Genomic DNA, 106,855 nt, shown 5'->3' with positions numbered 1-106,855 from the left:
CAAGAGAAAGATACTTTCTCGACAAAAAAAGAAACTCTAAAAATAACAGATTATTTTTTTTTAAACCTCTCTTTTATGTTAATAGCATATTGTCAATTGTAGAAATTCTCATTTGTTGTATATAGTGGGAGTGATTCTAATAGTTATGTTTTAAAATATAAAAGAGTTTGTCAACTAATTAAAAACCTAATAAAAATAATACTTGTTAAGAATAGTTTTGAACACTATTTAATGAAACTTATACAATTAGTTAAGAACCAAACATAGATTGCATTAGAGACAAATGTTATATTTGTTGTTATGTTTATTTAATGTTGATAAACAATTATTGTTATCTTTGTTTAATTTTCACAACTAATCTTGAGTTGTCTTTAAATGTCTGTGAAATTTGATTATCTTTTATTTTCTTCACATGTTTAACTATTTAAAAAATACTAAATACTAAATTATTTGTTCACGTATTTGTAAAAAAAAATTAAAATGTCTTCTAAAACAGAATTCAACTATTTTTAATTAAACTATTTTTTCTTGTATACTTCTTTTTATTTTATAATTTTGGAACAACCCGTACAAGATTTATGATTAATTACATGATAACATTTCCGAAACAATTTAAAATACATAGTGAAATCTTCATTCAGAAAACACAAAATTAAAAACCTTTTAGATTTTTTGTTTCATAAAACGTTGTTTTGTAAATTGACATCACTAAAACCCAAAGATGAGACAAAAATGACCAAACTCCTTAGTATTGAACTAACAAAGTATTATCTTTAAGATACAACTTTCTATAATAAGTAAATTTGAAAATATAGGTAATTTTTTTTAATCAAAACTAGCTTCACAAAATGTTTCTCATCAAAATCAGCTTCACGAAAATTGGTTAATTGCTGAACAAGTTAAATGTTGACCTTAAAACAAAATAACGATTTTTTAATTACTATAAAAAATTAAATATAAAATAAATTTTAATAATAAAAATAATTAATTATTATATTGATTAAATTAGATAAAAATATTGATATTTAAAAAATTTCTATTATCAATAAAAAATTATAAATTAATATCTGATTAACAACTATAAATTAATATATGATTAACAACTAAATTTTTAATTATTAACTATTTTAGATCCTAAGAAGTTAAAATCTTCATAACCAATTTATAAATTAGTTTATAATTTTTATTAATAATAAAAATTATTTTAAATACTAATAATTTTCTAGTTTATAAAATAATATTTAATCTAATCAATATAATAATTAATTATTTTTCATAAAATTAATTTTTATTTAATAATTTTCTAGTAATAAAAAAAATATTATAACTTTCATGATAAAATATTTTGGAAGGTTTTAATTTTATGTTTATGGAACAAACATTATAGGATGTATTCTTAACTATTATAGAGATGTTATTATGTAATAATAAATCTTTTTAGAACGAGTAATTTAAAATAATTAAAAATTCAATTCTGAATTATAATTTTTGAAATATATCTTTTATAATATTTCTAAAGCATGCAATTTAAAAGTCTTTAATACTTTCTTAAGGGTGTTGTAAAAAAAGATTTTTTTTATTATTCTATTATAGTGAGATGCATGAAAAGAAATTATGAAAATAAAATACAGAAATAGAGAAAGCAAAATTGCCTTTCTTGACCCAATGGTATTTGTGTTAAAGACATTGGTTCCTTACCTAAAAACTTTTGTTTTTTCTTTCAAAATTTAATGACACAATTATACAATAACAAATTTTTGTTTGGTCCACCAATTACACATATAATGTTATGTTGGTTGCTTCTTTGGACCATCTTTGTGTTAAAGGCATGTGATCAATTCAAACATACCTTTCTTACCTAAAATATTATCTTCTTTTTCAATTTTTTTATGGCACAATGGTACATATATAATTATTGTGATTTGGTCCATCAATTGTACATAAAATTTAAATTTTAGAAAATTTTCTTGAATAATGTAACTAAGATTATTTTCTTTTAAGAAATTATCCAACTTAAAACTAACCAATTAGCTAAACCCTAAGTATTTACATTATACAATAAGAACATGATTCATGTTACTTGAATATGCACTTATTTTGACAAAACAAAAATTCAAAAACAACACAAAAATCTTTTTGTGGGAAATTAAAAGAATCATGATAGATTAAAATTCACTTTTTTTTTACACACACCATACAATTCATAATATTATTATTTTAATAATATTTTACATTATTTAATTACAAAAAATTATTTTTTATTATATTTTTTTAAAACTATCACATTAGAGATGGTATATAACTCTATGAGTTTTCAAAGTATAATTTTTTTAATTAAAATTCATGTAAACAACTTGCAATTTAGATATCAAAAGATTTTTTCAATGGCCATTAATAGAAGTCAAAACCAAACTCTCTCTAATTCAAGTTTATACCTACCAAAACCATATTTTATTGGTAGTCAAATTGCACACAAATTTTCAAAGAGTGAAGAACAAGAAGAAACTACTTGAAGATTTTGATTAATTAACTATTAAACATGGAAAATTAACTTTGTTTACACAAGTTATTTTCAGAAATTACTTTATGTGTTTATCTTAATATTGTTTATTTATGGCAGAAATAAAATCGTGCAGGAAAAATAATTGGGTTGCTTTGAAAAATGGCAAAGGATATTATTGTGCTACAAATCAAAGCCATTGTTGTTGCAGTGAATCATCTTCTCATGCAACATTAATAGTAAACAATTTCAAAAGTATTTCTCAAAAATTTGCATGAGTTTTATTTTTATTTTTTTGGAAATACAGGAGTAGACTGTTAATTTTATTGAAAATTTTACTTTTTTAATCAGATTAAACACTTTAGTAAAAGTGATACTACTCTTTTTGGTAAAAAAAAACATTTTAATTTAGAAAATTAGATTTTCACCTTTTTTTCTATAAAGACTTTGTGAGATACTTAATTCAAAAAAAGAGTTATTTTATGATAGTGTTATATTTTAAAAATTAAACTAAAATCAGAAACAATATAACTCCAATCAATTGTTTATTGTTAGTTTTAACATATTTGAAGGAACTCATTAATCATAGTTTTAACATATATCATTAGAAGAATCATTCCATAAAAATATTTTTTAGAAATAAAAAATAATTATTTATTATATATATTATTTTAAAAATTAAAAAATTATTAGTATCTAAATTATTCTATATTCTTAATAAATATTTTTTAAATTAATATCTAATTATCTTTCAATTTTAAAATTTAAATAATTGATATTTAATCTAACAATTAATTATTTTATCTTAAAATTTATTTTTATTTAATAATGAAATTAATTTAGAAAAAAGTATGATTATTACTAAAAAAATCATTAAATAAAATTAGTTTATAAAATGTTTTCTAATTTAGATAATATAGTAATTAATTATTTAAAAAAAAATTAATTTCTATCTAATAATTTTTTAGTATATATTTATTAATTTTTAAAATTATTTTTTAATCAAATTTTAAAACGTATTCCTTTTCTATTTATTCTGTTTCAAAATATGCTTTCTAGTGAATTCCTTGCATATCATGGGGTTTTTATTGAGTCATATTTTGTATTAAAGTTTAGTTTTAATTTTTTTTTTCATTCCTTTAATTTTTTTAATGTATATTTTTGACAAAAGAAGTAGTTTAAATAACATTTTTAAAAACTAAAATCGAGTATTTGATAATTTTAGAAGAATAAAAAGTTATTTTATCCCAAAAAGATAAATTTATTAAAACTAGCCATCATTTCAGTGCAAGCAAAGTCAAACGAGACGTTACATTTGAATTTTAAAAGTTTAATTTCATCATTTTAAAATCTCCAAAATACTAAAAACAATATATATTTTTTATATTAATTTCATACAAACCACAAATATTAATCTAAAACAATTCCAATATGTATTAAAAAAATGACATTATTAGCTGTGATAAATAAAATAAAATAAAATAAAATAATTGGTAGAGATAATTAAAATAAAGATAAAGAAAAAGATGATTATAGAGATGAAGTAAGGCACATGCATCTGATAGCGATTCCTAACTTCATTTCTTACACTCTCTCTTCATTACAGCTGTATTCACGATTACTTTATATTATTTTTTTATAAACTATAAAATAAAATAAAAAATTCAAATTAATTTATGAGAAATTCTCATAAGAAAATAAAAAAATTAAAGGACATCAGATAAAAAAATATTATTTTTTAAAATTAGATGTGAATATATACAAACAATATACTAATTTTAGATCTAATTGAAAAAATATAAAATATAAAATAAATAAAAACTGAATACCTATACAACTAAAAAAAAAAAATACAAAAAAAACAACTAAAAATCAAAAAACATATACAAACTAATAAAATACTAAATTTCTTCTCCTCATTATATCCATATTATTTAATAAACTCTTAATTTCATTAACTTATGAATAAGTTAGCTTTTATATTTTTTTTTCAATTTTTTTGTTTATACAAATAAATTTGTTGAAAGATGTTTTAGTATAGTAGGAACAAGTTGTTGTATAGAGTTATATAAGATAATGTTTTATATTTATTATTTATGACTCAATCTTCCAACTATAGTGTCAGACACTTTCACAAAATCCAAGTTCCCAGTTATTCCTGTTCATACTTCGTATACAAGCTTCTGGTTGTTGAACATTTTTAATATATTCAAAGTTTTTTTTTTCTTATTCCAAATACAGTTGTTATGTTTATAATTTTTAAATCTAAAATACTATAATATTGGTTTGGCAAGAAAAATTTCTTAAATTAATTAATTAATTAATGAAGACAGGCTATGATTCAAGAAGCATTGAATAACTGATGAAAGTTTTAGGTATAAGATGTGTTTTTGTTTTTTTGGGAAGCTATTTATTATCTTTTGTAGAGTAGAAGAAAAAAAATAAGGAGTTGAGAAATTGTGAGAAAGTGTTTATAATTCATAAATAAAGCTTTTAATTAAAAAAAAAGTGTTTGCAAATATCATGTGTGATTAATTCTACACTTCATTCTTTTTATAAAATTCATTCTTTTTATAAAAGTTTTTATGATATCTCTGACACCTCAAACAATGTCTCTCATCATATGAAAAAAAATAAAAATAAAGAAAATACAAAAAATATGAAAAGATTATATCAAAACTCATGTTAACAAAAACGATAGATTAACATACTATACCTACTCATAAAGAATTATAAGAACAAACTAGATGAAAGCCTCCTATTATATCAATGAAATGGTTCTTTATGAATAAATTTTAAATTAGCCAACTTATCCGCACATGCATTTCCTTAATGACAAATAATATGAGTAACCCTAAACCTTATTTTCTCACTGTAATTAAGACAAATATTCCATCAACATCCACAAAATATTAGTCCCGGTAGTAAACACGATACAAACAAAAACAGAATCAGAGTCAAGTCAGACATTAATAAATTCCATATTTTGCGCTTCCTCCGGATATTATGTGTGATTAATTCTACACCATATTCTTATTTTAAGTAATCATGTTTTCATCCTACTTTTATTAAAAATATGTATAAAATTTAAAAATAAAAAAGCATCTAATTTATGACTTTATTGTATTTTTTTGAGTTGTCTAATAATTGGCTTACTTGGATTTAATTTATTTGTAATCATTATAATGAAATTATTCTATCAATTTTTCTTTGTATAAAATCTTTAAATTCTTGAGAGTTTATGACACACATAAAATAAGAAATGATTTTAGAAGAAAATAAATTTAAATAAAAATTATATTAAGACTAAAATTAGACTCATTGGAGTGTTTTTAAAAAATAGAAGTAAACCTTAAATTCTTTTGTGAAAATTCCTTAATGATGTACATTGGAATGTCACAAAAAGAAAGAAAAAACAAATGTGATCCCTTTACTTTCTCCGTCTGTTCCGTGAGAAATGGTGTAGAGATCATAATTTATGAATTATTAAACTAATAATTATATTATTATAATCAATCTTTCTCTTCTTTTTCTCCACTTTCTCTCTCTCTACCAAAAACACAAAAGCATGCCACAGAAAATGGAGAGATTGTGCAAACATTTCATTGATTTTTGGGAGATTACCCTCGTGATCTGTGCACAATTATCTTCTGCTTCATAATTTATGCCTTCCTCCCCTTTTTCTTTTCTTCATTTCTTTGTCCAACACCCTTCTCTTAGGAACCACCCTTTTCAAGTTTTGGGATTTGGAGGGTGCAAAAGGTGAGATTTTTCAGCTGGGTTTTCTGTGTGTCATGTTAAAAAACCTTTCTTTCTTTCTGGTTTGTTTTATTTTATTTTACTTTACTTTTTTTGCTTTCTGGGATTTCTTGTTATGCATGTAAAGCTGAGCCAGTGTGTTTTTTAAGGTTCAGTCCTTTGTGTGAAAGGTTGAGGGAGTTTGGTGCATTATGTGTGAACTAGGTGAGCTCAAGTTGGTTTTTTATCTGTGTAACGACTTTGACTTTTTGTTCTGTTTCTTGTTCTTGAGCTCCACCAGTTGCTTTTGTGTGTTGCAAATTTGGACTTGGATGACGGTGTTGTTGAGAGGTTTTCACATCATCAAAAGTGACTGCTTCTGTAACAGTTTTAAGTTCATTGCAAAAATTTCTCATGTGCTTGAGTTTGTGGTGATTGGTTTATTCAGTTCTGTCAGCTCAATTCCTTGATCTATGGGGTGCTTGAGTTTGTCGAGGTTGGTTACATACTTATACTGCTAACTTCTGACTCCACTGTAAGTAAACGTGTCAGAAGTCTCTTAATTGGAAAGTGCTTTTGGTTCCTGGAAATGCAAGCTATCCTAGGTTGAAGAGAGGGATTACTCATAATAGATAGAAGGACTTGGTAGGTCAAATTGACTTTTGTGATTTTGTTCTGCTACTAAAAAAGATTGTCATATTAACATGTGATCGGGACTTTGGTCAAAGATGAGGGTTGGCTCTTAACTTCCAAATGAGTTTGAGCTAACCTGATCAGTTACTTGATTCTGTTAATTTCTTTCTTCTACCTAATTTGTCTTACTCATAATTTGGTTTGATCTATATCTTTGCTTGGTGACCTAAAGAGATTGCTTGGTGTATGATCAGAATTTAGCCCCCTTGAAAAGCCAACTTATATTCCATCTTCTTTTGCTAAGAAATGAACCTTCACTTGTCAGAGAATGGTATACTTGGTACAGTAATTTTATGCTGTTTTAAGAATCGAAATGCAAAGTAATGAATACCACTTTTGTTGCTTTCATAGCAATCACTTTAACTGTCTTTTGAGTAAATGTTTTGAAATATATCATTTTCCATGGCACTTTTGGCACGAAACTAAAATATCTTCTTTGAAAACTTTGGATTTGTTTCCCCTTCTGAAGACTCTAATGTAATGAGCTATGTATTGAAGAGCACACTGAAATTTTTCTGCCATTCGATGCCTTTAGTCCTTGATGGCGTTTGGATCTTCTCTTTTGTGCTGCTGACCTCTCTTATCTTTTCCTTTTCTACACTATTAAGTTCTTGCACTTCAATTTTTTGTGTATGGTATACAGCCTCCTGCCTTATTCACCTATGCAAGTTAAGAATTTCAACCTTGTCACCATTGTTTTCTGTAATTAAATTAAATTTCAAAGCAGACAGTGAATGCTTTTAACAGAGTTTGTTTTAGTGTCTTGACTAAAAAAAAAATTGTATTCTTCAGGTTTGTATATTTCTAAGGCAATGAAACTCTTAAATGTATTATTTTAAGAAAAAGATGGCCTCCTTCTTTTGTAGGAAAATAATGATAAAGTGAATAACCAGAAAAGTAAACATGGACACCTTCATAACCAGTAGAAAATTTCAAATCAAGCAATGCTAATACAAGTCAGGGTTGTACTTAAACATAAAAAGGTTAAGTTGGAGTACAGTTTCTGAAAGGTATTCACTTGGAAAAATAGTCAGATACTCATGATAAGTTTTTCATTTATTGGCTTGTCAACTTATTTGCCGAGTGATTGAAATTGACATCTATGTTGTGTAATCTGTTATTTGGTTTGTCTTTGATATAATGAAGAAATGTTTTAGCAGTATATGTTGATGCCCATTTCCAGTTTAGTTCATTAATGCAACAGTTCATTTTGACATAAACAATATGGGTACACTTTGTAAATAGGTTTTGTTGTAATTCTTTTTGTTATACCTGTAAGACATGAATGATATGCTTTTTTTAATTGCTACATATTATTATAATCACTGTATAAGGCGTTTGTTGACTTTATTCTGAAAATTTAACTGCTTGATTGGTACATGCTGGTTTACATTTGGCATTAACCGAAGCATTTTCAAAAACTTTAATCATATCTTGTATGGTTAACTCCATTTTTTATGACTTCAATTAGTAAGTTCAATAAAAAAGGTTCTTGTTTTCTTATAGAGCTTTATTTGAATGCAAACTATGAAGAAGTTAATGAACTTAAAAACTGGTTTTATTCTTATGTATGTTCTCTTCTCTTAGCACCTAAGCTATCGTTAAATGAAATCTCAAGATCCAAGTAGAGTGTCTTCCTTTTGATATCAACATGTAGTAATGTGGAAATTGGACAACTCATTAAATCTTTACATATCCATCATATTTGCTTCATTGTGCTATATTTCTTTTTTTCTCGGGTATGGCTTGTTATAAGGACATAAATTTGTACTGTATGATAATTTTTTTAATACTAATCAAAGAAATGCATGCTTAGTTTTGTCTTCACTACCTAATCCTTGCTTCTGTCTCAGGTTCCCAGGTATCTGAATTTTGTGAAATAGTGCTTTAAAAGCAATAATGGGGCAGCAATTGTGACAAATATGGATCCTCAGGCCTTCATCAGGTTGTCAATAGGTTCTCTAGGGTTGCGATGCACTGGAATTGAACTGCACACTGGAAAATCTGGAATTCAAACACTCTCATTACCTTGTGTTTGTGAGATTCGGCTTCGAGGTTTTCCTGTTCAAACGTCTTCAGTCCCTGTGATATCCTCTGCAGAAGTTACACCTGACACTCAGAACATTGCCTCTAGCTTTTACCTTGAGGAATCTGATTTAAAAGCATTGTTAGCTCCTGGATGCCTCTCCAACACTCATGGCTGTTTGGAGATTGCTGTGTTTTCAGGAAGGAAGGCATCCCATTGTGGAGTTGGCATCAAAAGGCAGCAAATAGGGACCTTTAAAATGCATGTTGGCCCGGAGTGGGGTGAAGGAAAGCCGTTGATTCTCTTTAATGGTTGGATAGGTATTGGCAAGAACAAACAGGAAAACGGAAAGCCGGGTGCTGAGCTACATTTAAAAGTGAAACTAGACCCTGATCCTAGATATGTATTCCAGTTTGAAGATATCACAACATTGAGTCCTCAGATAGTTCAACTGCAAGGATCTATCAAGCAGCCAATCTTCAGTTGCAAGTTTAGTAAGGACAGGTGATATAAAATTTGCAATCTATTTTACTTTCAATCATGTTGACCCTTCTGAGAAATCTTTAGAAGTCATGATTTTGTTGTTCTCAAATAACACGCATTGGAGTTTTAAAATTGAAATCAGTATCACAATTTTACAAAGTTTTTCTTCAATCATTGCAAGATCATGGATGAGTTAAAATATCAACCATTGATTTCTTCGTCAATGACTGAGATTTGTGTTACTTTGTCCTCTAAAGAGTCAAATCTGTTACTTATACTTTTCTTTGCATAAACACTTTTACCAAATGTATGTGTGGACTGATGTAGTTAACTAGTCTTCTTCTCAAATGGAACCTTAAATTATATAAGCCTTATCTTCATAAGAACATGAATCCTGACTTTTTGACCAAGGAATTAAATCACTGCCTCAAATCAGTATTTGAAGTAGAAAATTGGTTGCGAGTTTTCTTTATTGTTTCTGTCAGTTGGACCTGATATCTTTAAGATGATCAACCATAGTCTAAACATTTGTTGTTAATAAAACTTTTGATAGTTATGGAATGACAGGGTTTCCCAGATTGACCCGTTGAGCGCATACTGGTCGGGTTCTACTACCGAGATTTCTAACTTAGAGACAGAGAGGAGAGAAAGAAAGGGGTGGAAGGTGACGATACATGATCTCTCTGGCTCAGCTGTTGCTGCAGCCTTCATAACAACTCCCTTTGTTCCATCTTCAGGTTGTGATTGGGTTGCCAGATCCAACCCAGGGTCTTGGTTGATTGTTCGTCCTGACACAGGTCGATCCGAGAGCTGGCATCCATGGGGAAAGCTCGAAGCATGGCGCGAGCGCGGCATCAGAGACACTGTTTGCTGCAAGTTCCATCTTCTATCTGAAGCTCAAGAGGGAGGTGAACTTCTTATGTCTGAAATACACATAAATGCTGAAAAGGGTGGAGAGTTTTTCATAGACACTGAGAAACATCTGAGAACTGCAACTACAGCTGCAAGTCCAATACCAAGTCCACAAAGCAGTGGAGACTTTGGTGCACTGAGTCCATTGGTTGGAGGTTTTGTGATGAGTTGCAGGATTCAAGGAGAAGGGAAGCAAAGCAAACCATTAGTCCAACTGGCGATGCGACACGTGACATGCGTGGAGGATGCTGCCATCTTCATGGCACTTGCAGCAGCTGTGGACCTCAGCATCCTGGCATGTAAACCTTTCAGGAGGAAGGTGAGGAGAGGTTTCTGGCATTCTATGTGAAGAACAAGGGAAATGTATCTGTAAGAACCATCATAAAATGGGAATGTTCTGCCTTTGTTTTTCTGCAATGCTTAGAAAAAATGTACAGCTTAAGTTAGTGCCATGCATTACCCTCTTGTGAATTCTTCAACATATTATTAGCATTGTGATGCCTGTGGCTACATGACACAATGCTGCCTTGTACAATTAAGGTGCACAAAACAATGTCAAGTTAATCAACTTTTCTAGAATTCCCCTCATTCTGATAAGGGTTCTATGTTTTATAGCTGTTCTTTTTCTAATTTCATATATCTTTCTTTGCTTCATTGTGATTTTGGTTCAAAGGTGATAAAACTGCATTTTCACTTAAAATAAATAAATAGAAATTAATTTTAAAGATAAAAAATATTTAATTATTATATTGATTAAATTAGATACTATTTTAGAAACTAATTTATAAATTTAGAAATTAGATACTAATAATTTAAAATCTCAATAGTTAATTAGATTCTAATTAGTTAATTAGATACTAATTTAGAAATTAGTTTATAAATTTAAAAACAATTTTAGATGTTAAAATTTTTTAGTGTATAAAATGATATCTAATTTAGTTAATATAGTGATTAATTATTTTTATTTTTAAAATTATTTTGTATTTAATGATTTTCTAGTAAAAACTTTCATAAATGATTTTTTATTGTTAAATATAATTGTTTATATTAATTATAAATGATTAATAATAATCGATTATTTTGGTTAGTTTATTTTGAACTATCTCCATTCTTATTATAATTTTGAATATCTAAGATTAGAGGAACTTGAATCCATGATAACAAGTTGCTGATTTTGTAATGGGTTTGAACATGTTTCTCTTCAATTCTATGTAAATCTATATTTAAAATAGTTATGAGAAGAATTATATTATATAATTTAAATTTAAGATTGATTATGATGAAAAAATTGTGTTTAGAATATCATTTTCTGATAACCTGTATTTGATTATTTTTAAATTTTGTATTTATTTTTTTAATCAAAATTGTTAAAATTGCGATTTTAGGAAATACATCAAAGAGCAAGATCCTAACATTGTGCTTAAAATATTTTATAATACATATATTATAGCACACAACAAAAGCTTCTAAATCACGACATTAAATAAACTTATTTTCAAGATGAATAATTGGGTTTAGGACTAATTTTTTTCTAAACAAACATATAATGGAAGAAGAAAACATGTAAAACATTTACTAAGCAAAGAGAATAAATCTGATTAACAAAAGTTTTAGGCAAAACCTTCAACAATAATTTAAAGGTTAACAATTTATCCACAAACATTCATAATAGAACATTATAGTGTTATTTTCCAATAATTGACTCAACTTATAACGTTACACATTACAAATTCAAATAGTTTGCTAGTACAATTTATATATATAAATTTTTAGATGGAAATATAGCAATTTTGGACATGTGAAATACTATAAATGGTGTAATTGACGATGATCATAGTTTGTAGGATATTTTTAATGCCCATATATTAATTTATCAAATGGTGACATTTTTATTTTCAAATTAACTTCTAATTATAAGTAAAAATAATTTAATCCTATAATGTAATTGATTTTTTAAGTTGTTTTTGTTTACAGTTAAATTTTATGTGAATAATTATCTCAGTTTACATAACAAATAATTTTAAGTAAAACTATAAAAAAATGTGAGATCCACATTTCGTTAAAAGTTAATTAAAAATCCTAATTGGGTCTTACTATTAGAAAAAAAGAAAATCCTATATCATACTTAGAAACTTAAAGAAACTAAAACAAAAACCCAAAATCTCCAATACTAAGAGAACTCATTTTACGCTCTTAAACATACTTTTCATATGTTTTCAGAGCTTATATTTTTTAAACTTTCAATTATTTTTTCACTATGGTTGTTGTACTTGCTGACGAAGAGAATGCGAAAAGAAACTAAAATTGAAAAGATTTACGTGAAAACTTTGATTATATTTATGTATATTCATTTATCTTCTATAAATTATATCATAAATATTTACATTTTATTTATTATATAACAAATAAAATAAACTTTTAATGATAAACAAATTTATCCCACTTCTGGCTCAATTTTATAATCTTTTACCTAATTCATATCATTTAGAATCTTTCCACTCATTTCCATTTTGTTCCTCTTCATTTCTTTTGTTTTTCATACCCAATCCAAATACAAGGTTACTCAAATAGTAAACTACAATTCCTCAAATTTGTTTCTTTCTCTCTTTCTTGTTGTACAGAAAGTGGTACAGTTGCCCAAAATATTGACCAACATCTAGTTCAGCTATACATACTAATCTACAACACTGTTTTAGCATGTAGCAGAACAAAAGAGTTCTGCACAGAATTATCCAAATTAAAGTTGTACAAATGTCCATGCCAAAGGTTTGGTTTTGTGCATGTATATATATATTGTTATATTATATACACACAGAGACCTAATCTAATGCACAATTCCATGATCAGTAGTTATGAATGTTTCCTTTCCCATTTCCCTTCACGTCTGCTGTCTCTGTCCCTACGTTCTCCAACTTGCCTTGACTTGCTTCCTCTTGAACTGTGCCTCTGAGAATATCCACCAGACGGGCCTTCAAATGCTGATACTAATTCTGGATCTCCAATGCTGCTGGTGTCCCCTGAGTCCTTGCTTCCGTCAACGTTTTCTTCGTACATGCTGCCGGTGTCATCCTGTCGATCACGCGACTGTAAAATAGTAGGAAGTTGTCCTGTGAATGTCCGAGATCCTGAAAGAACTATAGTCGGTGAGGGTACTATTGATGGGCTGGTGGAAGGAATTTCAGGCTGTAAGCTTCCACTACCAACTCTACTGCTCCCTTCATTACCAGATCTCCCATTTTCTCTTTCGCGGAATCTATCCCTGGGTCGACTGCAACAAGACGAGAAATCCACAAAACCACATGAAACAGTTTATAATGCAAACCTCCAAACAAACAATGACTCAAGTATTTTAAGAAAAACACAAAAGAGGATATAATAGAAGCCTAGAGACCAGTAGAAGAGGACTCGAACTTTTCAAAATGATTTTTGGACCCTGGCAAGGGCTTTTCAGGTCAGGTCATGTTAGGCCACATCAAAATTAAAAGCCACTTTTACAAATAATTTTCCCTCTCCCCCTTGAAAAATAAATAATATTCATTAGGAAGGAAAAATAGCCAGAGCTGACAAAGACAAACAAAACTTATAACACAACCAAAAAAGAGACAGGAAGAACCACCATGACTGCCAAAAGGCCCAAAATACAGCTAGAAGTCACCCTCCACTAATGGCATGATGGTAGACTAGAAACCAATATGATCACATGATCACATCTCTTGCATCTGTTTCTCTCCCTCTTATATGGCATCATCTTTCGTGACCTATTTTGTCACTATTCTACCAATGAGTTTCCCCCAAAAAAAGATCCAACTAGTCCCCTCTTTCATTGTGTCTACTCTTTCTAGCATGACTTCCTCTATTTTGCTATGTCCTAATCTGGTTTGCCAGTTCAAATTTCCTAGCCAATTTTTTTGGTGAAATTTCTTGCAGGTGCAGTCAACTTCTCCATTAACACATCATATGCTCACCACCTCTCCAAAAAATTGGCTACTCCAATTTGCTAGCATACCAATTCTCCCAAATGTACTGCCTCGTCTTTGTCCTAGATGCATTGCTCCTATTTGTGTCCCAAATGCACTAATCTGGTCTCATTTTGCACCAGCCTTACCTCTATCCCAGACATTGTTAAACTTAGTTTCAAGTTTAAATATTTTGTCTCTAATAGTATTGGTTTGAAGGTTCTAAATGTAGTTTAGAGAAGGTCGTACCTCATTGCTTGCCAACTATCTTTCTAACAATTTTCTCGAGTTGCCTTCATAGATTGCTTTCAGTGGAGCTCAATTTTTATGTTTTCTATTTATTTGGGAAATGAATTATCTATTGTAGCAAGTTTATAGCTTAGTGAGCTTCAACTTGAGGGGCAATGACAGAAAAATGAGAAATATCTATCATCTCTTCTTAGAATATTTTAGATGAGCATTTCGATTTCGGCATCTCTTGCATCTATTCACTGTCAACACTTATATATTATCTTTCGCATTCAAATTTTGAATCTTATCTCTCACAAGTACAATTTACAAAACCAGTTTGTAAGGTAACATTTGCACTCACTTATATATTATAATTAGATAATATCTCTAGTTGATGTGAGATCTCCAACACTAAAAAAACTAACCATTTCAAGAGTAGGAATTGATATTTGTGGGTGGTCTGGTAGCAACCTGATAGAAATATGATAGACCTAACAAACTTCAATAGGATAGACTCTTATACCATTTTTGGAATTTAAACCTAACTTAACCTCACAAAACCAGCTTATAAGGTAAAGTTTGCAATCAATTATATATTATAATTTGACCATATCTCAAATGGATCTCTAACAATCTTAAAAATATCCAAGATATTTATAATTAATGTCATGAACCAACTAACTCAAAAAGTCAACAAGACATTCTAGTATGAGCTCATTTTGAGCTAAATTTCAACTTTTATGGTAAAAGGGGGCAACAAGAATTTAATTCTTTGAACACTTCGACATTGATTATAACCATGACAACAACTCTTTCAAAAGTTTGAGCTATTAGTTGAAGGCTCAAGAAGGGTTTTATAACAAACAATTAAGAGATATAAATTAATCTTTAGCTTATGCTTTATGGTCAAGTGCTCAAAAGTTTGAACTTGCCACCAGCTTCCTATATTCTCCATGTTTCCTCAACTTGGTTCCCCTTCAACCATTCTTTGAGATCCAAATCTCACTAGCCTGATCATCGGTACAAAACTGTTGATACCCATGGAAACCTTGCTTCCATCCACATTTTCTTCATATGTGCAGCCACTATAATTCTGCTGAAAATATGACCGTAAGATTGTAAACAGCTGGCCGGAAACTGTACTGTATCCAGAAAGAACTATAGTTGGTGAACTAGAGGAAGGTATTTCAGGCTGTATGCTTCCACTACCAGCTCTTACTCCCTTTACCCCCAGATCCTCAATTTTCTCTTCCATGAAATCTACTCCTAGGGTTACTACAGAACGAGAAACCCACAAAAAACTCCATTAAGCAAATACAAAACCATGGAAAGAAACTAATTTAGAACCAGAACATTGATCACAAGAATGAAGTTCCACAGAACACAGGATATGCGGAACTGATTTAACAGCTTACCTACTGTGAGTGGATGATGAAAAATCACGCCGAGAAGGTCGAAGTCCTGATTCTGCTTGCTCTATTTCGCGCTGGAGTTCTCTCTGCATATAAACAAAGAGGCAAAATTATTTCAAAAAGCCCTGCGCAGAAAAATATACAACCATTAAGCCTACTCAACTCATGATGCACAATGTTTACCTCTACTACTTTAAGGGAACAAAGAAATATGCATACACATATATAATCATAGAACATCCTCCTAGAACTGAAAAAGACTAGCAAAATGGTATTCAACAACCCACTAGCAGGATCCTTAAGAATTGCTATAAGGAACACTGTTCCTCTATGAGAGATTTAACAAACGTATCATACAACAGTACATATTGTTATATGGACGCTATTTAACACTGGTCTCTTCATTAATTTGGAATCAAGAATTCCTCCCATGGTAATCTGAGAGGGAGTTTATGCAGAGCAAGTACCTAGATTTACTGCCTAGGAGGGGTCGGCATTTGTCAGCAAACTCAATAAATCTCTATATAGCTTAAGGTTGGTGTCCCTAAGCTTTGTTTTTCGTCTTCAGCATTATCAGTCTTAGAGAAACTGAACTGATGAAATTTTATTAGATCGTATTGCAAATGATAATACGAGTACAACAAGTATTTATAGACTCTGCACCGCTTAGCACCGTTTCACTAATGTAACTACTACTAAGCACCATTTAGCTATTGTTTTGTTAGTAATAGCTAACAGCTTCAACAGAATGACAGTTGTACAAACGTATAGCTGGACAGCTGTACAGATTAATTGACTTATTTCTACTACAAACTGGACAACTGTACAGACTAACTGACTTATTTCTAGTAACAGTCAGTCAAATGTAGTATTAAGATGTCCCACAACCCAGAAAGCTTCTCATAAGACTTCGACAATCCTCCTCCCTTGAGTTAACTTTAGTAGTGAGTTAGGCCCAACTTGCTCCTAATTTTGGGGGATGGCTAATGTTCAATCTTGAGCGTGAGAGCTGTGCTAAGATATCCCGTTTTGGTCAGGAATATGGCTAGAATACTTCTTACTAGACTTGGAAAATTCTCATCCCTTTTGCCATCTTTTAGGAGTGAAATAAGCCTAGTCAGTTTCTAATGCCTAGCAACACTAAATGAAGTTTGATGATTCTATTTTGTAGTGATATTTGCTTGGAAGTAACCATCAGAAGAGAAATGCTAGGGATTTCCGCTTTATAATTGGGTTATGTAATGCGGGTCTCACTGTAAATGGGGATCAGGAATAATCAAGCAACTCTACATATATCTTGAAATTATTACAAGGACCGAGCACATTAAGATTTTCTGACTGAACTGGTGATTCTGTGGTTGAGCCCAGACAAACTGTAGCGGCATTTAAATTCTAATGACTGATAAGAACATATGTTAACTAAATGGTCCTTGGCTCAGTTATGTTTGAAACTACATGCCAGCTTCAATAGTCTCTCTAGAATATTAAGTTTAGAAGTCTTAATTTGCTGGGTCATTAGTACTAGTAAATGGTAATACTACACTAATACTTGAAATAACTTTGTAGTTTAAATAATTGTATGAAATTAGTATCAGTATATTATAATTTATAAGTTAACAACATATTTCACAATAACAACTCCTGTGTGGGATTACCTGTGTTTGCCTCTCCTTCTCCATATCAAGATTGTGACGCAATTCCTTTGTTTTAGCACGCTCTATTTCTAGCAATCTTTGTCTTTCCAGATCCTTTTCCATTTCAACTGTTCTTTCCCTATTGAATAGTTATAAAAAGCCTCAGCTTACAGTAAAAATATCAAAACAATATATATCAAACACCAAGATACTCAATAAGAGCTAAAACCTATCAAGTTCTTGCAGAAGGTCTGCTTCCCGTAGAACCGCTTCTTCCAAATGTTTTTGACGGGCATGTCTCATAAGTAGTTTCTTTTGCCTACGGGCTACAATATCTTCCTTAATCTTGGACTTTTCTCTGATAACATAATAAGCACAAGTTACAAACACTTTGCAGCATTCCTCAACAGCATAAATGGTTAAAATTTCAAAAAAGGTGAAAGAGTGAAAGAAAAGGTAACATTTAACACACCAAAACCAGCAGTAAACCCATTCTGAGCTACCAATGATTACAACTGATCATAAAATGGTTCATACTTAAAGTGCAAACCCACTGAATCAAACACTTCAGCAGGAAGATTTACAGAATAGCTCATACTTAAAAGCATGCAAACCCTCCAAATCAAGCCATGGAAGAGAAAACATTTCAAATATAAAAGTCAAAGTGAGTAAATCAGGTTTTATTATCTACAGGATTCCTACAATTCGCATTTCCAAGTGGATGTTTACTGCCAGTTGAAAGAGAAAACTACAACTACTTACAGGGAACGGATGCACTCTCTGATCTGCTGAAGCCTTGACACATCCTTTTTGTTGGCTGTAAAGTTCAAATTTATAAATCAAATTTGAAGCAGCAGGGTGGAGGATTTTCAGTGACTATAACAATGAAGAAGTTACAACAAGACAACAAAAACCAATTGTACGAAAACTTCTGAGTCACTTGGTTATAAGAATCAATATGTACTAGACCAAAATGTACTTACAGGGTAGAGCTGGAATCTGATTCCATTCTTTGGAATCTTCCATTCTTCCTGGTAATGCCTGCTCCTTCTGTATAATGTCTAGCTCCAACTCAGCCTCCTCAAGCTCCTAGAAAATACACAATGATATGTAACTAATCATATAGATAACAAATGCATTTAGTTAATGATCACACATACCATATCATCTTGCTCGATTTTCCGTGAGAATAAATCGAAGTATGAGTGCACTGCTGTTAAGTTGCCAAGTACCTGTTGCAAACTAAATATATTAAGAAAACATGACATAAAACAGTTGTAGAAAATTTGGATACTTAGACAAACCAGAATGCATAACAGCTGAAAATAGTATAAATGCATGACCAATTCACATAGATTTAGTATAAATAGATTGCAATACTTTGTTTCCTTAATGAAAAAATATAATCTTTTCACTACATGTTCACGAGACTCTTGCATGAATCAGAACTTCTATACACAACAAGCAGTGCAAATTTAATTGTGCTTCCACGTTCACATAAGGTTCATATCTGTTTAGTTGAATTTTAAAAGCATAACTAATACATGCAGCCAAATCTTTATTATAAGAGGAAAATGTTTGAAAGCCATGCATGTTATAGGCCTTAGAAAGTGAAGTTTAAACATAAGTTAAACTCACAAAATTGACATGTAAGGTAAGGTTTGCACCCACTTATATACTATAATTTCACCACATCTTTAATCAAAGTGGGATCTCCGACATGTTCTTTGTGCAAAAAGTCTTTTTATTATATATCAGGGTACAAAAGAAGCAATCATAAATGCATATAAAATCCCTAGAGGTAATTGCATCCCTAATTTCTAGTAATAGCTATTTACATTTACATATTTAACACGTGTTGCATATGCTATCTTACACATCAAAATCAACACAAAGAAGTAATTGTGGTTTATTATTCACTTGATGTCCACAAACTCGGGTAGGACTAAATATCAAGTGCCAACCATTATCAGCAGCAACAAAATTTGGACTTTCCTGAAAATCGAAAAGATGCTATGGTTGTTTTAAGTATATTACATTATTACCTGGATAATAGATTCACGTGTATTAGCAAAGTCTGGGTCATACTGCTTTGAAGAATTCGAAGAAAGTACTTCTTTCAGGGCCTTGCAAAGAAGCATAATTTAAGAATCCATTATGGGATAAGATAAAACAAGACACAATTATGCTTTGGACAGGAAAAGGATTTAATGATTTTTGTTTAAACTGGCATGAATGACTAGTTTCATTATAGAAGATACCTCTTTGGCTTCATCTCCTTCATCCCTCAATCTACACAGGACTTGACATGTCCTCTTTTCAAGGTCTCCCAGCTTGCCATCTAGAAAAGTTAGAAGATGTATAACATAATCCAAAATTCTAGTATGCCCATTTCATACAGATAGCGAGGATAATGATCAATACCTTGTTTTGTAGACCCCAAAGTTTCAATATTTTCCCATAAATTTTGAGGAATCAAAGAAATATCTTCAGCTGGTGTGTAAAGGCAGGCATAAGCAATAAGTGCTAATGAAAGTTGCAGGATAGGACCATCTTGAGATGGCTGTGCATTACACAAACAACATATGCCATCAGCTGCCACAAGAAAAGATTGCAAGTGATGGCGCTCAGCAAATGGAATATAATTTGAAAGAAGTGCCATCGCATGAACCCTTAAATGTAATGACAAATCAGATGAGGCCAGTACAACAACTTCATCCCAAGTACTAGAAACCAGACGAGATAAAACATAATCAGGAATAGATACAACTAACTTATTTGGAATGAAGTCAGAGCAAATTTTTGAGTTCATCACAGCTCTTTCTCCATTCATACACTGGCCAAGAAGTATTCCTAAATGCTTAACTGCTATAATACGTTGCTCAGGTTCGGCATGGACTAGCAGTGTACAAAACAGGTCTATAAGAGGAACTTCACTTTCTTGACTGTTATAGATCCCTCTAGCAATTAAAGAAGTTAACCACTTATCACTCTGCAAACGCCAAGAGATTTTTGGCGCACTGCAAGAAACATTTTTTATTGTGGAACATATCATGCCTACCACACCATCCAGGCAAAAGTTAAATGGTACTCCAAGTAAACAATCAAGCATCAAGCAAGAAACTTCCCAGCAACTGCTTTCTTGAAGCATAACAGCCAATTCACAAAGGCCTTGAAGACCTATTCTCCAATGAAGTGTGAACATGTCAGATGATTTAGTTGAAGAATTTTGATCATCTTCAGCTTTAAGAAACTTTTGAGAAATTGATGTCAAACATTTTGAAAAGACAAAGCATTCAGCTGATGCTATTGATAGCTTTCTACTTATTTGATTATGAAGATTCCAACAGCGCTCAATAGCTGGATTAAGCTCCGAAATGAGACTCTCTATGTCCCTAGAAAATCCTTCCAAATAATCGGAAGGTAAATCACAATGACCAACATCAGCAATAGAGTTGTTACTCTCTACATTCTGAACATCATTCTCACACACAATGAGACAGACATCACTAAGAAACCATGAATTTTGTTTTAAGTTATCTTCAGAAAGTCCATCGCCATTTGCAGGATAAGCGGGTAGCTGAAGGGGAATCACACCAAATTCTTTTAATTTATTCACTAATAGTAATTTGCAATTATCAATAACACATTGAAACGCACTGATATAATCAAAGAAAGAAGTTGTTGGGGCAAAAGCAGCAAAGTTTGCCAGATTTAATAAAGACTGCAAAAACTCTCTCCTATATCGGATAGATAAATCAGGAAAGATTGAAGCCAAAATAAAAATAGCCAGCGCTGTATTGTATCCTATATCTTCAGAACCATGCCCGACCTCACTCTTTTGTTTTATTTTCATGAGAAGAGTGCTGAAGCACAACTCCTCAAAATTTTGGCAAGAATCACCATCCAATAACTTTTCATCATGAGAAATCTTGGACAAAGAATAAGAAATGATAGGCTTCACCAAACGCAAAACTGAATCAAGAAATGACACATCACAGTATGTAGAACTTGAGAGTGACACAAGCACTTGAACTAGTTTAGGAGCCTCAGGAACCATAGCTTCCATGTGTTCAACTATAATAGCTTCAAGTATATAAAGGATTATCGCTCTGGCATTCTTTGCATTATAACCTTTTAAATGATCACTTCCAATTGAAGAAACAAAAGAAAATGGCCACAGACACAACTCCGAAAACCAACATAAAACATCAGGTACCAGAGTGGAAGAAACAGATTTCAACTGCAAACCAACAGCTTCTAAAATGGCTTCTCCAAAAGATTTGAATTGCCTTTTCATATTAGGAAAGAACTTCCAGATCTCTGGATATATTGCACAAAAAGATCGGTCCTCATCACATTGATTACCTCGTTCAAACTCTCTTTTAGCAGAAGAACTGTTTTCAAGCTGTGAATCTTCAATTTTTACCTCTTCATACTTTTTACTGACAACATCATCAACGACAGCTAGGTCATCAGCAAAAATGGAAAGTAAATATGTTAGCTGAGACAGATCAAATGCAAGGAAAATGTGGTCTTTCATATACTGTTTTGCATTTCGAGATATCGCCATCCAACCAAGAAATCTAACCAAAGGGTATAAAGAACCAGAAAAATGAGAAATTCTCTGCATCCATGCTGAAGAAGGAATTAAATTTCCACACAAGTAATTATTTTGTACATTAGTTCCAAAATTTTGCTCTTCACCTCCACCACTTGCAGCTATTACCAATCTCTGTAGCAGTAACCAACGTCGCTCTACCCCTTGCATTCTTTCCTGTGTCAAATACAAGCTACTTTCCTTCAGCTGGTGATTAAAAGATGCCAGCAACCTGTTCAAGTCTTCAGCATATTTTATAATGATATCAATCACATGTTCTGGAGGACAATATAATTTGGTGCCAGTGTGCAAAAAGTACACAAGACTCTGCAGGAGAATTTCATGCATTGAGATTTGGTCTCCCTGCAACCGTTGGATCAAAAAATTACATAGCAGGGCTTGGTTTTGACGAACCAAGGTTAGAGCATCAGCATACTGTACATCAAGGGGAGACAGTTTTATAACCTCTTCATCAAAACCTTCAGCAGAATAAGGACCAATTTCTCCACCAGATACTGTTAAGTTATATTTCCTGTCCAATTCAGCAGCCTCAAGCAGTATCTGAAAAACAAGTTTATCTCTTTTTCTCTCTATACGTGCAATAGTTTCTAAATTAGGTTTATTCTTTCCAGAAGTCCTTTTCACTTTAACTTTATCCTGAGGCTGCACGGTTTTACATTCATTAATGTTCAAAAAGTCAGTAAGTTTTGAAGAGGGTCCAATAGACAAAATAAAATAAGGATTTACATGACATTCTGCAGCTAACAACAGAGCATCAATCGCAGCATCATGGCTTTCAATAGTGACATCACTCTGAGAATGCAAATCTAAAGCCAAGCGTCTAAACTCAGAAGCCCGAAGTTCACAATCATGATGGTTCAGAAGTTGGAAATAATCTGCCTGCAGGTTGAAGTATTCAAAACCAAGGCCAGCATCCAAGATATTAGTAAGAAAATGATGGGAGGAGTGTTTCTCAGCCCCGTTTTTTGATTCCAGGCCATTATCCCCAATGCTAGAAACAGAGCTATTTTGCTTAGGAACATTGGAAAAATTTGTCAATGTCATACTCTGCAGTTCTGGTGGGGAAAAAAGTAGACTACGATCTTCAGCAGAATCATATTTACTTGCTGTTTCTGAAACATCTGTTTTTCCATCAGAGTCCTCATTTGACTTAGAAAAAGTACCTCCACCATTGATGCCAGAGGAAAGAGGTGAAATAGATGCAGTTTCTTGATCAGTTGGTCGTAAAACCGACTTGCAAAGGTCAACATCGGGTGGTAAAAACATGTGTGGTTCTAATATTGATAGAAGCACGCTGCAGATAAAAAAGTAAATGTGTAAAACAAAAAGAAATATGCTTAGTTTCTAACAATTTTTTATTGTTAAACTTTGTACATTCATGGAATGGACAATAAACTTGTAATGATAGTTTCAGTCATTATTAAAAATGAACTATAATAGTAGCAAAGAGATCCAAATGCATTTTATTTGGGCATTGAAGATTTTTATCTAAATTATGATAAGTTCTCTATCTAGCTGATACGCACACACATAGGAAAGTTTTAAAAGAAATTTAAGGTAAAATTTTCAAGCCAAAAAATCAGCTGTATTTTCTACAACACAATACAGCAAAGATAGACAGTGACGCCATACCTAGGAGCCACAAATCCATGCCTCCATTCTGATTCCAAAGAAGGCAGAACAGCTGGCTTTCGTACAGCAGTACGAATGATATTTAGAGCAATTGTACAATTTCGTTCCTGCTTTTCTGGAAATGAAGAAGCTAAATCTCCAAATGCTATTTTGCTTTTTGATACAGCAATGGCAGGATCAAGAAAAGGTTCCAGCATCTCCACAAGAAAGAGGATTTTGTGTTTAACTTCCTGTTAAAGACATTAAATAGTTTTAACATTTTTTTTTGCATCAGCAAATAGTTTTAAACAATAGTTGGCTCTTCTTTTTTGTTAGGAAAAATGAAAGGCAACATCTTCAACAGATAAAGAGCTAAATAATTCATAGTCAGCAAATCAATGAGGACATAATGTGAAGATAATGAAATTATAAAAGGAAAGACTTATTTACCAACGACATGTTTATACTCTGTTGTAGTTTACAGAGAACTGAGAGGATTGAGAATTGAACCAAGAAAAATTGATTTCTCATTCCATTTAGAATTCTGTTACAACAAATATTATTTAGGTACAGGTAGCTTGATCTACAAGGAAGAGAAACAGTTACAGCCAGCAATCACAAACCAGCTGGCTCACTGAACAAACAGAAACCCTAAACCCTAGAACAAACAGAAACAGTTACTGCCGTTGTCACATATAGCTGGCTGGACCAAACTAACTCAGTACAAAATTCAAACTCAGTGGTAGCCTGGTTAAGACATCAAAGACATTTTGAGTCATCAATACCATTATATAAAGGTAGGGGTGGTCATGGATTGGATTTTTCAAAATCCAATCCAGATCCAATAAAATGGATTGGATTAAAAATCCATATCCAATTTAACTAGACCAAATTTATTTGGATTTTTTCAAATCCTTTCAAAATAGATTAAATCCACTTTGTCAATTAGATTAAATCCATCTTGATCTAGACATGGGCTGACTTGGTTTGACTTGGGTCCAAGCAGACTCAACCTAAACCTGAACCAACTCGGCTAGACCTAAACCCGGCCAGCTCAACTTGATATGGGCCTGGGCCGACTCGTTTTGAGCAAACTTGGCTCTACCTGACTCAGCTCGACCTGGACCTGACCCGACTAAACCTTGTACCAGGCTAACTCAGCTCAACATGGGATTGAGCCCACTCGACTTGACATGGCCCTGAACCCACTTAGCTCGACATGGCCCCAGACCCACTCGGCTCGAAATGGGCATGAGCCAACTCAGCTCGACCTGAACCCTACCTGACTCAACCTTGTATCAGACTGACTCAATTCAACATGGGCCCGGGCACACTCGACTTGACATGGGCCTGGCCCAATTAGCTCGACATGGCCCCGGATCCACTCAGCTCGACCTGGGCCTAGGCCCGAGCCGACTTGGCTCAACCTGGGCCCGGGCTAACTTGGCTCAACCTAGGCTCGGGACGACTCAGATCAACATGGGCCCAGGCCGACTCGGCTCAACCTGGACATGGGCCAACTCGGTTCTACCTTCACAAAATAAGTTAATTTCAAGTTTTCTAGACCCACTGTAATTATATCACTCCCATTCTTTGATTTGTAAGTTGCATCTCTACTTGTAGCTTCACCTATGCATAAGATCATGGTAAGTGCTAAAACCAAGTAGGGAAACCAGTATGATGATTTCTTAAACCAAGAAAAACATAAGGTATTGGCACTGACTGGTATTGGACTTTTTAACCACAAGAATCTCGAACACCAACATTTTCATTAACAATAGGAATCCTTATGATTTCTTTTCTTTTCCATCCCAAAGGATTATAAACAACAAGCATCAGGTTTTTCCCATTGGATGAATTGACTTCTGATGCAGGACGATAAATTCTGTTTAGAAGTTGACACTTTGAAATTTAATCTATGGGTTCTTACATCCAATTTTGGTTGCTCCCTTTGTCAAACAAGCAAGTGATTCTGAACAACTTTCTCAACCTTTGTATAACCTATTGAAATTCATTTAGCATAATCATCAGCAACATGTTTTTTTGTACCAGATTTGGCCACTGTTGTCCCAAAGAAAGATTTCTCACAACCCTCCCATGTTCTCCCAAACCCATTTGAGGAGTGTGCATTAGATGTACTTCCTTGATGGTACAATTCTTCTACCACCTTGATAACAAAAACCTGAAGTAGGTTCTTGAAATGACGGATTGTTGCTATGTTGTGTATCCTTCATAGCCTCCTACACATCATGGGCAACTTCCATAGCTTGAATTAAGTTCTTTTGGTCATGTGGCCGAACTTGATTTTGTATATCCTGTCGTAGCCTTGCAAAGAAATACCCCCTCAGCTGATCTTCGATGTTTGGTTTGTTTGTAACACCAAATATTTTGACTTGTTGGATGAAATCTTCCACACTCCCAGACGATGTTAATGCTGCCAAACTCTCAAATAGTGTGTTTGTCCTGTTGCCTCCAAATATCCTTAGTAGTGTTGTTGCAAAATCTTCCCAGGAATTGTTCTTGGAATTTTGTCACCAGAATTTGAACCAATGTGCCTGCATTTCCTTCCATGCTAATGAAGGTTGGGCATAATTTGGCTAACCCTTTGATGTTCCAAACATCAAAACATTTTCTTCCCTTGCTATGTAACCTTTGGTCAAGTCCCTTCAAACGTGGGCAACTCCACCCTTTTAACCCAAGGGCAAAGAGGTTCTTCCTCATCTTTACTAAATCTATAACTATCATTGTCCTCCTCTTCTCTTGTCTTGTCCCCATCAATTAAATTTTCTCCTCCATATTTGGTATGCTTTCTTTTACCAGAGTCATGTATGATCTAAAGTCTGCAATTTTCTTCTTCTATTTGCTGAGCAGTTTCTTTATTTCTATATGTCTAGTATGCTTTCTTTTACCGGAGTCATGCTTGTTCTCAAGTTTGGAACCTGCCTCTGTCCGCTGACCTATTTCTCAAAGCACTCACTCTACTTTCCATTATGTCACTCAAAGATCCGGCATGTCAGACCAAATTTGTTAAAAAAAATTCACAAAGAAGGTAAAACACAGAAAATAAATTGTAGGGGCAGTCCCTTAAAACTGTACTACTTATCAGAAAACTTCCAAACCAAGGTTTACAAAGGAAAATACTCCCTTTCACACAGGGCATTCCCTGTTACAAAACAACAATCCTCCTTCCTCATCTACCACATAAGAAAAGAAAATATAGAGTTCCTAAAAGAAAGTATCAGCCCCCTTCTGCAACAGCTATCAACAGCTAACTAACTTTTAAATTTTCATCTATAATAAAATCTCCACACCTTCACATTATTCCCCTTTCTATCAGGTACACCTTATTGTAACTATGTTTTGTGTCATTCTTTAATTAGACAATTTTATCCTTTTAACAAATCCATACCATTATATAAAGGAGAAACAGCCTTTTGTAACCACTTTCCTTGACATTTTTTAATCAGACAATTTTATCTTTTATATGTAGAATAATGCTTCTTCATATACATAGCACATTAATTTGGCATTGAAACTACATATATATAGCAAAATATCAATAAGATAACAAAGGGGAGGAAAAGATAATAATTCTTATTCTCTTCTATAGCAAGTTATGTACCTTATATTTTCCTAGTATGTCATCCATATGCCCCGACAAAGCTAGCACAATATATTTCAAGGCAGCACGAGCACGAACAAGTGAATTGTGAGCATCCTGACAGACATGACAGTTTCTTAATTTGAAACCATAACAAGAAGCTTTGTGAACAGAATAACAAGAAACCAGAGAATGATGGAGTATTGAACAAACTTTCTACCATTTTGTAATCTAAAATCACTCAAAAAATGTACAGTTCAAAAGCTCATGTGTGAAAGACATATGAATATACAATACAAGAGATATGTGTGTAAAAAGACGGAGTTCAATTCTCATTGCTTATTATAAGAAAACATTGTTTCTAATAAGCAGAGCAGAAAGAATTATCAGTTATCGTGAAATACATTAAGCCCAAAAGAAGAGTTGTACCTGGATTATTCCCAAAAGATCCTCCAAAAGCTCCAATGCAAGATCAACCTGTGCAAAAAAAAAACGTCTATAGATGATGAACAAAAAACATTATCTATAAAAAAATTGACATTTTAACTTCTTGCCACACCATTTAATCTGGTTAGCAAAATTTAGTTTAATAATGAATAACACTCACATTAAACAAAATGGCTGAACAATGTATTTCATAAAGAAAAATGAGCAATTAATGTAAGAACAGATATGCTGATTGTGAGCAAGAACCAGAGCATGAAATTTAAACACAAGGACAGACCAAACTTCAACGGAAGTTTTTTTGTATTATAATAATTGTAATACTTGAACTATGAACAAAAATAAAGAATTATTTTAGTCATAACAATCACAAGAATTATTTTATTCATAACAATCACACCAATTACATTATCATCATCTCTATTTGTAATAATTAAAAGCTTTAAACTAAGGAAATAACAATATGTTGAAATGAATAGGAAGATTCTGAAGATATTTTTCCTAATTACTATGGAGATTAGAGAATATTGTTATCCTAATAATATGCTATGTACGACAATTATGATGAAGATAAAATACAATATTGGATCACAATAATGGATGATGACAAAAATATTGCTGAAAATATCACAGGTTACAAATAAGAAGGACAATCATACCTTTGCAATCACCTGAGTCATCCATGGAGCTAGCACACCAGAACACAGATCAATCAATACACATGCAGCCCTAGCCTACATGAAAGAAAAGGTCCAATCAGCTGATGACCCAGAAGAGCAAATTATTTCAATAGAACCTGAAATTTTGAGACGTTTGTTTATCTACATTATAAATTTGTTGATATCACCATGGATGTGCAAGCACTTTCATCCATTTTTTAATTTATACTAGAAAAAATTAACACAAACCAGAGTTGCAATACTGCAAATTTTCTTATCCTAAATTTCTAGTCATCTATTCAAGAATTTGTCCTTTTTAATTAATCTAGTCCTTTTTGTTCATATCCCATAGGCATTCTTGAGGTTGCCAAGACGTGCTTTGTAGTTTCTCTTTACCATGAGTGACCTTCCGATTGCTTGTGCATCATGGTTGCTAGAAATCTCACATAAACTAGAGATATTGATGAAACCCTGATTGATAGAACACTTATTGAGCCAGCCCAACCTTCTGAGCATGACCCAGGACACAGGGCTTGGCCAAGCACATCCCACAGCCAATGACTCGAGACCCATTATTCCTTAGAGGATCATCAAGGGAAGAGCACCTGAGCATGGACCAGAATATCAATTATTCTTTGTTAGTCTTTTTGTAAGACAGGGTTAAATGTAATAAATTGGGCTCACATTGGCCTAAGAAGAATAACCTAGCTTAGGCTTATAGAAACCCTAGCTAGAGGTGCACATGTTGTCACACTTCCCACATTAAGCACAAGCTTAAATGTGTAAAGTGTGACCCCTTCAAGATCCACAATTAGTGACGCCATTTTAGGGAGTTAAGTAGGTTTAGTTTCAATTTCAAATCTCCCTCCCTTTCTTAATCTCACGAAACCTATACTATAAACAGGTGGTCACCTCGTCTTGTATTTCACACATTATTTTGAGTAAAGAAACTCTGCATGAGTGATTTTTTGAGTGCCTAAATTCCCGAGTCTTATCTTGGCTAAATGCTTCAAGTGGCGACTATCCTCACTTATCTTGGAATTCTTCTCCTCCAAGTGGTGTGAACTCCTCCCCTCCTCCACCTCCATGGAAGTCTTCAAGCGTCTTAGTTCTTCTTTCTTCTTCTCTAAATCCATTTCTTATGTTTTCACCATTCTCTTATTCTAGCTTCAATTGAGTTCTTTATTTTTCGCTTGCATTCCTTTCATCATGTCCAGTGACAATCCTCACTAAGTCATCACCATATTTTGTTAATCCAAAATCTTAATACAAGTGAAACTAACAATTCAATGAGCGTGTCTCCTAATTCAACTCATATCAGATATGGTCAAATTATAGTGTGTGTGTGTGTATATATATATATATATATATATATATATATATATATATATATATATATATATATATATATATATACAAGTGGTGCAAATCTCACCTTGCAAGTCAATTTTGTGAGATTAAATTAACCCTAATTCACACTTTTTAAGATGACAATCCTTAGCATAATGGGATGTGTTGGAGATCTCATATCAACTAAAAATATCACCAAATTACAATATACAAGATAATTCAAAACTCATCTTGCAAGCCGATTTTTGGAGGTTGAATAACCAAAACTTTCTAAGAATGGTTATTTGTTAGAGATCACATATCAACCAAAGATGTAGTCAGATTATAGTATATGTGCATACAACCTCTTATAAGCCGATTTTGTGAATTTGAGTTAGACTTAAAAGTTCACTTCCTAAAATTATTAATATGTTTCTCTTCCTTACCATCAACATCTCTTCTTTTTAAGCTCTTTGAATTTTTTTTTTCTCCAACCACTACTATGTTCTTCTCACAAGAGTCTTCTCCTCTCACTTGACACAATAAAATCTGTCAAAAACCTAAGGCAAAGATCAAGCAAGGAAGAGTACTGTTTACATACATGCACAACTGTATTGAGTATGTCAATCTCTTCCATTCCTAAAAGTGTCTAGCAGTGAAATATATATCTTGGACACTTTGGCAAATGCTGGTTGGTGGTTTTGAAAGCATTCATTAAAACAGAAGCTGATTACATTAAAGGGATTGTCCTTCTTTGCTTTACTATGTTTACTTTTTCTTTTTAGGTTTTGTTCTTTGTTGTAATTCATCTTGTGGAGTTCTTTTTTCTTTTACCAATAGAAAACTTAATCCAACCTAAAGTAAACTTTTTCTACATCAAAATAAAAGAGAATAAAAAAGCAAATAGTTGAAAAAGGATAAATACATTTATACGGCTCAAAGATCAAGCAGAAGGACACATACTATGCATGAGAAAAACAAGATTCAAGCTTAAAAGTAAGAAATAGTTGGTTGACTAACATGAGATGGTGAGTAGGATGACAGATAACCAGCACAAGCATGAACAAGCGAACGATACGTGGGTGATGTCGCAGTAGCAACAATCTGCACATATAATACACACTATCAAGAGAAGAAAACTTTACGCCGCCACAATGTACTCAATTTAAACATCTTGCCAGTTGGGTCTATAAATGCCTTAGGAATATAACCTGAGATAAAGCCTGTTGAACAATAGGTTGTTTCCACTGAGAAAATGTATCATCGACAACATCAAAAGAATTGCTCACCCATGGGCGCAGAGCTACAAAAACAGAAGTGAAAGGCAAACATTGAACAAAGCAATTCTACAAAAGCAATTGTAACAACTATGACACTTTTTTATGTCAAAATGTGATTTTTTATGTCAAAATGTAAAACAACTGGAAGTTTATGGTCCTGAACAACAATGCTAAGAACTAGATAAGGATAATAATCTGTCTCTTAAATGATACCTTTCAAACCAAAATGTGAAACAACAGAAATTGATACTGACATATCATTGAATTATAAAACTGGGAATATAATTATGGTTTTGAAGGGATATACTAGTTTTTCGATAGACAAACAATATTCTAGGGCTCCCCACTCCCCCATCCACATTTTAGCAGTTTTCAAAATTACCATGACATTACTCTATGCTAGCCATTCTTTTTTATAATTTTTTTAATAAAGGAATAAATTCATTAAAAGAAAAATTTATAAAGAATTCGAGGGATATGAGCAACTCCATTACAAAAAAAGTATAAATAAAGCAACAAAGAAAAAGGGAAATTATCAATGGAACAAAGTTATCCCATTCCTCTGCAATTTGCAAATCTGTTAGAAACCTTCTTAGAAAAATCAGTTACCACCTTCTCACTCAACCATTTTGCCTTGCCGAAAGTTGTAAAACACAAGCACAGCAGAGGTTGACAAAAGTGAAGAAAACAGAGGACGTTGCAAGGTGCTCTACAACCAGATAAGTTAGAAAATGACAGGACACATGATGAATCAACACCTCTTCTGAAAAGCACCTGATCCACCGAGATTGTGATACTATTGGGCATGATTGATAACTATGGATCAAATCAGACAAGGACCAATGAACTCTCTAATAACAGCTGGATATTGACATGGCCAGAACATAGTTGAAGATTTGACACAGCTAGACATTGACAGTGACACCTGTGCAGGTCGAAAGCTGAAGAAGATGGAGAGCACATGGGCATGCTACGACTAGAACAAATTGGGGCAGTGTGTCAGGGAAAGCAGGCCTAATATAATTCGTTGGAAAGAAACAGGGCGGAGACCTTCCTCCTCAATGTTATGACAGTAAAACGAAACCAAAAGAAGAACCAAGCAATATGCAGATAGAAAATAATTCACAGAAATGTAACAAAAAAGGAAAAGGCATTTTAGTAGGTGATGGGCATTCACTATACAAGACTACAATCCCAACTAGGTTGGAACCTTAGCCTGTATCAATCCTTTACAGAACACTAAAATAAGATATTACTTTTTATTTTTAATTCGATAATGTATATATATTTTTCCTCCGACAATTTAAACAAACATTTCGCTGATTAAAAATATTAAAGAAATTAAAGAAACCTTGTGACATTTCTGCTAAATATTGCAAAAAATGAGGAGAGGGACTTAAAACCAAAACTGCATATAGGCTCAAATATAGGAACTAAAAGTGCAATTAAGTCAAACTCAAATTTGGTTCCCTCAAATAGGGGAAAAAGGTCATGGCATGATTACCATTTTATGCTGTGAATCTGTTACCAAACCCAAGCACAATTTATTAGAAACACTTAACCTGGCAGCAGAGCTTGTATAAGTGGCAGTGCAGCCCAAAAGTCTGAAGATCTCTCTGCCAACTTGCTGCAAAGAACAGGCTGTAAACTGCAGTGTTAAACAATGTACACAAACTAGTGCAAATTATGACAATATAATCAACACCAAGAAATTATATAGCATTTTATTGAAAAAACCTGTGATGCACAAGAATAAAGGACATGTAAGATCCCTTCTTCCACAACCCCCATATCTAATACGTTAAGATAGCTGCAATCCCATTGCTCATCTGGCATCCGGAATTCGTCTCCAAACAGGTTTGAGTAATCAACTAAAGTGAAAGGACTAGACAGTTCCAAATTTAATTTATCTTCCAAAAGAGAAGTTACTTCGTCTTGGGGGTTTGATACATCATGATCAGTGTCAGGATTTATGAGCTTGTACATAATTTTAGATGCCTGAAATAAAGGTAAGTGTATGCCAGAAGAACACATTAGCAACAATGGATTGAACACAGATACGAAAAGAAAAACATAGATTTTTGGTCAAAAGTAAAAGGGCATCTGAACTAGATCATGTATCTTATGCATTGCATAGTAAACTTGTTTTTACATTAATTGTTTCAATTTTACTTATTATAATATTAATTAGGTTAATGTAATTTGTTTTTATAATATGAATTATGTGAAATTTATTAATTATGATGGTAATTAGATTGATAATTATCATGATATTATTATTATGTATTAAAAATTAAATATTATAACTTATTAAAAGAAGACTAACGTACAAACTTAGATTCTAAGACATTTATTTAATATCAATTTGTTATTATTCAAATAGTTGAAACATATATCATATAAGTTATAAAAAATAAGAATCGAAATAATTCAGAGATTTATTTAATATCTCAAAAGAATTAATAAATCAAATTAATCTTTAAGTCAATATTTGGATGAATCAATTCATAATTTAGTTCAAGGTATAAAAAATTATGTTTACAATAAGAAAAAAAAAAATATAATAAAATATTTTATGTAGGTAATAATAAAATTTTTGATATTATTTTACAACAAAAATAGGATAATATAATATTATATTAGTATTATTCCTATTCTTTTGGTGTTGTATCATAATATAATATTTTGATGATAAAACATAAAATAGAATATTATAACAGTAAAAATTAAAACAATAAAAAAGAAAGTGGAAGAATGCGAGAAAAATGTAGTACAGATTGCACACATTTTATTACAATATACAATATAGATTATATATTTTAATAAGAAAAAAACTTCAATAATTCACTTTTAAATATTAAATTATTTATTTAGTCTCCTAAATATTAATATAATATCGATATTTTTCTTCTAAAAATTTAAAGAATAAAAAAATATTTTAAAACTAAAAAGTAATTATTTCTGTTTCTTAAAATTTATTTATAGACTTATTTCACATCATTTTTTATTATGATAATTACAAAAAAAAATAAAAATACATAAGTTATAAAGAAATTATATCTATCTACCCTTATAAATAGAATGATTCCTAATATGTACTTTAAAGTTTAATAACATGCAAAAATAAAAATTATATTGATTACGAATAAATAATCACAGTATTACTTAAGATAAATAATGACAAAATAAATGTAAGAAAATATTATTTGGATATAATAAAATGTTTTCATACAATTTTAATAATATTTTTGGCTTATATAACTTATAATAATATTTATTTTTATAACATTACAATAATATTATGTTTATCACACACACACATATATATATGAGAAAGATAAAAGGAAATGTAGACATGATAATATTCTTATTCTTATGCATAAAAGAAGAAGAATGCATCAGGCGAGAGTACTATAGATGATGTTAAGCAGATTTTATTAACAGTATATATATAGATAAACAACTAAATGGGTGAGAGGTAAATACCATTCTACAAACAGAGCCCAGTTCAGAATATTTATATGCCTTTCTCAGAAGCACAAAAATTGCATCTGGCCTAAAAACTATGGAGCGGTATGGAGATAAAATTAAAGGTGATGCACTTCGTGATCTCCTTGGCTGCAGGAAAAAAAGAAATAAGGTTAATGGATGGAGGGGTCATACATGTGGAATGACCATCACTTAATAAAAAATACAGGAAGAGTAAAAAATATAAAGCAAGTAAAAGGGACAGAATATGGATTGGATTTCAGAAATTAAAATGGCTAAAGTTAAAAAAAAGTCTGTATTAACTAAGAAAATATCATATTTAAAAATTACTTCCCCCTGCAGAAATATGTTGTAAGAAATCACTAAATGTCAAACTAAATGAAATTAAGCATGGAAACATTGACTTTAATTGGACAATTTAGGATACGTAAGCTTGATGTGTGCTGATGGTTAATTATACAAGATTCCAGTATCAGATATAAAATAAACAGAGCCTCATGACGGTGCTTTAGCACCTCTAAAGACCTAATGGAAAATCACTTTGAAGGTTATATGGACCTTTGGAGACCTAAAAGGAAGTTACTTCTAGGGTTACTGGAACTAGGAAGTTGATCATTCACTCATTTTTTTTACTATGGAAACAGTCAAACTTATTGTGTGAAAAATCAAACAAAGGAAAACCATGATGTAGCACAAATAATAAACCCTAGGGGAAAGTACCTCAAAGTTAGAGGAAACTGTTAGTATTGGTGACAGTTGACTGCTTTTAGAGACATCAAGCTCAGTGATATTGCCTGGAGGTTTTGAAGTTGTCCTGTAATTAAACAAAATATTTGTGCTAGATAAATTATGAATAACAAAATAGACCATTCATGCACAAACACACAAAAAAATATGCAATAAAGAAATTCAGGTAACTTATACATACTGGGTTTACGTTTAGCAATGCAACCCATACCATTTTTCAACCAAGAACCACGTGAATTAGTTTAAAAAATAAGCACAAGAACAACACAAATCCTATTTGTATAGTAGGCTACAAGGATTAATTAACAACATTGAATTCTATCGAAAAAGATATTATCAACAAAACCATTACGACTATAGCCTCTTTCAAAGGTTTCCTCCAAAACTTTAGGTGTCCCTGCTCTGTCCATTTGACTTGAAGTATCAAACTATCTTTTTTTATCCCCTTATTGGCCTTTATGGGATGTTTCTTGTGCGACCAAACCACTAAAAAACAAGTTTTTGCATTCCCCTCAACTAATGCTACTCCAATCCAACTTCATCCCAAACACATTCATTAAAACCTGAAATTTTCTATTGTGTTTCTTATCCACCTTGATCTTTGCATATCTGCTACATTTGGCCGTTTGCCGCCCAAAATCAAATGGCTTAGTTTTCAAGATGAAAACACGGAAAATTTACAGTGTAATGAAGGAGAATACATAATTTAAGTATCACTACAATATGAAGGAGTACCATTTGAAATATCTAACAAATAACAATCCGTCAGTTTATTTTACTGAAAATCTTTGTTTGAATTATGTTTTTTATTATTGCAAAATTTTAGAGATCAAAATTTCCAATTAGAGAAAAATAATTGCCCAGTGGAGAAGATATAAAAAGCAAACAAACCTTTCATTAACCACATGAAGAATAGGATAAAGAGGACCAGCAAGCATGGCAAGAAATCGTAGGTTAGATTCGGGATTATCTGGAAAGCTGGAAAGGTCTGTCTGCAGTTTTACATACAATGCTGAATGACCTAAACAAAAATATGGACAAACCAAAGAGAAAAAAGGGGGAAACATGAATAAAGTCATGAAAGTAAAAATGCTTGGGTCTACCTCTAATTGTGGAAGAAATACAAGCAATCGACTTGTCACATCTTGCAACAACTGTAAACTATGAAACATCAGAAAGGAAAGAATGATAATGGAATAAATAAACTACATAATAACCATGCTAATGGCAGCAAGGTAAATCCACCTGGAGATGAATATCATGAGGATCCTGTTTGTGAGATAAAATATGAGGTAGCAAATAATTAGCAACTGGTTGAAATTCAGCCTCAAGACCAGCCGCAGAAACTCCTATTAGCTGCAAGACACAGATGACAAAATCAAGCTAAGTTGGCAACAAAATGAACCTTTTATTTCATAAAAAGTAAATTGTGTTAAAAAGAGGAAGAGACAAGAGTACACATGGAGGATACAGAAGTAGATAAAAGAAACCAACAAAGAAACATAAGTTCTTAAATGCAAATCAATGTAGAAGAGCTGTGACTGTGACGGAGAAAAAAGTGAAAAACTCTGTTCAGATGAGTTTTACAAAAAGCCTTTTGGTATACAATGTTGCTATTGTGGGACAGGATAGTTTAGAAGAGATTTTCAAGAAAATGCTCATGGAATATTAGGTAGGTGTCAACAAAAAATCTTTGGGAGGGTTTTTTAAGTGCAGCTTTGCATACATTAGCTTTAAAATTGTTTTCTTTTCAGTTTATATCCTTTAGGTGTTGGTTTTGTGCCTTGCATATTTTCCTCCTTCTCCCCAAAAAAAATACAGAAAAATTAAGAAATTTAAAAGTAAAAAATAAAAAAAGTCAAGCATCTAACATTCAGGTTCTTAAGTTATAAATAGCAAAAACACAACAGGCATGATAGTGCTTGTATGTCCACATTTCTGTAATGATGTCCTATTTTATTCTCTAAATTATATAAATTCGCCACAGTTTACAAATGTTGCAGCCTACAATTTAAGACATTGCGAATGAGCAAGCAAGTAGGGGGCGGCAACTAAAGAGGTAGCGAGACTTACCTGTTACAGAAACCAAGATGAAATAGATTTAGTGAACAAATTTTATGGACAACTACTTTTCAATTGTTCTACTTTTTTCTGTCAAAAGGATTAGTGAATAAACAGGTCAGGGAGGATGGTACTGCTCTGGTACCATATACCATGATGAGACGAGAAATCAAGTAGGAATATAATGAATTCCGTGTTGGGTACACAGAAGAGTATTCGTATTTATAATGAATAAGAGATACATAATAATGAAAAAAATCAATATCTAATAATGGAAAATATTAGAATGTTTGGGCTGTCATAGAATGTTTGAAAGATAAAGATATCTAAAAAGTGTGTACACCGACAGAGGTTACTCCTTTTATATATTGTTATAAGTACACATCTAACTACCTAATTAACAAAATGGCCTAAAGTAAATGAAGAAAATATCTAACAAATGTATAGGATTTAACTCTAGATTCTAGAATAGTAACAAATGATAGAAACAGAAATGGTAAAACTATTGTAAAATACCTGAACAAAGAAAATGGCAATGGGATTTCCACGCAAACATGATATCCTCACATATCGGCATGGAGTGTAATTGGTAGGGTAGACCATGTCACGTCTAGGTGCTTCACAACGTGGGCGAACTTTCTGAAATGTCTCTGGCTGGGAAGCCAATAAGAAAGGAATCAACAAAGCATGGGCCACAGTGTTACTCATCTTGTAATATGCATAATTAAAAGCCAAAGTAAACCATGTCTAATTGCAAATGAATAACACAGCATCATTGTCAAAACAAGGAATTGAAGGAGCACAGTTTAACATTATAAAAGCCTTTTTTTATTAAAAGGCTGAACAAAAACAATTCAGCATTCGGTTGAAAATAAAGTGGCATCCACATGAAGTGAGACTCAACAATTATACCTCCATCCTCCTTACAGACAAGTTGTTGGACCGAATGCTAGCTAACATTATTGTTCCGAATCAATTAATTTAACAATTTCATTTAATCGGCACAGCTTAACTTCATCATAATTCAAGAATGATCTTGTCAAGAAAGATTTCAAGAAGCATGCATCATGTTGACGATTACTAAGTCACTACAACAACAGGACAAGTCTTCAGAAAACCTTGAATAAAAGACAATGAGACTTCTTAAATTCCCATCTTATTGAAATACCAAAGATTCAACCCAAAAATAAACACTAAAGTCAATTATTTTTTCCATAATTTCCAGTCCAGACCACAATTATGCTTTTGAAAGATGTAATGTCAAAAGGTCCAAACCAGTTGATCCAACAAAAGCTTAAACTCGACTGAAATTATATTTGTTGGTGTCTACTGTGCCAATCTTTTGTAATACCTACTGACTAACATGTTTGGTCGTCAGGTTATATATCAGTATTTATTCAACACTAATTAGACCTGAAAGAATGTGGCCAACCATAAGGTATACCATATACTTTCCCTTTATAAACTATTGACTGTCTCCCCAAAAGATTTGACATTGGATATACGGGCTTTATAAAGTAATAAAAAAACACAGAGAAAAAGAATAAGAATTGTTAATGATCATTGATGGACAACTTTCCGTCACTAACCTTGTAACGTAAGCCAACCGCAATTTCCCACTCAAGTACAGACTTGTTGTAAATTCGTATATGCGACAACAGGCAAGGCTCCTGCAACAAACAAACATAACTACCATTTAGTTACACAAGGAGACACAAAACATCACAAATGCAATAGCAAATGTCCAACTGCTTCCAAACTGAATTGTGTGCAACACACAAAAAGCAGTTACAGGGCATACAAACAAACCATTTGCTGCCTCAATCCTATCCACATTCTACACACAAGACAACAAACTCTTCATTTTCATTTTCAAATTTCAGCAGGCTTAAATAAGTTTTAGATATCTAATTTTTTAATTGAGTACCCAATATTTTTTTCAAATTGGGTTTACCTAATAAATTAAACGTGTTGGTTCAAGTTTCTTGTTACCTGCTTCAATTTTACTCCTCATGTAACCGTTAAACTGAAAAACATGTCACACCAACTAGAACACTGAGGAATGATAACATTAAGTACCTTTTGTTATGCATGCTCAAGATACATCATCATTTAATGGAAAACATATTTATTGTTAGTTGAGGGATCAAAAGACAAATATAGAAATATTTCAAGGCAATCGGCATAATAGTAGGGACAAAATACAAATAAATATTTCTTCCAAGGACAAAAACCAAAATTTTATAATTATTAGGTACCAAATTTGAAAAAAAAAAATTAGCTAAAAGTCTATCAAATATTGGAGACATGAAACTTATTTAAGCCATTTCAATATCAGTAATCTGTGATACCAGCCAAAATTCCTTCAATAATTATCAGCCACCACATCAAGGTTTTTTAGGTCTACACAACCACAATTGTGGTAGCATTTTGCCACATTTTTCCGCAATTTCCCAGTGCCACGGAACACAACAAAACTGCAAATGCAATTTAAAACCTAACTCAAGAGTTGAGACATAGTAAATAAATAAACCCAGAAACATTAAAAGTGAAGTACTGATATTAACTGATATTATATTACTCCCTGCTCAAGCAGTCAAGTAGTGAAAACATTAAAAGTGAAAAAAACCAAGTTCTACCTTCGCTCTTTTATGAATCAAATTAAATAAATAAAGTCCTACATCTTGAACCAGCCCTAGATTTCAAATTCCAACTAAAGGAAACATCCTTAACTGTATATAAAGAGAGTGCAGTATTATAAAAACAAACAAGACAACAAGATAAAATAATAAATAACAAGGTGAAAATGAAAATTGAAACCGCAGAACCAAACTTCTAGTTTCAGTCAATTTTTCATCAAATTAAATAAATAAATAAAGTTCGTTGAATCATCAACCAAAGGAAACAATCATTCCCCATATAACAAAAGAGTGTTAATAAGTTGAAAAAGAAAATTGAAAGTGTAAATCGTAAGTTCTAGTTTCATCCATTTATGCATCAAATTAAACAAACAAATAATAAAGCTATTTGGATCAGCCCTAGAGTTCAAAACCTAACCCAACTATCATTCATCATTAATTAATAATTAATAATTATTATAATGATAATAACAAGGTGGAAACGAAAAATCGAAAGTGCAAAAAGGCTAAGTTCTAGGTTCACACATTTATGCATCAAATTAAACAAACAGAACAAATAATTCAACTTGGATCAGCCGCACAGTTCAAAACCCAACCCAAGGAAACAATCATCCATCATTTATTATTTACTACTTATTATTTATTAGTAATATAACGATGAAAAGAGGAAGAAAACAAAAATTGAAAGTGCAAAACCTAAGTTCGGGTTTCACTCATTTATGCACCAAACTAAGCAGACAAATTAAGTTCTCTGTCTAGAAGCAGCCGTAGAGTCCAAAAACCAACCCAATGAAACAATCACACACCGTTTATATTATAATCGAAAGTGCAAGCCTAAGTACCAGTTTCCCTCATTTATGCACCAAATTAAACAAACAAACAAACAAGGTTCTCCATCTGAAAATAGTCCTACAGCTCAAAAACCAACCGAAAGAAACAATCATCTAGTTTATAATCGAAAGTGCAAAACCTAAGTTCAAGCGTTACTCATTTATAAAGCTCATAATCAGGAAGCAGACCTAGAGTTCCAACACCAAACGAAGGAAACAATCATTCAGCGTATACGAAGAGATTGCAGCATTACGAAACCGAATAAGTCAGAGGAAAAACATTATTACTACAACTACTATAATACGCACGAGAATGAAAATTGAAGAAAACGTTGAGCTGCATTGAAGAAAGAGAGAGAGGGACTGACATCGAGTTCTAGAAGAATCCACTCCTTGGTGTTGGTGGCGGTGGACCAGTGAGTGCGGAGGTCGGTGTCGAGGACGTGGAGCGCTTTCTGCGACGGCGATTCTCGCGACGTGGCTTTGACCTTGAACGGAAGCGCCTTCACGCGAGGCTCCAACTCCACCTCCATTCCACCGATTCAACAACTCGATTCAATCAATTATCACAATTCGCAACACAACCTCTCACTTCGTGAATGGTTAGGGTTTTACGGTTTCAATGTTATGCATTGGTTCCGTTGCACTGTGATTGAACCACTCACAGAGACTCAGACAACAACAACACTCGAAAGAAGAAAAGAAAACCCAAACCAAGCCTTTTAATATGTTAGGACCTGCACTTGCTCTGCACAGGCGGCATTTATTCGAATTAAATTTATATTCAATTGATATATCAAAAATATACTTATGAGTTGCATCCAGTTTTTTATTTTTTTATTTATTTGAAATTAATTATTAATTATAAGAAAAGTGGAAGCCTTCACGTAAACTGAATTTCATAGTTTTTTTTTTTATAAAAATTTTTCAGGTTAGACCTCATTATTCAACTTGAATCTCAGTCTAACCTCAAGTAACAACAATCATCTATCATCACATGAAAAAAGTATTATTATAAAAAAAGAAAATACAAAAAATATGGAAGACTATACCAAAATTCATATGTTAACAAAAACGATACATAGATAGACTATACATATTCATAAACAATCATTTGATTGATATAATAAACTAATTTTGATAGGTAAAAAAGCGTAAGTTGATAGACTTTACATCAAGAAAGATTTACCTCACAATTTGGTTAAAAGTTTTTGTTAGGTTTGATGCACATAACTAGCCTTGAGGAAGAACATAAGACCTCGAGAAATTGTTACGAAGTCCTTAGTTAGTGACCATTGTTTAGATTGATAACTTGGTTGAAAATGAACTGTGATTGATTGCATCACTGAAGATGACTGGTAAAAGTTTCGGTTAAGACAAATATGAAATATGGTTAAACTTGTGGTGGAATTGGTTAAATTACCTTTTGACTTCCAATGTCAAACTCATTGACCTCTTAATGTCTTCAAACCATTTTTTACATGGCTTGGACATGCAATTGGTGGAGTTTAAGGTGTTCCTTTTTTGTGTTTATTGCTTAATTTCAACGGTGAAGGTCTTGCACTATATATGGATAAATAATTGTTAATATCATCCTTAAGCGTGATTATAGACTCTAACAAATTGTTTAAATTCCCAATTAGGTTTGTATAAGCCATGGATCAGTGCTTATGAAGTGAATGGTTATTGGCAATTATTTATGATTGTGAGTTTAATTTATATTGATTGCATCACTGAACATGATTGGTAAAACATCCTGTTAAAATAGTCTTGGGGTGTGGTTAACTATGTTGTGGTATTGGTTAGATGACCTCTTGATTTCCAAAGTGATATTCGTTGAGTTTCAAATATCTCCCATCACTGATTGACATGACTTTGGCAAACAATTTGTGGAGTTTACAGTGTTCCTTTATGGTGTCCATTGTTTACTTTTATCGGTGACGGACTTGCAATACATATGGATAAGTGGTAGTTAAAATCACTTTGAAATGTGGTTATATTCCTAGATAAGTTTGAGAATGAAGGTGACTGCATTGTTTATGAATATAAGTCATGGATCAATGCTCATGGATCAATGCTTATGAAGTGAACGATTATTGATAATTGTTTGTGATTGCTAACTAGCTTGAGACAATAGTTTTAAGGATTGCATCATTTAACAATGTTTGCTTAAAACGAATGAGGAATGTCGTTAACTGTGTTGCGATATTGGTTAAATGGCCTCTTGACTTCCAAAGTGATATTCATTGAGCTTTGAATGTCTTCAATTATTGTTTTACATGCCTTGGACAGGAAATTGGTCGAATTTAAGGTGTTTTTTCTATGGTATTCATTGTTTACTTTCATTAGTGATTGACTTGTGGTACATATGGATAAGTGATGGTTAAAGTCATCCTAAAATGAAGATATCTAAGCTAAAAAATGGGTTAAGTTCCCAATCAGTTTTGAAGATGAAGGCGATTGTATTGATTATGAATGTAAGCCCTCCCATTAGCTTAACACCTTTGGCCCTTCCACTTTGCCCTTCCCTTCACTTCCCTTTAGTGTCGTAGCTTTTCCTTTATTATAAAGCAACATAAAAAACCTCTCACCTATTCAATGTTTAAAGTGTCAAAAATGACTAAATAATGACTCGAACATCCAACCCAACTTATTAAAAGTTAAGTATTGGTGTTGGATTAATATAAATGTATAATTTACATATGGTATAATTGATTATTGTATCAAACATAGTCTCTTGTACAATTTCAAACTCTAAACAACGTGAACTATAAAAGTATAAATCATCAAAATATTAAAAGGTTAAATATGTTTAACATCTGTGTACTATAATGCAAAATTAATTTTTATTCTTAGTCTAAACTTTAGACATCATGAATACTTGTAGTAAGTTCTTTAATAAATTATAATGATGACTATGTTCTTTTTTAAAGATTTTTTTTGTCTCATTGTGACTTAATTATACTAATGAAGAGATTCATATAAAAATTTGAAAGTAAAGTATGTCATATTATATTTTCCAAGTCTATGTATGGCCAAAAACTTTGTTTAAAGTTTTAGAAAAATAGTTTAAATTTTTCATTTTGACTATTAACATCACCATGGTTAAGACATTTGTCATAACTTGGGATAAGCTATGTTTAGTTATCAAGAAGGTGGTATAGGATTGAGATCAATAATACAAACAAATGAACTTTACATGGTTAAGGTTTGTTAAAAATTCATCAAGCAAGACATGGACCAGTCTTATTCTTAGAGTTTTTTTTTTAAGTACTTCTAACCTGAATTTTAGGCAATATATATCTGCACCTCTATGTATTTTTTCTTCATCTTTATAGTTTTTAAAATTCAAAACTATCCATTCTTGATTCTACAATTCATTCTTGTTCTACAATCCATAATGTAAATTTATATTCTAAATTTTACTTCAATGGATTGAAAAATTTATAATACAAAAAAAATCATCAATTTTAACTTCTAAATTCTATAATGCGATAGTCTCAACATTTCATATTATATTCCGAAATTTTAAAAAATATTTAATAAAAAATATCAAAGGAGAATTTAGATATTTTTAAAGTATGAGATGTTGAAAGAAAAAATCTCCTCCATTCTATTACTTCTTCTATATGGGCACATATAAAACACATGGTTAATGACAAATTTGATTAATTTCTTATTTCACTAATGGCTAAATATGGTGAGCATTGACAAAATCACACATAAATAAGATTCTTTCATTCATTTCATAAGATCTTAAGTAACTAATAAGTCAAATTGTTATTCCTATATATATATATATCTATATATGAAGGATATTATTAGATGATATTTTAAAATATATTAAATTTTTTTAATATATCAAAATTAATGTATTTTTGAAAGACCCTAAACCCTAAACCAAAAAACCTAAAAAAAAATATAAACTCGTAATTTGGGACATTAGATAAATGTAGAGTGTGAAAAAGAAAGTATTTGGATAAATATTGGATCTTCCAAGAGCCGTTTGAACAAGAATAAGAAAAGTCTCAGCACTGAAGCAAACGATTCAGTGATGTTCTTTTAATACTTACTATGTAAAATGAAACGAAAAAATAAAAATGATACAAAGCATATATCTAAAACAGATAAAAAAAAAAGTTTTTTGGTAATGTATAATTAGTGTTGAAACAATATTTTCGTTTCAAAAAGGTTTACAATTTGACATATATATACTATGATTTGGTTTTATCATTAGTGAATGTTGTTTTTGGTGTATTTATGATTGATCAAATCTTTTAAGATAATGATACAATGTTCTTCATTCTGCAGATATATTGTTTCTGTTACTGTTCCTTTCAAAATCGTCATAAGCTTGTTTAGTCCTTAAGAAGAACAAGAAACTTGAAACCAACCCCACCATTGAAATGCAACTCCAGCATATGAAGGTTTGAAGGTAGCACTTCCTCCCCATGCACATGGACATTTCTTGCAGCCAAATTGCAGGCCTTGAGTTCATTGCATTGGAATCATAAACCAAGGCTGCAAGAAGGCCATAGAGACATGAACCTAAAGGAATGTTGGTGATGAGGATGTTGTGGTTCACTCCAACACTGTTTGGACCAAATAGCTCTGAGGTAATAGACACTGCTGCAGAAAACACAAAGCCTGAACTCAGCCCTATCAAGGCAGTGCCTACCTGCAATGCTGCTCCACTGCCAGATATGGCCAGCAAAATGAATGCAATTGGTGTTGGCACCAAGGCTGCTGCAAACCATCCAGTTCTTGCAAAGTGTATTCTCCTGCATTGTCATACGACATTAGCTCATAAATAACTTTGTAAATGGAAAAATACCAAGTACATAGAATTTTCTTTTGCAAAAGTAGTAGTTCGGTAGGAGAAAGAATTTATGCAGGACCAAACAAAACAAGAAAATGAAAGCATAGAACACTTTGAAGTTGTTTTCACTGTTTCCTGTGCAAATTTTTGAAGAGGGAAATGGTAAAGTAGAAAATGTTATCTGAACCCAAACAATGACTGACATGATTAATAATTTTGTAAATGGAAAAGATATGTCTGATTTCTCTTTTTTAGAAACTGATTTAGTTTTCAAAACTTAAAACTACACAAAGGTTGGTCAGAAAACTGATGGAGAGTGGTGCAAAGCACTAACCATGGTATGGAGCTGAGGGGGAGGTTGAATAAGATGAAAACAAAGAAGAACATGAGAAAGCATCCAAACTGCTATTGTTTTTAAGTTTTTCTTTCAAACTTGGTAGATTTGGATGATGAATTAATTGCCAAGTAGTGTTGAATTGTTTTGAAACAATTTTTAATACCAAAATGTGAGAAGGGAATCAAAGTGATCCTAAATACAATTTTTTGCTAGAACTTGTGGCAGAATAAGTGGCATGCTTTGTTATTCTTCTTTAGATCCTTAGTGTAATCTGAGTTGAATCAGATGAATCCATTTAAGGGGAGAGTTCTCCCAACACCTATTTAGTGGCATGCTTATTAACTCTTGTTTGGACCACATCATGTCATGCAACATCGCCCCCCCCCCCCCCCCCCCCCCCAATGAATCTAGTTGAATTCTATCAAAATTCTAGCCAATTTAATCATTAAAGACCATTAAAAGTACCTGCTTAAGAAGTCAGGTGTGGCTGCAAGAAGGCGACCAAAGAAGGAACATGTAGAGTAGAGTGTGACAAGAGAAGAAGTCTGAGAAGAGTGTCCTAGTGATTGGGAAATTTGCCCCAAGTTGTTGCTGTAAGCCAGACCAATTGTTCCTCCACAGAAATATGCTATGTAGTACAACCAGAAGTCCCATCTATGCACTAGCAACTTAATTGAATGCTCTTCCCCTAACACTGTAAGCTGCTCTCTCTCCAACACATTCAGTACACAACATTTCTTCTCTCTTGTGCTTTGTGCACTTTTATTCATTGTGCTGTCCTTGATGCTAATGAGCTCTTGGTAAAGTTCATTGTCATCTGGGTTAGAGCGAGTGAATCTTGAGTAGCAGAAGGAAAAGCATGTGGGGAGAGTAAAGCAAGAAGATTCTATAGAATGCACAAAGGAAGGAACAAAAGTAAGCAGCACAAGGAGAAAAATGGCACCTACAAGGATTACACGAGCAATGGAAGCTGTGTAAGAGAAGGAATATAGGAAGAGGAGGTAGAGGCCTGTGACAAGGGCAAGTATGTTGAGGCAGAGGAAAATTGACGAATCATGCTGAATGGTGTCAACAGAATGTGGTTGAGGCTGTGGTTGATGGAGAATTGGGATGAGTACTATAACAGATATTAGCACAGGAACTATGGCATTGAGTAATAGGTAGAGAGTGTCATCATTTGAGTTTATTGCATTGGCAATGAGAGTGTACAAAGCTGCACTCACACCATTGAAACTAACACTCAAGGATAATGCAAGTGAACGGTTTGTTGGAAAATGTCTGATGCATAGGACATAGCAGATGGTGTTAAACCAGCAGATGCTGCAGCCAGCAATCAGACAGAGAAAAAAAACCTGTTAAATGTGCACAAATGTTTTTGTTAGTAGCAATCAAATTGGAATAGTTTGTAGAAATATAATTATCATTTGATTTGTGCCAATTTTTTTTATAAAAGGTTTGATATGCTAAGCATGACAAATCAGTAGAATGTGAATGTGTGAGTCTGAGGTTTATATAGTAAATTAGTTCTTTTAAAATTGCTTCACAAATATTCAAAACTACCTACTTTTGCCATCCTAAGAAATTGGAGTTAGAATAGCCAATGAAAATATGAAATATATTTAAAATTTAAGAAAATGTTTGATACCATTTATTAAGATAGTGAAATTTAAGCCTAACTCAACCTCATAATATCGTTTTAGACTTTTAATTAGTTTGATACCATATTAAGATAGAGTAATTTTTTCCAAACACAACCTCACAAAACCTGTTCAATAACCTGTTCAATAAGGTGAGGTTTGCTCCTGATATATATTATATTTCTGATCGACGTGAGATTTTTAAGATCATATATAAGACTAATTCTTATTTTTCTTTGTAACCTTAACTTCTTAGTAGGACTCCAAAGTATTTCTTCGAAGTTTGGTTCTTTGGACCATATACAAGACTAATTCTCTGTAGGTAGTTTAGAATGTATTTTGTGGAAATGGAAAATCAAGCTCAATGTCTTTTCTTCAAGCCCAGTTTGATGAAAATTGTTTCTCAAATAAATATTTTAAAAGTGAAAGAAAGACATAAACAACAGATAAATGTTTTTTAATTACCTTATTCAATTTCCTGCAAGTGCTCTATTTTTAAATTCCAAAAAGAGAAACTCTTACTATTTAAATTCCTAAAAGACAAACTCTTAAGAAACAGAAATAAACTCAAAATACAAATACTTCCAAATGTGCTCAGGGACATACATATTTTGGAAAACTTAGAACTATCTTCCTAAAAGACAAACTCTTAAGAAACAGAAATAAACTCAAAATACAAATACTTCCAAATGTGCTTAGGGACATACATATTTTGGAAAACTTAGAACTATCTCAAAAGTACTAAACAAGCAAGGGTAAGTGAGACCTTTTCTGTTTTATAGGGTGCTTTGGTTTCATCTTTGGTTCATAGTTGTGAAAATTTGAACTTGTGTTGTTAAAGGGTGATCCAAAAGATGCTGTTTAGGGGGCCACTTTCACAGTAGAAGGGAGATATTTGCAACAAACTTAACCAAAGCTTAGAAACTAAGGATGCATGTGTTTTGGAAGGTAGGAGTGGAAGGTAGACATAGAGAATTCATATACAATCTATAAAAAAAACAGAAATATTGCAATAGATAATATAAAATAGGGAAATAATGTTTTAACAACTTACACCATATAAATAGTACATACATTAGGGGAAAATTTCATTTTACATATTTTTTTCATTGGATCATCTTTATTATGATTTTGACTTAACTTATAATTAAATCTTCATACCCTACCCCCACTGATAGCAAAGGGTAGGTGAACTAACCCAACAAAATGGTGGAAAGAACTTCACAAGAATACTTCATGATTTAGATAAGATAATCCCATTTCCTCTAAAGAGGAATTAGCTTGAATACAAAAGTAAAAGTTAGAGACAAGTATGATTGATTATAATTGACAAATAAGTTTGTTGTTTAAATATGTGATTACAAATTATATTCTTAATTAGTAAATACAGACAAAAAATATATTAAAAAAAAATACCAGTCTTAATAATCCTATCCAATTTGTAACTATAAGAACAACTCCACCAGCAATCAACTTTTATCTTTCTTTTACTAAAGCATTTATGAAAAAACTTCTCCAAAATGAAATAAAATTAGATATTACATCAAGATTTAGAATGAAGACAAATGCCAAACTTTGTTCTAAAAGAACTAGTTAAAGAATGAAGGGAAGAAAAAAAACTGTATTATGATGAGGTATGAAAACAAAAAGTACACTTTACTATTTAACCTTTTCAACAAATATCACCATACCAAGAAAAATCAATCCACCCACTTTTTTCCCAAATTCATGAAAGTTTGAATTTTTATTCTTAAAATTGCAGTATGAAAATGAAATCCAAAGAATTAGAGTGTTGTGTGAAGAAAACTGACCACAGAATAAGGCAAGGTGATGAAGCTATGAATGAGAAGCCACTGGAAGCCATAGGCAAAGAGTCCCATGAAAGCAGCCATGAAGAGAACCACCCAGAAAGGGAAATGGATGAGTGAGAGACCTGAGCACCACCCAAAGGCCTTTCCCATGTCTGAGGCCACAGAGAGGTAGTTGAGCTGCAGCTGAGTTATGCCAAGCACAGATTTTAGGTCTGAAGAGTATGATGAGAAGTCAAAGTTTGTGCCTGTCAATGCCTGCACCCATATCAATGCTACAAGAACCACCCACTTTCTTGATTCCCCCACCATGAAGTTCACCATTCATCAACCAATGCAATTCACAAAAAATTGATGAATTCAAACAAACTCATCAATTCAAGAACTGATCAGTTAGTTTCTGCAATTCCTTCTGCTTCATCTTCTTTGAATCAGCTTTTCTTCAACCACCACCATGAAAACAGGACAAGCTTTGGTTTTCATCTCACTGAGTTTGGTGGTGGCTTTGTTGCTTATACAGAAAATGGTTGTTGCTGGTCACTATCTCTGTCTTTCTTCTTTTATTACAAAAACATTGAAAAAATTGGTTTTTCTTAAACAAAAGTTTGTTGGTATCTTTGTTATTACTGGTCCTTTTTTTCTCTCTTTCTTTAGTTTTTTTTTTCTTTTATCATTTAATATCTTTCGGTATTACGAAATGAATTTTAAGAGGTGAGGTTTGCACCCACTTATATACAATGAATAAGAAAACTTTAAACTTAATTCAATCCTATAAATCATTATAATTTCGAGAAATAACTGAGATAATTTTGAATATTTTTTTTATGTAAAGACTAAAATATGGTTTTATTTTTATATATAGACCAAAATAAATAAAAATTACCATTAACTGCAAGTACTAAAGTTTTTATTTTAACTTTTTTACTTCTAAGTTTGAAGTTGGAAATCTCATTTAAAAAAAAAAAAAATCACAACAAAAAAAGAAAGTAAATTATTTGAAGGTCCTACATGTTGCCTAAAAGTATAAGATTTGGGTGTGTGGTTCATTAAAATAACATGAAGTGCAAAAAAAAAAGGAGTCCACTCAATTTTTAATGGTATACAAAAGAAGGTGGAGTTTTTATGTAACAACTCCACAATTTTTTAATTCCATAAAATTCCAAAACTCATTAAAAGTGTTGATTTTGTTTTTTCTATATAAACAATATAGACCTTCAGAATTTTGTAATTAAGAATGTAATTTAATATTTCAAATTGTAAATTGTAGAGTATATTTTTATGGATTCTTAATTTTTTTAACTTTACAATTAATAATATAATTTTTTATTTTAGAAAATATCTTTCAAACTTTATTATTTTAAATACAAAAATATATTATAAATTATAGAGTTTGAAAAACATTTAAGAATCAAGCAAAATACATTTCAAACTTTACAATCCAGAATATAATCTCCTATTTTTAACTGTAGAGTTGGAAAGATATTTATTTGAAAAGTATTTTCTAAATTATTAAATATTTACAATTTTGTATTTTAAATTGTGGAATTCTTAAAATTATATTTTAAATTGTGGAATAATATAATTATATATTTTAAATTTTAGAATTCGAAAAGCATTTTAGTAAACCCTTAAAAAAAAGAAAATAGTGAACTTTACAATTTAAAAAGAGTAAATTACCATGAAAGCAGCCTTGAGAATTCACATGTTTTTTCAATACCCAAACAGAACCTTATTTATATAAATGGTATTTCATTTTTAGCAAAATAAATATGAAACCTAACTCTTTATGACTAATTTTAAATAAAAAATAGTAAAAGAGATTAACTTTAAAAGAGACAATAAAAATAATGAGATTAAGATATTGAAAAGCCACAATGATAGTAATTAACAATGACATCAATTTTCTTATAGAAAGATTTTGGCTGATATTAATGAATCAGATTATTTATTTACTTTGGATCGAACAATTGTTAAGTAGATTGTACCACAAAATGAGTATTTTATAAATATGTGAATGTTATTTAATTTAAATAACACTTTAAAAATATAAAATCGAGAAACAATAATTATAAAAATATGAATAACTAATTTAAATAAGTAAATATGTAAGTGAGTGTGCATGATTTTCGTGGGACGAATTTCTTTTTTTAAAAAATCAAAGTTATTAAAAGAAAATACGTTGAATTCGAGAACAAAGAAATTAAATATACTTAATTAAACGTATTACTTTTATTTTTTAAAATATTTATCCCATCTTAAGTGATTTAAAAGTTAATAAATTAAAAATTTAATATGGAATTATTATTTTAAGATTAAATTAGATACTATTATTATAATAAGACTTATTATTGAAAACAGAATTATTATTAGCTACAACTTTAAATATGTCATTAAGAGAAATATTAAATTTTGAATTATTAATTCTCTATTAATTTTATTTTTTAATATTCAAGTAAAAAAGAAAAATTTGATTGTAAATAGCTGTGACGAGTTTTACATGAAATTCTAATAAATCATTATTTTTTATTATTATTGTTGAATTTTGAAAAAAAATAATCCTTAGACGTCAAATTGTTCCCTTTAAATCTCAAAGTTAAAAGATATCACATCCAAATAATTGTTTACCTATTGTAAGTCACTTTAGTTTGAATTAAATTACAAAGGTTAGGTATTTTATTTAAAATTATTATTATTATTATTTAGTTTGTAGCATTTAACTGTAGGAAAGAATTTCAATATTTAAAAAATATTACATCTTAGTAATATACACACACATTTATTTTATTCTACGTTATTAGTTAGGTTATATTAAAATATTTTAATATTCAAATTTAGTTATAAAAAGAGTCACAATGTGAATTTTAATATTATAAACAAAAGAAGAGAAAGAACGAGGAGAGATAATTAGAACTTAAAAGTATTAGATTATTATATTAACAAAGATAAACAAAACATCTGGTATGACTGATAAGTTAATCTGTTTTACTATCACAAATGAATTAAAACGAAGTAAAGAAGAGTTCTTGTAACATAATCTTACTTTGGTTTAAAATCTATAAAAAATATCACAAAATCTTGGATAAAACTCAGTAAATAAAGTGAGAACAAGCAACACAATTTTGTGATTTTCAATAAATTTTTGCCAACAATAAGAGTATCTGGGTAAAAGTATATTGCTAACATTTTTCAATAACTAAATTGAAGATTTTCATTTAGATTCTGACAATAATGCTTCTGAGAAATAATATTGAATAATACTTCCTTGTAATTTTGATTATTGCTAACATTTTCAATAACTAAATTGAAGATTTTCATTTAGATTCTGACAATAATGCTTCTGAGAAATAATACTTCCATGTTCTTTTGATTGCATAGAAGTTATTAGCAGAAGACTCACCATATTTTTAACATGAATCAGGCCAAGAATTTGTCATCGTTTTCATCATCGAGGATGAGTTTGACTCCATTGTTCTTAAGAGCATTCATAACAGCCCAAACCTTGGTTTGGTTCTTGAATCCTTTCTTCCCTACTTCTTTACCTATGTTTGCGTGAATACCTCTTCCTTCTCCTTCATTCAGGCCCTCAACTTTGAGCCTTCTGGCCAACACCTCCCCAACAACAGTAGCTGCTTTAGCATTGCAGGACCTACCACACTCAAGTGACTCTTTAATGGTGTGTTCTGCAGTGGATGATGTTGCTACAATTCGACCGTTGCTTCTGTCTACCACGTTTGCAGTGATATACTTTAATGATATGAACAGTCTCAGAACATATCGCTTCATAACTGGCATTTTCAATTGTCTAATAGAAGATGGAAAACCAAGCATGAAAATCAGTTTAATAAAAACTAAGCAACACCAAATATAAGAAAAGGAAAGGTATGTTAACACATTTTAAGTGAATAAATATACTTTTCTTTATCTTTATCTTTTTCATTCATGATTCCTTTGTCTATTTTCTTAATGAAAGGAATCAAATTACTCATCAATATGAAATAATTGTTATGGTTAGAAGACAGATGCACCCTTCATGTCTGAATAAAATCTTAATTCAGGATAAATTACTAACAGCAGCAATATACTGGTGTAATTACTCAATTAATTTCAAGATAACATGCTACCATAGAGTCATTCACATGTAACATAACTTGGTAGATAGTAGAAGGTCTTGATTCAAAAGTTGTAGATGACTTCAGGCGTGTTTAACTTCATATTTAAACCTCCAATAGTCCATGTTGAAAAAAAAAAAATTGCTCTGGAAATTATGCTATAAATGGGGTTTCATGTATTGGAATGGTGTAAGCTTGGTTTGGAATTTAAATCAAACAGACACTACCATTCCCACATCATTATTTACAAGACAAACACCCACAAATTTAAAGGGTCTTGCAGAATAGGATGGTTGGTTTTGGTTGGAGAGTACAGCTTTCAAACAGAGGTAAAAACTGAAGGATCCAAGGATTAATGGTGTGAAGTGGAGGTGGTTATATCAGGGGTTTGAGTTCAGTAAAGAAAATGAAAGACGGGATGTTTTATATGAAAATGGTTGTCCATTACTTTCTTCAATGATTTGAAAAGAGTGTTATTAAGTTGAAAAAGAAAATTGAAAGTGTAAATCGTAAGTTCTAGTTTCATCCATTTATGCATCAAATTAAACAAACAAATAATAAAGCTATTTGGATCAGCCCTAGAGTTCAAAACCTAACCCAACTATCATTCATCGTTAATTAATAATTAATAATCATTATAATGATAATAACAAGGTGGAAAAGAAAAATAGAAAATGCAAAAAAGCTAAATTCTAGGTTCACGCATTTATGCATCAAATTAAACAAACAGAACAAATAATTCATCTTGGATCAGCCCCAGAGTTCAAAACCCAACCAAGGAAACAATCATCCATCATTTATTATTTACTACTTATTATTTATTAGTAATATAACGATGAAAAGAGGAAGAAAACAAAATTTGAAAGTGCAAAACCTAAGTTCGGGTTTCACTCATTTATGCACCAAACTAAGCAGACAAATTAAGTTCTCTGTCTAGAAGCAGCCGTAGAGTCCAAAAACCAACCCAATGAAACAATCATACACCGTTTATATTATAATCGAAAATGCAAACCTAAGTACCAGTTTCCCTCATTTATGCACCAAATTAAACAAACAAACAAGGTTCTCCATCTGAAAATAGTCCTACAGCTCAAAAACCAACCGAAAGAAACAATCATCTAGTTTATAATCGAAAGCTCATAATCAGGAAGCAGACCTAGAGTTCCAAAACCAAACGAAGGAAACAATCATTCAGCGTATACGAAGAGATTACAGCATTACGAAACCGAATAAGTCAGAGGAAAAACATTATTACTACAACTACTACGAGACGCACGAGAATGAAAATTGAAGAAAACGTTGAGCTGCATTGAAGAAAGAGAGAGAGGGACTGACATCGAGTTCTAGAAGAATCCACTCCTTGGTGTTGGTGGCGGTGGACCAGTGAGTGCGGAGGTCGGTGTCGAGGACGTGGAGCGCTTTCTGCGACGGCGATTCTCACGACGTGGCTTTCACCTTGAACGGAAGCGCCTTCACGCGAGGCTCCAACTCCACCTCCATTCCACCGATTCAACAACTCGATTCAATCAATTATCACAATTCGCAACACAAACTCTCACTTCGTGAATGGTTAGGGTTTTACGGTTTCAATGTTATGCATTGGTTCCGTTGCACTGTGATTGAACCACGAGACTCAGACAACAACAACACTCGAAAGAAGAAAAGAAAACCCAAACCAAGCGTTTTAGGCTGCTTCTTCCTGCACCTCCGCCACGGCCATAAATTTTTCTTATTCCAAAAATAACTTTTTCAATATTTCTGATTACATAATTCAATTCGAAAGTTTTTTTTATTTAAAATTAACTTTCAGATTATATAATTTAGAAGTCTTTTGTGATTAGCTTCCGGATTACATAATCTGAAAGTCTATTTTATACATAAGATTAGCTTCTGGATTATGTAATCCGAAAGTAATAAAATAGTATTTTTATATTTAGTATGATACACAATAAGGTATGGAGGTGTAGGAAGAAAGAGTCAGCGTTTTAATATGTTAGGACCCTGCACTTGCTCTGCACAGGGGGTATTTATTCGAATTAAATTTATATTCAATTGAAATATCAAAAACATACTTATGATTTGCAATGCAATCACTTTTTTATTTGGTTAAATTCCCTTTTGACTTCCAATGTCAAACTCATTGACCTCTTAATGTCTTAAATCCATTTTTTACATGGCTTGGACATGCAATTGGTGGAGTTTAAGGTGTTCCTTTTTGTGTCTATTGCTTAATTTCAACGGTGAAGGTCTTGCACTATATATGGATAAATAATGGTTAATGTCATCTTTAAATGTGGTTATAGACTCTAACAAATTGTTTAAATTCCCAATTAGGTTTGTATAAGTGGATCAATGCTTATGAAGTGGTTATAGACACTACCATTCCCACATCATTATTTAGACAGACACCCACAAATTTAAAGGGTCTTGCAGAATAGGATGGTTGGTTTTGGTTGGAGAGTACAGCTTTCAAACAGAGGTAAAAACTGAAGGATCCAAGGATTAAAGGTGTGATATGCAGGTGGTTATATCAGGGGTTTGAGTTCAATAAAGAAAATGAAAGACGGGATGTTTTATATGAAAATGGTTGTCCATTACTTTCTTCAATGATTTGAAAAACTACCCTAACTGACCCCCAAAATGGATTTGAATTCCTCTTTCTACTCACGAAACATTGAAACTACATTAACCCTGTTATCATTTTGCACCAGTTTCCTGCATTTAGCCTATGTAACAGAAAAAGTATAAAGGTGCTCAAGTACAATTATACAACAAAGAGTGTTATCATTTGGCCACTTTGCAAGAAAACTAACTTTCTTGCACCTTCGATGCCGGTAAAATTTCTCACGCACATACAAAGAAGAGGAAGTAAATTAATCAAGACTGTAAAATTTACCTTTTTATTTCCCTATGTTAAAAATATAAAAACCAATGGCTTTCTAATCTAAGAATTCCATTTCCCAGAACTATGAAGAAGAAGAAAAAGATTAAACTAGTAAAAAGTTTCAGTGGTTACTTGTTACATTAGGTACTCAATTCACTTAGCTTTACTTTCAAACTACCTTATAATCTTATGTAGGGAATATTTCCCTAGGAAAAAAAGTAAAGTTATTTATTGAAAATTGTATAGAGCGCACATCAACTTAGAGCTATAAGTATTTGAGATCTTACATAGACTATAAATAAGACCAGATAACCAAATTGCAGTATATAAGTGTGGGCTATAAATAAGATCAAATTGCATTATATAAGTGTGGACTATAAATAAGACCAAATTGCAGTATATAAGTGTGAACTATAAATAAGACCAAATTTATGAGGATGAATTAGCTTAAACTCATTTCTTAATAAGAAGATACTATAATTCATGAGCATCTTGGAAAGGTGAGTTACAAAAACACCCTAACAAATGCCTACCAAGTGCAGGACACTGTTTTAACGACAGGTTTTCTCCAATACGATGGGTGATTTAATGATCTGTATATCTTAAATTATAAAATCAAATATTTTGATTAATCTATAGTACCATACACAATACCTCTTGTTCGTTGTTGGTATGTATATTCTATGCTTCTGACGAATGCAGTTCAAACTAAATATTGTATTGACCTTTCTTCAACTTCAATATCAGCTCCAGCATGGAGTTCAAATGCTGTACAGAAGGATCGGGAGTTCAAGTTTGATCTACAACAAACACAACACAAACAGTCAAAAGATTTGTGGTTTCTAAGCATTTATTCAAATTCTAAAGGATGACACATAAGTTCAAAGGGCCAGTCCCATGCATGCTATAGACACAGTTTAAGTAGAGGTTCAATTTAAGTTCAATTGAATGCAGCATTTCATCAAACAGTTGATGTGCTGTTATGAAAACATTGATGCAGCATTTGTGATAGCTACTTCACCTTTAGAATCAACCCCGCCGCCATGCTCATTCACCTCCATCTTCAGTATTACCAACACGTGACTCCGGTGACAACACCCAACCACAACAACCACCTCCACGAACGGCGCCACACACCCTCCCTACACAGACCAAGAAAACACCATCCACCACCACAAACACCGCCGGTGACCGGGAATGACACCACCCAAAACACGGGATGATGCCAGCGAAAGCAACAGAGACAGAATGGACTGCGAGAGAATGTGAGGAAAGTTTTTGAATATTTAGAATTTAAAAATTATTTATCACTAACTATATAACAGCTAATTATTTTTATTTAATGATTTTTTTAATATATATCTCAAAATACTTGAATATGTTAATTTTAAATTTTATAATAACTTCATATTTACAATAAACAATATTTTGGAAAAGGTGATGAAAACAGAAGGCAACTAGTTGGGGGAAGAAGAAGACTCGGTTTTATAATTTTGTAATTTGATTTTGATTCGAGTTGTTTGAGAAAGTATATTTATAAGTAGTTTTATTAGAAAAAACAAATGAAATAACATTAACAAAATCATTTTGTTCATATAAGTTGAGATACTAAATTTGAAATTGATTCTTTTTAAAGAAATTTGAGAAATATTTGCATTAAATTTAGATATTTTCAATTGAAGAAATTTGTTTAGGCAATGATGATTTAAATGATAAACAGAAAGTGTAAATAGAGTATTTGATAAATTGCATAGATTTAATTATTTTTGTTTTTGAATATAATATTAGTTTGATTGAACATGTTTTTAAAAAATATATGATTAAAAAGTTGTTATTTATTACATATATTCATTAAATAGTCTAGAATCATGATCAATATAGACTACATGTTGTGAACAAAATATGCATAAGTTGAATTGGTACGTTAGATACTACACTTGTTCAAGAAGATATTAGATGATTGAAAATACAAAGTTTACTTTCCGTCGGAATTAATTTAGGATTATTTTTTTATAATAATGTCTATTAGAAACACATGTTATAAACTCTCAAAGGTGTATTGAGTACTATAATTATAGAAACATTGTTTAAGTTTCTAAGGTATATGAAGGTATCATAGTAAGTTTTTGTTATTATGAGATAAACGTTATTGAATAAAAAATTCAGAACTAAAAGTTTAGATGTTACAATTGTGTCTTTTTTCAATAATTTCAAAAGATAATTAACCTCATACAATAATTATTCTAAACAAAATGAAAGTTGATTGCATAGACCATAAAAACAAGGTTGAATATCCAATCAAAAATTGAAAATTCTGAAGTAAAACTTACAAAATAAGAATTTATTTATAGAATTTTACTCACAAGAAACAACCACTACTTGTTTGCCGACATTGCGACCACTAAAGAGGCCAACCAACGCTGCGGGGCCATTCTCAAGACCCTCAACAATGTCTTCCACATACAGAACTTTTCCTTCTGTGATCTTAGGTAAGACAAACTCCAAGAATTTTGAATATGAATGGTAGAAATCATTTACAACAAAACCTTCCATTTTAACTCTCTTAAATATGAGATGTGCCAAATTTGTTATCCCTTCTGGTTGAGTAAGATTGTACTGAGAGATCATTCCACAAACAGGTATTCGACCATGGAGTCTCATATTTGGGAGTACTGCATCAAGTGTCTTGCCCCCAACATTTTCAAAGTAAATATCAATGCCTTCAGGAAAGTACCTGATTTGAAAATTCATATCCATCAACACTACTCAGTGATGCTTTTGTTAACATTTTTTTTATATAGAAAAACAAGATAAACTCATATTTATCTATTAGGACATTGTTACATACTAACCTTTTCAAAGCTGAATTGAAGTCTGCCTCCTCCTTGTAGTTAAAGGCTTCATCAAATCCTAATTTATTCTTCAATTGATCCACCTAGTTGCAAGACATTCATTTTAGTGCATGAATTTTTAGCCTTGTTAATCACACTTCTCTACAACAATGTTTCCTATTAAAAAAGTTTCACCATCAAAGCTTTCTAAAACAATTCTCTGCATGAATTTCTTTCATTGATGAAATGGGAAGGGGTGGGAGTTAAGAAAACAAAAACACCTTTTTAAATATAAAATATACTTTCAGAGTGAAAAGGATTTACTATTGAAAGAAAAGGCTTTTGTTGTTGTGGCTAATTCAAAATAATTATCTGCTTAACGATATAATGAATATCCTAAGTGTTGACTCCAATAATAATTTATTTAGGAACATCTAACAATAACAATAGTTGCACAAATACCTTCTCTTTGCTTCCAGCACTGCCAACAACATAACAACCACTCAACTTGGCAAATTGGCCAACAAGTTGACCAACAGCACCAGAGGCAGCTGAAACAAAAACATTATCTCCTTTTTTGGGAGAACCTACTTCAAAGAAACCAGCATAAGCAGTCATTCCTGGCATACCTGTGATCAGAAAATAAAATTTTATGGGTCAAAAGGTACATCAAAATTGCAGAAAACAATGCAAGAACATCCATAAGCTTGCATGCAAACTTGTTGTGATTCATTCAGAGATAACATGGGTCATAAGGCACAACAGAGTTATATAAATCCTTGCAATATCATAAGCTTGCATGCAAACTTGCTAAGATCCATTCGGGTGACGTAGAATGTGCATGCAAATGAATAAGTATCTGACATTGTCATGGGAATTTATTTTATTTTCACTTGAGGACTTGCTGTGAGCAGGGTTGTTAATTGCAGGCACAACTGTCTATAGTTTTACTGGGAAAAAGGTTTGTTGGTTGTTCTACTGCTTTCTTCATAGTAGCTGTTACTACTTTATCTTTTATGCCACTGTAGCTGCATGTTTTGAATTGGCTATTCATGCTACTACTTGTAGTTAATTACTAGGGATGAATAGTTGTTGTACCAAGCTACCTATTAATAAGCTTAGTGAAAGATCATTGAAATAAGCCTTCTGAACATTGAGCTTATATGGAAAGGTCATAATCTACATTCAACCACCGGATTTTGCAAGAAAGAAGTGATTCTTTTTCTTCACAAATTAGGATTTTGAGTAATTTTTTTATTCGAAAGTGAGTTTGTCGTACACAATGTAGACGACTTTAAAGTAAAAATCGTATCCATGAATACGACTTTAGGTTCTAAAAGACTTCACGCGGAAGTCCTCCACCAATGCGACTTTGTCAATTTCGTTAAACAAAAATTCTTTGTCAATTTTATTAAACAGAAGTCGTATGAGATGACTTTCGGAAATTATCTTTAAGTGAAGTTGTGTCCTGACTGATTTCAGTTATATTGTTTTACATTGAAATCATAAACAAATTTTACTTTAAAGTCATCCACATAGTCTATGACTTATCTATTTTCATAATTTTTTTTATCCAATCGTAATTTGTAAAAAAATTTGCACTACTTTTTTTTGTAAAAACCTTCAACCATCTGCTTAGACTATACATGATAAGCAAAATCCAAATAAGCTCCATAAAAGTTCCAGAGTCTCTTCTGTGATGGTGATTATCAAATAAATCCAAAAAAAAGGAGTAATTATCACATATGAACTTCATGCTATGCATGAGGAATGCTGGGGAAGAGAACCACATAATTAAAACTGTTACAGCATTAGAAATATAAAAATATAGAAATTTTATAGTTTTGGAGAGTTTTGGTGTTTAGGTGCTGGCCAATTCAGAAGCTGCAGGTTGAAGTTCTTATAGCAGATTATTAGTAGCAAGGTGCGGTTTGTCTGCATTTTATGCAGCAAACAGCCTTTATTTTTTTCTTCTGGTTTATTGTTTATAATCCAAAATCGCAATTTTTGGATTATGTACGAGGGTTGGAATACTCCTGAAGTATTCTTAATTTAATTTTTTGCTGATAAAAAAAAAAAAAAAGACTTTCATGCAGATGATAGTGAAATGAGGTGTTGAATGTACATACCAAGAATTCCAGTGTAGTAGGAAAGTGGAACATCAGTGTGCTCAATTTTGAAGCATATTTGAGATGAGGTGATAAAGCTATATTCTTCCCATTTAGTAATTCCCCAAACTAAATCACCCTTCTTATAATCTGGATGTCCAGATTCCACCACTTTAGACACACCATAACCTGTCAATGGCTGCAATATTCTTCATAACATAAGTTATCATCCATATTTATATTTAAACTTAATACTAACTCTGCTATTGATGTTTTAGTGTTTTTTTTTTTCTATAAGTTAAAAATATTCATTTAGTTTCTACATACATCATTTCATTATTTTTTTTAGTTCTTATGAATATATTTATAATTTTTTTATGTTTATAATTTTTTTTAGTAATTGTAAATATATTTTAAATCTCTATGATCTAAATTTATAAAATTGAAAGGAGAGTAAAAAATTAAGTTTTAAATATATAAATAAAAACTAAATTTACTTATATATATGAATAAAAAATGAGTAGAGAGTATTTGAAGTAGTTTTTCCGTAAACATTTTGACAGGAAAAAAAGAGTACTTGACAAGTTAAAATTTGTTTTTATACGAATTATAAATAAAAAATTAGAAAATACTATAGGGAAATAATTTTACAAATGGTTTTATTTACATGTCTAAAAAGATATATAAATATATTTTAATCTTTTTAATACCAATAAAATTAGTCTTTTTATAACAAATTATAAACTTAGATAAAATTAATCCCTGAAAAATAACTTTAATTCCATAAACCTAAACAAAAATCTTAAATCAATAAAGTCAAATCTTAACACAAATTTGTAAACTATAAATGTTTCTATGATCTTTGCCCCTTAATCTTTAAAAAAATCTAAATAAAAAATTATCAATAATCAGTATATTAATGTTATTATTGAAATTAGGTTATAGATATTGAAAGATGTTTTGAAAATAAATTATATATACATATACACGTATTAACGAGTAATATCTTTTTACTATCAATAAAAAAATTCGACCTTACAAGAGAGTCTATTTAGATTGCCCACACCAATTTATTTAAAAATAAAACTACTTAATTAAGTTAAATTACAATTTAAGTTTTCCAATTTGTTATGTATTATAGGAAAATTAAAACCATTAAACAAAAGTAATATTAAAAGATGAAAGCTTGCTTAGGGAAGATTAGTGAGTTTGGTGGATTTTTAGTGAAAATTAAAAAATATAACATTTTTAATGCATTAATATATTATATAAATTTTAGATAAGTAGTCAGTTAACTACAATATATTTCATTTTTACTATAATAAAAAAATTAATATAAAAACTTTAATTCTATAGTTTTGTTTTTATCTGTCACGTATATTTATAAGGAGTAAACTTAAAGTTAAAATATAATTAATCTTAAAAAAGGTCTTTTTATCTTTTTTAAGAGCAACAACTTTGTAATTTTTCTTTTATTTTATAAATTTAAAATTCTTAATAAATCTTTAAATTTAATTACATAATAAAATTAATTTTACCTTTAATAATAATCATAGGCGACTATTTAATGAAGATCAAATAAGTGTTTACTTACATAAACTTTTAATGAAATTTAAACAAAATTAATAGAATTAATTTTTTTATAATAAAACTATTATTTTTGTAGTATATTAAAAATTAAATATTTTCAATATTTAATATTTATCCACAGATGTTTAATTCTTAATCTGGATCTTTAATTTAATTTTCATATGTTATTATTTATAAAAGAACTTACTAATTAAATTGTTTTAAAATATGCATTAAATATGCTATTTCTATAATGTAATTTTTTTTCTTAATTTAAATTTTAAATATTCTAATATCTATAATAAAAACTTATTGATTATCAGTATTTTTTTAGTAACAAGCAAATCCATGTTAACTTAATATAAAATATTTTAACATTTTAATTTAGAGTGAAAAAATATTTTATATAAAAAAATTAACAAGAAACCCTATTTCAATAATTTATTAATTTCTAATTTACAGTGAAAATATGTTTCATATAAAAAAAACTAACAATAACCCTATTTCAATAATTTGCTAATTTACTTATTACAAATATATAAAAAGTTTAAAATTTAGATTAGGAATAAAAATCAATTTTCATAAATGTAAAAACCAAATCTATTTTAAAATTTAGATTAATGAATCCATAAAACTTACTAATTCATGATAAATTAGTATTTTTAAAATTACAAATATTAAATGAGTTGAACCAGCGATTTTTATAGCAGCAAAATAGAGTGTGAAAACAGAGAAAAAGAAAGTGTTTGATAACTCACAGAAGCTGGTGTGTAGTGACGATACTCATCAATGGCTTCCACCTTGATCATCATGATTCTCATGACAGGGTCGCAAGAGAGATACAGGTTTTTCACAAGAACCTCATTCGAACCTTCTGGAACCTTCAATCTTATGCTTCCTTCCAGAATGTTCATGTCTGATTCCTTCGGAAAACCAGCCACATAGTCTCTCAGAACCACTTGCATGTTCCTCACTTCTGCCATTGGAAATGATAAGCTTTCTGAACTCTCACCTCATACCTCCATTATTATAGAGGGAACCATCAGGGACAAAATGGTCAAATCACATGCTATCACTTTGTTGTGCCACAATTATTTATTTATCTAATTAATATTAATTAATATGTAACACAGACACGGATACGGACATGAAAATACGTAAATAAAATTTTTAAAGTCTAAAACACAGGGATACGGATCTATATATTATATAATTATGAATTATATAAATTGATAATAATTTTTTTTTATCGGCAATATGACAATAAAGATTTATGTACATAAGTATATTTTAGATTATTTTTTGAAGCAGAAAGATGTTTTTCATGACTGGTTCACAATGATTTGTTTCTTATTTTTATAATCATAATAACAATTTATACAATAAAGTTTGATTTTTTAAAATCAATGTATTTTTCCTTTTTAAAATTTTGTTAGAATTGTACTAGAATTGTCAAAAATATAACAAATATTTTTTGAATTGGACACTTCACGGATATGTATCCTACAAGTGTCATACGAGTATCGAACACCGACACACCATATAAGAGAAGCGTTCTAAGTTTCATAGATTAACAGTATAAAAGAGATATACAAATAAAAAATAAAATATAAATTATAAGTTATTTTTGTCCAAAATTTATATTTTTTTAATTTTCTAAAACGTCTTTTAAATACAAAATGAAAAAAAATGGCAACGAAAATTTAAATCGACCAATTTAATGATTGATTCATCTTTTTAAAGACAAAATTATAACATAAACATCTTATTAATTAACTCTAATTATATTACTTCATTATATTTAAGTCAAAATTTAATTGACTTAACCAAAATAATGATGAAGAATAAAACCAAAGAAAGTTTTGGTAGAAACTCTTAGCCATACAAATGTAACAAAGCTAGTGGTGCTACAAACTATTGGAAATTTCTGTCCAAGCTTTCGTACATCTATGCTTCACAATTATTACTATAAATATTTTTTGACAAATAATTATATTTTCTTAAAAAAATTGTATACTTGGTCCTTCCTCTATGAACTATCCATGTTTTTATAATTTGAAAATTATTTTTTTTTGGAAAAAGTTTTATTTGCACTTTCTTATTTTTTACTGTTTGAAATAAAATTAGTTTCAATTTGATATGTAAAATTGGTAAATATATATACGTTCTTTATTTCTTACGTAAACATTTATTTGAAGAAGAAGAAATTCAACCCCTTTACCGTTTTCATATAAAACAATTATTATAATAAAATAATAAAAATATATTTTAATAATTAAATCGACTAATTAAGTTCTAAAGAAACCAACCTAAAGAAGATTATTTACAAGTAGAAAAAATTCGCAATATAAATTGATTTTGTCTTTCTTTTTAATTAAAATTATGTATTCAATATAAATTGATTTTGTCTTTCTTTTTAATTAAAATTATGTATTCACTTGGTCAAAGATGTGAGATATGTGTTGGAGATCCCACATCGACTAGAGATTAAAGCCTTTCATTGTATATAAGTGGGTGCAAACCTCAACCCTATGAGCTTTTCTCTGATTTTTGTAAAGGGGATTCAACTTACATCACAACAATGCCAATTCCTTACCAACATTTTGCGTCATGAAATCCCCAATACTGAGCATTCTTCAACAGGTAAGTTTATGCCACATATTCTAGTTTAGTACGTTTTTCTGATCAGTTTTATTTGTCTGATGTGTTATACGTGCCTCATTTTCAATTAAACTTAATATCTGTTTCTAAACTCACACACCAACTTAAATGCACTTTAACTTTCACTTCAACCCATTGCATTATACAAGACAATCTCACTCAAGAGAGGATTGGTACAGTTAAAGCCACTGCTGGCTTGTATCTTGTCACTACCTTGCCTGCTTCTAGTCAATCTAAACCGCATTGTTTTGCTCCTTTTATTAATTGTAATATCACAGACAAAACACTATGGCATTATAGACTAGGACACCCTTCACATGAAAGATTACATGTCTTAAGCAAACAATACTCTTTTATTACTGTTGATACTCATCATGTATGTGACACTTGTAGTCGTGCAAAACAGAGAAAACTTCCTTTCACTTTAAGTAATACTGTTACCTCTGCTATTTTTGATCTTGTACACTTTGATATTTGGGGACCATGTTCCATAATTTCTATGCAAGGTTTTCGTTATTTCTTGACTATTGTTGATGATTACTCGCGTTATACTTGAGTTATTCTGTTGCATAACAAATCTGAAGTGCGTCAGCACATCATTAACTTCACTGTTTTCGTTCAAAATCATTTCAAAACTAATATCAAAACGATTCGTACTGACAATGGTGTTGAGTTTGCTATGTCAAATTTTTATGCTTCAAAGGGAATTATACATCAAAAATCTTGTGTTGAAACACCACAACAAAATGGCATTGTAGAACGTAGACATCAACACATACTAAATGTAACCCGGGCTTTACTTTTTCAAGCAAATCTTCCTCCTATTTTTTGGGAATTTGCTGTAAATCATGCTGTTTTCTTAATAAATGCTATTCCTACTCCATTACTTGATAACATCACTCCTCATGAAAAGTTGTTTGGAAAACCATATGACATTTCCTTTCTAAAAGTGTTTGGTTGTCTTTGTTATGCTAGTACCATTACTGCACATAGGAAAAAATTAGATGATAGATCTATCAAAGGTATTTTTCTTGGCTTCCCGCAAAATACAAAAGGTTATATTATCTTAAATTTAAAGTTTCATAGCATAGAGATATCAAGACATGTAATCTTTCATGAAAACCACTTTCCATATAAATTGGACAGTGGCTTGCCTAAGGACCCTAACACTTTATCTCTCCCTATTTCTAATGCATATAATTCTGCTTTTGATTTTTTTTTCTGATACTGCACCTCTTGTCGAGCCATGTGCCTCTACTCCTGCACCCAATATTGTTCCTCCACCAGCCTCATTATTCTATGATCTTCCAACAAATAGTGCCTCTGCTCCTGCATCCAACATTGCACCTCCATCAGAATTATCACCGCCTGCATCTCCAGAAAGCATCTCACCCCAATTTCCAAGAAGATCAGCTCGTCCTCACCGACAACCTGCCTATCTTGCAGATTTCCACACTGCAACCAACACTGTAAGTAGTAGATATCCTATTTATAATTACTTGTCTTACAATTCCTTATCTTCCAATTTTAGAAATGTTATTTCCTCTATCAATTCTCATCCTGAACCTCGGACATATAACGAAGCCTCCAAACATGCTTCTTGGCAATCTGCCATGCAAGATGAGCTTCAAGCTCTTGCTGCTAACAATACTTGGCAACTTACCCCTCTCCCTCCAGAAAAGAAAACTATTGGTTGTAAATGGGTATATAAAATCAAATACCATTCTGATGGCACTGTTGAGCGCCACAAAACTAGAGTTGTTGCCAAAGGGTTTACCCAACTTGAAGGACTTGATTTCTTAGACACTTTTGCACCTGTTGCTAAACTCACTACCCTCCGCCTTCTGCTTGCTATTGCCACTACCAAAAATTGGATTTTAAAACAACTTGATGTCAATAATGCATTTCTTCATGGTGATCTCCATGAAGAGATATACATGACCCCCCCACCTGGCCTCTCTCTTCCTTCTCCCCAGCATGTTTGCAAGCTTCAACGGTCTTTGTATGGCCTTCGTCAAGCTGGTCGCCAATGGTACGCCAAACTTTTTACTTTTCTTTTATCAAATAATTACTCTATTTCTGTTGCTGATCACTCTCTTTTTGTTAAATATAATAATGATAAACTCACTGTTATTCTTGTTTATGTTGATGACTTGCTCTTAACTGGTGATGACACGGAGGAAATCAATACAATTACTGCATCCCTTCACCATCACTTCAAGATAAAAAATTTAGGTAATCTCACTTACTTTTTGGGACTGGAAATTGCTCGCAACAGTACTGGTCTTCATTTAAGTCAACGCAAGTATACTCTTGATCTCCTTCAAGAAACTGGCATGCTTGACTCTGCACCTGTGGCCACTCCTATGACTCACACCTCCCGTCTCTCTCCCGACCAAGGCTCACCTCTCGCTGATGCCACTTCTCAATACAGAAGACTCCTTGGACGTCTAATTTACTTAACCAACACGCGACCAGACATCGCCTTCGCTGTCCACAATTTAAGCCAATTCATATCTGCACCCACAACTCATCATCAGCAAGCTGTCTCACGTCTTTTGCGTTACCTCAAGGGCACCCCTGGTGAAGGACTATATTTTTCTCACACTAGTTCACTTCACCTTTGTGGTTTTAGTGACTCTGACTGGGCAACATGTCCTACCACACGCAAATCTGTCACTGGATATTCCATCTACTTAGGAGACTCCCTAATATCATGGAAATCAAAGAAGCAGTCAACTATCTCCCGCAGCTCCTCTGAAGCCGAGTATAGAGCCCTTGCCACCACCACATGTGAGTTACAATGGTTGTCTTACCTCCTTCAGGATTTACATCTTCCTCTCTCCCAGCCTGCAACCCTGTACTGTGACAACAAATCTGCCCTTCAAATAGCTTCCAATCAAGTTTTTCATGAACGAACCAAGCATATCAAAATTGATTGCCACCTAGTTCGTGAAAAACTTAACTCTGGTCTCCTCAAACTACTACCCATTACTTCTACAATGCAAGTTGCTGACATATTCACCAAGCCCCTTGCTTCCGCACAATTCTCTACTCTCAAATCCAAGCTGGGCCTGAAAAATATCTACTCCCCATCTTGAGGGGGGTGTTAATATATTTAATTTTCTATTTTAAATTATTGGGCTTTGTTTGTTTGACCCAACTTTCCTTTTTCTGTTTCAGCTAGGTCTTAATCTTTTTCTTATATATACACCATGTATTTTACTCTCTAATATACAAGTGAATAAAAGTTTCTTTTATATTTATTTTTCTCTCTACAATTAGGGTTCATCAAAACCTCTCTTTCTTCATTACGATTACGTGCGATTACGTACGCTACATTAAAGCATCACATCAGACAAGGAATATTCATCTTCATTTACTGTGTAATATGGTATCAGAGCCATTTCGAGCCTATCCTAGCGAGTATTTGTTGGGCCTATTGTGCCACCCGCTATCGGGCCGCTATCGGACCACCCATAATATATAGTCCCACGCACGAGTTGGAAGTCTCGGCGTGAGGGGGGTGTGTTGGAGATCCCACACCGACTAGAGATTAGAGCCTTTCATTGTATATAAGTGGGTGCAAACCTCAACCCTATGAGCCGGTTTTATGGGGTTGAGTTAGGCTTAAAGTCCACTTTGTAATAATATGTATATAATAATAATAATAATTAAAATGATAATGTAATTTTATTTGTGAGGGAGTTTCTAGAAAAGTCTACCATCTACAAGCCTAAGGGTTCAAGCTATCTATTACTTTTATGTTCATATACTCTACAACATGAGCTCCACAATTATTTAATAGGTCAAAATTAATAATAATAATTTATATTAATCTATATAAGTATATAAATGTTATATTTTGATCAATATTATTTATTAATAATTAAAAGAAGATAGTATTTATAAATTATTATTTCTAAACAGATAAGTAAAGCACACATATAATATAAACTTTATATTCTTCATAAAATCTGACAAATGTCAATTGGATAAATAATTTATTATGTAAAATATGGTGCTTGGTGCATTAAGCATCACAAAGTCTTAAACTGATTTGTTATTTACATTTATTGTTTGCACAAACTAAAGTTAATATACATTATTTGCTTCTTAAATTATCTATTTCATACTAAGTGTTTGTTTAAAATTGTTAGGATTTTAAATATAAATTGAATAGTTGAATAACATGTTTGAAAGAAAATTTTCAAATTTTTTATCTTAAAGATTTTGTGAAATAAATAATTTATTTTTTTAGATTATGGTTGTGAACCACCTATTTTGAATTGGTGAATTGAAAGTCATCTTCCTTCATGGTAACTTACAAGAAGAGATTTTTATGGAACAACATGAGCTAGATAGTGGTATAGGAAATTTAATTTCTCCATAATGGATTGGATATGATAAAATCTCTTATGATCATTGTGTTTAATGAAAAATTTATTATTCTTTTGTTTTACGTTGATGGCATGGTGATTGTTGGTCATGACATGAGCGAGATTCAAAGTCTCAAAAGGAGTTGAATAAGTCTTTTGCAATAAAGGATTCGGTTCCTAAAAAACAAATCTTTTGACATGAAAATTGTTCATGACAAGAAGAATGACACCACACTCAAGAAAGATAAGTGGTTGATCATTACAAGTTACCCTGATAATATCAAATTTGAGTTATTATAACTAAAAAATCCATAAAATTCTCACAAAGAGAAAATTCCATTTTCTTTCACAATTCATATATATTTTTATTATATCTAAGATACATCCTTTTATAGGCCAAATTATGTCAGGCTCTCTAAATTCCACATTAATTCCAATCAAGTAACCTTTAATGCCTACTAGTAACTAACTCCTACTAGTGTTATCCTTAATTCCTACTATATGCATAATTATTTTCTACTATGAGAACATCACGTTTTTTTATCTTTCCATGTTATCGTTCAACTACTTAATTAAAAACATAATAAAAATTACTAAGAGAATCCAAAATTATATCTACCCCTTGAAGATCATTTCATTCCCTCTGTTTTCAAAGACATTCGTCCTCAAATGTGATGAGTACACTTCCTCCAAGAGAAACATAATACTAAGATCAAAGGTCATTCTTTTATTAGCTTTCCATTCCAAAAATGAAATCTCTGCAAATACTATTTGTTGGGTTTAATAGTGCCAAAGTTCAAGAAGGGGGGGGGGTGAATTGACCTTTTAAAACTTTCTCGCAGAAGCAGTGTTTAACACAGTTTTACAGAAAATAAATCGATTTATGTGAAAATGAACAGATTTATTTCAGCACTGTTTTTGTTTGAAACGCTTTTAATTCAGCAAGGTTAATCACAAGATTATGCAGTGAGAATTTCCAGCAGCACACACACAAATATCAGATTTGAAAAACAGTGAAACACAAAACAACAAGCTTCAATTTCAAGCAAGTGATTAAGGTTCAATTGATAGCATGCTAATTAATTGAGTGACCTTTGCAAACAAGCTGTTCCAGTGGCTTTTAACAGACTATGAGTGTTCTTCTTGATGTCAAGCAATTTCCAGAAATTAAGAACAATGAATCATAGAACAACAAGCTTCAACTCTAAGCAATTGTTTAAGGTTCAATTAATGGCTTTGACAGTTTCTTGAGCAACCTATCACAGTCAATCTGTTCCAGTGGCTTTTAGCAAATTTTATATGTTCTTATCAGATTAAAACAACTTTTTCAGAAAACAAGAACAGTATGTACAGTGCCCAGAAAGAACAGATTTATTTTCAATTGAACAGATTTATTTCTTTGCTGTTTTATCAGTTATGCAGAAACGAAATTGCAGAGAGTGAGAGAGAATGAACACAAGCAATTATACTGGTTCACTCAACCTGAGCTACATCCAGTCTTCACCAACAACAGGTGGAAATCACTAACACACAGTACAACCAAGTACAATTCCCACTGTTCTTGAAACCTACAAGAACTTAGGTACTCTTGCTGAAAAAACCTATTTCAGCATACACACACACCCACTCTTCAAGAACACCTATCAAGAAGAGTGTTCAACCAAACTATTACAAGAAAGAGATGTGAAACGACTACACCTGATTGAGGATACACAGATCTGCCTTAAACCAGTAGGCAAGATTGCTAGAACAGTAGCTGCACCTCACACCAAGCTTTTGAACCAAACCAAGAACAAGCACTTTGTGATTTTTGAAATCTTTGAAGAACAAATGCTAATCCTTTGAAAACACTTAACTCTCTGCTGTCAAAACTTGTTTTTGCAAATGTATGAATTGTTTGAATCGTTATTAAACTCAGAAAACAAGTTTGCATTTTATAGAAAACCAACTTATAACAAATTTTTGAAAAACAGTTAAAGCTGTTATAAAATGAACAGATTGAAAATAAAATGAACTGATTTATTTTCAAAAGCAGTTAGAGAATTTGTTAAGTGAGGAGACTTTAGTCAACCATTCTGGTGCTGAGATAAAACTGAAAAACGTTTAAGCTTGACATGGCACCAGAGACAAAAAGAATCTATTCATTTACAGATGAACAGATTTATTTTTCAAAATGAAAACAGAGAAAGTTTAACAATTTAAAACTCAGTCGTTTTGAAAAGAAGAAGACTTAGTCAAAATACCTGATGCACAAAATCTAATTTTTACAAGACTTAGCCAAAACATCAGTGAAAAAAATGAATCTGTTTATTTAGAAAAGAACAGATTTATTTTTATGCAGTAAACGTGTTTTTGTGTAAAACATGTGAAAAACAGTTTAAGAAAACTTATGCTTGTTCTTATCACATGGCCAGTGGTTATGAGGTGAGTTACTCAGCAAAAAGCCACTCTTAGACAACCTCTAAGCACTACCTAAGACATACTTAAAGCAAAGCAAAAAATACAAGTGAAATGTACATACAAGTCTTCATCAAACACTACATATAAGTCTTCATCAAACACAATCTTGAAGGGGCAGCAACCATCTTCAACAATCTCCCCCTGTTTGATGGAGACAAATCCCCATAGCTAACCTCATAGCTTTGTTGCTTTAAGTACTTGCACCAGATTTTAAACCAGAATTGCACCTGCACTGTACCAGATTTTAAACCAGAAAAAACAGCAGTATTGCATAGCATACAGAATTGGTTTAAAGGTGCAGAATTAACTCCCTGTTTCAGCTAGCTTTACCTAGCATGGTGAGCTATTTTTCTCCCCCTTTGGATTCATCAAACAGCATATAAGCACAGGGAATAAAGGGATATAAAGCAGAAACCACAATCATAATAGTTCAGAAACATAAAACCAAATTGTTCAACATTACAGAGACTTGAAAACTGATAAAGAAAGCATTAAAAGCAGAAAAAAACTACTGATCCTTGTAGTAAAGCTCTGCAAGTTGTGCCTGAACTCCTTCAATCTGATTATCAAGGTGTTGGAACCTTGCATGAGTAGTCTCAAAGTGTGCCCTTTGTTCTGCAGACATTACATCAAGACGATACAACACTTGCCTCTCAAACATAGACATTGGTTCTCCACGGTATTCTGGACTTTGATAGGCAACTATGGCATTTGCAGCAACTTCCTCATGTTCAGATTGGGCAGCAGGTGAGTCATCATCCATAGGAATAGCTTCATCCTCATCCTCATGTTCTGCTTGAGTGTCCTTCTCCTTGAGAACCACCCACTTGTTTTCAATTTTGTGAAAACCCATTTTGGTGAGAGTTGAAGTATCAATCTCACTTACAGCTTTGATAGGGTCATTTCTCTCATTTGTAACATCAACACCAAAGTAATCAATTAATTTGGAAACAAGAATAGCATAGGGAAATCTGTAATCAGCCAACCTTTTTGACTTGAGCATGTGTTCATTGACAATGAACACCCAGTTTACCTTAATCTGGTTCATGATGCAATATAGGAGAATGAGATCCTCTTCATGTAAGACAGCATGGTTTGTCCCTCTAGGAATCAGTTGCCAAGCTATGATGTATGCAACTAGACGTGGAGTGAGGTTCAAATGCCCTGCATGGAACCTGTTTATACTCTCTGTAGGATTCCTCATGCAACTCTTATAATATTGCAGCTTGTTGAATTCTGAAATTCCACTGGTATTTCCTTTCCCTACTTTCAGTCCAGCATATTTTATTCCAGCCACAGAATTCCACACCTCACTTGTGATCTTCATCTTGATTCCTTTCACATAAGAGACAACATTCTTCCCATCCAATGTGAGGTTAGTATAAAACACCTTAACCAAGTCAGGATAAACATTACTCGTTAATTCCAGCATCTTTTTCAATTTCTGGTGCTTCAACACAGCCCTTGTTTCTACCAATTTTTCAGATTTCAGCCAGTTGAAATCCAGCACCTTGGGTATGTTGATCTGCTTCCTGCTTGTCTCGTGAATATAGGCATTGATGCCTTCTTCATTTCCAGCGAACCAACCTTCTAGTACTCTTTGAGAAGTGGTTTGCTTTCCCTTGTTTTTCTGTTTTTGTCTTGAAGACGAAGCCATGTTTGGACCTGAATTCTTTTCTAGGTTTCAAATGGTGAGAATAGAAAGAGAATGGCCAATGTGGGTAGCAAGTATTCACACAGATTTATAGCAGAATAAATGGATTGATATGGCAGTTATGAGTGGATATGCATGAAGATATTATGCTCTGAATTTGTGCAGAGAATCTTTGAAAATATGCACCAAATATTTAGGGTCACGATGCATACACTCAAATTCTTATTGAGCACCCAAACCATCAAATCGGTTACATAACCATGACCAAAACCGTCAAAGGTACAGAGGTTAATGCCCACTAAGTCAGTCAAGCAGTCAAAGATCAGAATTTCTCTTTCCTAGTCATCAATGCATATCAATGCAGAAAATAAACACATTCAATTGCAAATAAACAGATTTAATTTTTCACTGCTAGGTACAATTGACATTTATAATACCCAATTCATTAAGCAGAAAATTAAACCTATCTTTGGCTAATGGTTTTGTGAACAAATCAGCAAGTTGTAAATCAGTACCAATGAACTTAATATCACATGTTCCATTAGATATGTGTTCCCTTAGAAAATGATGCCTTATTTCAATGTGTTTGGTTCTTGAATGCATGACAGGATTTTTGGTTAAGTTGATTGCACTTGTATTATCACACAGCAGAGGTATATGGTTAAGTAAGATACCAAAATCATTCAATTGTTGTCTTAGCCATATAGTTTGAGCACAACAACTCCCTGCTGCAATGTATTCTGCTTCAGCAGTGGAAAGAGCTACACAAGCCTGCTTTTTGCATTGCCATGAGATCAAGCTTGATCCAAGCAAATGACAGGTTCCACTTGTGCTCTTCCTATCAATTTTGCAACCTGCAAAATCTGAATCAGAATATCCAGTTAAGCTTAATGAAATATTACCTGGATACCACAAGCCAACTTCTTTAGTTCCTTGCAAATACTTCAAAATCCTTTTGACAGCATTGTAGTGTGATTCTTTAGGAGCAGATTGAAACCTTGCACACATGCACACTGCAAACATTATATCTGGCCTGCTAGCAGTGAGATACAGTAGTGATCCTATGAGTCCTCTGTATTTGGTTTCATCAACAGAAATTCCAGCTTCATCATGATCCAAATGACAGCTTGTTGAGAAGGGTGTGCTGATTGGTTTACACTTGTCCATTTCAAATTTCTTCAGCAAATCCTTGCAATACTTAGCTTGACTTAGGAAAATGCCATCCTTGAGTTGTTTGACCTGCAGACCTAGAAAATAGTTCAACTCACCCATCATTGACATTTCAAACTCACTCTTCATGACTTTCACGAAAGCTTCACACAATTCTCCATTGTTTGATCCAAAAATGATATCATCCACATATACTTGTACTAGAATTGAGTCATCTCCTTTCTTCTTAATGAACAAGGTCTTATCTGATGTGCCTCTGTCATAGCCTTGTGAGGTGAGAAAATCACTTAGCCTCTCATACCATTGCCTAGGAGCTTGCTTGAGTCCATAAAGAGCCTTTTGGAGTTTGAACACATATTCTGGATGTTGATGGTCTTCAAAACCTGGTGGTTGTGAAACAAATACTTCTTCATTTATATAGCCATTTAGAAAGGCACTTTTCACATCCATTTGAAATAGCTTGAACCCTTTGATGCAGGAAAAGGCAAGCAGCAATCTAATAGCTTCTAACCGAGCCACTGGTGCATATGTCTCATCATAGTCTATTCCTTCTTCTTGATTGTACCCTTTAGCTACAAGCCTAGCCTTGTTTCTGGTGATCACTCCATGCTCATCCATCTTGTTTCTAAATACCCATTTTGTTCCAATTACATTCATCTCTGGTATTCTAGGAACAAGAGTCTAGACCTCATTAAGAGCAAACTGATTCAGTTCCTCTTGCATAGCTAAAATCCAGTTGCTGTCCTTGAGGGCTTCATTCAAATTCTTGGGTTCAACTTGAGATACAAAGGCCATTGCTTCACAGAAATTGTTCAAGGATTTTCTAGTTGACACTCCTTTCTCAATGTTCCCAATGACATTATCAAGGGTTAAGTCTCTTGGGGTTTTCCACTCTTTTGGCAAACCTGTAGCTGCAGTAGATTCTTGTATAGCATGTGTATCAGCAGTATCAAAATGAATCGATTCATTTTGATTTAAAACAGATTTAAATTCATTACTGTCAGGTTCATCAGCAGTTTTAGATATACTATGATCAGTTTCATAAAAAACAACATGCATTGATTCTTCTACTATGAGCAACCTTTTATTGAAGAATCTATATGCATGACCATTCAAAGCATAACCAATGTGCACACCTTCATCAGATTTAGCATCAAACTTACCAAGATTTTCTTTGCCATTATTTAGTACAAAGCATTTACACCCAAATACTCTAAGGTGGCTTACACTAGGTTTTCTGCCTTTATACAATTCATATGGGGTTTTCTTAAGAATTGGTCTTATTAAGGTCCTATTTAAGACATAACCTGCAGTATAAACAGCATCAGCCCAAAAATACTTAGGTAGCTTAGATTCATTTAACATAGTTCTAGCTAGTTCCTCTAGTGATCTATTTTTCCTTTCAACTACACCATTTTGTTGGGGTGTCCTAGGGGCTGAAAAGGTATGAGCTATCCCATGCTTCTCACAGAACCTCTCAAACTTAGCATTTTGAAACTCTCCCCCATGATCACTTCGAATAGATTTCTGCTTTGAGCTTTAAGCTGGTGAACTTTGTAAGATCTCCAGTTATATGCTTGGAACAACCACTGTCCAAGTACCACTGGTTTTTCTTGCTTCCAATCTGCAAAACAGAATAAAAAATATACAAATGGTACCCTTTTCAGTATAGGGTCCAGCACAGATTAAAACCTTCTCTTTGGTAGCCATTTTGCTAAGTTCTTAGGAACAAGATGCTTTCTAGCAATGCAAGACCTAGATGTATGACCAGATTTCATGCAGTAAAAACAGGTTACATGAGATGCCTTTTTGCCACTGTTAAAAGCTGAAAAAACTGATTTTGCTGGAACAAAAAAACTTGAAAGCTTTTTGACATTGGTTGTATTTCCAGGGGTATAACCAAGTCCATTCTTATTGAAAACAGCATTCTGTGATCCAAGGAGAGACTCAAGTTTTTCTCTTCCCTTGGTGAAATTGGAAAGGGTTTTCAGCAAATATTCCACTTGTTTTTCCAATCTTTTGCAGTTTTCACAGTTTTTAATAGAGGCATGCAAGCAAGTCAGTTCAAGGCTTACCAAATCTGTTTTGGCCTTATGCAATTCTTCCTCAAGTGTTTTTACTTTAGGTGCAAGCACATTATTTACCTTTTGCAGCTTATTGCATATTACAGCTAGCCTATTGGCTTCATCATGTGTTTCCTTGAAGGCAGCAAGCAAATCATCATAGTTATCAGAATCAGTAGAAAAATTACTTACTGATTCAGAGCTTGACTCCTCATCCTTCATCATGAAACACAAATTGTTCTCCTCATCTTCTGTTGAAGAGCTGCTAGTTGAGGATACTTCATTTTCCTCACATGAGATGTAGGCTCTTCTTCCTTTGTTCCTTTCAAATTTCTTGCTGGCAGATTTGTCCCTTGTTTGATTGTCTGGACAATCTGTTTTGATATGCCCTGTTTTGCCACATCCAAAGCAAGTATATTTAGAGGAATTTGAATCATTGGGTTTAGGATACCTTCTTTTCTGCTGGTTCCTATTTTTGCTTTTCTTCCTCAGGAATTTGCTGAATCTTTTTGTAAGAAGGCTGATTGTGTCATCATCTTCAGCATCTTCTTTTTCCTCCTTGATCTCATCCAATTCAGTTGCTTTTAGTGCAAGACCTTTGGGTTTTCTCTCTGTTGTTTCCTGCTCTTTAAGCCTTTTAAGCTCTAGCTCATGCTCCATCAGCTTTCCAAATAGTGCAGCAGTTCCCAACTTTGACAGATCACGACTTTCAGAGATAGCTGTCACCTTTGGTTGCCAGCTTCTGTCGAGGCACTTCAATATCTTTATGTTGAGTTCCTCTCTGTCAAATTCTTTTCCCAAACCAGTGAGGTGATTCACAATATGAGTGAACCTTTTCTGCACATCAGCAATGCTCTCCTCGAGTTGCATTCTGAACAGCTCATATTCTTGGATGAGTGCATGTTTCCTTGACCTTTTCACATCTTCAGTACCCTCATGAGTCACTTCCAAGACTTCCCACATCTCCTTAGCTGACTTACATTGGGATATCCTGAAGAACTCATCCATTGTCAATGCAGAGGTTATGATGTTCTTGGCCATAAGATCATGTTGAGCCTTCCTCCTTTCGGTCTCATTCTATTCTGATCTTGGCTTTTCCACTTGTTCATCCTTGACAACCTGCATTGGCACATAAGGTCCATTGACCACAGCTTCCCAAATTAATGCATCAATGGGTTCCATGAAAATTCTCATTCTAACTTTCCAAAATGCATAATTCATTCCATTAAACATATGTGGTCTATTAACAGCAGAACCTTCAGCAAAAAGCACATTGAACTCAGACATTATTACAAACAAACTTGATTAAAATACAAGTCCTAGCTCTTGATACCAATTGTTGGGTTTAATAGTGCAAAAGTTCAAGAGGGGGGGGGGGGGGAATTGACCTTTTAAAACTTTCTCGCAGAAGCAGTGTTTAACACAGTTTTACAGAAAATAAATCGATTTATGTGAAAATGAACAGATTTATTTCAGCACTGTTTTTGTTTGAAACGCTTTTAATTCAGCAAGGTTAATCACAAGATTATGCAGTGAGAATTTCCAGCAGCACACACACAAATATCAGATTTGAAAAACAGTGAAACACAAAACAGCAAGCTTCAATTTCAAGCAAGTGATTAAGGTTCAATTGATAGCATGCTAATTAATTGAGTGACCTTTGCAAACAAGCTGTTCCAGTGGCTTTTAACAGACTATGAGTGTTCTTCTTGATGTCAAGCAATTTCCAGAAATTAAGAACAATGAATCATAGAACAACAAGCTTCAACTCTAAGCAATTGTTTAAGGTTCAATTAATGGCTTTGACAGTTTCTTGAGCAACCTATCACAGTCAATCTGTTCCAGTGGCTTTTAGCAAATTTTATATGTTCTTATCAGATTAAAACAACTTTTTCAGAAAACAAGAACAGTATGTACAGTGCCCAGAAAGAACAGATTTATTTTCAATTGAACAGATTTATTTCTTTGCTGTTTTATCAGTTATGCAGAAACGAAATTGCAGAGAGTGAGAGAGAATGAACACAAGCAATTATACTGGTTCACTCAACCTGAGCTACATCCAGTCTTCACCAACAACAGGTGGAAATCACTAACACACAGTACAACCAAGTACAATTCCCACTGTTCTTGAAACCTACAAGAACTTAGGTACTCTTGCTGAAAAAACCTATTTCAGCATACACACACACCCACTCTTCAAGAACACCTATCAAGAAGAGTGTTCAACCAAACTATTACAAGAAAGAGATGTGAAACGACTACACCTGATTGAGGATACACAGATCTGCCTTAAACCAGTAGGCAAGATTGCTAGAACAGTAGCTGCACCTCACACCAAGCTTTTGAACCAAACCAAGAACAAGCACTTTGTGATTTTTGAAATCTTTGAAGAACAAATGCTAATCCTTTGAAAACACTTAACTCTCTGCTGTCAAAACTTGTTTTTGCAAATGTATGAATTGTTTGAATCGTTATTAAACTCAGAAAACAAGTTTGCATTTTATAGAAAACCAACTTATAACAAATTTTTGAAAAACAGTTAAAGCTGTTATAAAATGAACAGATTGAAAATAAAATGAACTGATTTATTTTCAAAAGCAGTTAGAGAATTTGTTAAGTGAGGAGACTTTAGTCAACCATTCTGGTGCTGAGATAAAACTGAAAAACGTTTAAGCTTGACATGGCACCAGAGACAAAAAGAATCTATTCATTTACAGATGAACAGATTTATTTTTCAAAACGAAAACAGAGAAAGTTTAACAATTTAAAACTCAGTCGTTTTGAAAAGAAGAAGACTTAGTCAAAATACCTGATGCACAAAATCTAATTTTTACAAGACTTAGCCAAAACATCAGTGAAAAAAATGAATCTGTTTATTTAGAAAAGAACAGATTTATTTTTATGCAGTAAACGTGTTTTTGTGTAAAACATGTGAAAAACAGTTTAAGAAAACTTATGCTTGTTCTTATCACATGGCCAGTGGTTATGAGGTGAGTTACTCAGCAAAAAGCCACTCTTAGACAACCTCTAAGCACTACCTAAGACATACTTAAAGCAAAGCAAAAAATACAAGTGAAATGTACATACAAGTCTTCATCAAACACTACATATAAGTCTTCATCAAACACAATCTTGAAGGGGCAGCAACCATCTTCAACACTATTGATTGATTGATTGCAAATGATGTGTTATTTTGACATCTCACTTCAAGTTGAGCTCAAAATAGTGTTCTACAAATGAGAAAGAGAAAGAAGAAATGCAGAAGATTCCATAGTCATCTGTAGTTGGTAATTTAACATAAGTTATGATGTGTACAAAACTAAACATTACTCATGTTGTTGATGTTGTTAGTCATTTCCTTGTTAATCCTAGAAAAGAGCATTGACAAGCTGTAAAATGGATACTCAGGTATCTCAAAGATACTTATAGAGTTTGTTTATGTTTTGAAAGTGGTAAGCCTATGTTGAATGGTTACACAAATGTAGATATGACTGGTGATGTAGGTTTCAAGGAGTCTACTTTTGATTATACGATGACAAGGGGAGAAATGCAATAAAAATCCAAACTAGAAAAATGTATTACTTTGTCTTCTACAAAGACAAAACATATTATTGTTATAGAAGCTGCTAAGGAGCTCTCGTGTATGTAAAAATTCCTACAAGAATTGTGACTAACACAAGAAAAACATGTTTTGTATTATGATAGTCAAAATTCAATCTATCTCAGTAAGACCTCGACCTTCCATTCAAAGTCAAAGCATAGTATGATATCATTAGATACATGATGCATTATAGATTAATCAATTACCATTAAAGTAAATCCATACGTCTCAAGTTGATCTATATACAAGTACTTAACGAAGATGGGTTATCATAATTCTTTTGGTGATGGCAAATGATAACGCACTAAAGGGACATTGTTGGTTGAAAAAGGAAATAAGCCAAATACTCTTTATTGGACATTAACAAAATTGTCTACAACTCAAGTGAATACAATTGAGGATTGTTCTACAAAACTATGCATAAATTACTTTATATTACAAATACATTTCTTGAAACTTGTTTTGAGTGTCTTGTTTGTAAGTAACATAGAGTTTTTTTTTTGTGCACCTATCTCCATGTAGAAGACCATATATCTTGGATTTAGTTCATAGTGTATGGATGTTAAATCTATTAGTGTTTTTTTTTGTCATTATTATTAATGAACATTTGAGCTTTTATTTTAAATACAAAGACCATGTCCTTGATGTGTTAAAGCATTTATATGAAAGTGTCGAGAGAGAACAACAAAGTTATTAAAATGTTAGAACACATACTAGTAGGGAATATAAGACTATTTTTGCCACTATTGCAAGCAACATGACATCAAGCTTGAGAAAATAATTCCAAGACACCTCTGGAAAGAGAATGAATTGCACAATTAATGATAAAATTCGATACACGATCTCTTGTGCAAAGTTACCTAAAGTTCTCGAGCATGAGACATTGAGAACTATGTTGGACTTGATTAACCTTTTTCTTATTCATCTTGATGGTAATGTCCTTATGAGAGTGTAGAAAGGAAATTATATGTTTTCTATAATCATTTGAGGGTGTTTATTTGCAATACATGTGTTCACTTTTCTAGAGATGAAAAATCTAAACTTGATGAAAATTTTAAATAGTCGTATCAAAGTCGATGGTTTATCCTAAAAGCCAACTTAGAAGAGTATGTGGGTGAAGAATCCATTTACTAATGATAAAGATAAATTATGCTAACATTGAAGCAAGTCCTTGAAAAATGATAATACTTAATAATATCTACTTGTTAAGATTTTGTGTCCTTTCGCCAATAGTTTCAAAAGAAAATTAACATATACTATAATTACTCTAAGCAGAATAGAAGTTGATTGCATAAACCATAAAAACAAGTTTCAATATCTAACAGAAAATGGAAAAATCAAAAGTAAAGCTTACAGAATAAGAACATATTTATAGAATTTTACTCACGAGCAACAACCACCACTTGTTTTCCGACATTGCGACCACTATAGAGACCAACCAACGCTGCAGGGCCATTCTCAAGACCCTCAACAATGTCTTCCACATACACAACCTTCCCTTCTCTAATCAGAGGCATGACAAAGTCCAAGAATTTGGGAAATAGATGGAAGAATTCACTTACAAGAAAACCTTCCATTTTAACCCTCTTAAATATGAGATGTGCCAAGTTTGTTACACCTTCAGGTTGAGTAAGATTGTACTGTGAGATCATTCCACAAATAGGTATTCGACCATGGAGTCTCATATTTGGGAGTACTGCATCAAGTGTCTTGCCCCCAACATTTTCAAAATAAATATCAATGCCTTCAGGAAAGTACCTGATTTCAAAATTTATATTCACTATCATTACTCACTAGTATTGTTTGTGTCATCAGGTACAATCATATTTTCTTTACGAAAATAAACAATATAAAATCACATTTGGTACAATGTTACATACTAACTTTTTCAAAGTTGCATTGAGGTCTGGCTCCTCCTTATAGTGAAAAGCTTCATCAAATCCTAATTTATTCTTCAACAAATCCACCTAGTTACAAGACATGTGTTTATAAGTAAAAGGAGAACTAATTTCTGGTTTTTGCATTGAGAATTTCACAACAACCATAAAAAATCACTATCAATGCTTTCTTTTATAATACTCTTAAAAAAAAAAATTACTTGGTACAACGGAAAGCTGTGAGAATTTTGGATACATTGGAAACAAACATGAACATAGAAACATAGTAATACACGTTTTTGAATTATATAATATATTAAAAATTGAAAATTCTAAAACTAAACAAATGATATCTCATACATTGAATAAAACAAACTTTATCTATTTTAATTATAGCAACAATCTTGAAAAATAATAAAGTATGTTACATGCCTCAAAAGTTTACATTGCTAAAGGATTATAATTGAAAGAAAAAAATTTCAATGTATTCTATAATCAGCCTACTCAAGCCAAAAAAAGGTTTTGGTTGTTGTTGCAACCAAGCTAATTCAAAAGAGTGGTATTTCAAACAGTAGAATAAATATTCTAACATTGAAGCTAATTATTCATTTATCCAAATACATAACAACAATAAATAAATACCTTATCTTTGCTTCCAGCACTTCCAACAACATACAACCCTTCAACTTGGCGAATTGGCCAACAAGTTGACCAACAGCACCAGAGGCAGCTGAAACAAAAACATTATCTCCTTTTTTGGGAGAACCTACCTCAAAGAAGCCAGCATAAGCAGACAATCCAGGCATGCCTATGATAAGAAAATACAATGTTATAGGTCAAAAGGCACATCGAAATTATGAAAAATCATGCAAAACTATCTAAAAGCTTGCATGAAAGCTTGTTGAGCTCCATTCCTAGAAGAAAATAATATGGGTGAAAAGGCACAACATAGTTATATAAAACCTTGCAACATCATAAGCTTGCATGCAAACTCACTAAGTTTCATTAAGGTGAAACATAATGTGCATGCATAATTCGACATGAATAAGTATATCACATGGCTACATTACTCAACCATGATTTAATAAGGAAAGTGATAATTTTACAAGACCATGTTTGTTGCATAATAACGAGCATCAGTGTTAGAAGGCTTCAAACTATCAAAGGAATGAGAGAATGTTATTCACAAAGTTTTGCTTTTGCATATACATTGTTTTTGGAGTTAGACCTCATGATCAACAAGTCCCTAAGGCACAACGTCATCGCAAATAAAATTAAATAAATGTCATACTACAATAATGGGTAAATGAGATATGTTTTTCTTTGCAGAAAAAAAAATGTTTTATTTATGCGAGCTAACCCGTCCTACTGTTGGCCCGCGTTATGAGGGACGAGTCTAAGCGGGTCAACGAACTAGATTAGTGAACCCGTCTCACGCTTTTTGGTAGTGCGATGCAATTTGATATTATGACAGGAAACAAATGATGATTGTTGTTGAATTTCATAGATGGATTTTTCTTCTTTATTTGAGTCAATGATGTGTTCTAAGTAATTGATTGCCAAGGAAGGTGATCATTTAAACTAGACAATGTTGGGTGAATAGACATTAATATATTCATGTGTGAAAATGTTCTTTTGTTGTAAATGAAAATAATGTATTTTAATGTGAAAAGGCTTTTTGTTGTGAATAATGTTAGGATACACTTTGTCAAGTGAAGATAGGTAGAAGGATTATTTTATTTAGTCTTATCCTTACATTTACATATACATATTATTTTTAAACATGAACAATCACATTACAATTATCCTTCACAATTCTCTTGAACATAAGTAAGATATTAAACTACTGTAATTTGTGTATCATATAAGAAATTGAGCATTGATGATAATTCTATCTATATATGTTTTTGAAACAATTGTAATTGTAATAATACTATTTGTTTGCATTTGAACTAAGGAAAGAGATTGGATGATCTTAGTCTTGTTTAAAACTTGCTTGTAAGATCTTTAAAAGAAGTCAATTTCATAAAATGATATTATTTTTCTATTTTTCTTTCTCGCCCCTCCTTAGTATTGAACTCTTTATCATGTTTTATATCACCATATCATAACTTATATCATGGAAAATACGAGCAAAGAAAAAAATGCACATAACTATTTTTCAAGGATTCATATGCTTAAAATTATTTTCCATTATTTTTAATGGTTGTAGTTATTCTCAATATAAAAAGAAAATCTCACAATGACAAATGAGTGCAAGGAAGGAACTCTCACTTTCACTACCATGAGAGGAGTTACAATGGTTTTGCAACCTCCATCCATTCTAACTACAAGATGATGAAGACTGATACCTATATATTGATGATTAGTGACACAGCATAAAAGAAGAATACACCTAGATCAGAAGGAAAAAATGACCTAGACAACTACATAAAAAGAACAAATATCACTCCAACAATTTTGTCACGACATGAATTTCAATTGTCAAACTTTGTCTGTCAAATCATCATCCACTTAAAACCGTCAAAAAATCTAATAAAAAAACCATATTAAATTATTTTACATAATTTTAGAATAACAATATAAAATCTAAAAGACGAAATTGATTTTTTACCATTTATATTAAAATAAAACTTAGCATTAAACCATGAATTGAAATTGTTGAGGATATACATACCAAGAACTCCACTATAATAGGAGAGTGGGAGATCAGTGTGCTCAATTTTGAACCGTATTTGAGATGAAGGGATCAAACTATACTCTTCCCATCTAGTCCATGCACAAACTAAATCACCTTTCTTATAATCTGGATCTCCAGATTCCACCACTTTAGACACACCATTTCCTGTCAATGCCTGCAATTACTCAACATTCACCACCTACCTTTATATAACATTAATTACTCTTAAAGAACCTCTCTTTATTAAGTTCTTTAAAAACTATTTTTAACTTAAGCATTAACCTATTTCTTCCAAAAAAAAATCTGTTACATGAACATTACCAAAACTGCAAAAATTTAGCATCAAAAGTTATGATGGATTTTACAAAGTGAACTTTAAGCGTAACTCAATTCCATAAAACCGGCTCATAAGGTTGAGGTTTGCACCCACTTATGTGGGATCTCCAACACACCCCTCACGTCGAGAGTGACAGCTCGTGCGTGAGATAACATATTATGAGTGATCCGATAACGACCCGATAGCGGATGGTCTGATAAGCCCAACAAACACTCTCTAGGATAGACTCGAAAAATGAATCTGATACCATATTATAAAGTGGACTTTAAGCCTAACTCAACCTCATAAAACCGGCTCTTAAGGTTGAGGTTGGGATCTTCGATTTATATATCAACTAAACAATAATAAATAAATCTGAAAGCATTGATATCATAAAATTTAGCATGTAGTAAGTAAGAAAAGAGTGAAGATTGTGTGGTGAAAGAGTGAGTGAGTTACAGAGTAAAGCTTGTAGGCGCCAATTCCCAAAGGGTTGTCCTCCTTGGTCATGAGGAATCGCATGTAGGGATCGCATGAGAGGTAGAGATTTTTGAGGAGAAGATCAGAGGAACCTTCTGGAAGCTTCAATGTTATGGTTCCTTCAACAATGCTCATGTCTGATTCTTTGGGAAAACCAACAACATAGTTGTTCAGAACCACTTGCCTGTTCCTCAGTTCCGCCATCTCAGAGGTTTATGATGTTTGTGTCGTTTCAATGTGTTGTGTTGTGAAGAGGAATGGATGATGAGGGATCAAATGGGAGAACGAAAGGGCAACTGGGTCATGGCCTTATCTTGAAGCACTATGCACGATGCATAAAGATGCAACAAGCTACCTTTCTTCCTGTTTCTGGTTCTTTTGTCTTCTTTTCCATTTTCCCTTCTCTTTCTTTACCATAAATATTATTGCCAACTTCACACTTACCATTTATTGCTATTGCATGTGTTATCCCATGTGTTTTCACAATCACTCCAAATATGGATTGTAATCAGATTCAACACCACATCAAATAAAGGTTAAGTTGTGACTCTACAAGATATTGTATTTTTTATTTAATTATATTAGAGATAAAAATTTATTATTCAGCTTCATTTCTTAAGATTATTAAAATACAAGAGGCAATATTTTTGTTCATACAAATGATAAGAGTTAAATTCTTGACAAAATGGGAAAACATATAGCTTCTCAAGTATCATGGAACATGTCATCTATTCTATAAATGAATTATAATTAAAAATTTATAGTATACTAATTTATAAATTTTATTAATAATAAAAATTACTTGAAATATCAATAATTTTTGTAATCTTTATAATAATATATATAATTTAGTTAATATAATAATTAATTATTTTTATCTTTAAACTTAATTTCAATTTATATACATCTTCCTCTCTTAACTCACCAAGACACTTTTTAAAGACAACCGTGACGAAATTCTAAGTTCCAAAACATGCTATCTCAACGAATTTGAAATCGGAACATTGACACTGTATGTGAAAACAAAACAAGGTTTCAAAGATAAACCTCCGTTCTATTAGCCTTCAACTAAAGATAATTTGTTCCCATTAGAACTCGACTAGAAACTTGTTCCTGTACACTCAATAATCCCATATTGCTTAGGAGTCAAGATTAATAACAATTTATATACACATTATTTTTTTTTATATATTGATAATACCTCAATAGCAAAATAAACGGGTACAATAATAATTATAATATGGGATTATTGCTGATCAAAAAATAGGTACAATTAATATGGAATTATTGCTGTAAAATAATAGGTACAATTATTTACTGATAGAAAAAAAATAATAATTACAATTTTTCTATTTTCCCCTTTGATGCTTCTGCCCGGGTTTTAGAAAAACCATCCCATTGTCACGGGAAGTTAGAATTAAAAAAATCAAATTCACTGTAATTTTTTTTTATCTTTTAATAAGTTCAACCAACTTTTATTAGAAAATATTTTAAATGATTTTTATATATTTTAAGAAATATATTTAAGTTTAATTTAATTTTATAAAATTGATTTGTAAGAAAAAATTTATATATAATTATATATTATGATTTGATATTATATTTAGTTGACGTATCATCTCACAAATAAAAGCACATCTAATGTTTATTGAATTGGAGTTAGAGACTATAAATCGAGCAAAAAGAGAATACTCCAATCGAATAAATAGTGAAATTCTCTCAATCTATTGAAAACAATTATTTAGGAATGGGTAGTGAAAAAAGGGATGTTATAAAGAAAAAAAAAAACTTGATCCCATTATTGAGTAAGTTTTTCACGTGAAAAGGTTTGTGTGTTATCCTTTTCTTTTATTATTATTTCTCACAAACCTATTTTAAGTTACATTTATGGAGGGGAATTTTTTTTTATAAAAAACTTTCATATTAGACATTACTATGTTACTTGACATCTCAGTTAGGTTGACACATGACACCTTAAGTAACAACAATCATTTGCCATCACATGAAAAATGTATTATTAAAAAAAAATACAAAAATATGGGAGGACTAGACCAAAATTCATATGTTAACAAAAGCGATACATAGGTAGACTATACCTATTAATAAAGAATTCTAAGAACAGACTAGATGGAAGCCTATTATACCAATGAAAGAATTCTTTATGAATAAATCCTAAATTAGTCAACTTATCAGCACACACATTCCCTTCACGAAAAATATGAGTAACCCTAAACCTGATTTTTCCACAGTAATTAAGACAAATATTTCATCGATTACGAAACATCCAAGGAACATTTGTCCTAGCAGTAAACGCAACACAAACCAAGGTAGAGTCACATTCCAGCCAGACATTAGTTAGTCCCAACTTTTGAGCTTCCTCCAAAGCATATATAACTCCATAAAATCCAGCAACCAAAGCAGTCTAAACGCAAGAAACACAGAGAAAGTTCCAATAAACTCCCCCATACTCCCACGGAAAATACCCCCACAAGTGGCAAGACCTGAAGAACCCCTAGCAGCCCCATCAGTGTTAATTTTAACCCATCCTGGTGAAGAAAAATCCCATCTAACAGGAAGAGGACGACGAACTTTACCAGTACGAGTATTAATACCAAAAAACTTAATCAAACTGAAATCCATCATATCATTCTTCATTGAAGCTTTAGACAACTTTCCCACTAGACAAGTTAAATCTTTAATAATTGAAATAGCCCTAGAAACCTCAATCTTATCCTGAAAACGAGCATAATTCCTCATACGCCATAACATTCAAATAGAAAAAGTTATCACAACAAGTTTAATCAATTTAACCAAAGGACTACCATCACTCTTAATAAATGAAAGAATATCATCCTTATTAGAGAAATGAGAAGTAAGAAAAATCTGTTGAACCCAACTCCAAATATACAAAGCATTAGGGCATTCAAAAAATAAATGATGAAGAGATTCCTCATGCTTTTCACAAAGCGTACACATAGAACAAATATGGAGACCTTTATTTTGAATATGTTGATCTGTAGGAAGCCGCCCATGAAAAACTTTCCAAAGGACAAGAGTTTTGGAAGGTGGGATATCTGAAGACCAAATAAATTTACCACAACCACAGGGAACTCCTGGTTCTAAGAAAAAAATCCTAGCCGATTGAAGAGTGAACCGACCAGACCCATCTAGAATCCAATTAGGAACATCCTGATCCGCCCTAACTATGATATGACTAAAAAGATGAGGCATCTGCTGTAAAGACAACAAAATATTCCAATCACGACCTGTCCAAAACTGAGAAACTGTATCCAGAATGCTAATACCATCAGATAAACCTACAATATGTGCTAAAGGAGTAGTAGAACACCATTTATTATTCCAGAAATTAATAAAAGAACCTGTACCAACAGTCCAAGAAGTATAATCAAGTATAGTAAAATAAAACTGCTTAATTCTAGGCCAAAGAGATGAGGATCTATAAACCATTTTAAACTCGTATTTTGATTTAAGAACCTTGACTTTCAAGAGCAAAGACCAAGACCTGTTGCTATAAGCAAAGTTCCTAGCAAGCTTAAGAAGATATGCATTATTTTCATGGTGAAGGTTAATAATCTTCAAACCTCCATTCTCAAGGGGAGAACAAATCGTAGCCTAATTAACAGTAGCTATGCCTTTCTACAGAATATCTCCAGTCCATAAAAAATTTTGACACCACTGCTCAACTTGCTTAAGAAGAGGCCATTTATACAAATTAAAGCTATATGCTAGAATTCCCGTAATCACCGTATTGACCAACTGAATCTGACCCATCATGCTAAGAGATTTACTTTTCCAAGATGCTAGCTTTAATTTGACTTTATTCGCCAAAGGTTGCAGAAAACGACTTTTTGGAGCACCAACAAAGATAAACACTCCTAAATAATTGAAAGGCAAACAACCATGGCTATAAGAAAGAATACGTTGAATTTTGGTGACAAATCTTGCAGAATTATCGATGGTGAAAAAACTACTATTAGAATTGTTAACATATTGACCCGAGAAATCACCATATGTTTTAAGAAAAGTACTCAAATTTCTAAGAGACTTATTATTCGCCCTACAGAAAACAAAAATGTGATCAGCATACAAAACATGGGAGGGAGTGAGAAAACCTTGCGAACCAACCATATGTAGAATCTTCTTATCATTCACAAGCTTAGAAAGACCTTTACTAAGAACTTCCTCTACAAGACAGAAAAGTAGAAGAGACAAAGGATCACCTTGTCTAACTCCTCTACTACAAGGAAAAAAACCCACCAGATTGCCATTTATTCTGATAGAAAGCATAGCGGACCGGAGAATAGTACTAATCCAACCGACAAACGATGGGTGAAAACCAAAGCGTGTCAAAACTAATAATAAAAATTTTCAACTTAGAGTATCAAAGGCTTTATGAATATCAACTTTGTATGCCACATTACCTCCTCAAACCATTTTAGAGAGCATGTTAATAGCCTCTAAAGCAATACCAATACAATCCCGAATCTGTCTCCCCAATATAAGGATCACCTCCCACATCTGTAGTTTCCAAACCCTCGAGAGAGGAAAAATGATTTTGCAGGACCAACGACGAGGATGGTACAATCACAATTGCACACGTGTGATGACCATCCATAGGAGTAGTGAATGGTGTTGTAGAAACTACAGGTGAAGTATCCCTATGAAGAGATGGATCCCCCATAAGAGGTGAGACCTCCACATGAAGATCCTCAATAGGAGCACGAGACTCTGAGCCCTTGCCTTGCATAACAGCAGGTAGCATTCCTTGTTCTGGAAAATCCGAAGTATGAGTGCATAACCCTTTCATGGATTCTTGATCCGAGGCATCCTCAAGAGGAGACATATCAGCAAAATCATCCTCCAGTCCTCCTGGTTTATTAGAAGCAAGGTGACCCAAGGGTGACCCTGCATTAGCCTCGTTAGAAAAAACAAAGTTTGAATTATCTGTGGGGCCATCCACGAGCTTTGGCTACAGACCTTTCTTCCGATATTTTTGACGTTGTTTAGGAACCACAGTCCTCTCCTTATCCCGTTCATCGGAAACTATCTTCTGAAAAGATTTTTGTTGAGGCCCAGGAACACGAGCCTGATCATGTATGACCCGACACTGAGCAAGCTCATGCCCTATCATCTTACAATGAGAGCAAAAAGGAATTAGCCATTCATATTCCACTCCAACTACAAAAGTGTAGTCCGAACGTTCAACCAAGAGTTGATCGGAAAGAGGGGAAACATATCAATATCCACCAACACTCTAGAAAACATACCCCTCTTCTTTCTCATAGTATTCTCATCCAAATACAAAGGAGTACCAAGACCTTTGATGATGGAAAAAATCGCCCTTGATCTCTAATACTCCAAAGGAAACCTATATAGTCGAACCCAAGCCTAAGTTTTGGTACTTTTCATAGTAGCTGGAGCAAAGTCTTTTGTCTAGGCAAACAGTCTCAAGAAACTCGAAGATAACTTCAAGGAATCCATCACAAATGGAGGGGAATTTTTTGCTTATATGTATGTGTTTTGTTTCTCAGCAATGGTATTAAAACTCAATTGTTTCAAGGGAGCAAGCCTTTGTGATTTAAGTTTGAAGGATTCATTTCGCCTGATGGATCTAGTTCATTACTGAAAACTACTCATATTTGAATCTTATGATGAAAGATCATTTATATCGCAAAGAGTCACACGACCCTATAACGTGTAACAAAAAGCTAGTTGATGTAGTCCAAGTTTGTGGTTAATGGAATGATTGAAGTGGCAGCGAAAATGGAGTGATGAAGAGGCACCCACATTGAGAGAAGATGAGAGAATTCAGTGGAGTTGAAGGTGCAATCAAGGGAAAGAGGTTTGGCCAACTTTTCATAGGTTCACTAAGTCAATTAGGCCCACTAGCAAGAGAGATTTGGGAGCGAATGAAGTCCTGAACTTTTCTTTCAATATTTGCAAATCTCCATACATGAGTGAGATTTAGGGTATTTATAGATGAAGGTAGCTTGCTTCTTAAGCTACCATAATCCTAGTTAAGTGAACTCAGCTAAGGTGAGGTGTGGTGGCTCAAGGAGGCAGTGTATGCTCCTTTGAGATTCTTTAGGAATCCTTACTTGTGTGACAAGTTAGGGTTTCTAGAGTGTCTCTATTTCATCTACAAAGTACTCTTGAAAAGAAACCAAAATATAATTCTTATACAGGTTTATTCTAAAATATATACAAACAGGTCGTCTGTTCTTTTATTCTTGTGTATGGTGTCTTGGATGGTTCTCCATCAGGATGCCTCCTTCAAAAGGATATGTCCTCAGATTCAGTGAAAGTGTCACCTTTATTTTTAATGAGTGAAGTCAAGACCCACCCGGTTCGTGGATCCACCTGAAAAAGACAATAAACATAAGTAGAATGAAAAAAGACTAAATATTGATTGTTATGTAAACATACAACAAACAAATTAGGTTGTGTGGAACATGTATAGAGAAATACCACACAAAATGGGGAGAATAAAGTAGAATAAGAAGAAATAGAACATGAAGAAGAATTACCTCGATCAGATGATACAAGCATGCAAAATATTTTATGTGTCGGGGTAAAATGGGTATCAGATTTATTTGGTGTTTTTAGTATTTGTACCTTGTGAAGGTCCCTTAACGGTTGATCGCCCTGGTGTATTACTAGCAAGTCTTCACAAGGTGTTGGAACCAAATCTGGTTCAGCTCCAGATAAAAGGTATACATCAAGTAACTCCTCGCAAGATTGTTCTAAGGAGAAAAAGTTTATTTTAATGCTTGGTTCAACTATCGACAAAGATTTTCAAAATTCAACTGTGTTTGTAGTTGGTTTCCATTACTTGTGAAGGTATTGAAAAACTAAAAACAAACCTATTTCCTCTATAAGTGAAAGTAATTTCATTAAAATAAATGTGGTAAACAAAAGTACTGTGAAAATTCCAAGGTCGTTCTAAGAAAATATCACAAGCTTTTACAGGAACAATGTGATTTAAATTTTTTTTATCATAATGTCCTAAAGAAGGTTTGGCTTTTACTTGTTGACTCACAACTAAATTCCCATCATTTAAAGCCAAAGATGTTTATAATACAAAAAAGGGGTATTTATGTTGTATGTCAACATTTGAATAAACAAAGGTAGAATTTGATAACTAGCTGTTCTTACATAAAGGGACCAAGAACACTCGAACTGAAACAAGATGGCCTTTTTCACAAATCTTCTGATTTCGGGCTATACTTTCGGTTTCCTATTGGGCTGGATCCTCAACTGGGCTGGACTCGCGGTTGCTCCTCTTGGCTACTTCTCTCGGCTATTCATCTCGGCTGCTCCTCTCGGCTGCACCTCTCGGCTACTCCTTTCGGTTGGTATTCCTCACAGGTGGGGGGATGTACCTGCAAGTCGCTCCGATGCCAAAGTCAGAAACAATGTAATGGTTTTTCAGATAAAATCACTCTTACCTTTTTCTTGTGCTGACCTCCTATTTATAGGGTTTCGTTGATGGGCCTTCTACAGTACTTTTGGACTTTCTTCTCACACCTTTTTTATTACTTTTACACCCCCTTGTGCAAGTTCCTTATTTAAATTGGGCTTTATTATGATTTTTATTATCCTTTTAGGTTTCGGTCCAGACCTTTCGGTTTTAATTTATTACTTTGATTATTGGACATGTAGTTCTCGGCCTATACCTCTCGGTTTTTCTATTTTTATGCTTGCTTTTTTAGAGACCTTCATATTCGATTGCCTTTGAAAAACTTTCAAATAGGCGTTCTTAATTTTCTTAATGTTGCCCCTACTCAGCTTCATCCTAATGGTTGGGCTGCCATGCAAGCTTTTAGTATTTTGTGTAAATTACTGTCGCTTTCTCCTAGTCCAGCTTCGTTCCTGTATTATTATAGTTCTCGGCCTGGTAAACGACCAGGATGGCTTTCTCTTATTAGTAAATCCAACGTTTGCTTCCTTAAACCTTTTACATCATCATATAAGGATTTTAAGGGAGGTTTTTTCAAAATTCTAATAGAGCCGATAGGGAAAGAGTATTTTTTCAATGGAGAGTCTCCAAAATTTCCTCTTTACTGGACAAGAGATCCCGTGAAGTTTAATTCAATATCTTTTCACTCAATGGGGGCGGCCGATCGTCATGTTATTGAAGTTTTCAGTCACCTCTCGTACCAAGTTCCCACTCGCGCCTTGCTACAATTGTATACTTCGTCCCATCCACGAGAGGATCTCATTGGTAGGTGGTTGTTCTTCATTTACTTGTTTTATAGGATGTGTTTTTTAACTTTGCTAAGTTTTTTATTGATTTTCAGCTTTGATGGCAAGCACAAATCCGAAAGCTCGGTCTTATTTTTCGAAGCTGCTAAACAAGGTAGGTGATGTAACTCCTCGGCGCGAAAATGTGGTGAATCCTGTTGTTGAAACGGAAGAAGCGGAGCGTGTTGCACCTGTTGAAGTGGTTGAAGTTGCGCATCATGTTGATGTTGCTGGGCCTTCGAAAAAATCAAAGAAGCGAGATAGAAGCAGCAAGAGATCACACTCTTCTTCTCGGCGTCATCGTCGCGTTGAGAATGTGTCGTCGGAACCGCTTTCTGAAACCATTTTTTGTGCATCAACTATGTATGCGATGTTTGTCCAAACTTCTTTTAACGAATCGTCTTATAATATGTTGAAAAATATGGATGCTGCTTCATTGGCTGATTCGATTATTGAATTGTCGAGTAGAAGTTTGTTGATTGGAAAAATGATGAAGGAGAAAAATGGAAATTGTGTGTCTTTATCTGAATTTGAGAAATTGAGGACTGACCTTGCTGAGTATAAGGAGAAAAAGAGCTCTTTGTTCGAGCAACTAGAAGAGATGAAGAAACAAAAAGGTGAACAAGAAGTTGCAAAGGAAGAGTTTAAAAAAGAAATTGTTGAATTGAAGAATGAAAGCTTGAGGTCAAGTGAAGAAAACGCTCAACTCCGTAAAGAGAATCAACTGTTGAATGATAAGGTGTTAGCGTTATTGTCTACGAACGAAGCCGACAAGAATGCCATCAAACTCATGGATGAAGAGATAAATCAGCTGAGGACCAACGTTTTTGAAGCCGAAAGCTTTATATTTGAACAACATCAACTTGGTTTTGAGAAAGCGCTTCAACAAGCAAAATATTTTTATAAGATTCCACTTGATGAAGGCAACTTTGATGTTAAAAAAGATTTTTACAAGGGTGAATTGGTGCCGGCTAACGAGATCCCAGACACAGATGCTGAAGATGTCAATATTGAGAGCTAGGAGGGCGTAGGTTTGCTTGTCGAAAGTAGATTTATTTTGAACTACAAATCCATGTATGGATGTTTTTGATATGCTAATCAATGTGGGGGGATTCGTTTTGTTAAATGTAATGTCGTTTCGAAAACCTTAATACATATAAAGTTTGTTAGATTGTCAACTGTTATATATTTTTTTACGTTATTGGTCGTATTCTACATAATTGCCACCTACCGATTTATTTTTAATGCGATGATGTTTTGTTCACACACCGAGTATCTGTCGGTTTTTATCCGAAGGTGGTTTCGAAATAGCGGATTGATTTGTAATTTTATGAACGCATGAAATCAAGTTTGTAAAATATCATAATGGGTTATTGATTCATAATTTATTAGTGGTTTATCCAATTTATTATTAACACAAGTATGGTATGCGAGTGAATTTTTTATTGGAAATGGAAGCGTTCGAGATCACTAGTTTTTATGAATATACGAATTTTTGGGTGGATTTTCTCTTAGAGTGAAATCAGCCAAAGCCGAAAGTTTTATGAACAGATGTTTTTTCGGGTGGGTTTTCACTTAGAGTGAAATCATCCAAAGCCGAAAATTTTATGAATAGATGTTTTTTCTGGTGGGTTTTCACTTAGAGTGAAATCATCCAAGACCGAAAGTTTTATGAATACATTTCTTTTCGGGTGGGTTTTCACTTAGAGTGAAATCATCCAAGACCGAAAGTTTTATGAATACATTTCTTTTCGGGTGGGTTTTCACTTAGAGTGAAATCATCCAAGACCGAAAGTTTTATGAATACATTTCTTTTCGGGTGGGTTTTCACTTAGAGTGAAATCATCCAAGACCGAAAGTTTTATGAATGAACGACACATTGTTAATGGATAATGCTTCTTCATTGATGGATAGATATATATACATCCTTCTTTGTACATCTCCGAACTTCAACTAAAATAAAACTTTAAATGACTTGTATTCCATGTTCTCGGTACTATTTTTTCTTCTAAAGTTTCCAATCTGTATGCTCCATTTTGCAAATTTTCGAGTATTCTGAATGGACCTTCCCAATTAGAGGCCAATTTTCCATGTCGCGGATCTTTTCGTGCATCAGTTCGCATTCTCCATACTAAGTCCCCCTCCTTAAAATCTCTGAATTTTACTTTCGCATTGAACCTTTTCATTGCTCTTCTTTTTACTGCTGCCTCTTTTATCTTTGCTCGTTCTCTAAGTTCTTCAATGAGATCAAGGTCGGTTCTCAAGCATTCATTGTTAATATTCCAGTCTTCTATCTGCCTTCGTAACGTTGGTTCATTCACTTCTACAGGTAACATTGCATCCGTCCCATATGTGAGGTTGAATGGTGTTTCACCAGTTGAAGTTTGTGGTGTGCATCTATATGCCCATAAGATCTCTGGTAACTTCTCTGCCCACAAACCTTTGGCATTTCCTAACCTCTTCTTCAATTGTCCCAAAATAACTTTGTTTGCAGCCTCCGCTTGTCCATTCGTCTGCGGATGTTCAACTGAAGTGCTTGTTGACTTGATTCCCAAATCTGCATAAAATTCCATAAGTTTTTTGTCAATGAATTGTCGGCCATTGTCAGTTATTATGGTGTGTGGGATTTCGAATCGACATATTATATTTTTCCATATAAATGTTTGAACTTGCTGAGCTGTTATCTTAGTCAGTGCTTCTGCTTCTATCCATTTTGTAAAGTAATCTACAGCGACTATCATGAATTTAGTTTGTCCCCGGCCAAGTGGGAATGGACCGAGTATATCAATTCCCCATTTTGCAAAGGGCCATGGAGAAGTAATTCCTTGTAACGCCTGTGCTGGTATATGGTTCAAACTTCCAAATTCTTGACACTTCTTGCATGTTTTAACATAAATTTCACAATCTTCTCGGAGTGTTGGCCAATAATATCCGGCTCTGCAAACTTTTGTTGCCATTGTTCGAGCTCCACAATGTAAGCCACATATTCCTTCGTGAAGTTCTTTCACTACATATTGAGCTTGCTCTTTTGAGAGACATTTCAACAAAGGTATCGAATATCCGCGTTTGTAGAGTTCATCTCCAATTAACACAAAACTAGCTATTTTTTTGGTCATTTTTGTATCCAATTGAACACCTTGCTCTTGATTCTTTATGGCTTCCAAATATGTTTCTATCCATTCATCTGTTGTAGTGGTGACGTTGCAACATTCCTCGAAACCGACTGTCGGGTGACTGAGGGTTTGTTGTATAACCGAATTGTGTTGGAGTTGCCGCTGTTGACTTGCCAATTTAGATAATGAATCTGCTTTCATGTTTAGTTCTCTCGGAATATATTTTATTTCAGCTTGTTTGAAACATTGCATGACATTTAATACCTTATGATAATATTGCATCAATAATGGATCTTTTACCTGATAATCTCCTCGTACCTGTCCCACTGAGAGCTGAGAATCACTTTTGCAAATGACGTTTTCAACTCCCATGTCTCTCGCCAGTAGTAGTCTTGCAATAAGAGCTTCGTATTCGGCCTGGTTGTTGGATGTTCTGAACTCGAATCTCAGTGCCATCTCTATTTGGAAGTTGTCTGGTCCTTCAAGTACTATCCCTGCTCCGCTTCCTTTTTTGCTTGACGCGCCATCTACGTACAATATCCACTGCTCCTGCTGTGCTGTTGTCGGCATCTGGATGATGAAATCTGCAAGGGCTTGAGCTTTGATTGGTCCTCTCGGTTGATATTTGATTCCATATTCGGAAAGCTCCATTGACCATGTCACCATCCTACCTGCAAGTTCTGGTTTTCTCAAGATTTTTTATATTGGATAATCTGTCCTCACAATTATCTGATGATTCTGAAAGTATGGCCGAAGACGTCTTGCGGCGTACACCAAGGTCAAGGCAACTTTTTCTACTTTGGGATATCTGGTTTCAGCATTTTGAAGGGATCTACTTACAAAGTATATTGGTTTCTGGTCTGGATTCTCTTGGATTAACGCTGCTCCTATTGCTTCATTGGAAGTTGCTAAGTAAACTATGATGGGTTGGGTCAACTCAGGTTTGATTAGGATTGGTGGTTCAGCTACCATGCTTTTGATTTGAGAGAAGGCTTGCTCACATTTTTCATTCCACTCAAAGGTTTCTGATTTTTTTAACAAGCTTATTATCGGTTTAGTTTTTTCGGCTAAGATCGGTAAAAACCTTGACAATGAATTTAGTTTTCCCACTAACCTCTGCACTTCTTTCAGGTTTTTCGGGTTCCCCATCTTCATAATTGCTTCACATTTATCAGGATTAGCCTCAATCCCTCTGTTGGTTAACATAAAACCTAGAAATTTTCCCCCTTTGACGCCGAATACACATTTTTCTGGGTTGAGACGTATATTGTACTCTCTTATGCGTGAAAACACCTCCTCAAGATCTCCCAAATGTTTCTCCACTTTCTCTGACTTCACAACCATATCATCCACATATACTTCCATGTTTCTTCCAATTTGATCTTTGAACACCTTATCCATCAGTCTCTGATACGTTGCTCCGGCATTCTTTAAGCCGAAAGGCATGACTTTGTAACAATAATTTGCCGTATCTGTGGTAAAAGTTGTTTTGGGCACATCTGGCTCATACATCTGTATTTGGTTATACCCTGAATAAGCATCAAGAAAACTCATCATTTCTTGTCCAGACGCCCCATCTACCAATCGGTCAATGTTGGGCAAAGGATATGTATCTTTCGGACAAGCCTTATTTAAGTCTGTATAATCTGTACACATTCTCCACTTTCCATTCGGTTTTTTGACAAGCACCACATTGGACAACCATGTCGTATATTGAGCTTCCTTAATGAAACCGGCTTGCATTAACTTCTCAGTTTCTTCCATTGCTGCCTTCCTTCTCTCTTCACCCAACTTTCTTCGTTTCTGAGATATCGGTCTTGCTTCTCGGCATACCGACAACTTATGACAAATTACCTTTGGATCAATTCCAGGTATATCAGACGGTGTCCAAGCGAACAAGTCTTTGTTGTCGCGTAACAATGTGACAAGTTTGTTTAACAATTCTTCGGGCAAACTTCCACTTATATAAGTGCATTGCTTCTCGTCCCGGCCTAATACCACGGCTGTAGTCTCTTCTTTCGGTTCCAACCTTTCATCATTTAATCTCGGGTCCAAATCCGCCATTGCCACCATTCTTTCGGTATCTTTGTGTGTTTTTAAATTCATCTTCAAACCGGCTGCATAACATTCTCGAGCATCTCTTTGATTAACATAAACTGTTGCTATCTCCCCCTTTTCTGTTGGAAATTTCATTGCTAGATGTGGCGTTGAAACTATTGCTCCCAGCTTATTCAAAGAAGAATGTCCTAACAACACATTATATGATGTAGAAGCATCCACCACCAAATATCTGATTTTAATCTTTTTAGTCTTACTTCCTCTTCCGAACGTAGTCATCAAATCCACATATCCTTTCGTGCTGACTCTCTCCCCTGAAAAACCAATGATTTGTTCTCGGAAAGGTACAATGTCTTCTTCTTTTAGATGCAATCTTTTGAAAGTATCCCAAAACAGAATATCAACTGAGCTGCCTTGATCAACCAAGGTTTTCATGACGGCATATTCGGCTATTTCAACTGTTATCACCATAGGATCGTCGTGATCGGGATCAATTTCTTGAAAATCTTCATCTGTAAAAAGCATTGGTGGCAAAGTTCTTCTTTTAAAAATGTGGTTAATGGTCCTTATACTTCTCCAATGTTGTTTCCTTGCTGATGATGATTCTTTTCCAGAGAAACCACCTGAAATAGTGTTTATAAACCCCCTGACAGGTCTCCCCAAGCTTCGTTCCCTACTTCTCCTTACTGATTGTGTGTTTTGATAAACCCTGTCATTTCTTCCTTCTGATCTTCCACCTCTTCTATCATCTCTTTTTTCTATTCTTTTTTCTCTTTCAAATCTTTCTGCCCTTCTTCCCCCTGTTTCGATTCCTTTCAATCTTCTCTCCGGACTTGACCTCAGCCTAACATTTCCTCCTTGAACAAAACGCTTCAACTGCCCAGCCTGAATCAATTCTTCTATTCTATCTTTCAACCCGACACACTCCTCTGTATGGTGGCCATGATTTTTATGATATTCACAATGTTTGGTGTGGTCGGCCCTTTCCGGTGTTCGCGCTTTTCTAGTTGGTGGTATTATCTCTGCCGCCATGGCTTCTTGTAAGACTCTTGTTCTGTTTGTATTTAAGGGTGTGTATTGCTGGAACTTTCGGCTTCTGAATTCTTCCCTGGCTCTTCTAGCCATAGGTCCACTTTCTTTTTCTATCACCTTTTTTTCACCTTCATCCATCCTTGCCTGATTCCGGAACTCTCTCAGTTCTTCCATTTGCATGAACTTTGACGCTCGTTGTCTTAGCTCATCTAAACTAGTCGCGGGTTTCTTGCAGAGACTATCAGCAAACGGCCCTGGCTTTAGTGCTGTTATCATATGATGCATGGTAACCTCTGGGCTGAGGTTTTGAATTCCCAGGGCAACCTTCCTAAAACGTTCCATGAACATTCTTAACGACTCTCCCTTTTCTTGCCTTATATTCACCAAAGCAATCGAGGTTAAATGATGGGGACGACTAGTTGCGAACTGAGCTCCAAACTTTTCCACCAATGTGTCAAAATAATCTATGCTCAAAGGCGGAAGGCGTGTGAACCAACTTAACGCTGTCCCTTTTAACGTTGTAGGGAACACTCTGCACATAATAGCATCGTTCCATGTATATAGACTGATCTGCGTGGTATATACCGCAACATGTTCATCAGGGTCCGTGCTTCCGTCATACTTGTCAATAGTTAAACTTCTCCAATTGTCAGGCAATGGAGTATCAACTATAACATCATGAAAGGGATGTTTTCTTGAAGATGCTCCTGCAAAAACTTCAGAATCTCCAAGGAATCTTCTTTTCGTTTGGGAACTTTCATTATGACAAATCCTCTCATTGACTTGAGCTCTTGGCTGAACAGTTTCAAATGATGCATTCAAAACTGTTTCCTCTTGTAGTTTTCTCCTCATGCGTGCATTTTCGGCTCTTAACATACTCAGCTCTTCTTCATTACTCTTTTTTAACGTCTCGAACTCTTTCTGCAGCTGCACCAGCATTGTCATTGGCATACTGACATTATCTACTTGCTCTCCATCCTGTCCTTCTCTCTGATCCATCTTGTCTTCTACCTTTCTTTCTAACTAGTTCTCGGCCCCACGGTGGGCGCCAAAATGTTCTTACAAAAAGGGACCAAGAACACTCGAACTGAAACAAGATGGCCTTTTTCACAAATCTTTTGATTACGGGCTATACTTTCGGTTTCCTATTGGGCTGGATCCTCAACTGGGCTGGACTCGCGGTTGCTCCTCTTGGCTACTTCTCTCGGCTATTCATCTCGGCTGCTCCTCTCGGCTGCACCTCTCGGCTGCACCTCTCGGCTACTCCTTTCGGTTGGTATTCCTCACAGGTGGGGGGATGTACCTGCAAGTCGCTCCGATGCCAAAGTCAGAAACAATGTAATGGTTTTTCAGATAAAATCACTCTTACCTTTTTCTTGTGCTGACCTCCTATTTATAGGGTTTCGTTGATGGGCCTTCTACAGTACTTTTGGACTTTCTTCTCACACCTTTTTTATTACTTTTACACCCCCTTGTGCAAGTTCCTTATTTAAATTGGGCTTTATTATGATTTTTATTATCCTTTTAGGTTTCGATCCAGACCTTTCGGTTTTAATTTATTACTTTGATTATTGGACATGTAGTTCTCGGCCTATACCTCTCGGTTTTAGGCTACCAGTACACTAGCCATAAGAGAAAACTTTTGAAAATTTTGACAAGTATGATGAAGATAATTTTCTCTATGGAGAGTTTTAAGTTGATTAATATTTTTAAACAAAATGTTTAAATCAAGGAAAAAGTCATTGGAAATAATATGAACAATGCTAGTACAAGACTCCTTTCCTTTTGGCTCAATTTAATCAACTTTTTAGAAGATATCTCTATTTCTCGCTTATCATTTCCTTGATTTGTAGGAGTTTTCTATTATTAGTGTATCTATAATTTGAGGTACCTCCTTTTGAGTTTCTAGGGAAGAAGATTCTTATTTCCTTGGAAGAGAAGCTAACTTTTTCTCTAAATTTCCTCTCTCTCTTCGTATACAATATTTTTTTCCATCTATAAATTTATGACATATTGTAATAAATCTCATCCCTTATTTGTTGATGCTCGGTCGTGGTTGACTTGAAAAAAGTACTTCTACAATCAAGTAAGTACTATGTATTAAGAGTGTATAGGGAAAACTAATTAAAGCGTCCCTTACACCTCTGTGGAGGGTTTATTTATAGTGTTAGTCATGAGCCTTTGCTTTATTGGACCAAATTAGTGTTGATTGATTTCTATCACGATCCCTGATATATAGGAAGGTATGTTGGTATATTTAAAGAATATTTGCTATAAATCAATGTCTTCCACTTACTCAGTGTTGACTGATTTCTCGGGGGTGCCTCCCGAATTTGGTGGGATGTGACCATGATTCTTAAGGAATTCTATATTTATCATTACTGTCATTTATTGTGTCTTAAATGTATTTTGGCATGGTCAGTCAGTCACTGAGACCGAGCGACGGACTCGTTCGATACCGAACGGTACATCCACAAATTTATTATCTTAAGATTTTCAGTATGAGGTAGTATTGTAGTTTCTTATATGGATTACCCATAATTCATTAGTCATGAGTCAAATAATTTTTCTTCCTAGGTTATGGTTGTGAAACACCTATGAAACCTTATACCTTTGAATTGTTTAATTGAAAAGGATATTCCTTTCAGGGTGACTTGGAGGAAGAGATTTATATGGAACAACATGAACTCGAACATGCTCCAATATAGTGGTATAGAAAATTTGATTTCTTCATAATGGGCCAGGTATGATAAAATCTCTTATGGTCATTGCGTTCTTGTGAAAAACACTTCTAATGGAAATTTTATTATTTTCTTATTCTTTGTTCATTGTTGGTCATGACATGAGCGAGATTCAAAGTCTCAAAAGGAAGCTAAACAAGTCTTTTGTAATAAAAGATTTGGGTCCTGGAAAAACAAATTTGTGGCTTTTAAATTGTTCATGACAATAAAAATGAAAAATTATGGTTCTCACAACAAAAATATAATGAAAATGTATTAGAGAGATTTAACATGCACTACAAAAAAAAAATCGGTATTAAATACATAAAAAATTTGTATGTAATAGACAAAATCTGTATGTAAACATAATTGCATATAGATTATATACGGACAAAATTTTGTATGTAAAATTGTCGTAGGTAACTGTTACATACAAATTTTAAAATTCGTATGTAATTTCATACAAAATTTGTATGTAATTCCATACATAACTATATACATATTTTTCTGTATGTAAATACATTATACTAATACATACAGATATATCTTCTTTAGGTTTCTGTTCAGTTTGCAGAATTGTATGATTTACACTTAGTTTTGAAAAATTATCTTGACCTCATTTCGCATCCAAATAGTGTGGAATTTTTTTGTAAATACCTTAACATGTTTACCACACGCAATAAAAAAGCATGTCCTAATCTCACCTACAAAAAAAGTTATAAATTCCAAAAGCCAGGACGTTTTTTTCTATTTGCCAAACTGTTTCAGTGTCAGTTTTTCCTCTCGGTTTTAAATTTTTTGCACATGGTGTTTTAGCCTAAAATTTTTACCATATCTTGTTTCATAAGATACCTTGAACTGGTTAAAATTTCAGCTTCAAATTCGTCGTAGAAAAATTACCATAAATTTTACAATTCAATCTTCCAGTTTTGAAACCAATTTCTCCTTTGCTGCCAAACTGTTTGCGTTTTTAGAAGTTTGGTTGATTTGTTTCCCAGTGTATACATATTGTTTGCCCTCAAATTTGTGGCATTTTGTTCCTTTTTGAGCTCAGAATATATAATAAAAATTTCAGATTCAAAAGCTTTGTGTAAATATACATATAAATTTCTTAAACAGTCCCTACCAGTCCGCTTATTTTTTTTTAATCTTTTATAGAGCTTTTCTTAGGTATTTTTGCTTGTGTTGCCTTTCTTTTGGTTTTAAGATCATTCTTGCATTCCCATACTCATTACTGTTTCTAAAATGGTTTTGAAGTTCTTTGAGGAAACTAATATTTTGAACCATCTTGGGTAAACTCAGGCTAGGAAAGTCTTGGTACTTAAGAAGTCCATTGTGACTCACCTCACTTTCCTAGGAGTGAACTTGGAGAAAACTTACACTTGAATCCTTGATTTACTTCACAAAACTAAAACATCTTATTGAAATTTCTTTTATCACTCAACTTGAATTTTTTTTTTAAATATTTATGAAAACATTTGCTTTTCAATAATGGATGATCATAGCATAATCCATACTACTAACAAAAAGAAAATTTCTTTTGTTCATCCTCATGTTTCTACATATCCAGCAAAAAGTTTAAAAACTCTTTCTATTCCTCATCCTTTCATTAAAAAATATTCTTTTTCTCACGAAAAATGCTTAATGGTGAGAAAACTACTTGATAGCCATTCTAATGATCTGGAATAGTCACAACAGGAAAATCTATTCCACACAAGATGCAAAGTTTTTGATGAAATATGTACTTTAGTTGTGGATAATGAGTCATATTCTAACTATTGTAGTGCAAGAGTGGTACTCAAGCTAAATCTTCTTACCATACCTCACCCAAAACCTTATAAGTTACATTGGATTAATGAGGATGGTGGTATTATTGTGAGTAACCAAGTAAGTAATCTAATAACCTTAGAGTTTATCAAAAAACCATTTTTTGTGATATTATTCCAATGGATGTTGGACATCATTTACTTAGCCACCCATGGCTCTCTAATCATAAAGCTATTCATGATAGAAAATCAAATAAAATTAGTTTTCGTCATGTAGGGAAAAGGATTACCCTTTGTCCTCTCACTCCTACTTAAGTCAAAGAAGATCAAATTGTTTTACAGAAATTCATTGAAAATGAAAAGAGAGAGAAAAGGAGAAATTAGAAGAGATAGCAAAAATAGAAAAAGAAAGTGAGGAGAAAGAAAGAGAGGAAAAAGAAAAGAGAGAAAGAGAGGAAAAAGTAAAGATAGAAAGAGAAGCAATAGAAAAGAAAGATAGGATAAAGAAATTTTCTAAAGAGTTGATTAATATTGAGCCCAAAGGAAAGGAGTCTAATACTAGTATTTCCAATGACTCTTTTCTTGATTCAAATATCTTTGTCTATTCAAATGTTGAAATACAACATAAATACCCCTTTTTCCATCTTATAACCATCTTTTGATTCAAAATGATGGGATTTAGTTGTAATTCAATGCATGAAAGTCAAGCCTTCTTTAGGACATTATGATACAAATGTTTTAAGTCACATTATTCCTATAGAAGCTTGTGATGTTTCAAGGTTATCAAACTCTAGGGTTAACTTGTAAACCCTTATGAGTTTAAGAGTCTACTGATGGGTCACGAGTGAACTCGTGAGTAGACTGGTCTTTGAGTAAACCCAGACTAGACTCGATCAAACTCGTGAGTTGGAGACCGAGTAAACGAGTTATAAAGAAATGCCCAAAATGACCCACTTTTGCTTAGTGTCAAGGTTTTTAGGGTTCGTTCCAACCTGAACTGAACTTGCTGCATTCACGTTTCACTTGGCTTCATTGTCATCACCTCATCGTTGTCTCATCATTATCCGGTTGTGCCTCATCGTCTCGCATGTCCAAGAATCACATCACATTGCCTTTTTGTTGCCTCTCCTTCCCTCATTGTTGCCTTCATCTTTGCTCACCGTCGCCCCCGTGTCGCCACTGTTATCGCGTTCTACCTTAATTTTCATGTTGCCTTTGGTTTGCGAGTTTGATTTCGCGATCAAGGTTGGGTTGTGGGTTTCATGATTGAGGGTTGGTTGTGTTGGGTGAATCTGAAATCGAAAATGGAATATTTGGGTTGATTTCTTTTAAAGTTATTTTTTATTTTAGGTTGATTTTTTATTTATTTAGAGTGACTGAAATAAGATTAAGATAAATTGGTTTTTATTCTTATGTTTCTGCAAATTCAACTCGTAAGATCTGGTTCAAATTGTATCAATGGTAGTACATCTTCATTCCACACCACCACCTAGAAGTTAGATAATTATTATATGAATGAATTTATTAATTCTAATATTGTAAAATTAGTATCATGAATATTT

The 106,855-nt window shown here is 32.8% G+C and overlaps 5 protein-coding genes and 1 pseudogene across 13 annotated transcripts; 1 reads left to right on the top strand and 5 right to left on the bottom strand.

Annotated features, from left to right (window-relative positions):
* The first annotated feature begins 5,864 nt into the window (after window positions 1-5,864).
* LOC137818357 (uncharacterized) lies at window positions 5,865-10,962 on the top strand. 5 transcript variants are annotated; one of them, XM_068621725.1, is made up of 4 exons: window positions 6,055-6,262; window positions 6,540-6,734; window positions 8,785-9,461; window positions 10,008-10,962. In XM_068621725.1, exons 3-4 carry the CDS (start codon window positions 8,854-8,856, stop codon window positions 10,699-10,701), a joined length of 1,302 nt encoding a protein of 433 aa, XP_068477826.1. In that variant the 5' UTR covers window positions 6,055-6,262; window positions 6,540-6,734; window positions 8,785-8,853; the 3' UTR covers window positions 10,702-10,962. The 5 variants fall into 5 exon arrangements, with proteins under 5 accessions (XP_068477825.1, XP_068477826.1, XP_068477827.1 ...); XM_068621726.1 differs by having other exon boundaries at window positions 6,540-6,883; XM_068621724.1 differs by lacking the exon at window positions 6,540-6,734 and having other exon boundaries at window positions 5,865-6,262.
* Window positions 10,963-12,923: 1,961 nt separating this feature from the next.
* LOC137812627 (uncharacterized) lies at window positions 12,924-41,678 on the bottom strand. 3 transcript variants are annotated; one of them, XM_068614752.1, is made up of 26 exons: window positions 41,265-41,678; window positions 39,017-39,097; window positions 37,944-38,081; window positions 36,612-36,722; window positions 36,470-36,520; window positions 36,258-36,358; window positions 35,340-35,433; window positions 34,617-34,748; window positions 32,868-33,128; window positions 32,693-32,771; window positions 31,062-31,153; window positions 30,871-30,954; window positions 28,522-28,596; window positions 27,848-27,895; window positions 27,440-27,535; window positions 23,839-24,068; window positions 20,010-23,500; window positions 19,847-19,926; window positions 19,631-19,711; window positions 18,746-18,817; window positions 18,569-18,674; window positions 18,348-18,402; window positions 17,815-17,943; window positions 17,607-17,724; window positions 15,955-16,037; window positions 12,924-13,620 (listed from the first exon to the last, which is right to left on the bottom strand). In XM_068614752.1, exons 1-26 carry the CDS (start codon window positions 41,427-41,429, stop codon window positions 13,203-13,205), a joined length of 6,471 nt encoding a protein of 2,156 aa, XP_068470853.1. In that variant the 5' UTR covers window positions 41,430-41,678; the 3' UTR covers window positions 12,924-13,202. The 3 variants fall into 3 exon arrangements, with proteins under 3 accessions (XP_068470853.1, XP_068470869.1, XP_068470862.1); XM_068614761.1 differs by lacking the exon at window positions 12,924-13,620 and adding an exon at window positions 15,308-15,814 and having other exon boundaries at window positions 41,265-41,648; XM_068614768.1 differs by lacking the exon at window positions 36,470-36,520 and having other exon boundaries at window positions 36,258-36,387; window positions 41,265-41,586.
* Window positions 41,679-45,011: 3,333 nt separating this feature from the next.
* LOC137819031 (protein NUCLEAR FUSION DEFECTIVE 4-like) lies at window positions 45,012-50,087 on the bottom strand. Of its 2 annotated transcripts, XM_068622739.1 has the most exons (4): window positions 49,501-50,068; window positions 46,996-47,404; window positions 46,518-46,869; window positions 45,012-45,677 (listed from the first exon to the last, which is right to left on the bottom strand). In XM_068622739.1, exons 1-4 carry the CDS (start codon window positions 49,819-49,821, stop codon window positions 45,197-45,199), a joined length of 1,563 nt encoding a protein of 520 aa, XP_068478840.1. In that variant the 5' UTR covers window positions 49,822-50,068; the 3' UTR covers window positions 45,012-45,196. The 2 variants fall into 2 exon arrangements, with proteins under 2 accessions (XP_068478840.1, XP_068478839.1); XM_068622738.1 differs by having other exon boundaries at window positions 46,518-47,404; window positions 49,501-50,087.
* A 2,520-nt stretch (window positions 50,088-52,607) lies between these two features.
* LOC137819235 (large ribosomal subunit protein uL18c) lies at window positions 52,608-57,778 on the bottom strand. 2 transcript variants are annotated; one of them, XM_068623022.1, is made up of 3 exons: window positions 57,512-57,778; window positions 57,145-57,290; window positions 52,608-53,299 (listed from the first exon to the last, which is right to left on the bottom strand). In XM_068623022.1, exon 3 carries the CDS (start codon window positions 53,287-53,289, stop codon window positions 52,912-52,914), a length of 378 nt encoding a protein of 125 aa, XP_068479123.1. In that variant the 5' UTR covers window positions 53,290-53,299; window positions 57,145-57,290; window positions 57,512-57,778; the 3' UTR covers window positions 52,608-52,911. The 2 variants fall into 2 exon arrangements, with proteins under 2 accessions (XP_068479123.1, XP_068479122.1); XM_068623021.1 differs by lacking the exons at window positions 57,145-57,290; window positions 57,512-57,778 and adding an exon at window positions 54,942-55,546.
* A 950-nt stretch (window positions 57,779-58,728) lies between these two features.
* Window positions 58,729-64,052, bottom strand: LOC137818467 (2-alkenal reductase (NADP(+)-dependent)-like). Its single transcript, XM_068621914.1, has 5 exons — window positions 63,757-64,052; window positions 61,451-61,628; window positions 59,784-59,950; window positions 59,343-59,425; window positions 58,729-59,224 (listed from the first exon to the last, which is right to left on the bottom strand). The coding sequence occupies exons 1-5, from the start codon at window positions 63,979-63,981 to the stop codon at window positions 58,846-58,848; spliced, it is 1,032 nt and encodes a 343-aa protein (XP_068478015.1). The 5' UTR covers window positions 63,982-64,052; the 3' UTR covers window positions 58,729-58,845.
* An 18,202-nt stretch (window positions 64,053-82,254) lies between these two features.
* Window positions 82,255-86,686, bottom strand: LOC137819321 (2-alkenal reductase (NADP(+)-dependent)-like; annotated as a pseudogene).
* Window positions 86,687-106,855: the final 20,169 nt, after the last annotated feature.

The sequence above is a fragment of the Phaseolus vulgaris genome, chromosome 10 (genome assembly GCF_000499845.2).
Source record: "Phaseolus vulgaris cultivar G19833 chromosome 10, P. vulgaris v2.0, whole genome shotgun sequence".
Taxonomy (NCBI): domain Eukaryota; kingdom Viridiplantae; phylum Streptophyta; class Magnoliopsida; order Fabales; family Fabaceae; genus Phaseolus; species Phaseolus vulgaris.
Note: the sequence above shows the minus strand (reverse complement) of the source record. Positions and strands in the feature narration are given on the sequence as shown.

What these genes read in the sequence shown, in the direction of transcription:
- LOC137818467 (XM_068621914.1), bottom strand. Translation starts at nt 63,981, where the DNA reads ATGGCAGAAGTGAGGAACATGCAAGTGGTTCTGAGAGACTATGTGGCT. An exon ending in CTACTACACTGGAATTCTTG is followed by an intron (nt 59,951 to 61,450) that starts GTATGTACATTC and finishes TTCTGATCACAG; the next exon opens with GTATGCCAGGAATGACTGCT. An exon ending in GTGCTGGAAGCAAAGAGAAG is followed by an intron (nt 59,426 to 59,783) that starts GTATTTGTGCAA and finishes TCTTGCAACTAG; the next exon opens with GTGGATCAATTGAAGAATAA.
- LOC137818357 (XM_068621724.1), top strand. Translation starts at nt 8,854, where the DNA reads ATGGATCCTCAGGCCTTCATCAGGTTGTCAATAGGTTCTCTAGGGTTG. An exon ending in TGCAAGTTTAGTAAGGACAG is followed by an intron (nt 9,462 to 10,007) that starts GTGATATAAAAT and finishes ATGGAATGACAG; the next exon opens with GGTTTCCCAGATTGACCCGT.
- LOC137819235 (XM_068623022.1), bottom strand. Translation starts at nt 53,289, where the DNA reads ATGCCAGTTATGAAGCGATATGTTCTGAGACTGTTCATATCATTAAAG.
- LOC137819031 (XM_068622738.1), bottom strand. Translation starts at nt 49,821, where the DNA reads ATGGTGAACTTCATGGTGGGGGAATCAAGAAAGTGGGTGGTTCTTGTA. An exon ending in TCACCTTGCCTTATTCTGTG is followed by an intron (nt 47,405 to 49,500) that starts GTCAGTTTTCTT and finishes CACATTTAACAG; the next exon opens with GTTTTTTTTCTCTGTCTGAT. An exon ending in ACACCTGACTTCTTAAGCAG is followed by an intron (nt 45,678 to 46,517) that starts GTACTTTTAATG and finishes ATGACAATGCAG; the next exon opens with GAGAATACACTTTGCAAGAA.
- LOC137812627 (XM_068614752.1), bottom strand. Translation starts at nt 41,429, where the DNA reads ATGGAGGTGGAGTTGGAGCCTCGCGTGAAGGCGCTTCCGTTCAAGGTC. An exon ending in GGATTCTTCTAGAACTCGAT is followed by an intron (nt 39,098 to 41,264) that starts GTCAGTCCCTCT and finishes TGTTTGTTGCAG; the next exon opens with GAGCCTTGCCTGTTGTCGCA. An exon ending in TCATCATCCACTCACAGTAG is followed by an intron (nt 13,621 to 15,954) that starts GTAAGCTGTTAA and finishes GTCTTGTTGCAG; the next exon opens with TCGACCCAGGGATAGATTCC.